General features: G+C 45.3%; 2 protein-coding genes across 2 annotated transcripts in view; one reads left to right on the plus strand and one right to left on the minus strand.

Moving 5' to 3' along the window:
* pdk2a (pyruvate dehydrogenase kinase 2a) overlaps window positions 1-3818 on the minus strand; it is a 16927-nt gene extending 13109 nt beyond the window's left edge. Inside the window, exon 1 of the mRNA XM_014159136.3 lies at window positions 3596-3818. Coding sequence (XP_014014611.1) covers window positions 3596-3713 — 118 coding nt within the window. The 5' untranslated portion in view covers window positions 3714-3818. The remainder of the gene's footprint in view (window positions 1-3595) is intronic.
* A 10605-nt stretch (window positions 3819-14423) lies between these two features.
* tbkbp1 (TBK1 binding protein 1) lies at window positions 14424-80915 on the plus strand. Its single transcript, XM_082965833.1, has 10 exons — window positions 14424-14586; window positions 40044-40287; window positions 47537-47662; window positions 50763-50867; window positions 52832-52976; window positions 64929-65131; window positions 65311-65372; window positions 72554-72669; window positions 76441-77270; window positions 77901-80915. Exons 2-10 carry the CDS (start codon window positions 40060-40062, stop codon window positions 78027-78029), a joined length of 1944 nt encoding a protein of 647 aa, XP_082821959.1. The 5' UTR covers window positions 14424-14586; window positions 40044-40059; the 3' UTR covers window positions 78030-80915.
* Window positions 80916-144179: the final 63264 nt, after the last annotated feature.

Genomic DNA, 144179 nt, shown 5'->3' on the forward strand with positions numbered 1-144179 from the left:
AGACTGCCACAGTGAAGTCAAACTTCCTAATAAGACACTTTAGTCATCACCTTTGTGCACAAAACAGCCATTGAATTATTCAAAACATTGTTGCTGAGCCTTTTTTTAACTCACATTTTATATTTATCCAATGTCTGGCATGTTTTTGGATGACTTTGTCACTGCTCCCTTTGCGCACATGTGAAGTTGGGCCGTGTAAACCGGATATAGAAGATCCATGAACTCCTTGAGGCCGGGCGCCTGCAGGCTGACTTCGGTTGTCAGTTGAACAGTGTTTCCTCCGACACATTGGTATGGCTGGTTTCTGGGTTAAGCGGGCGGGTGTTAAGTGCGGTTTGTTTCGGCGGATGTATGACTCGACCATCGCCTCTCCCGAGCCCGTTGGGGAGTTGCAGCGATGAGACAAGATCGGAATTGGATATCACAAAATTGCAGAGAAAAGGGGGTATAGCTGGCTGCATAGACTCCAGTTGGACACAGAATATCCATCATATTGACCAGATACTCAAGTGGCCGCTCCAACGATGAAAAGAAAATCTCAAAATGTAAGGAAGTTGGATGGAGGCAAGATCAGATGGGACCAGTCTAGCCAATGAGGGCAGATACGCATGGTCACAACATGGTCACAACTTGGTGTTTTCAAAGTTGCGGGATGTCACGTGTCCTACTTATCAGTACACTCAAAAACAACCTAAGCATTACAACACTTCTCGCTAAAATAAGCCACATGTAGCAAAGAAGCCATTATTTCTTAACCAAATTCGACACTCACTGACATCAATACAAAAACTCCTCGCTTGGTGATTGTAAAAATAAAAATGACAAAACGCCACCCGCTGACAGATTTGGGGCCCAGTAATCCCTCCAGAGGCAGATGGCAAATATGACGTAAAGGAATAATAGCCACATCTGCTAGCCGGTTGGGCTAGGGACATACTAGCCTTCAATGACAGGAGCCCAGTGTGTAGGCTACAAGGTCTCCCAGAGCAAAGAGTGCAGCCTGGCTAAATAACTTCTATACATTTCTAGTAAGGGAAATTATACATAAGGTAGGCTACAATAGGAAATAATGTCAGTGTTTGTGCCAAATTATGAATCCATAAAGATAATTGTTGCAAGTGCTGCTGAGGTATAGCATACTTCTGATTAGTTTACTTCTGACCAATGTTCCCTCTAAGCTGTGTGCGGGCACGCTGTAGCCCTGAGACTACCGCACAGTCCCTCCAGGACTGATGCGCAGAAATATCAGCCCACGGAGAGAAGCGGTGGTCACCAACCAGTCGATCACGATTGCCTGGTCACTCTCCAAGGCATTCCTAGTCGATCGACAAACATTTGTGAGAAAAAAAAATGAAGACTTATGTTCCTATAATTTTTGTGTCTCAGGCCGTTAGGGTTAGCTGCACCCGATTCAGCTGCCCTGAGCTCCAGGTAGGCGAACGGTTGCCATTTTGAACCATTTCATGTCTGAAAAGGTACAAAGTCTGCTTTCCCGGATAGAAAATCAAGTGCACTATAGGCCTACCGCTGGCCAATCAGATGGCTCAGATTAGTGTCTGCAGTAACATAGCAGGATTAGAAGAAAGCTAAAGCAATGTTATTACTGTGAGATTTCAAAATGTTAAACCATGACTAGAGAGACTGTCAACAAACTGCTGTTTTGAGTGAGTTCATGTTTCAGTTCTTACTCAGCACTGTCAACAATTTGTATTAAACACTTCTATAAGCCATAAAATGCAGGCTGTTCTTATTTCCACTCAGGGAACAAACAAGCACCGCAGCAGTAATGAATGAGTAGGAAAGTATCGATAGGCTTGCATTGTTGTTATTATTAGCGGCTTGGGTCTTTTTTAATATCAAGTAATATTTCTCTGTTCATAGGAGTAACAACATGAATTTGTGCATGAGGCAGAAATAATGCGGTGCGACTCGAGTTTCACCATCAGCTGGAAGACGGTGTCCCTTTTTGGTCAGTGTCAGTGGAGGAAATGGAGAGCAGAGGGATGTTGAGAAGCGGACACTCAGTCTGCTGCACTCTCCCTCAGCTGAGACTGACCAGCTGATGCAGGCACATCAGCCCAGTAAAATAAAAAGCTAAATGTGTGCTCACTCAGCTGTGCCTCAAGTAGTACAACGGATCTATTACCGGTGTGATCATATAGACTACCTCAATGTTGAAATGTTTTATTAATGGCCCAATTAATGCATTGGCAGGGAAATTCAAGCAAAGTCGATGTGGTGATCATGTATTGGGCCTATAGCTTACTGCACAAACCTCACTGCTACAGTACTGTTTTTAATTGGTTAATGTTGTATAGCCTTACATTTAAGTCACAAACAAAATCTGAACGGTAGATCTCTGCTTGCATTTTGACTAAAAGTGATCGATTCAAAAGGTTGGTGACCGCTGTTCTACAGCTTTCCCTGTTAACACTTCGCTTTGCTGTGGCAATTGTGATCGAATCAACTCGATATTAGCCACCTTCAATGCAACATCCCGAAACAAAACGCGTCGGTGTAGGATTCTATTGCATTTACACATGACTCAGCCCGGTGCGGCATAACCAATCAGAGCTGCAGTAGGACTATATGCAAATAGACCATTGCCAAATATGGATCTGTGCCATTCACTTTGAACTGAACTGTGTTAACAACATGAGCAAATGGGCTTGTTCTGAGATCAAAGGAACAGCTGCAAACTGTGCAGTTTTTGTCTTAAAAGGGGCAGTGTTGTATTTTGAGACGGGCTTGAATAAACTATGTAGCCAATAGGCAGGATGGCATGTCTGATTCTCTAATAAATGGTATGGGAATAAATGCATTTTATTTAGTAAAGTGGTTACTTGCATCAAACAACATTTTCAGCCACCTCTGTCTGAAAGACAAGTGGATAAACAGGTTCATGTCAAGCCCTGCATGTTTTTTCTCCCAAGTCTCATGGAATGTAGGCCTACATTTAACACCACACATTGGCTGCTACGGTAGGCTGTGTGATAGAACAGCCATTTCCATGTTAATGTTATGGGATGCATTTTCTCCATCGTTTTTGATGGTAGACCCACATTATGATGAAGTAGCCTACTTGGCCACTTAAAACTAACTTAAAGCGGGTACAGACTCAGTGTTCACAGTAAACGCGCGCTGGGAGTTGCAGAGTTCTCACAACGTTCAAGTTTGCGCTCAGCATAAATGACATTTGCTCAGTGGCGAAAACAATTAGAGGGAACATTGCTTCTGACTAGCAGTTAAATGAGAGTTTGCTACAAATGCTGACGCAATACTCAGCACTATGAAGTAGCCTAGTCTAGGAAAGGCAGACCAAAATATCCAGGAATTTCGCCCAGTAGAGTAAACTGAAACAAATGCGTACATGCCAAGACAAGCATAGTCTTGTATCTGTCATTCAAAACAATCTCTCTGAATCTGACCATTCAAAGTGGTGCAAAGTCATAAATCACACTAGCCGCCTATGTCGCTCCACAACAAGAGCGCGAGAAAACTCCAATTGAATTGCATTGCCTCAGCTCAATGTTACATATTGCATTAAATAATTGTCAGTTGTCCAACACGGTAGCAACATTGAAGGGCTACTCACCAAAATCGAGAAATTGTTTCATAGAGAGTGGTGACGGCGAAAATTTTGCAAAATGTTCTACATGTTTAGGCACATTGGCCAATGTAGCATTTTTCATTATAAACCTCACGAATTTCATCGTTGGTGTTTTCAGTAAATCGCTTTGAGAAAAAAAACTAAATAGGGCTACTACAAGAGCTGCTTCTGCTCCAATGTTGATTACCTAAAAGACAGGCTCGGTGAAAACCTGCAGCCAATAGAACACCAAAGTGGTTGATTTACCATCCAATAAAAAGGCGGTGGGTCGGAGGAGGGGAGGGGCTTCTGACTAGACAGTTGACTCACCCACAACCTTTCACACCTTCTAACTTCTTACAAATAGGCTTCTTTTCCATTTTATTTTACAAATTGGCTTATTTTCCATTTTATTTTACAATATGGCTTATTTTGAAATAGAATGCTCTAGAAATATCAGGCTCTGGAAAATAGAACTGCTGGACAGTTTGAGGGTAGAATGTCCTCTCATCCAAAGTTGCAAGATGCTCTGAACAAGTAGGCTTCCAATAGAGTACCACAGTATGAGTCATAATACCCATAAAACCTAGCGGTCAAACAGTGAAATGGTTCCAATCTTTTTTCCACCATTCATTTTTCCCATAGGAGATTTTAGAAACACTTAAAATAAGGGCTGTGTTTCGTGTAGGCTTACCCTGGTCTGACGTTTTGATAACCGTGTAAATCTCTCTAGGACAAGGTGGCTTTTATCAATATTTGTGCCTACACGAAACACAGCCCTTATTTTAAGTGTTTCTAAAATCCCCTATGGGAAAAATTAAGGGTGGAAAAACGATTTCCCTGTTTGACAGCTAGGTTTCATGGGTATTATGGCATCGCCCCTGTGGGACTCTATCTCTATGATGTGTTGACCACAGAAACTGCAGCCATCATTTGATAATTGCACCCCAATGCACTACCACTATAAAACACGTAAACAGTAAAAACATGAACAGTTAAAGGCCCAGTGCAGAAAAACATTTCCACACTGAGGTGGAAATAATATTGTGAAAATTATGATAATGCCCTTTTAGTTAGTGATGGAGCCGTTTGAAAAGACCACCTCAAATTTTTGCCTGTTTTCGTGGGATGGAATTTTGTCCTGCCTGGTGACATCATAACAGCTCATTTTCAGTCCATCCCCCCTCCTACTCAGACCACTCCCAGACAGTGAAAGAGAGCGACCTGGCTCTCTGTGTTCGCTGGTCTGTGATCCGATAGCACCTCCCTGGGTAAGATGGGAATGAGGCAACCTCAGAGTTACACACAAGGATACTTTATTGACACACACAGGAATGAAATGGACATGGACAGCTAGTGGTTCTGTAACAGGTGAAAACAGAATCAATGAATGTACACATACCTAATGAATACACCAGGGCAAGAATGCACAGATATCAGAATAAAGCAGTAATAAATGATGAAGGACTGTATGGAAATTTAAGCAGACATGCTGTTGAACAACTGTCCGTAATATACACAAATACAGAACTTTATACACGCACACCATCCCACATGTCCAGAGATATGAATTAGTCCAGTTGTTGTGCAGGACAGCGATTACCTCATACCCCTGCACATCGACTCAGTACTGGTACCAAGTGTATAAAGCCAAGTTATCATTACTCATTGTCTATTTATTCCTCTTTATTCTTTTTCTATATCTCTTTTTTTCTCTCTGCATTGTTGGGAAGGGTCCGTAAGTAAGCATTTCACTCTTAGTCTACACCTGTTGTTTAAGAAGCATATGACAAATAAAAATTACATTTGTTATGCGCTTGCTGCTCTCTCTGTGACTGCTTGAAGGAGACTGAAAAGTGACAGATGGGCAGATGTCTGGCCCACTAGCAACCGCCCTAACAACTGCCCTGTCAACCAATCAGTGACCAGGGCCCTAGGTGTAAAGGACAGTTTATGACATTATGACCCCTAGCCTAGCCTGCTAGGCTCCAGTGCAGGAAGGTTGCCTACTGCAAAGGTTAGAAAGTTAGTGTTTGCGTCTCTGAGAGGACGGTGAGATGGTATGCTAAGAGTCTCCGGCAGGGAATTCATAACAGATAGTCCTAGCAAAATTCTTGCTTGAGAAATTGCTCTTAGCTAACAAGCTGTTTTTGTTTGTTTTTGACCATTTTAATTGAAAACAGTATGGTACTTAATTGTTACCCAGAAATGATTTGATATTGAGATAAAAATTACTGCTTTGGACCTTAAATATTCAAGAGTATTGCTGCATTCAAGTTCTAGTCAGAACTAGGAACCTCCAAGTTAAAATGAACTTAAGTTATTTGCGTAGAGCTTCCTATTGGTTGATTCTGATATTTCCCAAGTAGTAAACTTGGGATCCGATTTAGGCATAACACATCAACCCTTGATCACAGTAGGTTGGTGGCACCTTAATTGTGGAGAATGGGCTTGTGGTAATGACTGGAGCAGAGTCAGCAGAATGGTATCAAATACATCAAACACATGGTTTCCAAGTGTTTGATGCCATTCCATTTGCTACGTTCCCAGACAGCATTATGAGACATTCTCCCCTCAGTAGCCTCCACTGCTCCAGATAGGCTCAAAAATGTTAATACAAGTACACATTTTTTGTTAAGCTTGCATTCAATTGCCCCTCCCTGTTGCACACAACACGTTTCCATCCCCCCTGTCACAAGAGAAGCTATGGCTAATATAGGATGATTTAGTCATTTTTCTGAATTTGACCTCTTGAGACGTGAAAACATGTTTGTTATGAAGTTGAACATGTTCTCTTTATGCCAGAATGTTAAAATTAGGTCAAATAAAGTACACTACCCGAAAGGCACTCTACTCGTGGAATGACCCATCAAATAACCTTGAACAATAATTGTTAGGTGTGTGTGTATGGATCACACATAGTACACTGATTAATATCTATAATTTCAAATTTGATGAAGCAAAAAAGAAAGCTTCACAGCAGTTGATAATAAAATTGGATTTGACTCGGTACAATGCCACGAGTGTTGTGTTATCAATTTTAATCTTATTTAATGGCATTGTATTTATTTACGTAAAGGTTTGTCAGCCGCTCAGTAGCCTACTGTATAGTGCTATCCATCAGCCACCCTATCCATCAGCCACCACAGGAAGTCTGTACTGTCTGCATGGTCTGCATCCATGGTCCTTTTTCTCTCTTGGGCATGGAAATTGTCCCTCCAAGCGTAAGCCCCTGGCAACTGACAACCCGCTGTTTTGAATAGAATGTCCCTACCCCATTAAAGTTCATGTAAAATGGTGAAGGTTAGGGTTAGGTAAAGGTTATGGTTAGGGACGTCCCAAGGATCCCATATAGCACTGGCCATTGTCAGGGGGGACATGCATTTTCACCACTAAATCCATCATTACATAAGGTGCACATTCATATGAAGTGCTTTCTTCCTTGATCAACTTTTAGATAAACTTGGCTATTCAAAACAACTCTCCAAAGATTACACTGTGCTGTTGCTGTATGATTGAAAGATTGGAAAATAAACAAGCTTGAGTGTTGTTCAATAACTATGAAAGGTGCAAGAGAGTCATGCAGAACAAAGTCTCGTCTCATCAAATTATTCTGCTACACCTATGCCTATCTAACTATTCTGAATTAGTTTTGGCAGCTGTTTGCTAACTAATGTTCAATGCCTAAATACAGCTCAATCTGGCAGTATTAGTCACCTTGCTTTCAGGTGCCAATAATGTAGAAATACCATGTAAAGCACTTCCCCTATGATTATACACCCCCATGTGGTGATCATAAGAACATCATTCAGCATTATTTTCTAATCTACCACCCTTGCTCTTATACCTGTGTGTAATTACTAGTACCTAACAACGAATCAATATATTCTTGGATAATAATTCACTAATTGCTTTGAATTTGCTTATTAATGGTATTGAGTGAATACCCTCCCATAAAATCCAGATGTGTTGGTCAATACTGAGACGTGGTTATTAAAGAATGTTTTGAACACTGATGTTAACGTTTCTGGTTATAACCTTTTTCGGCAAGACAGATCTTCCAAAGGTGGTGGAGTGGCAATCTTTACCAAGGATCACTTTCAGTGCTCGGTTGTCTCCACCAAGTCTGTCCCCAAATAATTTGATTCGCTGGTTTTAAGCATTCAACTTTCAAATAGCTAATTTGTTGACTGTTGCTGGGTGCTATCATCCTCCATCAGCACCGGCCTGTACCCTACCTGCCCTAAGCTCTCTCCTGGCCCCTTACACTAAGTCTGAATTTGTCCTGCTAGGTGACCTAAACTGGGACATGCTTAAACAACCTGACCAAGTCCTAAAGCAATGGGACTGCCTAAATATTTATCAGATTATTACAAATCCCACAAGGTATGACTCCAAACACCCAGAAAAGGCTACTCTCCTTGATGTTATCCTCACAAATAATCCTGATAGGTATCAGGATTATGTGTTCGTAATGGCTGCTCAGGGAAATGACCTGTCCTGATTTGTCATACACACTTGCTAAAAAACTTTAATGAGCAAGCCTTCCTTCATGACCTGACCTCTGTAAATTGGTATAGAATCAGTTTCATTCCCTCTGTTGAAGACGCTTGGACCTTCTTTTTTAATATTTTCAGTGGTATTGTTAACAAACACGCCTCCATAAATAAAATGAGAATTAAAAACAGGTTCAGACCCTGGTTTGACCTTGATCTGGCAGAGTTACTCCACCTCAAGAATTCCATTTGGCGAAAGGCTTGGCACACGCATACTCAGGCTGACTGGCTCTCGTTCAGGCAAATTAGAAATAAGTGCACTCAGGCTATCCGGAAGGCCAAAGTTAGTTACTTTAAGGAGCAGTTCTCTCTCTGTGGGTCTAACCCCAAGAAGGTCTGGAAAACGGTTAAAGACCTGGAGAATGAACCCTCCTCCTCACAGCTGCCCATGTCCCTTAATGTTGATGTGGCTGTTACTGACAAGAAGCACATGGCTGAGCTCTTTAATCACCACTTCATTAAGTCAGGATTCCTATTTCACTCAGCCATGCCTCATTACCTGCCCAACATTTCCTCATCTCCCACCCCTTCTAATGCGACTAGCCCCGATGCTCCTCCCTATTACCCTGCCCCTCTACAAAGTTTCTCCCTGCAGGCAGTAACTGAGTCCGAGGTGCTAAAGGAGCTCCTGGAATTTGACCCCCCAAAAACCATCTGGGTCAGGTGGTTTAGATCCTTTCATCTTTAAGGTTGCAGCCCCTATCATCGCCAAGCCTATCTCTGACCTTTTTAACCTGTCTCTCCTCTCTGGGGAAGTTCCCATTGCTTGGAAAGCAGCCACAGTGCATCCTTTATTTAAAGAGGGAGATCAAGCTGATCCTAACTGTTATAGGCCAATTTCTATTTTGCTCTGTTTATCAAAAGTGTTGGAAAAACTTGTCAATAATCAACTTACTGGCTTTCTTGATGTCTATAGTGTTCTCTGGTATGCAATGTGGTTTCCGCTCAGGTTATGGGTGTGTTACTGCAACCTTAAAGGTCCTCAATGATGTCACCATTGCCCTTGGTTCTAAGCAATGTTGTGCTGCTATTTTTATTGACTTGGCCAAAGCTTTTGATACAGTAGACCATTCCATTCTTGTGGGCCGGCTAAGGAGTATTGGTGTCTCTGAGGGGTCTTTGGCCTGGTTTGCTAACTACCTCTCTCAAAGAGCGCAGTGTATCAAGTCAGAACATCTGCTGTCTCAGCCACTGCCTGTCACCAAGGGAGTACCCCAAGGTAGGCCCCACGCTCTTCTCAATTTACATCAACAACATAGCTCAGGCAGTAGGAAGCTCTCTCGTCCATTTATATGCAGATGATAGTCTTATAGTCAGCGGGTTCCTCCCCGGATTTTGTGTTAAATGCTCTACAACAAAGCTTTCTTAGTGTCCAACAAGCTTTCTGGACCCTTAACCTTGTTCTGAACACCTCCAAAACAAGAGTAATGTGGTTTGGTAGGAAGAATGCCCCTCTCCCCACAGGTGTGATTACTACCTCTGGCTAGACAGTACACTGTCCTTCTCTCAGCACATATCAAAGCTGCAGGCTAAAGTTAAATCTAGACTTGGTTTCCTCTATCGTAATCGCTCCTCTTTCACCCCAGCTGCCAAACTAACCCTGATTCAGATGACCATCCTACCGATGCTAGATTACGGAGACATAATTTATAGATCAGCAGGTAAGGGTACTCTCGAGCGGCTAGATGTTCTTTACCATTCTGCCATCAGATTTGCCACCAATGCTCCTTATAGGACACATCACTGCACTCTATACTCCTCTGTAAACTGGTCATCTCTGTATACCTGTCGCAAGACCCACTGGCTGATACTTATTTATAAAACCCTCTTAGGCCTCACTCCCCACTATCTGAGATATCTACTGCAGCCCTCATCCTCCACATACACCACCTGTTCTGCCAGTCACATTCTGTTAAAGGTTCCCAAAGCACACACATCCCTTGGTTGCTCCTCTTTTCAGTTCGCTGCAACAAACACTCAAACGGGACAGTTTTATCTCAATCTCTTCATTCAAAGACTCAATCATGGACACTCTTACTGACAGTTGTGGCTGCTTTGTGTGATGTATTGTTGTCTCTACCTTCTTGCCCTTTGTGCTGTTGTCTGTGCCCAATAATGTTTGTACCGTGTTTTGTTCTGCTACCATGTTGTGCTGCTGCCATGATGTGTTGCTACCATGTTGTTGTCATGTGGTGTTGCTGCCATGCTATGTTGTTGTTTTAGGTCTCTCTTTATGTAGTGTTGAGGTGTCTCTCTTGTCATGATGTCTGTTTTGTCCTATATATTTTTTTTTTATCCCCGTCCCCGCAGGAGGCCTTTTGGTAGGACATCATTGTAAATAAGAATTTGTTCTTAACTGACTTGCCTAGTTAAATAAAGGTTCAATAAATACATCAAATAAATCTCAAAGATGTGCAAAAAGTATCCAACTCTACAGTATCTTACTCTCAGAGAGACTATTCTAACTGAAATCTCAGTGATTCACACTTACAGCCTTTCCCATCCACTGCTCAGCCCTGGGGGTCAAATAACTTAACCAGTGGCTACTCTGGTAATTTTCCTCTCCCCTGCTAGTCCTAGCTGCAGTCCAGGCTGCAGTCCCCCATTGTAAATAAACAGGCTGTTATGTCAACCCTGATTGCTGGAGCATTCTGTCTGTGCCTTAGTGATTGCCAGATAGGAGAGTGGACAACAGCCCCAGTGGAATTTTCCTCTGCGGCAGGGCAGGGGGAGCTGATGGCCTACTTAGCACAACCAAACCATCGCTACTCCAAATGGACCAATGCACAGCTTGGCCACCTAATGAGATCAATCAGCTCCCATTGCATTGTTGATGGATGAGGCTGTTTGGAGAACCACTCCAACATTCACCTTTAGAGGGCATTTCATTGAATTACTGAAATGCCAACATCATGTTGTGCTATGCCCTTAACAGAGTGCACAGTTGAAGTGCTACTTGTGAACAATTCCGAAGTGTAATTGGGGAGGTGAACAACAGTGCAGAATCTGCTGTCTGTCAGTGGTCACTTGAGTGGGTGCGTCACTTGAGTGGGTTGAGTCACTGACGTGGTCTTCCTGTCTGGGTTGGCGCCCCCCCCTTGGGTTGTGCCATGGCGGAGATCGTTGTGGGCTATACTCGGCCTTGTCTTAGGACGGTAAGTTGGTGGTTGGAAACATCCCTCTAGTGGTGTGGGGGCTGTGCTTTGGCAAAGTGGGTGGGGTTATATCCTGCCTGTTTGGCCCTGTCCGGGGGTATCATCGGATGGGGCCATAGTGTCTTCTGATCCCTCCTGTCTCAGCCTCCAGTATTTATGCTGCAGTAGTTTATGTGTCGGGGGGCTAGGGTCAGTCTGTTATATCTGGAGTATTTCTCTTGTCTTATCCGGTGTCCTGTGTGTATTTAAATATGCTCTCTCTAATTCTCTCTTTCTCTCTTTCTGTCTTTCTCTCGGAGGACCTGAGCCCTAGGACCATGCCTCAGGACTACCTGTTATGATGACTCCTTGCTGTCCCCAGTCCACCTGGCCGTGCTGCTGCTCCAGTTTCAACTGTTCTGCCTGCGGCTATGGAACCCTGACCTGTTCACCGGACGTGCTTGTTGCACCCTCGACAACTACTATGATTATTATTATTTGACCATGCTGGTCATTTATGAACATTTTAACATTTTAACATCTTGACCATGTTCTGTTATAATATCCACCCTGCACAGCCAGAAGAGGACTGGCCACCCCTCATAGCCTGGTTCCTCTCTAGGTTTCTTCCTAGGTTTTTGGCCTTTCTAGGGAGTTTTTCCTAGGGAGTTTTTCCTAGCCACCGTGCTTCTTTCACATGCTTTGCTTGCTGTTTGGGGTTTTAGGCTGGGTTTCTGTACAGCACTTTGAGAATATCAGCTGATGTACGAAGGGCTATATAAAAATAAATTTGATTTGATTTGGTCATTGTCATCAGTCTTTTGCTTGTTGTTTTTTGGGGATGGAGGATGCAAAGGAAGAGGGTGATTCCTTTGAAATGCAAGTTTTCTTGTAGGAGCATGGCCCATGTGAACAGAAGGTCCATGATTTGACAATACAACCACCGTATGAACTACACAAGGAAAATAACAAGTATATGAGACAGACAGAAAGTGTGTGTGTGTGAGAGAGAGAGAGAGAGAGAGAGAGAGAGAGAGAGAGAGAGAGAGAGAGAGAGAGAGAGAGAGAGAGAGAGAGAGAGAGAGAGAGAGAGAGAGAGAGAGAGAAACACTACTGTTTCTGTAGTTACTTTGAGCACACCTGAGACCACAACCAAAATATCATAAATTTACAATAAGCCTGACTGGATAGTTTTCTTGTGCATCTGTTACTTTGCTCACTGCAATGTCTGCTATTGCCCAGACAGCACTGGTCTCTTGTGACTCAGATGACTAATGGCTGTTGGTTTTCATGATCAATTTATCCAAATAACCTTTTGCAGATGACAGCAGCAATGAGCTACCAGAGGAGAAATAAGATAACGGTATTTTGAAATGTGTGAATTGCAAGCTATTGGATTCTTGGAATAGACCAGGGTGGATAATACTGTACACAGCAAATTTGCAGGTGTTAAAATCTTGGTGTTCAGGTAAAGAGTGTTGTGTGTGTTATATCTGAGTGTTGATTCTAGTGAGGTTAACACTAGCGGGATTGAAAATGACACCACACGGTGTTGTTACTTGACTGTGTTGAGTTAATTTCTGCTACCTCTCTGAGTGAAAAAGATGAGGGAGGGGCATCATTATCATATTTCCCAGCATGCTTTGTTGCATAAAGATTTTAATAATAGTTTGTTTTAATATCTATGTTTCTGCATGCACATTGATTGAATTGTTCTTGTACTATACAAATAATAATAATTTACATTTTTCTAAACTAATCCAATCTGTAAGTGGTTTGACTTATTGCAGCCGTTACTGAGATGGTGGTTCCAATTTATATTGTTTAGGTAGTCTTTTACTAGCTAATAGTTTTCTATAGCATTAATTCTGAATGCAGGTTACAGGTGTTAAAATGTTCCAACTGTTTAATATTCTCTCTCTAGCAGGATTCCTGTAGGAATTACAAAACCCTTCACAAGCCAGCATATTGTTTACCTGGCTACCCAAACTCTTAGCTCTGGGTAAATGCTATGGATGTTAGTTTGTTCTCTGCAATGAGTCTGGATCTGAGTAACTCCCAAAGGATTTCTAGAACGCAAAAACATTCTAATCGTTCTGAATGGTCACAAAAACCGATGTGTTGGGCCAGAGCCAGAACAGGCGTTCAGAACAGGCATTCCCTGTGGCTCAGTTGGTAGAGCATGGTGTTTGCAATGCCAGGGTTGTAGGTTCGATTCCCATGGGGGGCCAGTACAATTTTTTTTTAAATGAAATGTATGCATTCACTACTGTAAGTCGCTCTGGATAAGAGCGTCTGCTAAATTACTTAAATGTAAACACAACTGGGTAAAGCACCGTTTGGAAAATGCGTCATTGGCTTTGATGGTTAGAAATGAACCAATCCTGATCACTTTGTTTTGTACAACACCCCTCATTTTGACATCACCATGAACGACTTCAATGATGTCAGTCTCAGACTGAAGTATGTAGTGAACAAAGCGGAATAATTATTTTTAAGCCGTCAGGCAAGCATATTGTTACTTGCAGATCTGATGTTGGCCATGAGACCACAATGTTGGGGAAAACTAGGTCATAACTAAAGGCCTTATGAAATGTATAATACATGGTCATAAATGGTTTGCTTTTAATTCCAAAACATTCACTTAGTGAATGAAGGTTGGTGAAGGTTTCAGGATTGGAAATTATTGACTGTAAAAACCATGTCTCTGTCACTAACAAACACAGGGATACGTGGGTGTCTCTAACTGTCATTTGCAAGGCATGGTGGGAAATACTCTTAGGGTGTAAATTTGTCAACACTTTGAAAAGTGTTCATTTAACACTATTTTGGTGGGTCACATATACACACTAAGAAACTGTTAAATTGAACACTGTGGGTATTACAATTATTATCTAAAATTTGCTATGTAGAATGATTGATGTTATGAGACTAGTCTAAATTTAAATTCATTTTTGCATAATCTGAAACATACATTTTATTTTGACAGATTAAGATTGTCTTTATAGTTCGTTTTCTTACAAAGCGACAGACGCAAACGACTTATTAAAACGTTGAGACAGTGTGATGTGCTGCTGCTGCGTTTTTGAGCCGTATGACGCTTCTATTCCCGCGACAAAAATCCACACCAATCGAGCACAGAAGTGTGTGATCTCCAGTCATATCAGCGGTTACTGTGGAAGAAAGGAGAGGTGGAGAACACTGGCCACTATCAACGGACATTGGGACTCGCCGTGAACAAGCGCTTTTTGGGGTGCACTGTAACCCTCTTGAGCAATGGCATCAATAGATCGATCAAAGGGAACGTGTGAGTATTGTCTCGCTTTTTTATTACGATTTATCATCCGTAGATTATATGTATCGTACGGTGGTGGTGATAGTAGAGTTTCCCATACAGCCTCTTGATGTGTGTGCAAGGAGACAGATGCAGACAAGGTTGAGAAAATGTAAAAGAAGCAACGCGCTCGGTGTATACAGCCATGTTGTACAGATTGCACAACAAATGATCACGGAAAAGAACGGCACAATAAGTCTTGATTCATTGTCAGCTGCAAGTGAACATACAATAAATTAGCAGTATTTTAAAGGAGGCGCGCGTGTTTTGACAACATCAGCACCACCTCTAATGGATGGAGTTGTCATCTGATCCTGGCGACAGAAATCGCCCAATTTCAAGCGCCACGTAGGTGAGGGATGCATGCTCATACGATATTTTCAATAGACGATCAAACAATTTTCAAGGTAAATGTCGATTACTTAAGGAAACATGTATAGCTTGCAATTCAGTTGTTAAAACTGTGCAGGTTTATTTAATTAGACCACTCATTTAGTAGCCTAGACGAATTACAATGATATACCAATACATAAATTAAGATAGTGCAAATGTTCCTTACTTTTCAATAATAACAAAACACTATGTGGGAAGGAGTTTAGGCATGGGGCGCCTGCCTGCCTGTTGACTTTTGGTGTAGATCGACTTTTGTTCTCCAGTTATGTCAGAAATGTTTGGTTGGCTATAGGGCAACCATAGCATGATGACGTGCTAGACCGTGTGATCTTGGGATGGAATCAGTCTAATGGAAAACCACAGTAGCAACATCTGGACTGAAACCCAAAGGGGAATGTGACATGACACAAGGTTTCATTGGATAGACAATGACGATTATTCTGAGGTGAGTGAAAGGCAATGCATTTTTTATTTATCTTGGATAGGCCTAAACTCACAACTGTGCATGTAATACCGGGCATATACTGTACCATTTACCTAAGGAGGAAGTATAATTTCAGTCTACTTGTGGGATATTATGTTTGAGTCTTTCTGGTGTCGAGGGAAGCAGGTAGCATATCGGTTAGGAGTGTTGGGCCAGTAACCGAAAGGGCACTTGTTCGAATCCCCCAGCCGACTAGGTGGAAAAATCTGCCGATGTGCCCTTGAGCAAGGCACTTAACCCATAATTGCTCCTGTAAGTCGCTCTCGATAAGAGCGTCTGTTAAATGACTGCAATGTAAATTTAGCCATTCAGGAAGCCTGTATAAAATGGCTAGCATGATGACAAATTCAATCACAGTACTGGGGTGCTTTAGGGGGATACGAGGTTGCCTTGAGAGGATAAATTATTATTGTCCAGTGGAGTGGACTGGACAGCCGGCTGCAGTGCGTCTACTGCGGCAATGAAGAGTGAACAGCGCCATGGTGCTGAAATTCATCCGCATCGCTTTGCGGAAATGTAAGGGTTTAAATAGGACTTTTCAGAAGAGCGTTGTTGAGTTCATCTCGACTGTAGGTTGTGCTTATATTGGGGTTTGGGTTCTCTGACAACCCAGGTCCTTGTGTATTGGTCGTCATGTATACAACCACCACCACTCTAACCTGTTCCCCCTGCAGAGCCTCGCTTGTGCTCTGTTCAGTGTTCACGCCAGGGCCTAAGCCTGACTTGATTACTTTGCACTCCATTTGCCGTACTGCTGTACTGCTGGGCCCGCTGGGGCCTGTCCATCTGTGTGCAGTTGCTTATTTAAGGGCCTGAATCACTTTGTGTGTTAGCCTACCTGCTAATCACCAGCCACGTAACTACTGTAGCCTCTAACGGGGCTGTTGCTGTGTCTCTCAGCTAACCATGTTGTTTTTCTTTTCTCACCCCTAAATTGGATTGTGGGAGCAGCTCAGCTTGTTTCTGACGTCTTATGTTAAGTGTTGTGTTTGCGCTGTAATTAGCGCAGAACTGTGGAGCTGAGGTACTTGTTAGTAGGTTGTTAGTATGTCTATTTTGAGGCTTTACTGCTTCCTTTAAGGAAAACAATGCACAGACATGCTGCACAGCAGAAGACCAACAAGGAGTACATAGGGAACCAATGGGAGAAGGATGTACAGTATCTCCAAACCACTGACAACCGTGGGAACATGTTACATCATCATGTGTGAAAGGGATAAGGCCATTGGCTGGTCCAGACCAATGTTGCCATATCCGAGGTCCCATAGGACACAAATCTCTCTAGTTTCTGTCTTGTCTGGCGTTTTATGGGTCACCCATAATCAGAGGCCCGACCTATCAAGCAGCCAATTTGCTTCAGTCGATTAATTAAGACTGTTGGCGCTGCATTGTGCTGTCCGACCTTCACTAAGTGGGTTTAGCCGAAGGAACTCACCATCTCCTTACTCTACACTGGTGACAAATGGGGATTGAGCAGTTTGGCACCATACTGTTGGAATGCTGAAAAGAAGAGTGTTTCTCTCTGAAAGGTAACCCGCCGAGGGAGAGTAATGCGTTGAATTAGCTGGTTTAACCAAGTGGAATCGAATTGGTCTGGAAATTGCAGTTTCTCTTCCCTATCATCATAGTCAACTCTTTCCTTTAGAATTGAAACTTTTTGGGCAATTTGTGAGGGTCGGTGTGGGTGCAGGTTTTTGTTCCAGTCAGGCAGTATCACATCTCATTCTACCAATCTAACAACTAGTTTTCAATCAAGACTTCTTTAGAATTGGAACACCCAATACCAGGAGTGGGCAGTCTTACCCACATAGGCTTGGTGGAGATGCAGGCTCTTTTGTTCCAGCTTTTCAATCAAAAGTTTGATTAGTTGAATCAGAGGCGTCACCTCTTGCCCTTCTTGCCCCTCTCACCTAAACCCATACTGCAGTGAGATCTACCTCTGCGAAGCCTACCACCAGAGAGTATACCTGAGTGATGTGTCTTTAATACAGCCAGTACCTGCAAGACTGCCTAGCCTAGCACACTGGCATATTGAGGTCATCCATCTCCGTCCATGGTCTCAACACCTGCGACCTGCATTCGTTCCACCTCTGGGCTCTCTGCTTAGCTATGCATGTGTAGTAACTTCATAAGCATGACTGAAGTACCCCTCACTACCAACCAAGAAACAGCCCTAACGTGACTCACAGCATAGCCTGCCCATGTATATAAAACAAATTCCATGTCTCACCCAGTGTCTTTCCAACGATGTGTCACTCATTTCTGCCTTGCCCATTTGACATTGATGCTGCTGGACATTTATGTAAGCCACTCACACTCTGGCACATTCAGCTGATGATGAGGGAGGAGAGAGAGCAGGAACCCTGCTACATGATGGAATATTCATGGCCTGCTTTTAAGGGTAGCGAGGGGTGATTGAAGGAGAGGGGGAGAGAGACTGGGAGAGAGGGAGAGTGATGGAGAGAGACAGAGAGATAGAGACAGAGAGAGAGACAGAGAGAGCCTGAAGTTGTGCACTGATCTATTCTCCTTCCTTCATAAGTAGCCTACTGTATAACAACACACCTGGCAAATCTATTAAGTAGCTTGGATACTTTCTACGGCCCTTTTCTTCTCTCTCCCTTTGTGTTTCTGACTTGAACCCGAGGTGACCCAGCATAAACGTCTCTTCCTTTGATCTAATCCAGGTTGGGGGAGTTTTCCGGCTATTGTCTAAGTCAGAAAAGTGCGGCGCTAATTTGTAGGATGCGTTAATGTTCAAACAGGTTTCGACCATCAAATGGTACATCACTTCGGTTGAGTTGTGAGGGAAGGAGGGGCATTCTCTCTCATGTTCAGTCTGATGAAACAATCACCATGTTAGCCTAGGGTCATCGCTTTCTCCTCCCCTGAGCTTTATCAACTACCATTGACAGTGGAAGCTCTGCTTCTCTTACTGACTGTCAATCATTCATTCCAGACATCAAAATCATCCATTCAAACAGACAAGCACCAGAATCCAATTAACCATAATAGATTGTTAGGCGTGGCTACTGAGGGGAAATTGAAGTGCATGGTGCCTTTTGAAGTATGACGGATAATACTGTTTGTTTGATGACTAGCCCACACAAGTGTTGCCGGGTGCTTGACTTAATATGAGCACAACAAATAGCAGCCACCATAGAGCCGACTGTTGTTTCCCAAAAGCACAATAATGTGCAACCAGCTAGCACATACAGTTTGCGCTATTGTGCTTTTCACTGCAACACATCCACCGAGTGGACAAAACATTAGGAACACCTGCTCTTTACATGACACGGACTGACCAGGTGAATCACTTGTTAAATCCACATCAATCACTGTCGATGGAGGGGAGGAGACAGTTTAACGAAGGAGTTTTAAGCCTTGAGACAATTGAGACATGGATTGTGTGTGTGCCATTCAGAGGGTGAATGGGCAAGACAAAACATGTAAGTGCCTTTTGAACAGGGTATGGTAGTAGGTTCCAGGGACACCAGTTTGTTCCAAGAACTGCAACGCTGCTGGGTTTTTCACGCTCAACAGTTTCCCGTGTGTATCAATAATGGTCCACCACCCAAAGGACATCCAGCCAACTTGACACGGCTGTGGGAAGCATTGGAGTCAACATGGGCCAGCATCCCAGTGGAACGCTTTCGACACCTTATAGAGTCCATGTCCTAATGAATTGAGGCTTTTCTGAGGGCAAAAGGGGGGTGCAACTGAATATTGGGAAGGTGTTCCTAATGTTTGGTATAGCCAGTGTAGACGTTAGCCAGAGATCTCCTGTTTCTAATGCAAAGCTTTCCCAATGTTTCGCTTGATGTGAGCACAACAAATATCTGTCATGTCCAACCAATTTGCTTCCCCAAGAGCATTCTGTCCATTTAGGATCATCACCATTATCACCTTCTATGCCTTGAGACTTGGTGTTACAATGTTTCTAAATGAGAGGTCAAACTTAAAGCAGTGACCACATTAAGGATGTTTAAGTACAGTTTTGTTCTCTGACCTCTGGCAGGTTACAAGAGCCGGAAACGGTATATTGCAACACATACCTGCCTCTCTAATGTTCCTCCATTCTCTCTTTCTTTCTCTTACTCTCTCTCCCTCTTCTATGTCCATTCCCCTTCTCTCTTTCTTTTCTGTCTGGCCCTCTCTCTATGCCCCGTTCCCTCTCCCCCTTTTATTCCTTCCCTCTCTCTATATCCCGGCTTCTGTTTTTCACCTCTCTTTTCTCTCCCTCCCTCCTTCCCTCTCTCTTTCGTCTTGTCTCTGTTACATAACATATCATAGTCTGTGCGGAGACAGAGGCGGTGACCCCGATTGACAATATTTTGACAGCCAGACAAAAGGTAGGGCTTGGCACTGGCAGCTGCCCTGTGTCTGAGATCCTCCATCAGAGCGCTTGCTTCAGATGAGTCTCTGCTATGACTTATTCATTCTGGAAGGAAGGGGCCTCACCTTTCCATCCCTATTTGTTTGCTCCTCTCAATAAGAAGCAACTCTACTGCTTCTCCAAGCTGTTTTGATAACTCTGCACACAGACTACTTCCCTATGGGCTCCACTGTATTTGGTGGTTACTAGTTAGTCAGACAGTGTTAGTGTGGGTTTGTGTCAATGTGACATATCGTTGCCTTGACGTTGCTGAGGCGTTGTGTGAGCGTTGGGACGGCAAGGTACATGGTCTCTGTTCTGTTCTTTCAGTGTAGAGAACACCTGGTTCAATTGGTGACTGACTGGGAGAGAGTGATGCAACTGAATTGAAATGGGACCTCTCTCTCTCTCTCTCTCTCTCTCTCTCTCTCTCTCTCTCTCTCTCTCTCTCTCTCTCTCTCTCTCTCTCTGCCCACTCAAGGCACTAAGCTCGACCATGGAGGCGTAATGTAATATAATCTGTAAAAAGAGAGCAAGGGGGGGAGAGAGAGAGAGAGAGCAGAGGAGTGTGTGTAATAGAGGTAGGGGGGATTTGATAGAGAGCAGGCTGTGTGTGTGTGTGTGTGTGTGTGTGTGTGTGTGTGTGTGTGTGTGTGTGTGTGTGTGTGTGTGTGTGTGTGTGTGTGTGTGTGTGTGTGTGTGTGTGTGTGTGTGTGTGTGTGTGTGTGTGTGTGTGTGTGTGTGTGTGTGTTGTATGAGAGAGAGAGAGAGAGAGAGAGCAAGAGAGAGAAGGAAAGAGTATGTGGGAGAGAAAAAGAGACAGAGTGAGAGAGTGTGTGTTGTGTGAGAGAGTTTGCTTTAGGCCCCTATTCACCCTGGGGATTTACAGGGTTCTTTTTGTATCACGAAAAACCAGGTTACCCACTTGCCTGTCACTTGGTGCTGTGCTGGACTGCCTTAATTCCCCCAGGTGGCACTAAAAATAACCTCTAATGCTCTAAGAATGCCCCGACTGCTTCGTTTGGCTGGAAAACCCTCTTTCCTTCTACTGACGTCTTCAATGTTAGCAGCGCCATGACAGCTATTGTTAACAGTCCTAATACTGCTGCAACCAAAGCATCACAGCCCTGCATATGAAATAAACCACGAGGAAGTTCAAAAAAATAGATAGTTATACAACACAGCGGCACGTTTCAATGAACAAGAAACTATCTCGCTCTTTAAATGAGGCTCAACTAATATACCGGGCGGTAAATTGACTCAGAGGCACCGAAAACTATTTAATCTGTGAGAAAATCGTTTGTGGCCGTAACAGAGCTCACACGGCCAATAGATTTCCTATAAATATCTTCCAAAAAAGGCCAGCTGAGGAAACAGTGATGTGCTAGCTGCTAAGATGCATTGTTGGTATCTGGAGAGAACAGAGATTGAGAGGAAGCTGAGACTTGTCTTTGAACTCCATTTGTTGCAGTCTTTTGTAGAGCGGAGGGGAGTCTAAACTGGGCCTCTCTGTCTTAGTGCCTCCTAGCTGAGTCAGTGTTTGATGCTCCTAACAACTGACACGGGCGCTTTTGTTGTTTTGCTGACATTGGTTGAGGGTAAGTGTAAAAAAAATATCTGGATCGGTTTGGAAGGGTTCTTTCCTGCAGTGCAGTATGGTCACTGCCCATGTTCTTGAATCTATGTGACTGTGTTCACATGGGATTATTAGGTTTCAGTTACCCCTAAATTACTTGTTCAGGACCTACTATTACTATTAAAGGGACAATCTGCGATTGTTACTTCCATTTTTGGACTTTTAAGTTAATGATATAGCCGTGGTTCTTGAAGAATATAACTTACACTATAAATACAAAAGTATGTGGACACCCCTTCAAATTTGTGGATTTAGCTATTTCAGCCACACCCGTTGCTGACAGGTGTATAAAATTGAGCACACAGCCAAGCAATCTCCATAGACAAACATTGACAGTAGAATGGCCTTACTGGATACTGACCAAATGTGCTATATATACTGAACAAAAATATAAACGCAACATGTAAAGTGTTGGTCCCATGTTTCATGAGCTGAAATAAAAGATCCCAGAAATGTTCCATTCGCACAAAAAGCTTATTTTTATCAAGGCACAAGGCGAGACCCAGATGCAGACACAAGAGGCAGATGGTTGGAGTCTTACAATATTTATTAATCCAATAGGGGAAGGCAAGAGAATGGTCATGGACAGGCAAAAAGGTCAAAACCAGATCAGAGTCCAATAGGTATTGAAGGGCAGGCAGAATCAAGGTCAGGGCAGGCAGGATGATCAGGCGGGCGGGAAAGTAGTCCAGAGTCAGGCAGGGGTCAAAAAGAGACTAGAAAAGAAGTACGGGAAAAACACGCTGGTTGACTTGACTAAACATACAAGACGAACTGGCACAGAGAGACAGGAAACACAGGGATAAATACAGTGGGGAAAATAACTGACACCTGGAGGGGGTAGAGACAATCACAGGAACAGGTGAAACAGATCAGGGCGTGACAATGTCTCTCAAATATTGTGCACAAATTAGTTTACATCCTTGTTAGTGAGCATTTTAACCTTTGTCAAGATAATCCATCCTCCTGACAGGTGTGGCATATCAATAAGCTAATTTAACAGCATGATCATTACACAGGTGCACCTTGTGCTGGGGACAATAAAAAGCCACTCTAAAATGTGCAGTTTTGTCACACAACATAATGCCACAGATGTTTCAAGTTTTGAGGGAACGTGCAGTTGGCATGCTGACTTCAGGAATGTCCACCAGAGCTGTTGCCAGAGAATTGAATGTGCATTTATCCACCATAAACTCCACCATAAAAACCTCCAAGGTCGTTTTAGAGAATTTGGCAGTACGTCCAACCGACCTCACACCCGCAGGCCACATGTAACGACACCAGCCCAGGACCTTCACATCCGGCTTCTTCACCTGCGGGATCGTGAGGAGTATTTCTGTCTGTAATAAAGCTCTTTTGTGGGGAAAAACTCATTCTGATTGGTGGTGTCTGGCCCACCCATGGCCGCACCCCTGCCAGTCATGTGAAATCCATAGATTAGGGCCTAATGAATTAATTTCAGTTGACTGATTTCCTTATGTGAACTGTAACTCACAAAATCTTTGAAAAGTGTTGCTTTTAGTTCAGTATAAATAAAGCTTGATTTGATTTGGTGCGTAATGAACTTCAATTAACAACAAGTGTGCTATTTTGAGCGAGGGGTCTGTAGGCCTGTACAAAGTGTGTGGAGAGTGCTGAACTGGAACATGTGCAATCATTGCTCCTTAACAAGCCTGTGTTTGTTTCTGAGTCTGGGGGTAATAATTGGCTGTCACACACAGCTCACCGTTCTGTCACTCTAAATAGAAGGTGCCGCCTATTTGTTTAGCCTGCATCCATTCATCTCCCCTGCTATCGCTCTCTTTCCTTTCTCTATCGCTCTTCATATTTCGCCCTCTCTCTCTCTCTCTCTCTCTTTCTTCCTCTCTTTCTCCTTTTTCTGTGTGTCTCTCTCTCTGTGTGTGTCTCTCTCTGTGTGTCTCTCTCTGTGTGTCTCTCTCTGTGTGTCTCTCTCTGTGTGTGTCTCTCTCTGTGTGTGTCTCTCTGTGTGTGTGTCTCTCTCTCTGTGTGTGTCTCTCTGTGTGTGTGTCTCTCTCTCTCTGTGTGTCTCTCTCTCTCTGTGTGTGTCTCTCTCTCTGTGTGTGTCTGTCTCTCTATCTTTCGATCTCTTTCTTACCTCTGACTTTTTCTGTTATGTGTTTTTCTGTCCCTCCAGTTCTTCAGTTTCTTTTCCCTCTCTGAGTGTTGCGTGTTCTGTGCTCCATTAGGTCCTTCCATCACAGTCTCTCTCTCTCAGGTGGCAGCTGCACATCTCTGTCGTTAGCAGAGACAAGTGACGTCTGTTAGTACGTGCCTTCCACTCCCTGTCTGCTGAGGATTTCTGTGTGTGTGTGTGTGACTGTGTTAGTGATGGGCGGGTTGACTCATAACCCGCAGTGCATTTGTTTGGATGAAGGGCGGGTGGATGCGTGGCAGATTGAATAAAGAGAAAACAATGCATGTATACATCTTGTGTTATTTAGATCTATAGGATACATTGAGGTTTTTCTTTCATATTTTTTTATCTGACATTATTGCGTAAGCCTAAGCTTTAGGGCTTAACTGTACGCAGGCCAAATACACTCCAATTGCCGAATGCTTTTAGGAACTTGGGAAGAAAAAGTTCACGTTGATCCACTGAGGTTAATTCAATAAGAGAAAAGCTGCAAAATGGAGAGTTGAAAATAAAAAGGGAGAGCTTCAGAACAGTAGCCTCATGTTTGGAAATATGTTGTTGATGATTGTGATGTAGTAAACAAATTCAACAAACTTCAAATATGGCAGGTAAAGGGAACTGTACTGATCAAATGGGTCAAATGGAATAGTAACTGAAATCTGGACACTGACTGTTGGTCTAACCTCTCACATACCCTAATATAATATTAACTCATGCAGAATTAAGCAGTTTGTGAAGTAAAATGATACACCAAATGTACATTCTGACTCTAGAACAGGAGTGGAGATATATGATTTATTTATTTCAGCAACTTGAGAGAATGAATGCATGGGTAGGGACCGTCTGCAAAGGTGCTATCTTTATCAGCACCATAAAAGCTAATAGTATTTCAACCACATGAAACATGCATCCAAGCCAAAATGAAATCTTATCTGAAACATATTGGGTCATTTTCATAACTTTAAGTTCCCTTAAAACTGGACAAAGTGATGTAATTTGGAAATTTTGAACTGAAAATAATTTTCATTTTTTTATTAATTATTGCATTTTCTCCCCGGTCCCTTAACGTCTTTGCCGTGTGAGAGAAGCAGAGATGAAAGCAAGAACTTTACCTATGTCAACTAGATTAAAGCATTCATAATGATGAATTACATATTTTCTGGTAAGCAAGGGTTTATTTAGTATTCTAGGGCAACAAGTAATGACAGAAGGTAAGCTGCATGTGTCTAATTACAGGCAAGTTGACTAACAAATAGCCTACAGCGCATTTGTGGGTTAGGGTCAGGTGCAGGCCTCAGATTTTCACTTCATCACATATAGTCGGGCGGATGTGGATGAACAAAGAGCTGACCCGCGCATCACTACTGTGTCTGTCTTTGTCTCTGTGCTCGTGTGTGTGCACGCGCGTGCACGTCTTCATAGCGTCAACTCTCCGCTGTGTACAAGTGACATTCAGCTTAACTCTCTCCCTGAGCTCCATTCTTTTTACTCCAACTAGAATGGAGAGACAGTCCTCCTCTTTTCCCAGTCACCTTCTTACAGCCCTTTCTCTAGTTTTGCTGTGTTTCCATCATCTCTTCACCCACTCTCCTCCCCCTTCCCCCAGTCTGTGAGGAGATGAGCAGAGCGTCACAGGGATGGTGGTGGGGTGAGAAGAAGGGGGGCCTCTGTCCTCTGCCAAGGACACCCCAGGCTTTTCATTAGAGTAATGGACTAATGCCTTGAGAGAGAGGAACACGTGTGCACACACTCTGAGACACACACAACTTGGCTGTGTTTACAGAGGCAGCCCAATTCTGATCTTTTGGCAAAAGATCAGACCTAATTGGGCAAAAGATCAATAAAAGGGCAAAAAATCTGAATCGGCTGCCTGTGTAAACGCAGCTGTGTTTCTCTATCAAACCTACACAGACGCTGACATAGACACAACGCACTGCACACACACACACACACACACACACACACACACACACACACACACACACACACACACACACACACACACACACACACACACACACAGAGTGAGAGAGAGCAATATTGCTTACGTTCATCAAATATTCCTCCTGATCCAACCCACTGCTTTCACACTCATCTTTTTCTCAGCTGCTGGTCCAGGCTGAGAGGAGAGTAAGACATGTGCTGTGTTCATTAATCTGAATGTCATAGCTATGAATGTCATAGCAGTGAATGCCATAGCACTGAAAGTCAATTAAATCACACATATCGTTATTGATTGACTAATCAACACGGTCTCATTTATCATTGCTCGGCAGCAATATCACTCGAGGAGTTTGCAATGGATTTCACATGACTGGGCAGGGGCGCAGCCATCAGTGGGAGTGGGAGGGCATAGGCCCACCAACTTGCGAGACTGGCCCACCCACTGGGGCGCAAGGCCCAGCCAATCAGAATGAGTTTTTCCCCACATAAGGGCTTTATTACAGACGATCCTGCAAGTGAAGAAGCCGGATGTGGAGGTCCTGGGCTGGCATGGTGACACATGCTCTGCAGTTGTGAGGCCGGTTGGACATGCTTCCAAATTCTCTAAAACGTTGGAGGTGGCTTATGGTAGAGAAATGAACATTCAATTCTCTGGCAACAGCTCTGGTGGACATTCCTGCAGTCAGCTTGGCAATTGCACGATCCCTCAAAACTTGGGACATCTGTGGCATTGTGTTGTGTGACATACTGCACATTTTAGAGTGGCTTTTTATTGGCCCCAGCACAAGGTTCACCTGTGTAATGATCAGCTTCTTGACATGCCACAACTGTCAGGTGGACGGATTATCTTGGCAAAGAAGAAATGCTCATTAACAGGGATTTGAGAGAAATAAGGTTTTTGTGCGTATGGAACATTTCTGGGATCTTTTATTTCAGCTCATAAAACATGGGACCAACACTTTACATGTGTGTTTATATTTTTGTTCAGTATAATTTACCTGGTTAGCATTGTACTACAGATGTAGGATCTTAATTTGAGCCACTTTGCTACAGCAGGAATATAATCCTGCAGCAACAGGAATTATTATATGGATTATAATTAATGGACCTTTTTGTAGGGGTTGATACATTTTTCATTAGGGCAAATCAAGGTCTGAAATGTCAAAGTTGAAATTACAAACTTTAGAAGCCTTTTTAAAACTCAAATACACTACATGTTTGCATTTCTCAGCAACAAAAGGGTGATCAAATTAAGACCCTACATCTGTAGTTGATCTGGGATGAATACAACATGGGCATGTAGAAAAGGCTTTTAGTGGTGTGTGTGTGTGTGTGTGTCTATGTCTATGTAGCGACCCTGAAGACTACACAGCACTTCTACATCACACACTCTTCTTCTCTGCGTGATTCTGGTCCTCTCAATCTCATCCTTCCATCTTATCTCTTTCAGTGACGTGCGGTGAGGTTGGTGGCAGGGTAAGCACTGGCTATTATCAAAGCCAAATTTACTCAAAAATAAACCTTGATGAATCCCAAGTTCACCATACAACAGATAGCTCCAACAACCAGAGTGGCATAGGCTATTAACCAAAATGTAATTTTGTTTTTACCAAATATAAATACCAATGTTGCCAAGATACACAAGCGATCGCCTGTGATGGCATCATATTTCAATTTCATCCAACCAAAATGTCACACTGATCAACTCAGGTCACCCATAGACCGATGTAGCATCCACAGTTACAACTGAAAGGCACTAAAAGACCAATATATAGACACATTTAATCGGGAGAATTTGCAACACAAACTCCATAGCCTTTCACAATGGATTTACAATTCTTCCAATGATCATGGCTATTCTGTGCCACCTGTGTAAAGTGAAGTAGCTAGTTACCTACCTGGATAGCTAATCAGATGTGTGGCTTTCAGATCACAGACATCAGAAATGTAACACAACTTCAAGGATACATATAGTTATAGCACGTTACAACTAAATAGCTAGGCAACAAACCAATGAATGGCGCAGTCAGCTAGCTAACAAGCTAGCTACACTAGCTAGCTAGTAGCTGCTCTTAGCAACGCGGGTGTATATACAGCTTTTCTTTATTAGATTATCACTGGGTAACCACTGCCTTCCCTGCCTACCCTGACTGCACGTCACTGATCTTTTCCAAGTAGCAATCGTTCACTCCAGTATTTATGCCTTCTGTGCATGTGGGCTGTGCTCGGTGGCCTTGATGTTGCTTCGTAACGGCTGAGCAGCGGAAATTATGGGGAGGGAATGTTTCACTGTGATCCTTCCTGGGTAAAGCCTCTGACTCACTACGGGGGGGGTGTGTGTGTGTGTGTGTGTGGTGTGTGTGTGTGTGTGTGTGTGTGTGTGTGTGTGTGTGTGTGTGTGTGTGTGTGTGTGTGTGTGTGTGTGTGTGTGTGTGACCAAGTTTGATGGACAGCTCAAGGTGGCAGGCGTAGGAAGGAGGGGGACGGGTGGTGATTGGATGAAGAAAGACATTAAAAAAACAGACCAAAATCTCATTGTTTTCTCTTTGCACTTGGATACTGCTGCAGGACTTTGAGCTAGCCTTGAGAAGGAGGGACTGCAGTGCTAATAATGAGGAGATTAATGTATTTTGTGGGAAAGTTGTCATTGAAACTTGGTGCTGAGAGTAATTCCCCCTCCTTGGGGGGGTGTGATGAACTTTTCTGCTGGAGCTGCGGGTCCCCGCTCAGTACGACAGGGGGGATGACTGAGATGGAGGGAGGAAACGAGGGGAGGAAGGGGGGAAAGGCAATGCAGAGCCAGGCTCCCACAGGTTCGGGAGAAAGAGAAGGAGAGAGGAGAGGGAGAGAAAGATAATTAGGGAGAGAGGGGGAAGAAGAGAGATGAAAGAGAGACAGAAAGAGAAGAGGCGAGAGAGAGAGAAAGAGAGAGAGCTCATTGTCCACCCCCTGCTCCCTCTATCAATCTAATGGGTGACAACCGCCTCTACATCCTCACACAAACCCCCTACACACACACAGCTCGAGGCTGCATTTTGCCAGGCTGCCTACGCTGATGCGGAGGGATGAATCATGGCATGGAATGGAATGGCACAGCATGACGTGATGGCTGTGCATTGTTAACACAGTACAGTTTGGGACAGTTATAGTACTGACATCCTGTATGGGACAACACCGCTGATGTCAGACTGTAAATACATGGGGACATGGTGTAGGTCAAGCTGCTATACACCTGAATTCCAATCGGACAAAACAGTACAGAGAAAAGTAACTGGTAAAAACGGTGTGCAGGTGAGGTTGGTGGACTGCTGCAGATGGAGTGTATCCACATTTTGTTACGTTACAGCCTTATTCTAAAATGTATTAAATAAATGTTTTTCCTCATCAGTCTACACACAATACCCCTTAATGAAAAAACAAAAACAGGTTTTTAGAAATGCAAATTTATAAAAAAACAAAAAAAAACAGGAGTACCTTATTTACATACTGTAAGTATTCAGACCCTCTGCTATGAGTCTCGAAATTGAGCTCAGGTGCATCCTGTTTCCATTGATCATCCTTGAGATGTTTCTACAACTTGACTGTAGTCCACCTGTGGTAAATTCAATTGATTGGACATGATTTGAAAAGGCACACACCTGTCTATATAAGGTCCCACAGTTGACAGTGCATGTCAGAGCAAAAACCAAGCCATGAGGTCGAAGGAATTGTCTGTAGAGCTCCGAGACAGGATTGTGTTGAGGCACAGATCTGGGGAAGGGTACCATCATTCTTAAATGGAAGAAGTTTGCAACCACCAAGATTCTTCCCAGAGTTGGGAAACTGAGCAATCGGGGGAGAAGGGCCATGGTCAAGGAGGTGACCGAGAACCCGATGGTCACTCTGAGAGAGTTCCAGAATTCCTCTGTGGAGATGGGAGAACCTTCCAGAAGGACAACAATCTCTGCAGCACTCCACCAATAAGGTCTTTATGGTAGAGTGGCTAGACGGAAGCCACTCCTCAGTAAAAGGCACATGTCAGCCCGCTTGGAGTTTGCCAAAGGCACCTAAAGGACTCTCAGACCATGAGAAACAAGATTCGCTGGTCTGATTAAACCAAGTGTCACGTCCTGGCCAGTATAAGGGTTAATTGTTATTGTAGTTTGGTCAGGACGTGGCAGAGGGTATTTGTTCTATGTGGTTCAGGGTGGTGTGTTAGTTAGGAGGGCGTTTGATTTATTATTTACGGGTTTTGAGTTATGGTCTATGTTTATGTATTTCTATGTGTAGTCTAGTGAGTGTGTTTCTATGTTGAGTTAATTGGGGTGGACTTCCAATTGAAGGCAGCTGTTTGGTGTTGCCTTTGATTGGAAGTCCTATATTAGTTGGGTGTGTTTGTCTTGTATTTGTGGGAGATTGTTCTTGGATTGCTGTGTTGCCTTCAAGACTGTTATTTTGTCGTTCATCGTTTTGTTTATTTTTGTATACGTGTTTGTTTGGTTTTTTCCTTCTTTTCCCATAAATAAAGAAGATGAGTATACACATACCTGCTGCGTTTTGGTCCTCCATTTCCAACGACACCAAGATTGAACTCTTTGGCCTGAATGCCAAGCGGCACGCCTGGAGGAAACCTGGCACCATCCCTACGGTGAAGCATTGTGGTGGCAGCATCATGCTGTGTGCATGTTTTTCATCGGCAGGGACTGGGAGACTAGTCAGGATCGAGGGAAAGGTGAACGGAGCAAAGTACAGAGATCCTTGATGAAAACCTGCTCCAGAGTGGTCTGAGCCTCAGACTGGGGTGAATACAGGTGTGCCAAATACAGGTGTAGCATCATACCCAAGAAGACGTGAGGCTGTAATTGCTGCCGACGGTGCTTCAAAAAAGTACTGAGTAAAAGGGTCTGAATACTTATGTAAATGTGATATTTCAGTTTTTTATTTTTTATTAATTTGCAAACATTTCTAAAAAAACAGTATTTACTTTGTCGTTATGGGGTATTGTGTGTAGATTGATGAGGGGAAAAAACTATTTTAGAATACATTTTAGAATAAGGCTGTAGTGTAACAGAATGTGGAAAAAGTAAAGGGGTCTGAATACTTTCCGAATGCACTGTATATGAAAACCAGACAACAAATATAAGTACACAAAAAAGGTTTGTTCATTCAGTTAAACAAAGCATATTAATTATAATTGTACATGATATAATCCAAAATGAGAAACTATGTTTGATTATGTGTGAGAGTTAGACTACATGGAGGGGATTATTGGAGAGTTTGGTCCATCAGGCTGACAATGTGAAGATAAGAATTCCATAGTATGCTACCTCTGTATCTCATAGAGAATTGACTGCGGGGTGCGGCAGTGGGGAGGGTGAAGGTTATCGAAACGTCTTGTTTTATATACAGTGGGGGAAAAAAGTATTTGATCCCCTGCTGATTTTGTACGTTTGCCCACTGACAAAGAAAGGATCAGTCTATAATTTTAATGGTAGGTTTATTTGAACAGTGAGAGACAGAATAACAACAAAAAAATCCAGAAAAACGCATGTCAAAAATGTAATAAAATGATTTGCATTTTAATGAGGGAAATAAGTATTTGACCCCTCTGCAAAACATGACTTAGTACTTGGTGGCAAAACCCTTGTTGGCAATCAGAGGTCAGACGTTTCTTGTAGTTGGCCACCAGGTTTGCACACATCTCAGGAGGGATTTTGTCCCACTCCTCTTTGCAGATCTTCTCCAAGTCATTAAGGTTTCGAGGCTGAAGTTTGGCAACTTGAACCTTCAGCTCCCTCCACAGATTTTCTATGGGATTAAGATCTGGAGACTGGCTAGGCCACTCCAAGACCTTAATGTGCTTCTTCTTGAGTCACTCCTTTGTTGCCTTGGCCGTGTGTTTTGGGTCATTGTCATGCTGGAATACCCATCCACGACCCATTTTCAATGCCCTGGCTGAGGGAAGGAGGTTCTCACCCAATATTTGATGGGACATGGCCCCGTCCATCGTCCCTTTGATGTTGTCCTGTCCCCTTAGCAGAAAAACACCCCCAAAGCATAATGTTTCCACCTCCTTGTTTGACGGTGGGGATGGTGTTCTTGGGGTCATAGGCAGCATTCCTCCTCCTCCAAACACGGCGAGTTGAGTTGATGCCAAAGAGCTCCAATTTGGTCTCATCTGACCACAACACTTTCACCCAGTTGTCGTCTGCATCATTCAGATGTTCATTGGCAAACTTCAGACGGGCATGTATATGTGCTTTCTTGAGCAGGTGGACCTTGCGGGCACTGCAGGATTTCAGTCCTTCCCGGCGTAGTATGTTACCAATTGTTTTCTTGGTGATTATGGTCCAAACAAAAATATCCAGAAAAACGCATGTCAACAATGTTATAAATTGATTTGCATTTTAATGAGGGAAATAAGTATTTGACCTCCTCTCAATCAGAAAGATTTCTGGCTCCCAGGTGTCTTTTATACAGGTAACGAGCTGAGATTAGGAGCACACTCTTAAAGGGAGTGCTCCTAACCGCAGCTTGTTACCTGTAAAAAAGACACCTATCCACAGAAGCAATCAATCAATCAGATTCCAAATTCTCCACCATGGCCAAGACCAAAGAGCTCTCCAAGGATGTCAGGGACAAGATTGTAGACCTACACAAGACTGGAATGGGCTACAAGACCATCGCCAAGCAGCTTGGTGAAAAGGTGACAACATTTGGTGTGATTATTCGCAAATGGAAGAAACACAAAAGAACTGTCAATATCTCTCGGCCTGGGGCTCCATGCAAGATCTCACCTCGTGGAGTTGTAATGATCATGAGAACGGTGAGGAATCAGCCCAGAACTACACGGGAGGATCTTGTCAATGATCTCAAGGCAGCTGGGACCATAGTCACCAAGAAAACAATTGGTAACACACTACGCCGTGAAGGACTGAAATCCTGCAGCGCCCGCAAGGTCCCCCTGAACACCATCTCCACCGTCAAACATGGAGGTGGAAACATTATGCTTTGGGGGTGTTTTTCTGCTAAGGGGACAGGACAACTTCACCGCATCAAAGGGACGATGGACGGGGCCCTGTACCGTCAAATCTTGGGTGAGAACCTCCTTCCCTCAGCCAGGGCATTGAAAATGGGTCGTGGATGGGTATTCCAGCATGACAATGACCCAAAACACATGGCCAAGGCAACAAAGGAGTGGCTCAAGAAGAAGCACATTAAGGTCCTGGAATGGCCTAGCCAGTCTCCAGACCTTAATCCCATATAAAATCTGTGGAGGGAGCTGAAGGTTCGAGTTGCCAAACATCAGCCTCGAAACCTTAATGACTTGGAGAAGATCTGCAGAGGAGTGGGACAAAATCCCTCCTGAGATGTGTGCAAACCTGGTGGCCAACTACAAGAAATGTCTGACCTCTGTGATTGCCAACAAGGGTTTTGCCACCAAGTACTAAGTCATGTTTTGCAGAGGGGTCAAATACTTATTTCCCTCATTAAAATGCAAATCATTTTCTAACATTTTTGACATGCGTTTTTCTGGATTTTTTTGTTGCTATTCTGTCTCTCACTGTTCAAATAAACCTACTATTAAAATTATAGACGGATAATTTCTTTGTAAGTGGGTAAACGTACAAAATCAGCAGGGGATCAAATACCTTTTTCCCCCAATGTAGATGGATTTCAGAATTAACCTGGGAGAATCCATTGAAGGGTTTAGCTTGACCTCAACAGCAGATGTAGTGGCACGTGACTACTTTTGAGGCCTGAAAATGTCAAACATGACACCAGCTAACCCAGAACGTAAAGATGTTCAGACATGCATGTCTGTCAGGACATATGGGCACCATTGTATCCCTGCTTTTTCCATCTCTGCCTGGCATACACACAAAGTCACGCACTCACACATGCGAGCAAACATATGCATGCACATACACATGCATGTGTGTATACACACACACGTACACACACACTCCTCACTGGGGTGTTAATAGGTTCTCAGTGTGTGTGCTAGTCCAGAGCTGGCCATGTCTCTCTAAAAGGAGACTCCTGCCGGGGGAACAGGTGCAGCTGAGGGAGACGGTATTACGTGGGCATTAGGCGGGCACATGGTGGGGGGCAGGGTGGCACCCCCCTCTGAGCCCTGGACTGGCCCATTCAGGGTTGTGATGTCTGAATTAGATGTGCCAAGCTTCTGATGGGTTTTCCCTCTTTGTGCCACTGTTTCACACTAGAGATTCAGAAAAGCAAAAATGTATCTACCTTCTCCAACTACAAACTCTCACATTAATTCACACTCACAGTGACTCACTCCCCGAGTTCTTTGATTCTGAATCTATTGTCATTGGAATACATTCAGCGTGACCCATTTGGCGAGGGTTTATCGCTTGTTTCACAAACGATTCATGCCCGGAGACAACAACACACTACACAGCTTGCATCTTTGTGGGAAAATTACCTAGGAAAGTATGCAAAGCCACTGGAGAATGGAGATGCCTTTGTGACCTTTGTAGATTTCTGAGCTTTTAATAGACATCTTTAAGTTAGGGAAAGAGAAAAACAAACAGTAACTTTTTTTGTAACTTTCAATGTGACTGTTAGAATGACCAATGAAAAAGGGAAAAGTACACTCATCGCACTGGTTCAGGTGCTGAACAGAAAAACAAATGTGAAGAAATTAAGGATGTTTACAACTCTGATATATACCTAAATACATTCTAGTGGGAATGTGAGCAGAGCTTTGCTCACATCCTTCATGTCTTTACTCAAAATGACTGTCCATGATAAATATAGATCCTCATGTTATGGGATATATACGTTATAGTACGACAGATTGGGGTAAGTTGAGCCACCCTTGTTTCTAGGAAACCATACACAAAATGTATAATTTGACCTAATATTTAGGAACAGGTCATTTCATTGAGTCTGTGAAGAAGCAAGTTAGGTCCAAAAAAACAGATTTTCACCAAGTCAAATTCATTTATTGTGTTAGTTTCATGATGCATTGGCACAATGGTTGAACAAATGTATGTTTTCTTCTCAGGCCTAAAGCAAGCTGGGATATGAGGTAACAACAGGGCCTATGTTAAAAGTGTTTTTAAAAAGTACAAATCAAATTTATTTGTCACATGCGCCGAATACAACAATTGTAGACCTTACCGTGAAATGCTTACTCACAAGCCCTTAACCAACAGTGCAGTTCAAGAAGATTTAAGAAAATATTTTTCAAATAAACAAAGTAAAACAATAGCATAACAATAACGAGGCTATACAGGGGTTACCGGTACAGCGTCAGTGTGCAGGGGTACAGGTTAGTTGAGGTAATTTGTACATGTAGGTAGGGGTGAAGTGACTAAAGTGAATGCAGTCCGGTGGCCATATGATTAATTGTTCAGCAGTCTTATGGCTTGGGGGTAGAAGCTGTTGAGGAGCCTTTTGGTCCAAGACTTGGTGCTCCGGTACCGCTTGTTGTGCGGCAGCAGAGAGAACAGTTTATGATTTGAGTGACTGGAGTCTCTGACAATTTTATGGGCTTTCCTCTGACAACGCCTAATACAGTAAATAGGTCCTGGATGGCAGGAAGCTTGGCCCCAGCGATGTACTGGGCCGTACGCACTACCCTCTGTGGCGCCTTACGGTCAGATGCCGAGCAGTTGCCATACCAGGCGGTGATGCAACCGGTCAGGATGCTCTCGATGGTGCAGCTGTAGAACTTTTTGAGGATCTGAGGACCCATGCCAAATCTTTTCAGTACAATGTTTTTGTTAGGTGTTGAGCCTGTGTTAAAATATGCTTAAAAGTATTAAAAGACAAAAAAGTTATTGTGATCGTGTTGAATTGTGTTTGGGAAATAAAGATAAACATGGTTTTAAAAAGGTAGTGGTAATATTTCATTCAGTACAGACATTTGTAGGTGGCTTACCCCATACCCAGGGAAAGTTGTGCCAAGAGAGCACTTTTTTTGCGACAAGCTATGTTTCAAAACTGTCATGTTTACATGAACTCTGACTATTTCAAGGGATACACAACATCCTGAAATATATGTAGACATCTTTGTTAGAAATAATACTATATTTCCCTTAACGGAGTGACGCTGAATGTAAAAAAATGGATCAACTTACTCCACTCTCCCCAATGTGGGATTTACTGAATACCTTACGATTTTACATACACAAATCAGATCTGATCTCAAGAATCGATATCTAACCCCACATAGCAGGCACACCACACAAGACAAAAGGCTGGTGGCGACAACAGACACTGATTATGCAATATTATGCATGCTGATACCGTCATTTTTCAGTAACTATCAATAAAGCATTCATTTCTTCCCTAATGTGGTCCTTTGATGAATCTGAACCACAATGCTGAATCTCCTTCTTTACAACATGAACACAGGTCTACTATTCTGTCAGTGTGTTACTGTAGCGACCTAACCAGTATGCACAGTATCTGGTGCTATATATGGTGGTAGTACAGCCATAAAAGGTGGTAGAAGGTGCCGATTTGCTCTCAGGAGAGTGCTGCGGCGCTCTGTCTCTGTGTGTGCCGGTGCAATGGGTGCCATCTCAGCCCCAGGTAATGTATGACTTCCTGTAGCAATCGCTCTAATGAAGCGGGCAGGGAGAGGAGGCAGCTGGAGCCCAGTAGGTCTGAGAGATATAGAGTACTGAGAGAGAGAGGTGAGGAGTGACAGAGAGAGAGAGACAAAGAGAGAGATGATATTTTGTGGAGGGAAGCTAGCTAGCTGAGTAGGCAGCAGCCAGAGAATGGCCAGTCAGTGATAAATGCTCTGTCTCTCCAAATCAAAGTTTATTGGTCGGGTACACAGATTTGTAGATGTTATCGCAGGTGCAACGAAATGCTTGTGTTTCTATCTCCGACAGTGCAGTAATACCTATTAAGCCTTGAGACAACTTCAGATATGGATTGTGTACGTGTGCCATTCAGAGGGTGAATGGGCAAGACAAAATATTTAAGTGCCTTTGAACAGGGTATGGTAGTAGGTGCCAGGATCACCGGTTTGTGTCAAGAAGTGCAACTCTGCTGGGTATTTCACGCTCAACAGTTTTGTGTGTGTATCAAGAATGGTCCCCCACCCAAAGGACATCCAGCCCACTTTACAAAGCTGTGGGAAGCATTGGAGTAAACATTGGCCAGCATCCCTGTGGAACACTTTCGACACCTTGTATAGTCCATGCACACGACGCATTGAGGTTGTTCTGAGGGCAAAAAAATTCCCAGTTCTTCCATGGCCTGCATACTCACCAAACATGTCACCCATTGAACATGTTTGGGATGCTCTGGATCGACTTGTATGACAACGTATTCCAGTTCCCGCCAATATCCACCAACTTCGCACAGCCATTGAAAAGGAGTGAGACAACATTCTACAGGCCACACTCTACAGTCTGATCAACTCTATGGGAAGGAGATGTGTCGCGCTGCTTGAGGCAAATGCTGGTCACACCAGATACTGACTGGTTTTCTGATCCACGCCCCTGCCTTTTTTAAAAAGGTATCTGTGACCAACAGATGCCTATCTGTATTCCCAGTCATGTGAAAGCCATAGATTTCGGGCCTAATTAAATTATTTCAATTGATTGATTTTCTTATATGAACTGTTAACTCAGTCAAAATCTTTGAAATTGTTGCATGTTGCATTTATATTTTTGTTCAGTGTATATATATATACAGTGCCTTCAGAAAGTATTCACACCCCAGTACTTTTTCCATATTTTGTTGTGTTACAGCCTGCATTTAAAATAGATTACATTGCGATATTGTGTCACTGATCTACACACACCCCATAATGTCAAAGTGGAATTTTGTTTGTAGAAAATAAGTATTCAACCCCTTTGTGAGGGCAAGCCTAAATAAGTTCAGGAGTAAAAATGTGCTTAACAAAACACATAATATTCTGTGAATAATATTCTCATTCTGTGTTCAATAATGACTACCCCATCTCTGTACCCCATACAATTATCTGTAAGGTCCCTCAATCGAGCAGTGAATTACAAACACAAATTCAACCACACAGGCCAGGGAGGTTTTTCAATGCCTCGCAAAGAATGGCACCGATTAGTAGATATGTTAAAATGAAAAATAATACATTGAATATCCCTTTGAGCATGGTGAAGTTATTAATTACGCTTTGGAGGGTGTATCAATACACCCAGTCACTACAAAGATACAGGCTTCCTTCCAAACTCAAATAGATAGCTCAGGGATTTCACCATGAGGCCAATGGGGATTTAAAAACAGTTACAGAGTTGATGATATGAGCAAACTGAGGATGGATCAACAACATTGTAGTTACTCCACAATACTAACCTAAATTACAGAGTGAAAAGAAGAAAGCCTGTACGGAATAAAAATATTCCAAAACATGCATCCTGTTTGCAACAAGGCACTAAAGTAAAACTGGAGAAAATGTGGCAAAGAAATTTACTTTTTGTCCTGAATACAAATGTTATGTTTGGGGCAAATCCAACACAACACACCACTCTTCATATTTTCAAGCATGGTGGTGGCTGCATCATGTTATGTGAATGCTTGTAATCGGCCAGGATTACGGATTTCTTTAACATAAAAATGAATGGAATACTATAAGCACATGCTTATAGCACAGCTATAAGCACAGGCAAAATACTAGAGGAAAACCTGGTTCAGTCTGCTTTCCAACAGACACTGGGAGACAAATTCACCTTTCAGCAGGAAAATAACCTAAAACACAAGGCCAAATATACACTGGAGTTGCTTACCAAGAAGGCTTTGAATGTTCCTGAAAGCCTAGTTACAGTTTTGACTCAAATCAGTTTGAAAATCGATGGCAAGATTTGAAAATGGCTGTCCATCAATGATCAACAATCAACTTGACAGAGCTTGAAGAATTCTTTTCAAGAATAATGGCAAATATTGTACAATCCAGGTGTGCAAAGCTCTTAGAGACTTGAGGCATTTTAGTAGAAACACAAGGAATAGAGCAGTAAGCAGATATGATTAAAATAGCTGAGTAGGCAATGCCTGACTCACGAAGCAAGCAGCACTGGAACTTTTTACACACCTCTGTTATAAGCCAAATGGACTACAGTATCCACGGCCAGTTATAGTATTGTTGTCAAGTAGTACATATAACACAAAGACTTGATTTCGGAAAAGGTGTCCTACCACCATTTCAAAAGACATTTCAATTGGATCTTGCATTGGTTAGGTCCACACCTTTCTGCTGTTTGTTAAAGTAGTTGGATTACCCTCCCTGTAGGCCTATGTGACGCTCTTGTGCAGTGAACTGCCACATAAATAGAGGTTACTGATATCATCGTGTGTGCACTTCATCTTCCATGACAACTAACCCCCCAAAGTCATGGTGGAACGTGAGGAGACTGAGGTCAGGTCACTGTGAATTAGCATGGTTGGTCAGTTAGCATGGCTAGCTAGCATGCTCAGAGCACGAGGCTAGCCTAGAGGGTTAGCATAGGATATCTAGGGAAAAATGTTACAATATCATTACATACTGTGGTGAGGTGGCTTGTAAACTTGTCAGTCGCCACTGACGTCTATGCTTCTCACTGCCCTTTCACTCACTGAATATTTTACAGTGTCAGTGCCAGAAGAGTCTGGAAGTTCCCATTAGAGTCTGTTTATAGACATGCAAGGAGCGGCATTAGCCTTCCTGGCATTTTAGCAATGTCTTCGACAGGATGCTGAAAGCATGGAGTGGTGATTTGAGAGCAGCCAGAAGCTCCAGTTATAAATATTACTGTAGTATGATTACCTTTGTACAATTAGTGGAGACTGGACCAGGTGTTACACAGAAATTATGCAGAGCTCTTTGGCCATGCACACCAGTGGTGGATTTGGCATCGAAAAAAAGGATGCAACTGGACGCACACCACACATATCTATATACAATATATATGCAAAAGTATGTGGACACCGCTTCAAATTTGTGGAATTCAGCCACACCCATTGCTGACAGGTGTATAAAATCGAGCACATAGCCATGTAATCTCCATAGACAAACAATGACAGTAGTATGGCTTTACTGAAGCGCTCAGTGACTTTCAACGTGGCACCGTCATAGGATGCCACCTTTCCAACAAGTCAGTTGGTAACATTTCTGCCATGCTAGAGTTGCCCCGGTCAACTGTCTGGCACTGATTTTGGGCGATTAGGCCTGGCTCGCAGTCGCCATTCCAAATCATCCCAAAGGTGAGCAATGGGGTTGACCTCAGTGCCAGACCTCACTAATGCTCTTGTGGCTGAATGGAAGCAAGTCCCCGCAGCAATGTTCCAGCATCTAGTGGAAAGCCTTCCCAGAAGAGTGGAGGTCGTTGTAGCAGCAAAGGGGGACCAACTCATTAATGCCCATGATTTTGTAACGACATGTTTGACAAGCAGGTGTCCACATACTTTTGGTCATGTAGTGTATCTTCATACTAATCATCTCTCTCTCTCCCTCTGGCAGGTTGAGGCTCTGAGAAATGGAGTCTCTATTCGGCGGTGAGCTTAGGTTGCTGGGAGGTGGCGAGGGCTTAAAAGAGGACGGCTGTGGCGACGTGGGCTGGTCCTCCTCACCCCTCCCTGAAGACATGTACTCCGCCTCCCACTTCACACTCATCACCGCCTACCAGGACATCAAGACACGGCTGGCGGGCCTGGAGAGAGAGAACAGCGGCATTAAGAGGAAACTCAAGATCTACGAGATCAAGGTAGGCCTCAGAGCTGATAGGTTGACAGATGAGCTTTTCCTGATCCTGACCATGTGACATGACCAGGAAATACTCTAAGCTCCAGTTAGGAGACTGAGATGTTTCTGGGAAGGACACACTCCTGGAATAGGAGTTAGAAGAGAGAAATGCCATGGTAACGGAATTACGCTGAGACTCCGATTTTCACTTTCAAATGTATACCAAACTAAAACCATTGATTTCAAAGTATAACAAACCATAGGATTCTATGGACAAGGACTACTTAAAAAATCTTACAAAAACATTTGTTTTTACTTTTACCCCTTTTTCTCCCCAATTTCGTGGTATCCAATTGGTAGTTACAGTCTTGTCTCATCGCTGCAACTCCCGTACGGACTCGGGAATGGCGAAGGTCGAGAGCCATGCGTCCCCCGAAACACGACCCAACCAAGCTGCACTGCTTGACACAATGCCCGCTGGAAGCCAGCAGCCAGCCGCACCAATGTGTCGGAGGAAACACCGTACACCTGACGACCATGTCAGCCTGCATGCACCCGGCCCGCCACAGGAGTCGCGTAGAGAGCACACAAGGACATTCCTGCCGGCCAAACCTTCTCCTAACCCAGACAACGCTGGGCCATGGGTCTCCCTGTCGTGGCCGGCTGTAACAGAGACTGGACTCAAACCAGGATCTCTAGTGGCACAACTAGCAACTGCGATGCAGTGCCGTAGACCACTGCGCCACTCGGGAGGCCCTACAAAAACACATTTACAGGAGGAACTGTGCAGATTCAAAGTTTGGTAACAGAATAAAACTGAGGGAGATTTTACCGTAATTCAGTTAACATACTTTGCATCTGCACAGTTTTTCTTGTAATTATATATACAGTACCAGTCAAAAGTTAACACTCTCATAAGACCAAAAGAAAGATTTGGCCCTAGCAAGTCTCTTCTTATTGGTGTCCTTTAGTAGTGGTTTCTTTGCACCAATTCAACCATGAAGGCCTGATTCATGCAGTCTCCTCTGAACATGTTGAGATGTGTCTGTTACTTGAACTCTGTGAAGCATTTATTTGGGCTGCAATCTGAGGTGAAGTTAACTCTAATGAACTTATCCTGTGCAGCAGAGGTAAAGCTGGGTCTTCCTTTCCTGTGGCAGACCTCATGAGAGCCAGTTTCATCATAGCGCTTGATGGTTTTTGCGAATGCACTTGAAGAAACTTTAAAAGTTCTTGACATTTTCCAAACTGACTGACCTTCATGTCTTGAAGTAATGATGGACTGTCGTTTGTCTTTACTTATTTGAGCTGTTCTTGCCATAATATGGACTTGATCTTTTACCAAATAGGGCTATCTTCTGTTTACCACCCCTACGTCGTCACAACACAACTGATTGGCTGAAACGCATTAAGAATGAAAGAAATTCCACAAATTAACTTTTAACAAGGCACACATGTTAATTGAAATGCATTCCAGGTGACTACCTCATGAAGCTGGTTGAGAGAATGCCAAGTGTGTGCAAAGCTGTCATCAAGGCAAATGGTGGCTACTTTTAAGAATCTCAAATACAAAGTTAGTGTCTAAGCTTTTGACTGGTACTGTATATATTTTTACTGTGTAAATTGTTCAAAGTAGTCATTGTGCATAGTTTGAATGGTTTGTTAAACTTTTAAATCAATGGTTTTTGTTTTTAAACGTGGAATTGCCCAGGAGTCTCACTTACTTACTGACGGCCTTGTGGTTAGAGTGTCCACCCTGATATTGGAAGGTTGAGAGTTTGATCCCCGGCCGAGTCATACCAAAGACTGTAGAAAATGTGACCCAATGCATCTTTTCTTAGCACTCAGCATTAAGGAGATATATTGGGGGTAAAGCCCTGCGATAGACTAGTGTCCTGTTCAGGGGGTGTACTTGTACATCAAGCTGCCTCACGCTACAGAAAAAGGAGGCTGCTGCTCCTATGAGCTGTTCCAGCTCGCAGACGCCAAGTCTCGTGCAAGGCTACTTACTGACGAATCTAGCTTCCATATGCCCAATGTTGATGACTACCACTGTTCCATGTTGCATGTTGAGGGACGAGGGTCTCAGTATCCCATCTGTGGTGATATTGTGCTGAGTCAATGATGTGTCACCCCCGCTCTCTACATGCATGGAGTAGCAGAGAAGTAGTGTAGAGGAACACAGCTGGTGCAGCAGATGAACAGTCTGAGCTGTTCCACCTGGCAGGGGGGACTCTATTGTGACCCTGTGGGACAGCGCTGCAGGTGGGATGAAAGAGAGGAGAGAAAGGGGACAGGATGGAGAGAGAGGGGTGGAGGGAAGAGCGAGAGATGGGTGAAAAACAAGGTACAGAGAGAAGGGCAAGAGAGAGAGAAATAAAGAGTAGAAGAGATCGAGAGGGAGGATGATGAAGAGAGTGCCCTGGGGGCTTGAGATTGCTATTTTTGTCTCTGTCCTGCCCCCCCCCCAGATGTATGTACCCTCAGTAACAGACTGTCCATTAGGAAAGCAGCTGGCACTCAAGGCTTTTGGCCTCCATAAGGTTGCAGTGCGGTTGAATGCCTATAAAGTCTTTATTAAAATAACAGTTTGTTCAGTTTTAATCACCCCAAAAAGAATGCGTTGATTTGGTTAGTACTGAATTATTCTCTTGTGACAGATGAAATAGAATAGCAAGATTTGGTTCTGGGTGCTGAGATTCATACTAAATACTATGTGCTGTGCCTGTTTAAATACATTACGTAGCTAGTCTGTGCTTTTTTTTTGGATAATGCGATTGGTCTTTTAACAAAATTGTACAAATGTGAGGAATTAGTTGGTCTGAATCTGAGTTGCAGATATGAAAATGTATAATTTTTTTTCTCCAATGTTAAGGCTGGCTTAGAGTAAGGTGGATGACAAGTAGAGTTTAGAGCAGTGGCGTCAGTTCAGCTAAACCTAGGGTATGGCAAAGTGGGGTGGGGGTGGGGGGGTTTGATTCCCCCAAGGAATTTTTAGGAAGTTTCAGGCTCATTTACTGTATTTCGACACAATTGAAAAACTCAAAAATTGTATGGAGAACAGCAAAAACAAACAAAAATTTCCCCAGGCATTAATTATCACCACAGTATTTGGTTTAAAGGTCTGTCAACCTCATCATAAATTGACTCATTTACTTGTGTAACAGCGCATACAGTGCAACATTAAATATAAGCATAATACATGCTATCGAGTCACAACTTCTTGGGCCGACTCTTTTCTCTGTATATATCAATGATGTCGCTCTTGCTGCGGGTGATTCTTTGATCCACCTCTACACAAACGACACCATTCTGTATACATCTGGCCCTTCTTTGGACATCTGGCCCTTCTTTCCAAACGAGCTTCAACGCCGTACAACACTCCTTCCGTGGCCTCCAACTGCTCTTAAATGCTAGTAAAACGAAATGCATGCTCTTCAACCGATCGCTGCCCGCACCCGCCCGCCCGACTAGCATCACTATTCTGGACGGTTCTGACTTAGAATATGTGGACAACTATAAATAGTGCGTCCGCATGGTCCTAAAGCACACCGTTGCCTCGTTTTACATCACATTCCAATGCTAAAACTGGTGGGGACAAAAATGCACCCCTGTATACATCAAAGGACTTACTTAAGCCTACAATCGACAGGGACTCATGATGACAAACTCAACCAAAGAGTGACAAAAATCACGAAATACAAAAGGAAAATCTACACATGCCTTTTTAAAGTGTGCAGCGTCTTGGTAGCCTACAGGTAGACATAGTGGAGCTCCGTAGCATGGAGCTGAATGGACAGCGCCACTGTTTAGTGGCCAGTATAGAATTATTTTGTTTATGGGCAATTCAAATGTATTTTAGCACAGTTAGGTATTGTAACTAGCACACAGATCTTAAGAAATGGTAGGATCAATTGTAAATTGGCACTCCACATGAAAAGGTTGCCCTTTAGGCTTTAGGCTTTATAAAGCCACCCTTGTGGAACGACACATACAGTGTAGGCTATTACGACAGTGTCATTGTCTCCTGGGCTTCCCACCAACATTGTCTTGTGCGCTTCCCGCTCAGTTTTGCATTTGCCTGTCTGCAATATTCGCCAGGGAAGGGAAACCTTCTGCGAATATTGAAGCATTGTATCAAGGAACTAGCCAGCTCAGAGAATATTGAAACATTTTGTATCAACAAATATTGATATTGCAACATAGTAGCCAATGAGGGGGCGGCTCACACATTTTTTCCCCGGGCCAGCTTGTCTCTGTCTGATAGTATTGTGTTGCCTTTGCAGTAGTTGCACTATCTGGGTGTTTTTATTTAAAAAAACAGCTCTACATCCACACTATTGTTAAATAACGTAGCAATATTTAATTATGTTTTGCCTGCAAGATTTATAAGAATATCTCATTTGAATTGAGGAAGATGGACAAGCAAGACTGATAGAGAGGTGGTAATTCATTATAACAGAGGCAGGTAGGCTACAGGTAGGTGTTAGGGTAGCCCAGTCATTCAAGATTGACCGAAATTGGACATCTATGCATGTTCTGACATCGGAAATGCCTTCAAAACTGGCCACTAGGGGCAACAGTGAGCGCTATTACCATCAAGTAGGCTTGACTTTTGCAAGGGTGTTGGGGACAGGGGTGGTGAATGGGTGGATAGATCAGAAGTGTGCGTGTTCAATCCCAGTCGTGGACAGTGGTTTTTTATTTTTGGTTTTAACCCTATCCCAAACCTTAACCCTTACTTTAACCATTCAGAATGAGTGCCTAAACTTAACTTCGAAATGTGACATTTGGAGAAATGGAACGATACAGAGCAGCAGGAGCAAATTTGACGTTTGGAGAACGTGGATGAACATCTAATTCTGCAGTGAGACTGTGAAAACTTGTTGGCTTAGGGATGCAGGCAGAGGATGATGATGGAGTTATCATTCTGTCACTGCATGACAATGTACATTTGTTATAGCCTACAATTGTTATTGTCCTTGAAGCCAAAATGTGCTAAATACCAAGTACATGAATACCAATACATGAAACCAAAATTGCACTAGCCTATTGGATGAATGAATATCCATTAAGCCTACAGCTATCACAGCCTATATTTTAATGGTAATAAAATAGCTTTTGGTTTTGAATGGTCACCGAAAAAGAGGGTTTCCCCACCTCCCACCTTTCAGCTCCCACCTCCCAATTCAGCCCCTGGCTATCAGATTACAACAAGGCTTACAAGGCCAAGTTCAAATTCAGACATCAAATTCAAAGCAATCGGCGCACTGCCTAAATGGCTGACTCACAAAATTTACTGTCACTGTCTCTGCTCTTTGCTTTCTAAAAGTGAGAGAAAAGGATGCAGGCTGGCAGCTGCTCTCCAAGCAGTGCTGCGCGTGGTTCTAAAGCCAGTCAGCAAATACGCTAAACAGCCAGCCAATACGTTAAACAGACATTGCATTTTAATCGGGATTGGACTGATTTTAGCCTACTTTACATTTGTTGTCTTGAGCTAGGGTATGGTGACTGCCTTACCCTGCCATACCCAACTGACGCCCATGGTTTAGAGTGGCCGATGCTTCACAGCGTGATGACTGTGTGGCTACGGAGACTTCCTTCCAGAGCTCCAACACGCTCTGCTAATTCAGCCTGAGTAGAAAGAAGTGTTTCTCTAAATGGAAAATGTCTGTTTGTTCCTCACGTCAACATCACTGGATGATTTAATTCATTTAGGTACTCCAAAAGAGAGATGTGCTGTAAGATGGAACCATAATTTGCTTTCGTTATGTTATATTATATAACTTGTGTTGTCCCTGTTTTGTGTGGTTTTGTGTGGTTTCCCCAGATGCTCAACTCACTCATGCTGTCCCTCCATGCTCTGTTTTTCTCTGTATTTCTCTAACAATATAGGATCACGGTGTTGCAGGAGAACTTTCCTGCAGGAAATGTAAAATACGTAGTGTGTTTGAGGTTTAAAAAGGCTTCTGAAGTTTGTAATTTTCCCTTTGATTTTCCCTTACAAAAAATGGATCAACCCCTACAAAAATGTCCATTACTTATAATCCACATAATTATGCACATATCCTGTTGCTGCAGCATTACTTTCCAGCTGTAGCAAACTGATTCAAATGAAGATCCTACATCTGTAATGTCTAACAAGATTGAATTATTATTTTACACAGGTACAGTACCAGTCAGAAGTTTGGACACACCTACTCATTCCAGGGTTTTTCTTTATTTTACTATTTTATACATTGTAGAATAATAGTGAAGACATCAAAACTATGAAATGACACATATGGAATCATGTAGTAACCAAAAAAGTGAAGTGTTAAAGAAAATATATATTTTATATTTGAGATTATTCAAATAGCCACCCTTTGCCTTGATGACAGCTTTGCACACTCTTGGCATTCTCTCGACCAGCTTCATGAGGTAGACACCTGGAATGCATTTCAATTAACAGGTGTGCCTTGTTAAAAGTTAATTTGTGGAATTTCTTTCCTTCTTAATGCGTTTGAGCCAATCAGTTGTGTTGTGACAAGGTAGGGGATGTATACAGAAGATAGCCCTATTTGGTAAAAGATCAAGTCAATATTATGTCAAGAACAGCTCAAATAAGCAAAGAGAAACAGCAGTCCATCATTACTTTAAGATATGAAGGTCAGTCAATTTGGAAAATGTCAAGAACTTTGAAAGTTTCTTCAAGTGCAGTCGCAAAAAACATCAAGCGCTATGATGAAACTGGCTTTTATGAGGACCGTCATAGGAAAGGAAGACCCAGAGTTACCTCTGCTGCACAGGATAAGTTCATTAGAGTTAACTGCACCTCAGATTGCAGCCTAAATACATGCTTCACAGAGTTCAAGTAACAGACACATCTGTTCAAAGGAGGCCTTCATGGTCAAATTGCTGCAAAGAAACCACTACTAAAGGACACCAATAATAAGAAGAGACTTGCTTGGGCCAAGAAACACGAGCAATAGACATTATACCGGTAGAAATCTGTCCTTTGGTCTGATGACTCCAAATTTGAGATTTTTTGGTTCCAACCTACGTGTCTTTGTGAGACGCAGAGTAGGTGAACGGATGATCTCCGCATATGTGGTTCCCACTGTGAAGCATGGAGGAGGAGGTGTGACGTGTGGGGGTGCTTTGCTGGTGACACTGTCAGTGTTTAGAATTCAAGGCACACTTAACCAGCATGGCTACCACAGCATAATTATCCCCCTTATTTCCCCTGTATGTACGTGTACATAATGCCATGATTCTCTCTCCCTTCCCAGTTCCCAATGATCAGTGAGTTTGGGGAGGACAGAAACTCCTACTGCAGCTTTGAGTCCAAGGAGAATGCCCTGCTGCAGTCAGAGAACGGCAACCTGCAACAGAGAGTCAACGCCCTCACTCACGAGGTGAGACACCTGGGGCTTAATTTAATTCCACCCACAATGCAGTATTTATGAAAGGCAGTTGCTGTCCTTTCCGTGGTCAAATCAAATCACAGGGTGATTTTGCGAATTGTGAAAACGTACCGCTATTATCAGGTAGCCTCCACTCTTAGGTTGATGCTTTTGGTTTTCAGAATAGGTGCGTGGGAGCAGGCAGTAGTTTGTACACAGTGTAAACATTGCTAGAGCAGTGTTTCCTCTGGCCATAAAACAAAATAAGTACTCTATTCTTCCCTGTAAAAAAAATTGTATATCACTTTGTCTATTGCTGAGAGGGAGGAAGGAGAGGCAAGAGAGGAGAGGTGAGGGGGAGCGGTGTGGAGGGAGTATACGAAGCTGTGAGAGAAAAAATTGAGCGAGAGGGAGGAAGTGGTTTATGGGGAGCGAGACAAAGCGTGCCCATGGAAGACACAAGGTCACAGCGCTTCAACACAGGCCTTTATAAAAGATTGAATGTGTCACGCCTCAGCGAGTATGCTCCATACACAGTCAAGGCACCTTTTGCTTCCCCTGCTAACCTGAAACGGTGGCTTCCACCTAGTAAACTAGGGGCGGACTTGTCTGGTCCATTTTCAGCTTAGTGGGCCTGTCTAACTCTTTTTTTTTTTTTGCACAAAATTCTCATTATCTGGTTAATAATGGGGCCTCAAAGAAAGAAATGGGCCAGTGTGTTAGAAATGCCAGGGCGGATTTCTGGTCCCAGTCCACCCCTGTAGGAAGACGATGGTTGCTATCCACACAGCTATCCACTCCTCTTAGTCACGATGTTGACAGCCTGGCTCACCTTGGCCGTGATTTCAGTGTGTTACCATAGACACGCTGCTGCTGAATAATTCTCTGCTCAAGCATCCAGTAATGTCATATCTCTCTTTGTCCTAGCTCCCTTTCTCTCTTTTCCTCTCTCTCTTTTTTCTGACTTTCTCTCGCTCTTTCTCTCACTCCTTCTTTCTCTCTGGACCTCTTCCTCTCTCTCTCGCTCTCTCTCTCTCTCTCTCTCTCTTTTTCTCTGTCTCCCTCGCTCTCTTTCTCTCTTCCTTTCTAGGTCTCTTTCTCTCTCTCTTTCTCATCAGATGCTTTCCCACCCCCTCCTTTGTTTCCATCTTGATCTCTTTCATTTGTCTTCTTCCAAAGTCATCTATCCATTTGCCCACCATGTCTCCCACATACATTATCAGTAATGAGTTTCTATGACTTTGACAACCTAGTTATCAGACAGGGCCCATGTTCACAAAGAGTTTCAGAGTAGGAGTGCTGATATAGGATCTGTTTAGCCTTTTAGATAATAATGAATAAGATTCTATGGCCGATTCTACTCCGAGATGCTTTATGAATACGGGCCTTGATCTGTGGGTGTAAAAGTAACCAAGATACTATTGTTGCAAAGTCTTTTGTCTCAATGTTGAAACTAACTGATGGAATGAGAATACATGTAAAGGCTGTCGAGACTGTCTGGGAGACATTGTAACCATGAAAGGCTGGTGATGGCACACATCACTGACTACAGCTCAGCGTTCAACACCATAGTCCCCTCCAAGCTCATCACCAAGCTCGGAACCCTGGAGACTGAACACCTCCCTCTGCAACTGGATCCTGGACTTTCTGACAGGCGCCCCCTGGTGGTGAGGGTATGTAACAACACATCTGTCATGCTGACCCTGAACATGGGGGCCCCTCAGGGTTGTATGCTTAATCCCCTCCTGTACTCCCTGTTCATCCACAACTGTGTGGCCATGCACAACTCTACCATCATTAAATTTGCTGACAACACAGTGGTAAGTCTGATCACCGATGACGATGAGACAGCCTACAGGGAGGAGGTCTGAGACCTGGCAGTGTGGTGCGAGGACAACAACCTCTCCCTCAACGCCAGCAAGACAAAGGAGCTGTGCGTGGACTACAGGAAACGGAGGGGGTAGCTTCCACATCGACGGAGCTGTCGTGGAGCAGGATGAAAAGATTTGGCATGGCCCCTCAGATCCTCAAAAAGTTGTACAGGTGCACCATTGAGAGCATATTGACTGGCTACATCACCGCTTGGTATGGCAACCGCCTTCAATCGCAAGGCGCTACAGAGGGTGGTGGGAATTGCCCAGTACATCACTGGGGCCTATCTCCCTGCCATCCAAAACCTCTATACCAGACGGTGTCAGAGGAAGGAAAATTGTCAAAGACCCCAGCCACCCATGTCATATACAGTGGCGAACCCCCGCAAGGTTCGATCACGGCAAACGGTACCGGAGCACCAAGTCTGGGACCAAAAGGCACCTGAACAGCTTCTACCCCCAACCCATAAAACTGCTGGACAGTTAATCAAATGGTTACCCAGACTATTTCATTGATCTTTGCATAGAGTCACTGACTCTCTTAGACTGACTCTATGCACACTCACTGGACTCTACCCACACACTCACTCACACTACACTGACACTCCAACACACACACATGCATATTGATGCCACACACACACACCCATAAACACACTTTCATGCTTCTGCTACTCTGTTTATTATCTATCCTGATTGCCTAGTCACTTTTACCCCTAAAGAAGTACTCAGCTACCTCATACCCCTGCACATTGAGTCGGTACTGGTACTCCTTGTATATAGCCTCGTTATTGTTATTTGTTGTGTTACTAGTTTATATTTGCTAATTTTCTTACTTTTTAACTCTGCATTTTGGGAAAGGGCTCATAAGTTAGCATTTCACAGTAAAGTCTACACCTTCTGAAATTCACCAAATGTGACAAATACATATTTTCTGTTGTTGACACTAACACTGTCTGAAGTTACAGTTTTTTTGTGTCCTGTATACGGATCATTATGCAATATTTGTTCAGGATTCAGACGGAGAGAACATTTTGAAAAAAACAAACTCAGATAAAACAAGTGAATCTGTTTTGTTTCTAAGAAGTTTCAACAGTGACATGAATCAAAACAGGAAATTGTGGCTGGCCCTTCAGTCATTTTCATCTCTCTCTCCCTTTCTCTTTCTCTCTTACTCTCTCTCTCTCTTCTCCCTCCCCTCTCTTTCTTTCTCTCTCTCCCCCTCTCTCTCTCTCCCCCAGGCCCAGAAGAGGAAGGAGCGCGAGGAGCAGCTGGAGGATGTGATTCAGGCCTATGAGAAAATCCACATGGAGAAGAGCAACCTCCAGAGAGACCTGGACAAAATGGTCAGATACCTCCATCCCATACCTTCATCCCTGCGTCCCTCCACCCTTCATCCAGCCATTTCCCATCCCTGCATCCCTCCTTCCTTCCTACCTTCCATCCATCCACTTCGTCATCACTGCATCCCTCCCTCCATCCAGCCAATCTACGATAAGTCTGCAAATGTTCCCAAAATGCTTTTTGAACATCCATATTATGATATTAAATATTCTTATTAAAACTTAATAGGATAGTTAATTATTTATTGAACACTTTCCCTAAGTTTCAATGATGACAGGTTGTCTACAGTAGAGCCTTGCCTAACCCCAAGCAGCTGTTCAGAGGCCCTATATCAGTAGAGGGTTTCTCATGATTAATTATGAGGCCATGCTTCTACCCCAGCCTGTGTGTTCTACCTGGTTACAAGCCAGATTCAAGCCCAATAAAGCAGAGATCCCCAACAATACTTTAGAAATTACTTCCCCAAAAATGATTTAAGACAATCGTGTCTGAAATTGACTGTCTGTCACATTTTGGATGTGTTCCACAGGATATTAGATCAAGTGTGTGAAAGAGGTTGATTGTAGAAACCACCTACCCTGAAACCATTTACTGGAAATGTGAGGTCCTATAAAATGACTTTACACTGGCTAAGATTTTAACTACATTACTGTTCAAAAGTTTGGGGTCACTTAGAAATGTCCTTGTTTTTGAAAGAAAATCAATTTTTTTTGTCCATTAAAATAACATAAAATTTATCAGAAATACAGTGTAGACCTTATTAATGTTGTAAATGACTATTGTAGCTGGAAACAGCTGATTTTGAATGGAATATCTGCATAGGTGTACAGAGGTGTAATGAGTACGAGTGGAGACTGGCAGCTTCATTAACTAGTACCCGCAAAACACCAGGCTCAACGTCAACAGTGAAGAGGCAACTCCGGGATGCTGGCCTTCTAGGCAGGGTTGCAAAGAAAAAGACATATCTCAGACTGGCCAATAAAAAGAAAAGATTAAGATGGGCAAAAGAACACAGACACTGGACAGAGGAACTCTGCCTAGAAGGCCAGCATCCCGAAGTCGCCTCTTCACTGTTGACGTTGAGCCTGGTGTATTGCGGGTACTATTTAATGAAGCTGCCAGTTGAGGACTTGTGAGGCGTCTGTTTCTCAAACTAGACACTCTAATGTACTTGTCCTCTTGCTCAGTTGTGCACCGGGGCCTCCCACTCCTCTTTCTATTCTGGTTAGTGCCAGTTTGCACTGTTCTGTGAAGGGAGTAGTACACAGCGTTGTACGAGATCCTCCGTTTCTTGGCATTTTCTCACATGGAATAGCCTTCATTTCTCAGAACAAAAATAGACTGACGAGTTTCAGAAGAAAGTTCTTTGGTTCTGGCCATTTTGAGCCTGTAAATGAACCTACAAATGCTGATGCTCCAGATACTCAACTAGTCTAAAGAAGGCCAGTTTTATTGCTTCTTTAATTAGAACAACAGTTTTCAGCTGTGCTAACATAATTTCAAAAGGGTTTTCTAATGATCAATTAGTCTTTTAAAATGATAAACTTGGATTAGCTAACACAACGTGCCATTGGAACACATGAGTGATGGTTGCTGATAATGGGCCTCTGTACGCCTATGTAGATATTCCCCCAAAAATCTGCCGTTTCCTACAATAGCCATTTACAACATTAACAATGTCTACACTGTATTTCTTATCAATTTGATGTTATTTTAATGGACAAAAAATTTGCTTTTCTTTTAAAAACAAGGACATTTCTAAGTGACCCCAAACTTTTGAACGGTAGTGTATGTTATACCTGCCATTATGTATACCATATATCAAACCCTAACCAGGACACTAACAAGCATTTGGTCTTGCACCCAACTTTCCACTAGTCTGATTCCAGATCTGTATGTGCCTTACCCAACTTCCCTGAATATCATTGTCAAAGCCATATGTTTGTGTTTCTGTATCTGATCCCAGACCAGTCTAGTGGAGAAACACGTAGAGCGAATCCTAGGTCTGGAGTCTGCTCTGAGACAGAGGGACAACTCGCTACAGAAGTTCAACACCCAGCTACACAGCAAGGACATCCAATACCTGCAGCTGCACAGCCCAGACAATCACAGTGAGTCTCTATTAAGGTGGCACAAGCCTTGAAACCCTTCTCACAGACTATTGTCTGCTGACGCTTGCAGGATTGGATTAGTATTTTAATTTCAATATACTTTAGTCCAGGATCTGATTTAAAATATGATTAGTCAATGTCCTCATAAAAAATAAAGAAATTGGCAGCTATACTACCTCCAGAGCTGGCCAAATTCAAATGGGATGGACCCCAATCCTGTTTGTTCCAGTAGTTGGGTTTCTCTGTCTTCTTTTTCCTATTCCTAGCATATCTTGCTGAGTTGACCGGGGTGTTCTTTTTAATGAGCTGTGGTCCTCAACTAACTGGTTAAATAAAGGTTAAATAAAGGTTAAATAAATACATTCCTCTAAGGACCACTCGCGCCAATTTTCTTCTTTGGGATAATGGCATTCGCAACAATTATATGTGCATTCGCAACAATTATATGTGCATTCGCAACAATTATATGTGCATTCCGCCACCTAATGTGCAGGTGTATAATAAAGATCCCCAAAATGAAACAATCTGGGAAAAAAATATATATAAAAATGTATGTATGTATGTATGTATGTATGTATGTAGGTGTGTATGTATGTGTGTGTGTGTGTGTGTGTGTGTGTGTATATATATATATATGTATGTATGTATGTATGTATGTATGTATGTATGTATGTATGTATGTATGTATGTATGTATGTATATATATGTGTGTATGTCCCTTTTTCAGGACCCTGTCTTTCAAAGATAACGGTCGTTAAGACACTAACAGCTTACAGACAGTAGGCAATTAAGGTCACAGTAATGAAAACTTAGGACACTAGACAGGCCTTTCTACTGACTCTGAAAAACTGCAAAAGAAAGATGCCCAGGGTCCCTGCTCATCTGCGTGAACGTGCCTTAGGCATGCTGCAAGGAGGCATGAGGACTGCAGATGTGGCCAGGGCAATAAATCAGCAATAGGCTGAGAGAGGCTGGACTGAGGGCTTGTAAGCCTGTTGTAAGGCAGGTCCTCACTAGACATCACCGGCAACAACGTTGCCTATGGGCACAAACCCACCGTCGCTGGACCAGACAGGACTGACAAAAAGTTATCTTCACTGACGAGGGGTGATGGTCAGATTCACATTTATCGTCGAAGGAATGAGCATTACACCGAGGCCTGTACTCTGGAGCGGGATCGATTTGGAGGTGGAGGGTCCGTCATGGTCTGGGGCGGTGTGTCACAACATCATCGGACTGAGCTTGTTGCAGGCAATCTCAACGCTGTGCGTTACAGGGAAGATATCCTCCTCCCTTATGTGGTACCCTTCCTGCAGGCTCATCCTGACATGACCCTCCAGAATGACAATTCCACCAGCCATACTGCTCGTTCTGTGCGTGATTTCCTGGAAGACAGGAATGTCAGTGTTCTGCCATGGCCAGCAAAGAGCCCGGATCTCAATTCCATTGAGCACGTCTGGGACCTGTTGGATCGGAGGGTGAGGCCTAGGGCCATTCCCTTCAGAAATGTCCGGGAACTCACAGGTGCCTTGGTGGAAGAGGGGGGTAACATCTCACAGCAAGAACTGGCAAATCTGGTGCAGTCCATGAGGAGGAGATGCACTGCAGTACTTAATGCAGCTGGTGGCCACACCAGATACTGACTGTTACTTTTGATTTTGACCCACCCCCCTTTGTTCAGGGACACATTATTCCATTTATGTTAGTCACATGTCTGTGGAACTTGTTCAGTTAATGTCTCAGTTGTTGAATCTTATGTTCATACAAATATTTACACATGTTTAGTTTGCTGAAAATAAACGCAGTTGACAGTGAGAGGACATTTCTTTTATTGCTGAGTTTATATACAGTGCCAGTCAAAAGTTTGGACACACCTACTCATTCAGGGTTTTTCCTTATTTGTAGTATTTTTTACATTGTAGAATAATAGTGAAGACATCACAACTATTAAATAACACATATGGAATCATGTAGTAACCAAAAAAGTGTTAAACAAATCTAAATATATTTGATATTTTATATTCTTCAAAGTAGCCACCCTTTGCCTTGATGACCGCTTTGCGCACTCTTGGCATTCTCTCAACCAGCTTCAGCTTTTCCAACAGTCTTGAATGAGTTCCCACATTGCCCTATCCCATCTGGAGGAATATCTATGTAAGAATGCTGTTCATTGACTACAGCTCAGCATTCAACACCAAAGTACCCTCCAAGCTCATCATTAAGCTTGAGATCCTGGGTCTCAACCCCGCCCTGTGCAATTGGGTCCTGACTTTCTGACGCCCCCCCAGGTGGTGAAGGTAGGAAACAACATCTCCACTTCGCTGATCCTCAACACAGGGGCCCCACAAGGGTGCTGCTCAGACCCCTCCTGTACTCCCTGTTCAGCCATGACTGTGTGGCCATCAACTAAATCATCAAGTTTGCAGACAACACAACAGTAGTGGGCTTGATTACCAACAACTACGAGACAGCCTACAGGGAGGAGGTGAGGGCACTCGGAGTTTGGTGTCAGGAAAACAACCTCTCACTCAACGTCAACAAAACAAAGGAGATGATTGTGGACTTCAGAAAACAGCAGAGGGAGCACCCCCCTATCCACATCAACGGAACAGCAGTGGAAAAAGTGGAATGTTTTAAGTTCCTTGGCATACACATTACAGACAAACTGAAATGGTCCACCCACACGGACAGTGTGGTGAAGAAGGCACAGCAGCGCCTCTTCAACCTCAGGAGGCTGAAGAAATTTGGCTTGTCACATAAAACCCTCACAAACTTTTACAGATGCACAATTAAGAGCATCCTGTCGGGCTGTATCACCGCATGGTACGGAAACTGCACAGGCCTCAACCGCAAGGCTCTCCAGACGGTGGTGCGGTCCGCACAACGCATCACCGGGGGCAAACTACCTGTCCTCCAGGACACCTCCAGCACCCAATGTCACAGGAAGGCCAAAAAGATCATCAAGGACAACAACCACCTGAGCCACTGCAGGTTCACCCCGCTATCATCCAGAAGGCGAGGTCAGTACAGGTGCATCAAAGCTGGGACCGAGAGACTGAAAAACAGCTTCTATCTCAAGGCCATCAGAGTATTAAACAGTCATCAGTAACACAGGGAGGCTGCTGCCTACATACAGACTTGAATCATTGGCCACTTTAATAAATGGATCACTAGTCACTTTAAATAATGCCACTTTAATAATGTTTACCCCTCTTACATTACTCATCTCATATGTTTATACTGTATTTTATACCATCTATTGCATCTTGCCTATGCTGCTCGGTCACCGCTCATCCATATATTTATATGTACATATTCTTATTCCATCCCTTTAGATTTGTGTGTATTAGGTAGTTGTTGTGGAATTGTTAGATTACTTGTTAGATATTACTGCATTGTCGGACGTAGAAGCATTTCGCTACACTACGCTACAAATTAACATCTGCTAACCATGTGTATGTGACCAATAAAATTTCATTTTATTTGACATATGCTGAACACTTGTTGGCGGCTTTTCCTTCACTCTGCGGTCCTACTCATCCCAAACCATCTGAATTGGATTGAGGTTGGGTGATTGTGGAGGCCAGGACATCTGTTGCAGCACTCCATCACTCTCCTTCTTGGTCAAATAACCCTTACACAGCCTGGAGGTGTGTTGAGTCATTGTCCTGTTGAAAAACAAATGATAGGCCCACTAAGCACAAACCAGATGAGATGGCATATCGCTGCAGAATGCTGTGATAGCCATGCTGGTTAAGTGTGCCTTGAATTCTATATAAATCACTGACAGTGTCACCAACAAAGCACCCCCACACCATCACACCTCCTCCTCCATGCTTCACGGTGGGAACCACACATGCGGAGATAATCCGTTCACCTACTCTGCGTCTTACAAAGACACAGCGTTTGCAACCAAAAATCTCAAATTTGGACTCATCAGACCAAAGGACAGATTTCCACCGGTATAATGTCCATTGCTCGTGTTTCTTGGCCCAAGCAAGTCTCTTCTTATTGGTGTCCTTTAGTAGTGGTTTCTTTGCAGCAATTCGACCATGAAGGCCTGATTCACACAGTCTGTTACTTGAACTCTGTGAAGCATTTATTTGGACTGCAATCTGAGGTGCAGCTAACTCTAATGAACTTATCCTGTGCAGCAGAGGTAACTCTGGGTCTTCCTTTCCTATGGTGGTCCTCATGAGAGCCAGTTTCAGCATAGCTCTTGATGGTTTTTGAGACTGCACTTGAAGAAACTTTCAAAGTTCTTGAAATTTCCCAAATTGACTGACCTTCATGTCTTGAAGTAATGATGGACTGTCGTTTGTCTTTACTTATTTGAGCTGTTCATGCCATAATATGGACTTGATCTTTTACCAAATAGGGCTATCTTCTGTTTACCACCCCTACCTTGCCACAACACAACTGATTGGCTCAAATGCATTAAGAAGGAAAGAAATTCCACAAATTAACTTTTAACAAGGCACACATGTTAATTGAAATGCATTCCAGGTGACTACCTCATGAAGCTGGTTGAGAGAGTGTACAAAGCTGTCATCAAGGCAAATGGTGGCTACTTTGAAGAATATAAAATATAGTTTTTTTTTTATTTTGTAGCCAGCAGCATACCACCCTGCATCCCACTGCTGGCTTGGTTCTGAAGCTAAGCAGGGTTGGTCATGGTCAGTCCCTGGATGGGAGACCAGATGCTGCTGGAAGTGGTGTTGGAGGGCCAGTAGGAGGCATTCTTTCCTCTGATCCAAAAATTATCACAATGCCCCAGGGCTGTCCTGTTTAGGGTGCTGTCTTTCAGATGGGATGTTAAACAGGTTTCCTGACTCTCTGAGGTCATTAAAGATCCCATTGCACATATTGTAAGAGTAGGGGTGTTAACCCCAGTGTCCTGGCTAAATTCCCAATCTGGCCCTCATACCATCACGGCCACCTAATCATCCCCAGCTTACAATTGGCTCATTCATCCCCTGGAAACTATTCCCCAGGTTGTTGCTGTAAATGAGAATGTGTTCTCAGTCAACTTACCTGGTAAAAAAAAATAAACACTTTTTTGGTTACTACATGATTTCATATGTGTTATTTCATAATGTTGATGTCTTTACTATTATTCTACAATGTAGAAAATAGTACAAATAAAGAAAAACCTTTCGATGAGTAGTTGTGCCTGAACCTTTGACTGGTACTGTGTCTATATAATCTATCAATAGCAACATTTTTATTAAACTACGTCAGCCTGCTTTTCTAACAACATTCTAATCAGGTCTCTACTCAGGCTCAGAAGGATCCTGTGAGGGCGGGACATTTTCTGGCGACAGTAGTCCAAGCAGTGCTTCTGCCGTGAAGCGTTGGAGACCCAAAAACGTATTGGCTGCAGATACTGTGCAATGATGTCCAGCTTCTTGGACTTCTTGTACAGTCCAGTTAATAATAGTGGTTATAAATGCTACAAAATCCACCTTCATTACAATTAGTGTATCCAGATCACTTGATTGACCTACAACATTTGCAACTGGTTGCGGTCCGTCCACTGCCATATCTTCTTCAGCACTGTGGCCTCTTGCCCCTTCAACTTTCTTCACCACCTGTAGGAGATGTGCTGTACAGCCCTGATCCTTGACACCTCAACCTCTTTCACCCCCTCAGGGCACTCTGGGAATTCAGAAATATGATCCCAGCCACATTTGCAACATTTTACATTCACAGACTCCTGGGGGCAAACCTTTTACACATCTTGCATTGCATCGGGTTTTTCACGAACGCTCTCACGTGGTATCTTATATATCCCATCTTTACATAGGTTTGTAGATACTCTTCATCAAACATCAATAATACAGATAAACTTTGCTCCTTTTCCCAATTCTTCATACAGGTCAAGTGGCGTGCATCTATGGCAACTGTCGGATGCATGGTGCTCTTGACAGAAATGTTCTTTCTTGCCTTGCATTGGTATAGTGTGAGTGTTGTCTTGTTATTCTTCAGCACTGTTGTGGAGTAAAACGTCTGTGCAGGTGCCTTATTTTGTGCAGAGGGAGAGAGCTCCCGTCTCACTTTGTTCATTGTGCCGACTAAGCTTGTTTTATTTCCAAGCAACTTGTTTGCCATTGACAGTGAAGTGAAGAAATTGTCCATGGTGACATTTTTCCCTTTGCCAACGTAAGGTCCCTCGAGCCTCATCACCACATTCTCCGACAATCACTCACCTGCTGTCTGATGTGGATCTTTTCCAAAACGGCGTCCGTTCCTCACTCCTATCTCACAGTTTCATTTGGTGGTGGCGCCGGCTCCTGCTCAGTGAGCACCGTTCAGGCTTTTTACCACTTAGGGCTTGGAGGTGAAGGTTCGGGCTGAGGCTCAGAACCAGAAGAATAATCATCAGAGATGTCGTGATTCATTTCTTCCCCACCATCTGAGTCATTTTCATTCAGATCTCGTAGCAGCGCTAACGGAGCATGTGCATCCATTCGTCTTGGTCTTCTTGCCACTGTAAATTACATACACTCTCACTGTGTACTCCAAGTAGACCAGAGTAGACTGATTGGGTGGACTGATATAGGGTACATAACATTTTGAGATTATAATTAGAATATAACAATAAAATAGAATGGCCTGCCTTGTTCCTCATTCGCAATAGGTAATTACATAATTAGGCATTGTCCACTTCCCCTTGCTCATCAACTCACCCATTCACCCCCTTTCTACGCATCATAGTTTACTTAATTTATTTAATCTGTTGTTATATGTGTGAAATTACTGTCGGGAGAAAAAGTAGAGCGGGCCCTACTGTCGGGAGAATGAGCAGAGCAGGCCCTACTGTCGGGAGAATGAGTAGAGCGGGCCCTACTGTCGGGAGAATGAGCGGAGCAGGCCCTACTGTCGGGAGAATGTGCGGAGCAGGCCCTACTGTTGGGAGAATGAGCGGAGCGGGCCCTACTGTCTGGAGAATGAGCGTAGCGGGCCCTAATGTCGGGAGAATGAGCGGAGCGGGCCCTACTGTCGGGAGAATGAGCGGAGCGGGCCCTAATGTCGGGAGAATGAGCGGAGCGGGCCCTACTGTCGGGAGAATGAGCGGAGCAGGCCCTAATGTCGGGAGAATGAGCGGAGCAGGCCCTACTGTCGGGAGAATGAGCTGAGCGGGCCCTACTGTCGGGAGAATGAGCTGAGCGGGCCCTACTGTCGGGAGAATGAGCGGAGCAGGCCATACTGTCGGGAGAATGAGCAGAGCAGGCCCTACTGTCTGGAGAATGAGCGGAGCAGGTCCTACTGTCGGGAGAATGAGCGGAGCAGGCCCTACTGTCTGGAGAATAAGCGGAACAGGCCTGTCGTGTCTTTAGCTATGCCGGATTAAGTGATATGACAAGCTATTCTATAAAATCCTTTCTCTGTAATTAATATTACCTGATTGAGCTAATCATGTAAATGTAATTAACTAGAAAGTCAGGGCACCACGAAAGAGTGTTTATAGAGCTGTTATCTTCCGAATAAACTCTGAAAGACCTAGTAATATTTTACATCAATAGCAGTCAATATTAATCGTCACCTTATTTCAGTCTCGTCTGAAAGTTGTAAATTCTGGGTTATCTTCACAAACCCTGGCTAACAAGTTGAATCAGCAATACAAAATTGGGTTTAATTATTTATTTACTAAAATACCTAACTAATCACACAGAATTACATATACACAGAATGCAAATTATGTCATACAGAAAACGTCCCTGGTGGACGGAACCTGTATGATGGCTTGTTACACAAAGAGAGTGGGTTGGGCTTGAATGAAAGAGCGGGAAGACTGAGGAACAAAGGGAGAAGCTAAGCTTTCGTAAATACAGTATCTTATGCATTCTAAATTACCGCCCATTTGGAAAAGGAAAATGCAATAAATATTTACTCTGAGCTGCGCTTCGGTAGGTTGGTCGTAGATGCTGGCCGTGTTGGCCAACAGAGATCTTCCTGTCCTTGGAAGAATATCTCTGGTGGTAAATTGGATACGTTGTAGTATCTTCGTTGTGTGTTAGACTGGATACGTCGTCCGTCCTTTCCTAGCCCACGTTTACAGCTGCTGTTGCTAACTCAACGGCTAGGAGGTCTCACTTCTTTAGTGAATAAGAGTTCAAAGTTCATACCATTCACAACCAAGGTTGGCTTAGTTCTGTAGTTGACATGTTAGTCCTTTTTAACGTATGGACCGTCGTCCTATCGTCCTTGGAACAGGAGGTTACATTTTCGTCAAGGGCTTATATAGTGGAGGGAGAGAAGGGTGTGTTTCATAGTTTATTCTTTGTGGAACCCAGATCACGCCGCACGTTGGTCCGAGTATGCTTCCAGTTCGTACGACGAGCATGACAGAATATCCCACCACACCAGGACCAAGCAGCGTGCCCGGGAGGAGAAGGTATCCTGGGCTTGGGAGGAGATAAAGGAGGAGAAGACATTCTGGACTTGGGAGGAAATTATGGCTGGAGACGAAAGCCTTCCTTGGAAGCAGACGAACGGAGAGAAGGGAGGACAGCGACGACGCCAGGGTTCGCGGCCATGTAGAAAGCCCAAAAGACAACACCATTTTTTTTTGGGGGGGGGGCACATGGGGTGGTCAGCGGAGCCGGGGAGTGAGCCAGTGACAACATGGGAGGAGATGGAGAGGTGGTCGGTCGACCCAAGGGGAGGGATACCGGAGAATGGAGTTGGCTAGGAGTATGCGGCAACGCAGGCATTTGGAGGAGCGTGTCACCAGTCCTGTACGTCCTGTGCCTGCTCCTCGCACTCGCCCTGAAGTGTGTGTCACCAGTTCGGTACCATGTGTGCCAGCTCTACGCACCAGGTCTCCAGTGCGCCTCCACAGCCCAGTACGTCTTGTGCCAGCTCCTCGCACTTTCCATGCCAGGTGTGTCATCGAACCAGTACCATTGATGCCGGTTCTACACACCAGGTCTCCAATGTGCCTCCACAGCCCAGGAGATCCTGTGCCAGCTCATCGCACTTGCCGTGCGAGATGTGTCATCGAACCGGTACCATTGATGCCGGTTCTACACACCAGGTCTCTAGTACGTCTCCACAGCCCAGTACGTCCTGTGCCAGCCCCACTCATCAGGCCTACAGTGCGCCTTCACAGTCCAGAGCTTCCGGCGACGGTTCCCAGTCCAGAGCTTCCGGTGACGGTTCCCAGTCCAGAGCTTCCGGCGACGGTTCCCAGTCCAGAGCTTCCGGCGACGGTTCACAGTCCGGAACCTCCTGAGACGGTCCACGGTCCAGAACCTCCTGAGACGGTCCACGGTCCGGAACCTCCTGAGAGGGTCCATGGTCCGGAACCTCCTGAGACGGTCCACGGTCCGGAACCTCCTGAGACGGTCCACGGTCCGGAACCTCCTGAGACGGTCCGCGGTCCGGAACCTCCTGAGACGGTCCGCGGTCCAGAAACTCCTGAGAGGGTCCGCGGTCCAGAACCTCCTGAGAGGGTCCACGGTCCGGAACCTCCTGAGACAGTCCATGGTCCGGAACCTCCTGCGACGGTCAACGGTCCGAAACCTCCAGCGACGGTCAATGGTCCGGAACCTCCAGCGACGGTCAATGATCCGGAACCTCCTACGACGGTCCACGGTCCGGTACCTCCTGCGAAGGTCCACGGTTCGGCGCTTCTAGACACGGCGTCCAGTCCCGCTCCAAGGCTGGAGCCTTCCACTTGCCGTGCGAGATGTGTCATCGAACCGGTACCATTGATGCCGGTTCTACACACCAGGTCTCTAGTACGTCTCCACAGCCCAGTACGTCCTGTGCCAGCCCCACTCATCAGGCCTACAGTGCGCCTTCACAGTCCAGAGCTTCCGGCGACGGTTCCCAGTCCAGAGCTTCCGGTGACGGTTCCCAGTCCAGAGCTTCCGGCGACGGTTCCCAGTCCAGAGCTTCCGGCGACGGTTCACAGTCCGGAACCTCCTGAGACGGTCCACGGTCCAGAACCTCCTGAGACGGTCCACGGTCCGGAACCTCCTGAGAGGGTCCATGGTCCGGAACCTCCTGAGACGGTCCACGGTCCGGAACCTCCTGAGACGGTCCACGGTCCGGAACCTCCTGAGACGGTCCGCGGTCCAGAAACTCCTGAGAGGGTCCGCGGTCCAGAACCTCCTGAGACGGTCCATGGTCCGGAACCTCCTGCGACGGTCAACGGTCCGAAACCTCCAGCGACGGTCAATGGTCCGGAACCTCCAGCGACGGTCAATGATCCGGAACCTCCTACGACGGTCCACGGTCCGGTACCTCCTGCGAAGGTCCACGGTTCGGCGCTTCTAGACACGGCGTCCAGTCCCGCTCCAAGGCTGGAGCCTTCCTCTGCGCCGGTGCCCAGTCCAGGCCCGGCGGCCAACTCAGCTCCATGGCCGGAGCCTTCCCCTGCGCCGATGTCCAGTCCAGGCATGGCGTCCAGTCCCGCTCCAAGGCTGGAGCCTTCCTCTGCGCCGGTGCCCAGTCCAGGCACGACGTCCAGTCCTACTCCATGGCCGGAGTCTTCTTCTGCGCCGGTGCTCAGTCCAGATACGGCGTCCAGTCCCGCACCAGAGCCGCCACCGATGCTGGCGGAGCCGCGAGCTGAGTGGGTACTTCGGCCCGCACCAGAGCCACCACCAAAGATGGTGGATCCGCGAGCTGAGCAGGTTCTTCGTCCCACACCAGAGCCGCCACCGACACTAATCACCCCCCCACCCTCCCTATTTGCGTTTCACTTTAATAAAATATGTGGAACCCAGATCACGCTGCACGTTGGTGTGAGTATGCTTCCAGTTCGTACGACGAGCATGACACATCCTTATCCAAAAAAACGCACTCCAACAAGCAACGATTCATCAGACTCGTTATCCACAACCATCTTTTCCTTTTTGTTCCATTCTTGGACTTCACTGTTGTCCACTCATCTTTCTCACTAACTGTACTCAACGTGCTCTCAGCTTCAAACAATACTTCTGCTACCGCCATCTCAACCTCTCTCCACTGTCCGCTGGCTAGATACCTCCCGCTCTCACCAGACTCACGACAACCAAAATTGATTTGGGGAAACAGAATTACTATTGGCCAACTCTCCCATCTTGCCCTGCTGCTTCCTATATGCTAATTAGCCAGTACCACCCACTCCAGCTGAGTGAAGCATGCTGGGTAGCAGGTCACTACTGGAGAGAACAGCTGCTATGGAGTCACAAGGACTGCACTGTGATCCCCTAGTAAAAAGGATGCAAAATGCTGATGAAATGTGTCGTTAATACGGCTCTTATTGTTGAGTCATTCCGAGGTGTATTTATGTGAAGGGTTGTCATTCAGATGGAAAGCGTTCATGATATGCTTTAGTACCATTACATGTTGAAATGTATTATTCTGTACACTACTGTTCACTACTGCCTCAACCACAGGCTGACCTGTACACATTCAAATAAAAAGGAAAGCCACTTAGTCTAGTTCTCTAACTGGCGAACCGCGGGCTGAATTTGACCCTGAATCTAGTTGATGATCCCAGCCCTAGTAATTCAGCTGTGACTTGTACATAAACACCAATGTGTGCGTTTGATGTAATTTCAGAAGTTGCGTGCAAGAGAGTGTGGGCAATATACTGTGTTAGAAAGGATTTGTGTGTTTTCTATCAGTGTGAGTTGTGTGTATGTGTTTTTTTCCAGTGTCAGTGTGTCATTGCCTGTGTGAGGTGGATGGTGAGATGAGATAGACGACTCCTCTATCACAATAGCTACTGGCTCAGTGACGGCGTCTGTATGAGCTGGTGTCCGAGGCTGTGCCCATGCACGCTCCTCCACCCAGGTGGAGAATGAAGATACGTGGAGCTCTTATCTGGCTGGAAGTCCACATCACTATCCCTTATCCCTTCGCTGCAAAGTATAAGGATGAATGGTATAAACCCTGGTATAATTAAATCCCTCTAGATTGATCATGTGTTGGTGTTGCGTTTCCCCTCCGCAGTGCTGGACTGTCCTGCGCTGACCCTACAGAACTCTCGTAGTCTAGACACTCTGTCAGACCTGAAGCTGCAGCGTCTGGAGGCGGAGCTAGAGGGGGCGCGGCACCAGGCCCAGGGGGCGTGTCAGAGGGAACAGGAAGTGAAGGCCGAGTGTGAGAGACTGCAGGAGGAGCTGAAACAGATCCAGAACAACCACATAGAGAGGGTCAGTGAACAACACACACACCTAACACACACACACCTAACACACTGGTACGTCTTACAAACTGGTACATTCTCCCTCTATTTTCTAAAGCATAGTCAGTTCTGTCTAACTCTTGTTCTCGCTTGGCTCTTGCTTCGAGCACCTGCATGCTAATCTGTTTTCCCGCTCTACTTCGGCAGGAAATGACTTCGTCGTGTGAGCAGTGTGATGTGGAGTGGATCAAGAAGGTGGGAGATGAGCAGTAAGTGAAGACAACAACCATTTACTGTGTGACACTTCCATAAGACCTGCAACCTCTTAGACTGCGAGAGAGAGAGAGACGGAGAGAGAGACACGGAGAGAGAGACACGGAGAGAGATAAGAGGGAGAGAATAGTAGTAAACAGTAACGTTTCACTAGGAGCTGTACCTGACCCATATCTGAAGGTCTAGACTCTAGTCTAGAGGGTGTAACGGTTTGGTCTGACTAAGGTAACCTTTAAGGAACTCATTAAAACCTAAATGAGCCCTTTTCCAGGACCGTCTTAAAGTTGAACTCTGCCTAGAATAATGGCCTTTCCATCACATATACATTCTTTGATGTATTACTAGTACAGTTGGCTACTAGTACAGCATAGCCGCGGGAAGTACACTGAACAAAAATATAAACGCAACATGTAAAGTGTTGGTTCCATGTTTTGTGAGCTGATATAAAAGATCCCAGAAATGTTCCATATGCACGAAAAGCTTATTTCTCTCAAATATTGTGCACAAATTTGTTTACATCCCTGTTAGTGAACATTTCTCCTTTGCCAAGATAATCCATCCACTTGACAGATGTGGCATACCAAGAAGCTGATTAACAGCATGATCATTAATGAGGTGCATCTTGTGTTGGGGACAATAAAAGGCCACTCTAAAATGTGCAGTTTTGTCACACAACACAAGGGAGAGTGCAATTGGCATGCTGACTGCAGGAATGTCCACCAGAGTTGTTGCCAGAGAATTGAACGTTGATTTCTCTACTGTAAGCCACCTCCAACGTATAGTACCAGTAAAAAGTTTGGACACACCTACTCATTCCAGGGTTTTCCTTTATTGTTATTGTTTCTCTACATTGTAGAATACATTGTAGTCCGTGCATGATAATGTCGCATGGATCTGTACACAATTCTTGGAAGCTGAAAATGTCCCAGTTCGTCAGTGGCCTGCATACTCATCAAACATATCACCCATTGAGCACGTTTGGGATGCTCTGGATCGACCTGTACGACAGGTAGTTCCAGTTCCCACTAATATCCAGCAATGTCGCACAGCCATTGAAGGGGAATGGGACAACATTCCACAGGCCCACAATCAACAGACTCATCAACTCTATGCGAAGGAGATGTGTCGCGCTGCATGAGGTAAATGGTGGTCACACCAGATACTAACTGGTCTTCTGATCCACGCCACTACCTGTGACCAACAGATGCACATCTGTATTCTCAGTCATGTGAAATCCATAGATTAAGGCCTAATTTATTTATTTCAATTGACTGATTTCCTTATATAAACTGTAACTCAGTAAAATCTTTGAAATTGTTGCATGTCACGTTTATATTTTTGTTCACTATAGTTTGGGAGAGGGGATGGTGCAATTTTTCTCATGGGGGGGGGTCCTGGAAACACTTTTTGCCCGCGCTGAAGATGTTTACGTCGGTCTGCTAATACAGGACTATTAAATGCCCAGTGCACTATTGTGAAAAAATATTACATATTGTTTTCGGAAAATAACGTATATATCAAAAAAAATATTCCGATTTTTGCACCCCTCCTTCCCACGGCTATGCCCATAAGCCTTGCACTGGATAATTATGTGAACCTCAGTCTCTTTGAATGGGGGGAACAGACTTGTGATGAGGAGCCTAGTTGTGTGTTGTGTGGTAATATATAATACAACAATAGAGGGCAGTGTGGGCACAAGAGCTTCCTGACATACAGCAGTCGTCATTTGTTGTTTCTCAGAGGAACCAAAACTCACGCTGTGGACCCCTGTTGAATACCCCTGTCCTAGACACAGTCATGCCACACACAGCTCGCCCACAAGCTAGTGCAAAACCACACTCACGACAAGTTTGAGGGGAGTGAAATGCAAACACTGTTTCGATAAGAAAGTGGAAGTAAAGTGTATGGTAGAATGGCTAAGGTTGAGTGTGCTAGAGGCCTGGGAGGGGAAGCCTACTACTTTTCTAGTCACATCTTGCTTTCCTATCCTTACTCACCAACCAACCTGTTAGCTGTAATTTTCTTTCTGAATGGCAGCTGACTTCTTGTAAGTGCTCTCATTTATTGTAAATGGCTCAGATTCATGTGGAACTGGTCATGTGTGTTGCATGTTCTGAAGAGCAACAGTTTGGCCCTCACATTTACATTTACGTCATTTAGCAGACGCTCTTATCCAGAGCGACTTACAAATTGGTGCATTCATCTTATGATATCCAACAGACCCTTATAATTGGCTTCAAATGGTCAGGAAAAATGTAGAGATTATTGAATGCCTTCATTTGATTGTGTAGATTGTTTTGGAATGAACTTGACTTGGTTGACATAATTGCTGACAATTGTAATTGCTTTGTTCAGTTCCATAGTATGGAGATCACATTTTCAATGTAAAACAAATTCAGAAAGACAAAGAGCCAACTGTAAGGAACAACACATAGTATACAGTAGATCATGTGTTATTACAGCCACTGGGAAAAAACTGGTTGAATCAACATTATTTCCACATAATTTCATCCCAAAAAATCTATCAATGATGTTATTAAATCAACTCGAAAAAACTGATTGGTTTTGCAAAAAGTCATCAACGTAAGGGCATTTTGTCTTTTTTTCACCCAAATTTGAACCTAAATCCAATGACATGGTGATATTTTTGGTTGATTTCACGTTGAATTCATGTAAATTGGCTCCTCAACCGAAACTAGACATTGAAGTCTGTGCCCAGTGGGTAACTTCTGACACTGTGTAGGCTGTGGACATGAGAGTCGAAAGCCAGCACTCATTTAGTGCTTATCTTCATCAGAGACCTAAAGAGGGCTATGGGGCCTTATTACCTTTGCCTCTGCAACTTTACATACCAGAATTTGTCATCCATTGCTTTTTGTTATTAAATATCATTGACCAAATGGAACTTTTACTGAGAAATTATATGGTGTATGTATATGTTGAGTTGTATTTAGGATCTGCATTTCTTACAGTTGAGTGAGAGCAGACAGGCCGTACTCAATAGCAGAGCAAAATAGATGTTAGAGCATACAGGCCAAGAAACTGTGTAGTAGTTACAGAAACAGCAAGCCTACAGTCCATACGCTCTAAAATGTGCTCAGAGGTCAAATCCAGCTCATACGGCCCACACACGCACTTAATCTCCCACACACAACCAGCATATAGATTGGCTGTCATGAATTTCTTCCTCGCTATATAACAGTCATCATCTTTCCTCCTACACAGGCACATGCACACACACACACACACACACACACACACACACACACACACACACACACACACACACACACACACACACACACACACACACACACACAGAAAAGGCATGCATGAAAACACATACACACACAGATGTGTATTTTTGTTCCATGTATTTGAAATATTCATTTGATTTACTTCTGAGTATTTTGTATTTTGTATTACACTGTGCTGAACTACACTCCAATGTATTTTGTAACAAGAGACTTTCGAGAGTTGCATTTTGTATTTTCAAAATACTAAATACTTTTCAATACTCTTTTTTTTATAGCGATTCACCATTTTGTGGCCCTCGTTCACCCTGCATTGGTATCAGAAGTCTGATGGCACTATGGTGTGATAAGAGTGTCTACTAAAGGAACTCAATATAAATGTACATTTAAAAATGAACAATTGCATATCATGCTGAATATGAATCTAATGAGCTCTGCCCTGAAACAAGGCCAATAATAAACCCAGTGTGCTTTGCAGTTCATTTTGGTATGTTCATTTAATACATATACAGTACATTTACATTTTGGTCATTTAGCAGACACTCTTATCCAGAGTGACTTCTAAGTCAGATAAACAACAACATATCACAGTCATAGCAAATAAAATGTGTCTATAACTGTTACTGAGAATGTTGTTGCTGTTTGGGCTGGCTTCTTGCAAATGTATTTCTGTATTTTAAAATACAATATACATGTATTTTAATTAAATACATTTCGAAATACAAGTATTTTGTAGTTTATTTTGATATATTGAGCTTGGTATTGGTATTTTGTAATTGTATTTTGTAATTTTTGCCAATCCCTGCACACACACAGACTCAAACACTTCCAAAAAGCTTTTCCAAAACGAAGGGGGATGCAGCGCATTGAAGTCTTGGCAGTGTTTATGAACCAACAGAGGTGTTCACACATAAGATATTGCACAAGGTGTTGTGAGTGAGATGTGTTGCTTTCCAAGCCATCTTTTCAAAGATTGTCAAAAGGCACAGGCGACGTTGAGACTTGTGTGAGCCGAAGTGTGAAAAGGAAGAGTTGCATATGTCAAAACAGTCAATAAATACAGTTCTGTGTGAAAAAATGGCGAGAGACTGGAAACTGTCACTCAGACATTCCCCTTGGACTGTAAAAGAAGGTAAGGGGATTTCAACTCAAAGCGAATACAGGTACTTCCATATACATGAAAGAGTTGGATAGAGGCAGTTGGGAAGAAGAGGACTGTTTTTTTCCCAATGTCATCAATGGTTTCCACAGTTCCTGTAAGTTATGGATGATCTATTGTATTTTCAGATTGTTGTGAAGGTGTTATGCATGACCCACTCTGTCTGGGTCATGCATAAATGTAGGTGTAGGCCTGTCTGAACAACTGATTCTACTGACTAACTGGTGGAACTTATGAATGAAATGTCTCTGTGACCAAAATGACAGAATTTTGTGGAATGATATCTTTTCATAAATCTTTAAATAGAAATTAAATTAATTGTATCTTAGATAAACATTGAGATGTTCCATAGCTATGATTCATTTGTGGTGGCAGCATCATTCTCCTGAAAAATAAATGGTGAAGACCGATTATGTAGGTAGGAGAACTATTGAGGGAAATGGAAAAGATTCACAATAATGACAAGTGATGACTGTAATTTCCATTATCTGATGGTTTAGTGTTTGGTGATGTTTACTGGTTAAAAAAACTCCATGCAACATGTGATATGTTTTCTATTGGTACTGCATGTGCTTCCCTCTCCCTTCTACGTACAGTGGGTTGTGAGAGTACTCATAATTTGAGACTTCTCATGGCCATATAGGATGTATTACAATTATTACAATTGCTCAATTACTGGTCGCGCAGTTGAAGTATATGGGAAGTCAGTGTTTGTCTGACACCATATTTCTCTTATCTTCCACCATCACTATGTAGAGGAAGCGGAGTCAGATTCAAGTAAAACACACAGAAGGCTTTATTGAAATGAGTTTGAGAGTGCAGATAAGCTTTATAAGATCTGTTTGGGTACACATTGACACCGATCTTCCTCCCTCCTCCCCATTTTAAAATGTTGTATGACGTTAGTGGCGATATACCTGGTTGAAATTATAATACAGTACGTGGTTCATACATTATTGTCCATGATCTTTGTTGTTTGGCTAAATACAGTAATTGTTTCTCTTTGGGATAAAGATCAAAGATATAGGTGTATTGCATTAGTGGAGACTAACAATGTTGTCAGAGAAGGCCTGCCGGTTTTGACTAGCAAAAGTTACTTTTCGTAAAAGGTTAGGAGAACTTGTGCAGCAGGTTAGGAGAATTAACGTAGCAGGTTAAGAGAATTAGGTTATGGTTAGGAAAAAGGTTAGCTAAAATGCTAAAATTGTCCCTGACGTGACTCGAACATACACAATATACACAAAAGTATGTGGACACCCTTTGAAATTAGTGGATTTGGCTATTTCAGCTACACCCGTTGCTGACAGGTGTATAAAATCGAGCACACAGCCCTGCAATCTCCATAGACAAACATTGGCAGTAGAATGGCCTTACTGAAGAGCTCAGCGACTTTCAATGTGGCACCGTCATAGAATGCCACCTTTCCAACAAGTCAGTTCGTGGGGCTGAGGTCAGGGCTTTGTACATGCCAGTCAAGTTCTTCTACACCGATCTCGGCAAACCATTTCTGTATGGACCTCGCTTTGTGCACGGGGGCATTGTCATGCTGAAACAGGAAAGACCCTTCCCCAAACTGTTGACACAAATTTGGAAGCACAGAATCGTCTAGAATGTCATTGTGAACTGGAACTAAGGGGCCTAGCCCGAACCATGAAAAACAGCCCCAGACCATTATTCCTCCTCCACCCAAACTTTACAGTTGGCACTACGCATTGGAGCAGGTAGCGTTCCCCTGGCATCCGCCTAACCCAGATTAGTCCGTCGGATAAAAGATGAGATAAAAGATGCACTCTCTATTTTTCAATGCAGTCTGATTTACCACACCGCTTAATTTTATCATCTGTAAAATAAAATAATATTAAAACATTGCTGAGGTAGGTCAAATAAAAGGTCAAATAAATCACACAGCAAATACCAATAGGCTGCGTTTACACAGCAGACCAATTCTGATCTTTTTTCACTAATTGGACTTCTGACCAATCACATCAGCTCCAGAAAAATATCTGATGTGAAAAGATCTGATATGATTGGTCAAAAGACCAATTAGTGGAAAAAAGATCAGAATTGTCAGACTCTTTTCTTTTTTAAAGCTTCACATTTTCCATAACTAGCACCTCACGCAATAGGATGTGTGTTCATTTTCTGTCATATCACCATATTATCTACCACCATCATCAATGTTCAAGTAAATCACAAGAGTCTTATGTGAAATTTGTTTTTGAGCTCAGATAAGCTATGTTTTATCAGATCATAGGCTGGATAGCACATACACACTGCTGCCATCTACCACAACCACTGCTTTTTTGCTCTTTTTATGTTTTCAAATACCACCCGTGTTGCCTTGTAACAGAGTTGTTTGAAATAGCTGCCTCGTTATCATGGAAAATGCCTGGGTGTAATGTTGAGGCAGCTGGCTGTCTGCTTTACGTCTGACTACTTTACAATGGTGTGATTCATGTGTGATTAATATGATTGGTATTCAAAAAAATACTCTATATTATGCAATGATATCAACAATGTAGTTGGTATACAGTCAATCTGGAGATGAGAAAGGAATGCATCTAGGAACTGCTTAGATAGATGTAGGATAGATGTCAAGTGTAAATAACCATAGACATTTTGAAAACTAGAATGTATTTAGTCAGGTAACCTCAGTGGGTACACACATTTGAAAGCAATATCAGTAGAATGATTTCAAAGGGGGATTTTGATTGTTTGATTGGTTGGTTGATTGGTTGATCAACTCGGTTCTTTCCCCCTGCAGGGTGAATTTGGCACTAGCCTACACAGAGCTAACTGAGGAGTTGGGACGTCTGCAGAAACTGAGCTCCAAACAGAAAGAGATCCTGAAGAAGACCTCCCAGGAGCATCATAGCCCAGGTTAGTAACATCGCTAGAGAAGGATATATGGCCCACATTTAACAGGCTAGCCCAGGTTAGCAACATACCTTCAGAAGTTTACATCTTAATAAAAATGTATTTTAAAAAATCGTTAAAAAACGTCTTAAAAACATATTTAAAAATATCCTTTAAACCTGACCATGACGTCACAAAATACTCTATAATAACGTTGTTGCAACCAGTTTTGTCCGCTGGGAACATTTACAACTTTCAAACTGCAGCGCCTTTTGTCTTCCTCTGTCATATCAACAGCTACCTCTTTACCACAAACCCCAACCCAAAAATGTGTTTCAATGCACGCTTTTTTTTTTACAGACACTGGGAAGGGTAATGAACAAGCTATATACATACATCTTGAAAGCAGCATTGTCATGCTCACCTTACAAAACAATACTTGCTTCATTGGCCCAATTGCGTAGATATTTTTTATTTGTTGCTGTCACAGTACCCAACCTGACACACAACACACACATCACAGGATGGGAGAAGGACGGGGGCTGCTGCAGAGCAACACCCCTGGTGCAATTACAGATAAAGAGCTTTGCTCAAGGGCACAACGAAGGTAGGGAGGATATGGGACATACAGTATACTACGGCTTACAGCTCACTCCCTCAGCTTGGTAATTTTAACCGGAAAAGAGAGCAATGAACTAGACTATCAAGGAACTGGAATGTACACTACATGACCAAGAGTATGTGGACACCTGCTCATCGAACATCTCATTCTAAAATCATGGGCATTAATATGGAGTTGGTCCCCCCTTTGCTGCTATAACAGCCTCCACTCTTCTGGGAAGGCTTTCCACTAGATGTTGGAACATAGCTGCGGGGACTTGCTTCCATTCAGTCACAAGAGCATTAAAGAGGTCGAGCACTGATGTTTGGTGATTAGGCTCGCAGTCGACGTTCCAATTCATCCCTAAGGTGTTCGATGGGACTGAGGTCAGGGCTTTGTGCAGGCCAGTCAAGTTCTTCTACACCGATCTCGACAAACCATTTCTGTATGGACCTCACTTTGTGCACGGGGGCATTGTCATGCTGAAACAGGAAAGACCCTTCCCCAAACTGTTGACACAAATTTGGAAGCACAGAATCGTCTAGAATGTCATTGTGAACTGGAACTAAGGGGCCTAGCCCGAACCATGAAAACCAGCCCCAGACCATTATTCCTCCTCCACCCAAACTTTACAGTTGGCACTACGCATTGGAGCAGGTTGCGTTCCCCTGGCATCCGCCTAACCCAGATTTGTCCGTCGGACTGCCAGATGGTGAACCATGATTCCTCACTCCAAAGAACGCGTTTCCACTGCTCCAGAGTCCAATGGCAGCGAGCTTTACACCACAGCCGACGCTTGGCATTGCATATGGTGATCTTAGGCTTGTGTGCGGCTGTTCGGCCATGGAAACCCATTTCATGAAGCTCCTGAAAATAGTTATTGTGCTGAAATTGCTTTCAGAGGCAGTTTGGAACTCTGTAGTGAGGACAGACGATTTTTACATACTATGCGCTTCAGCACAAGGCAGTCTAGTTCTGTGAGCTTGTGTGGCCTACCACTTCACAGCTGAACCGTTGTTGCTCCTAGACTTTCCACTTTACAATAGCAGTGTTGACTGGGGAAGCTCAAGCAGGGAAGAAATTTGACGAACTGACTTGTTGAAAAAGTGTCATCTTATGACGGTGCCACATTGAAAGTCACTGAGCTCTTCAGTAAGGCCATTCTACTGCCAATGTTTGTCTATGGAGTTTGCATGGCTGTGTGGTCAATTTTATACACCTGTCAGCAACGGGTGTAGCTGAAATAGCCGAATCCACTAATTTTAAGGGGTGTCCACATACTTTTGTACGGAAAAATTTAAAAAGTCAAGGGGTCTGAATACTTTCTGAACGCACTGTATAGTGTAAAGTAAGTAGGCCTACAGCAGTTTTTTTACTCTCCTGGGGTTGCAGAGCAACATATACAGTACAGATGTAGGATCTTAATTTGAGCCAGTTTGCTCCAGCAGGAAAATAATCCTGCAGCAACAGGAAATGTGAATTATTATTACGAACTCTAGAAGCCTTTTTAAACCTTGAATACACTACAAGTTTGCATTTCCTGCTATGCAGGACAATTCTTAGCAACAAAAGACTGATCAAATTAAGATCCTTCATCTGTATGTGTGCTGAAAAACCTACGTTCTCTCCTCAAGTCTCTGTTTTCTCAAGTCTCTGTTTTCTCTCTATTTCAAGACTCGGTGGAGAGTTCAAGAACACCATTTACCCTTTTTTCACTCAACCGCAGAACCATAAATGTTTCCCCTTTGAGATGCTTCTGATTCATCGATGCACCCATCTTTTTTTGTTGCTAAATTGCTGATAGCTGTCGCAAGATTACAGGAAGCATCTCATACTGTACTGTAAAATGTGTCAACATTCAATTAGATCTGTGTCTTAGGTGAGGGGAAAATAATGTATTCAAAAATGTAATTTTTTTGCCTATCTTGTCGAGTGCGCTGCTTGTGGAGAATTGATTTATGCTTTGTGATCAGACAAACATATTTGCATTGCAAATCCAGAGCAACACAGCGTGTCTGACGCACTGTAGAAAGAAGTAGAGAAATGTTATTCAGGAAAATAGCATAATGTGATATGGTAGATATGAAAGATTATACACTTTTTCTTCATTATCAAAAATATATTTGATTCTGTGTTATTGCTAGAGACGTTACCAGACAAAAAGTCCTCCTGGCCCTAGTTACTTTTCATACAGATCACTCTGTTGTCACAGAGAATTTTCCTGCACAACAGAAAATACTCATTGTAGTGTATTTGAGGTTAAAAAAGGCTTCTAAAGTTTATAATTTCCACCAAAAATGTCAGACTTGATTTGCCCTAACAAAAATGTATCAACCCCTACAAAAATGTCCATTAATTATAATCCACATTTCCTGCAGCATTAGTTTCCTTCTGTGTGAAATGGAAATGTATTTTTTGGGATATACAAACTCCCCCAGAGTGGGGTCACAGTCATTTTTGACAGCAACTCTGGAGCAATTAGGGTTAAGTGCCTTGCTCAAGGGCAGATTGACAGATTGGAACTAGCAACCTTGCATTTACTGGCCCAACGCTATAACCGCTAGGCAACCTGCCAACCACCTGTATGTACAGTGCATTCGGAAAGTATTCAAAACCCTTCCCTTTTTCCACATTTTGTTACATTACAGCCTTATTTTAAAATGTGTTAAATAAAATAAAAATCTCAATCTACACACAATACCCCATAATGACAAAGCAAAAACAGTTTTTTTTAATAGTTTTTTTTAGCTAATTTATTAAAAATAGAAAACAGAAATACCTTAGTTACATGACTATACAGACTCTTTGCTGTGAGACTCGAAATTGAGCTCAGGTCCATCCTGTTCCCATTGACCATCCCTGAGATGTTTCTACAACTTCATTGGACTCCACCTGTGGTAAATTCAGTTGATTGGACATTATTTGGAAAGGCTCACACCTGTCCCACAGTTGTCAGAGCAAAAACCAGGCCAGGTTGAATACATTTAAAAAAAAAAAATCTATTTTAGAATAAGGCTGTATTGTAGTAAAGTGGGAAAAGTCAAGGGGTCTGAATACTTTCCGAATGCACTGTACTTATGAGTAACAAGTAACAACAGGCTTTAGTCCTATTTTGGCGAGATGTAATAACTTTTGTCTTCCAGAGACAGTCTTGTGTGCTGCTCTCTGACTCCCCGTCTCTTCTGTTTCCTCAGTCCAACGCCAATCCCACCCCCCATCTCCCATTCATCACCAACGCCACTCCCCTGTGCCCCAGCGCCACTCTCCCATCCCGCCCCAGCGCCACTCCCCCATCCCGCCCCAGCACCACTCCCCCATCCCCCAGCGTCGCTCCCCAGTTCTCCAGCCACAGCGCCTCTCCCCAGACATGCACCGACGCTCGCCCCTGCTGGATATCAATGATGGGCCCGCCTCCTACTCCTGCCGGCCAGCCAGCCACCACCTGAGGGCTAGCTTCCAGGGCCGTCGCAGCTACTCCGAGGTCGCAGACCCTTCGGCCTACCAGCGGCCGCCGCGCCTCAGCCTGGACCCCGTGTCCACCCTGCCCAAGCCCCGGCCCTACAGGGACTCCAGCTACTCCAAGCAGCATCAGCAGCACCAGCATGGAGGCTCCCAGCATGGGGGGTCCCCCCACAGAGGAGGCCAGCTCCGAGGTTCCCAGTCTGGGCTGCAGAGGGCCGGCAGCGAGGTGGGCCTCCATGAAAGTTCCCGCCACTCTCGAGAGCTGCCCTTCCCCCTGTCCGAGGTCTCTCCGAGGTCTCACCTGCACTTTGAGCCCCTGCCACCCCCCACGCCCGCCCCCCAGCTGCCGCAGTCCTCTGAAGACGAGGAGGAGTGGACCTGCCCGCACCCCATCAGCCCCCCACGGACGCTGGGCGTGCCCAACAATGTGTCGCCTCATGGGGTCATGAGGGGGCCGGCGTCCTGCTCGCCCTTCCCCATCCCCTCCAGACCCAACACCCTGACCTGCCACCCGCCAAGTTACCTGCAGACAGAGCACGCCCAGTCCTGGCCCTCCATCAATGTGAGTTACACACACACTCTATCCCAAATATACTGTAGAATATCATTATTCTATCACAACAAATCTCTAAAATTGTAAAATGGGTCAAGGTTAGCTTCTTATCCCCCTCAATCAAAATATGTCTTTGAAAGAGAACTGCCCTTGACTTGTTAATGCCTTCCTGCACTGTGCTATTTAATGGGAAATGCTCTGTGTCACATGACATTTGTTCTAATGCACCTTTACATATGAGCTTATTTTCTTCATGAAATGATCTAAATGGTCCAAATATTATAATGAATAGTTGCCATAGACCAGGGCTGCCCAACCCTCTTCCTGGAGATCTACTGTCCTGTAGGTTTTCAGTCCAACCCTAATTTAGCATATCTGATGCAGCTAAGTAGAATCAGATGTGTTAAATTAGGGTTGGACTGAAAACCCACAGGACGGTAGATCTCGAGGACGAGGGTTGAGCAGCCCTGCCATAGACCCACACTGCTTGTTGACCTGAATGCTGTGTGTGTGTGTGTGTGTGTGTGTGTGTGTGTGTGTGTGTGTGTGTGTGTGTGTGTGTGTGTGTGTGTGTGTGTGTGTGTGTGTGTGTGTGTGTGTGTGTGTGTGTGTGTGTGTGTGTGTGCGCTTTGAATACAGCTGTGGATGGAGACAGAAGAGAGTGACATGAGGAGCTGCCCTCTGTGCCAGCTCATCTTCCCCATTGGTTACCCTGACGACGCCCTCATCAAGCACATCGACTCGCACCTTGAGAACAGCAAGATCTGATCGCCATGGCAGCACTGCACCCTCTTTTTAGTTGCTACTATTTTTTACTTATTGTGGAGTTATTTTAGGTTTTGTTACGTTTTTAAGCTGGCTAGCTTTTGTTTGACAATACTTGAGGGCTTTTTGTGGGTTTATTAGCATGTTTGGAAAAATAGGTGGTTTAAGAAATGACATGGATGGCGTTGAGGTTCATGACAGACAATTTCCTTGACAGATGCAAGATCAGGGACATTCCAGGCAACTTGCAGTCCATTTGTTTTTATATCTCACACTTTACCAGTACTATTTGCTGTAAAGCGTCCTGCTTTACTTTCCTCTCTACCTATGTACAGCAATACAGACCAACACAATGAATTCCTGGAATTATTTGGGTGACTCTAATGGATAGATCAAGGTCTGTTTTTTCTTCAGGGCTTTACGGTGTGCAGTCAGAGTTATGTTATGGAGAGAGGATGGCTGTGTTAATTGTGTGCAGAAATGAATTTGTCCTGCAGGGCGGGCATGTAGTTGGTGTGACGACCTCTCTGTAGTGGAGTGGAAGGAACGCATAGGCAGTTTATCTTTAGGCTTGTGGCCTGATCAAAACTCTATATGAATCTTAGCGCCTTAAATGAACCTAAATGAGCCTATATTAAAGCATACCCCCCCCCCCCCCATATTTTCCATTTAATGTATAGTTTGATATATCTGTTCAGTAACAAGTAAAACAAATCTTAAGATATATTTTCTTTTTTTTTTCTCCAAATGATAATGTGTCACAATGTTGATGACATTTCACCCTCACAGGCTTGCACACAGCTGTATATAGATAGTAGGAAAGGAGGACTCCTTATATGGAAGAGCGCATGGAAAATATTTGTACATGATAACAGTGATTCAACTGGGAGTCTCTTTAGTCTTCCTGAAGAAACCACCTGAAAACACTTATAGTGGAACACTATTTATCACTTTTGTCCAAAAGAAAACATTTCTCAATCCTTACAGTCCAACACTGGCACACTTAGTATTTTGTATCTTATACATAGATATTTCAAATATAACCTCCAAAATTCAGAGTGAGTGTTCGGGGTAATATTATGGAATCGCTTTTTTTAATTGAGTCGAATATGTTGTACATAATTGTTATCTGACATTTTGGTGAGACACAGTGGCTGCGTTTACACATGTCAAAACACACCAATCATAGTGTAACAGATCAGAATTGGGCTGCCTGTGTAAATACAGTCAATGTGAATGTGTCAATGTGTATCCATCAATGCATTTAGGTGGTTGTCAATTTTGGACAAAATTATATTCAGAATTCACCAACATGGCAAGTTGAACAATGAAATAACACAAGGGCCATACATTGATTTGAGCAAATCAGTGGCCTTTTATAAACCGCAAATATTCTATACTGTTATGTATATTCATATATCACTCTGTGTAAAGCTGTGTACAGACAGGTATTGTAAGCCTAATGCAAGTTCTTCTGTGGTCAATAACTTTAATCAGGACATCTGCTATTAATAATCTCTATTATCCTGGCTACCAATTTAAAATATACACAGAAAAATCATATTCTGCTATTAATCTATTTTATAACATACTGGTTTGAAGTACCGTTCTTGCTATCTTATCTTCAATCAATTTAACAACCTACATGACTAATACAGAATGCTGTTGATAAGCATTTGACATATTCTTGGCCCAATTTGTAATGTACCAAAGAAGAAATGTAGAACACCATAGTTTGGTTACTATAAGAGCTATATATATATATATATATATATATAGTTTACTAAATATTCTATAGTAGGCCTACAAACGGGTGGAAAATTATCAAACTCACCTATGTAAAATCCTATGGTAATATGTAAAAAAAAACACAGACACATTTTTACATCTCAAAATGATTTCACTTTTGGAACTCTGTTCCCACGCATTCCTGCCCCTGGTAGTACATCTATATTCTCATTTGAAGCTAACAGTGATGTATATGATTGTGCAGTTAGAATAATGGTATCAATTGTTAGCCAGCCCACACAAAGACAACATTGTCTGTCATTGGCTGTGTACAGAATGTCATGTTGGATTGTACCTTTTGATTACTTTGAATGAAGTACCCTTTCATAACCAAAGAAGCCTAGATTAGATTTATGTACAGGAAAAACACTTATCTCTCTTGATGATGACCAAGTATCAATTAAGCATATCATGTTCACACAGATATGAATGGAGAGATAATACACAGATATGAATGGAGACATGATACACAGATATGAATGGAGAGATTACTAAAATGTCAATGTAAATAGGAATGGAGAGATGATATTGTTTTAAGGAAAGCATTCATGACCAAAATATGTTGACCAGCAGCTGTAGTACATAGCAAACACGCCTATCAGCTCACAATGTTAAGCAGTCAAATGTATATACAGTATGTTGTTAGTGCAATGGCCCACACACACACACACACACACACACACACACACACACACACACATGCACAGTCTGACACTCAAACCACTATCCACAAAGAGGTAAGTTTTGCTGCAAATCCTCCGGCAAGTTTCAAATTAGATCAAACACTGACGTTGACGAAGTCTATAAACCCTCTTCCTAGCTTTGTGACTTATCTGATGATAACAGTAAACCCTCGCGTGGAAGAACCCTATCTGCGGCACCCTTGACGACTGACTGATAAGAGCTCAACAGATCTTTCTAACAAGCTAAAGGGTCACTAATGAGGAAGAAGAATCACCATGGAGGTATTTTGTGCACCGCTGGATTTCAAGGACTTTCAACAACATGTATTTAAAAATTAAAAATAGTTGCGTAAGGAGTTGTGACTTTTTCTTAATGTATCTACATTTTCTGAAAAATAAACTGGAACTTGCACTGAAAGGACTCTCAGAATTGGTTGGTTTCACTTATGTAGAGATACGCAATAAATACTATTTAGTAGTCAAGATAGCATTTATTGTGTACCTATACATATTTCTTGTGTATCTCTAATATTCAGAGATAAACAGTTGTCCAGGCCAGTCTTTACTAAGCTGCTGCGGTGTCTAATTTCCAAACTATCCTATCTATCTCTCCCTGAGTCACTCCAGACTGCAGAGCGGAATCTAAGCACAAGGGGGAAGCAGACAGTTGGAATCACATTGGGAATCACAATCCATCCTCTTTACTGTCTATTTTATAAGTTACAGATAGGCATGAACCCAATCTCTCTCTCTCACACATACAGTTCGTATTGCTATCCTTGCTGGGACCAAAGAATTGATTACCATCCAAAATCTTATTTTCCCTAACCCTAACCCCTAACCCTTAATCTAAACAGCACCCTAACCTTAACCCTAAACCTAAAACTATACCTAACCCTAACTCCTAAACCTAATCCTAAACCTAACCTAAATGTCCCCACTTGTCAGAATTGTCCTTGTTTTACTATCCTTGTGAGGACTTCTGGTACCCACAAGGATAGTTAAACAAACAAAAAACACACACAAGGTGTGTGATGAAATGTGTGTGCTGTGTTGCACTGTGGATGCTGCTGTCAGTGCAGCACAAGCAGTGGCTCATCAGCAGCTGTAATCAGACTCATTTGTTCCAGCCCCAGTGCTGACTACACACTGTGAGAGAGAGAGAGCTGAGGTAGTTGTGACACCATTTTCCTCACCACATTGAAAACATGTGCTGCCAATATGCCACACTTTTTGAGAAGTAATCAACTTTGAGTAGAGCTCTGCTGTTGTATCAAGCTAAAGAATTCCGATGATTCCACTATGGTTAAAGATGCACTATGCAGAAATTACTCCGCCATTTCCTGGTTGCTAAAATTGTAATCGTTTCAGTTTATGTGACAAAACAAGCAAGTATAGTGTAGACTATCACTGTACAATCTAAACCGCTGTGAAATATATTTTCCATAACCAAAAATATTGTAGTTTCAGCTGTTTGCAGCTGGTGTACAAAACCAAAAGTAAAAGACGCAAAAACGAAACTTAAGAACTGGAAGCATAGCAATAGAGCACATACAACAGATCAACCTCTTATTAGACTTGCTTTCAATGAGAATGACAGAGCTATAACACACATTTCTATGTGAATTTGGTCGGGTCACCCAAAAAGTTACATATTGCGGCTTTATTAAAGTGAGGTTGTTTGATAACTAGTTTGCATTGACAGTGCAATAAATGTATAGTGGGTTTAGGGGCCAGTATATTTGTAAATGCTAAATTGCCAGCCATTTTACAACTCAGCCATTTTACAACTCTCAGTCCGGTGTGATTGTTTGTTATTGGTGAATCTACGGAAAAACCTTTGCAGGACCACATAGGCCTACACTCCACCACAGCATACACCACCGTATATATAGAAAGCAAAAATGTCACAGCTCTTGTTCTGTTCTGTTTCTTGCCTCCTCTGTAAAACAAAATAGCCTAAACTCCAGTTGTCACCTATTACAAATCAGACGTAAGCAAATTCACGTTTTTGTTGAGACCTCAAACATGAGCAAATACACTTATGTTTATCCTCTGGTGTAGTATGTATTTCTGACGAAAACCCCCTCTCTACCCCCACACCACACCTCCGTTTCCTAGCTTCAGCTCTCAACCTCGAGTCATACCTCAAGAACTCGAACACTCAAAGCACCCACCCATCCGGTCCTTCCTAACCACAAACCCCTAGCAGAGCTGAGCACAGGAGGTGGACTGAAGAGCTACAGTACCAAGAAAACACATCTATTTACCCATTCAAATAGTGATACATGCCACACACTCGCTCTCTAATGAAAAACAACTCCTTAACACTGTAAGCACGCACACACGTATATATATATATATATATAGTCTGCATATCCTGTATTTTTTTCAGCCATCAGAAAAACATTTCATAAGTATTCCCAGATTTGTACAGAATTCTGAGAAGGCTTTCATGTATTCACCATATGAACCCTTCTGCTTTTGTGTTTGAAGCTTTGCTGCCTTGTAAGCAGGGCCTAATATATATATATATATATATATATATATATATATATATATATATATATATATATATATATATATATATAAACAATAGCCCTTACACAGCCTGGAGGTGTGTTGGGTCATTGTCCGACATTTCTTAATGCATTTGAGTGAATCAGTTGTGTTGTGACAAGGTAGGGGTGGTATACAGAAGATAGCCCTATTTGGTAAAATACCAAGTCCATATATTGACAAGAACATCTCAAATAAGCAAAGACAAACGACAGACCATCATCACTTTAAGACATGAAGGTCAGTCAATACGGACAATTTCAATAACTTTGAACGTTTCATCACGTGCAGTCGCAAAAACCATCAAGTGCTATGATAAAACTGGCTCTCATGAGGACCACCACAGGTAAGGAAGACCAAAAGTTACCTCTGCTGCAGAGGATAAGTTCATTAGAGTTACCAGCCTCAGAAATTGCAGACCAAATAAATGCTTTACAGAGTTCAAGGAACAGACACATCTCAACGTCAACTGTTCATAGGAGACTGCATGAATCAGGCCTTCATGGTCGAATTGCTGCAAAGAAACCACTACTATAGGAGACCAATAAGAAGAAGAGACTTGCTTGGACCAAGAAACACGAGCAATGGACATTAGACCGGTGGAAATCTGTTCTTTGGTCTGATGAGTCCAAATCGGAGATTTTTGCTTCCAACCGCTGTCTTTGTGAGACGCAGAGTAGGTGAACGGATGATCTCCGCATGTGTGGTTCCCACAGTGAAGGATGGAGGAGGAGTAGTGTTAGTGTGGGGGTGCTTTGTTGGTGACACTGTCAGTGATTTATTTAGAATTCAAGGAACACTTAACCAGCATGGCTACCACAGCATTCTGCAGCGATACATCGTTCCATCTGGTTTGCGCTTAGTGGGACAATCATTTGTTTTTTAACAGGACAATGACACAACACACCTCCAGGCTGTGTAAGGGCTATTTGACCAAGAAGAAGAGTGATGGAGTGCTGCATCAGATGACCTGGGCTCCACAATCACACAACCTCAACCCATTTGAGATGGTTTGGGATGAGTTTGACCACAGAGTGAAGGAAAAGCAGCCAACAAGTGCACAGTATATGTGGGAACTCCTTCAAGACTGTTGCAAAAGCAATCCAGGTGAAGCAGGTTGAGAGAATGCCAAGAGTGTGCAAAGCTGTCATCAAGGCAAAGGGTGGCTACTTTGAAGAATCTCAAATATAAAATATACTTTGATTTGTTTAACACTTTTTTGGTTACTACATGATTCCATATGTGTCATTTCATAGTTTTGATGTCTTATTCTACAATGTAGAAAATAGTAAAAAATAAAGAAAAACCCTTGAATGAGTAGGTGTGTCCAAACTTTTGACTGTTACTGTATATATTAGACTACAATAGGCTCCTAAACACATTTTCCAGTGGCAGACTGATTCACCCAATGATGATCATGGTAGCAATAGCCTATCTCAAGTAAGATACTTTGAAAAACAGTACTGCTGTTTGCTCAAAACTGGGAGTTATATTATATTTAGGCAAACTGACAGCTGGAACTAACCATAGTAATATAATCCATAGATGGCAGTTACCATTCAAGTTTGGACTGACAGCCATTGCTAGTGTACCCATGAGTTTAACAGTCAAATTTCCAGGGTAATAGGTTCCAAAATCTTTCTATGGATAATATGTCTATGACCCCAACAACAAGCTGTTCAATATTTGGTGCACGTGTTGCCCAATTTGCAGCCTTCCCGACTGTGGTCACACGGGTAACTCCCAAAATAAAGGAAACACTTGAGTAAATGAGGGATACAAAGTATATCTTATGGTGTGGGGTGGATTTTCCTGGCATGGTTTAGGTCCATTTGTAGAATCTATGCCAAGTTGCATTGAAGCTGTTCTGGCAGCTCGTGGTGGACCAACACCCTATTAAGACGCTTTTGTTGGTGTTTCCATTATTATGGCAGATACCTGTATGTGCTTGTGAAAAAAACTTTATCCACAGTTCTTTTTTAGAAACTATTGATCCTCTGTGGCTAAATTATGTTCTCTCTTGTATTTTGAAGATTGAGAGCGGGCTTCTGCCTCAGCAGCAATTTGTATTCATATGAATTTGTGTCAAATGTTATTGTGGCCGTCCCAGCTGTGCCCTGGACACCATATGTGAATTGATTGCCCCCCATCTATCGTCAGAGCTCGTGCTGCGAGGTGACCTAAACTGGGACATGCTTAACACCCCGGCCATCCTACAATCTAAGCTTGATGCCCTCAATCTTACACAAATTATCAATGAACCCACCAGGTACAACCCCAAATCCATAAACATGTGCACCCTCATAGATATCATCCTAACCAACTTGCCCTCTAAATACACCTCCGCTGTTTTAAACCAAGATCTCAGCGATCACTGCCTCATTGCCTGCATCCGTAATGGGTCTGCGGTCAAACGACCACCCCTCATCACTGTCAAACGCTCCCTAAAACACTTCAGCGAGCAGGCCTTTCTAATCAACCTGGCCTCGGTATCCTGGAAGGATATTGACCTCATCCCGTCAGTAGAGGATGCCTGGTTATTCTTTAAAAGTGCCTTCCTCACCAATAAGCATGCCCCATTCAAAAAATGTAGAACCAGGAACAGATATAGCCCTTGGTTCTCTCCAGACCTGACTGCCCTTGACCAGCACAAAAACATCCTGTGGCGTTCTGCATTAGCATCGAATAACCCCCGTGATATACAACTTTTCAGGGAAGTTAGGAACCAATATACACAGGCAGTTAGGAAAGCTAAGGCTAGCTTTTTCAAACTGAAATTTGCATCCTATAACACAAACTCAAAAAGGTTCTGGGACACTGTAATGCCCATGGAGAATAAGAGCACCTCCTCCCAGCTGCCCACTGCACTGAGGCTAGGAAACACTGTCACCACCGATAAATCCACTATAATTGAGAATTTCAATAAGCATTTTTCTACGGCTGGCCATGCTTTCCACCTGGCTATCCCTACCCCGATCAATAGCCCTGTACCCCCTACAGCAACTCGCCCAAGCCTCCACCATTTCTCCTTCACCCAAATCCAGATAGCTGATGTTCTGAAAGAGCTGTAAAATCTGAACCCCTACAAATCAGCCGGGCTAGACAATCTGGACCCTCTCTTTCTAAAATGATCTGCCGAAATTGTTGCAACCCCTACTACTAGCCTGTTCAACCTCTCTTTTGTATCGTCTGAGATTCCCAAAGATTGGAAAGCTGCCGCGGTCATCCCCCTCTTCAATGGGGGAGACACTCTAGACCCAAACTGCTACAGACCTATATCTATCCTACCATGCCTTTCTAAGGTCTTCGAAAGCCAAGTTAACAAACAGATTACCAACCATTTCGAATCCCACCGTACCTTCTCCACTATGCAATCTGGTTTCAGAGCTGGTCATGGGTGCACCTCAGCCACGATCAAGGTCCTAAACGATATCATAACCACCATCAATAAGAGACATTACTGTGCAGCCCTATTCATCGACCTGGCCAAGGCTTTCGACTCTGTCAATCACCACATTCTTATCGGCAGACTCAACAGCCTTGGTTTCTCAAATGATTGCCTCGCCTGGTTCACCAACTACTTCTCTGATAGAGTTCAGTGTGCCAAATCGGAGGGCCTGTTGTCTGGACCTCTGGCAGTCTCTATGGGGGTGCCACAGGGTTCAATTCTCGGGCCGACTCTCTTCTCTGCATACATCAATGATGTCGCTCTTGCTGCTGGTGATTCTCTGATCCACCTCTACCCAGACAACACCATTCTGTATACCTCTGGCCCTTCTTTGAACACTGTGTTAACTAACCTCCAGACGAGCTTCAATGCCATACAACACTCCTTCCGTGGCCTCCAACTGCTCTTAAATGCAGTTCTGACTTATGTGGACAACTACAAATACCTAGGTCTCTGGTTAGACTGTAAACTCTCCTTCCAGACCCACCAACAACGGACCAAGCAGCGGAGGTAGGAGCAGCACAAGGAGAGGCACCAGGAGAAAAGCTATCTGGAGTCGTGGACTTGGGAGGAAATCCTGGACGGGAAAGGACCATGGGCTCAAGCTGGGGATTATCACCGCCCGCAGTGGGAGATCGAGGCGGCGAGAGCTGAGAGGCGCTGGTATGAGGAAAGGGAGCGCAACGGACACGGGAGGCAGCGCGGGGAGATTGGCGGAGTCAGGCGGTAGACCTGAGCCAACTCCCCGTGCTTACCGGAAGCAGCGTGGTACTGGTAAGACACCGTGTTATGCTGTGGAGCGCACGGTGTCCCCAGTGCGCGTTCAAAGCCCGGTACGCTACATACCAGCCCCCCGCAAATGCCATGTGAGTGCAGGCATCGAGCCAGGGCGGATGGTACCAGCTCAGCGCGTCTGGTCTCCAGTGCGCCTCCTCGGTCCAGGTTATCCTGCGCCGCCGTTGCGCACTGTGTCTCCAGAGAGCTGGGAGGGTCCAGTTCGCCCAATGCCTGCTCTCCGCCCGTGCCGGGCCAAAGTGGGCATTCAGCCTGGAGTGTGGGTAAAGAGCGTCTGTACCAGAACCCCAGTGCTCCCCCATTGCCCGGTTTATCCTGTGCCTCCTCCTCGGACCAGGCCTCCAGTGGGTCTCCCCATCCCGGTTCCTCCTGTGCCACCTCCCAGGACCAGGCCTCCAGTGAGTCTCCCCATCCTGGTCAGTCCTGTGCCTGCTCCACGGACCAGGTCTCCAGTGGGTCTCCCCATCCTGGTCCGTCCTGTGCCACCTCCCAGGACTAGGCCTCCAGTGGGTCTACCCATCCTGGTCCGTCCTGTGCCACCTCCCAGGACTAGGCCTCCAGTGGGTCTCCCCATCCTGGTCCATCCTGTGCCACCTCCCAGGACTAGGCCTCCAGTGGGTCTCGCCAGTCCGGAGCCGCCAGAGCTGCCCGCCAGTCCGGAGCCGCCAGAGCCGCCCGCCTGTCCGGAGCCGCCAGAGCCGCCCGCCTGTCCGGAGCCGCCAGAGCCGCCCGCCTGTCCGGAGCCGCCAGAGCCGCCCGCCTGTCCGGAGCCGCCAGAGCCGCCCGCCTGTCTGGAGCCGCCAGAGCCGCCCGCCTGTCCAGAGCAGTCAGAGCCGCCCGCCAGCCCGGTGAGTCCTGTGCCTACGCCTACGGCCAGGCCTCTTTCATGTCTCCCCAGCCTGGTGAGTCCTGTGCCTGTGCCCAGGGCCAGGCCTCCTTCATGTCTCCCCAGCCTGGTGAATCCTGGGCCAGAGCCGCCAGAGCCGCCCCCCAGCCCGGAGCCGCCGGAGCCGCCAGAGCCGCCCGCCAGACTGGTGAGTCCTGTGCCTGCGCCCAGAGCCAGGCCTCCTTCATATCTCCCCAGCCTGGTGAATCCTGGGTCAGTGCCGCCGGAGCCGCCAGGGACGCCCGCCAGCCGGGCGCAACCAGGGTCGCCCGCCAGCCGGGCGCAGCCATCGCCGCCCGCCAGCCAGGCGCAACCAGGGTCGCCCGCCAGCCAAGCACAACCATCAACCAGGGTCGCCCACCAGACCTTCGGCGCGGCCAGGTGCGCCACCTAAGAGGGCGACGCCAAGGGTGGAGCAGAGGCCACGTCCCGCACCTGAGCCGCCGCCGTAAGAAGGCCCACCTGGACCCTCCCCTTCAGTGTCAGGTTTTGCGGCCGGAGTCCGCACCTTGGGGGGGGGGGGGGGGGTGTTAGGCCAGGGTGTTACATTGGGTGGGCGTTCTATGTTCCTTTCTCTATGTTTTTGTATTTCTTTGTTTTGGGCCGTGTGTGGCTCCCAATCAGGCACAGCTGAAGCTCGTTGTTGCTAATTGGGAGTCACACATAAGGAGCATGTTTTTCCTTTGGGTTTTGTGGGTAATTGTTTCTGTTAGTGTTTGCACCTGACAGGACTGTTTGGCTGTCAGTTTTTTCTTGTTTCTGTATAGTGTTCACGTTGTTCAATTAAATATTCAATGATGAACACTAACTCCGCTGCACCTTGGTCTTCTTCCGATGACAGCCGTTACACCTCACTAGCTTTAAGCACCAGCTGTCAGAGCAGCTCACAGATCACTGCACCTGTACATAGCCCATAGCCCATCCAACTACCTCATCCCCATACTGTATTTATTTATTTATCTTGCTCCTTTGCACCCCAGTATCTCTACTTGCACATTCATCTTCTGCACATCTACCATTCCAGTGTTTAATTGCTATATTGTAATTACTTCGCCATCATGGCCTATTTGTTGCCTTACCTCCCTTATCCTACCTCATTTGCATACACTGTATATAAACTTTTTCTACTGTATTATTGATTGTATGTTTGTTTATTCCATGTGTAACTGTGTTGTTGTATGTGTCGAACTGCTTTGCTTTATCTTGGCTAGGTCACAGTTGTAAATGAGAACTTGTTCTCAACTAGCCTACCTGGTTAAATAAAGGTGAAATAAAAATAAATTTTAAAATTGCTGTTCTTTATGTGCAGAATTCTATTTAGCGACTATAAAACAGTGCTACCACTAAGAATAAACAATGTCACACTTCAACAAGTGATACTTCAACTGTTAGAACAACAATGTGCTATATATGGGTTGGGGAGTTGCATGTTAGACATGTTTTTCATATTTAAGTCATTTCATTCAACATATCATATATACTGTAAATCAATACATGTATTATTTTCTGAATAAATACACTACATGCCCAAAAGTATGTGGAGACCGGCTCGTCGAACATCTCATTCCAAAATCATGGGCATTAATATGGAGTTAGTCCCCCTTTGCTGCTATAACAGCCTCCAATCTTCTAGGAAGGCTTTCCACTAGAAGTTGGAACATTGCTGCGGGGACTTGCTTCCATTCAGCCACAAGAGCATTAGTGAGGTTGGGAACTGCTGTTGGGCAATTAGGCCTAGCTAGCAGTCCAATTCATCCCAAAGGTGTTCGATAGAGTTGAGGTTAGGGCTCTGTGCAGGCCAGTCAAGTTCTTCCACACCGATCTCCAAAAAACATTTTTGTATGGACTTAGCTTTCTGCATGGGGGCATTGTCATGCTGAAACAGGAAAGTGCCTTCCCCAAACTGTTGCCACAAAGGTGGAAGCACAGAATTGTCTTGAATGTCATTGTATGCTGAAGTGTTAAGATTTCCCTTCACTGGAACTAAAGGGCCTAGCCCAAACCATGAAAAACAGACCCAGACCATTATTCCTCCTTGACCAAACTTTACAGTTGGCACTATGCATTCAGGCAGATAGCGTTCTGCTGGCATCCGCCAAACCCAGATTCATCCGTCGAACTGACTGATGGGAAAGCGTGATTCTTCACACCAGAGAATGGGTTTCCACTGCTCCAGAGTCCAATGGTGGCGAGCTTTACACAACTCCAGCCGACGCTTGGCATTGCATATGGTGATCTTAAGCTTGTGTCCGGCTGCTCGGCTATGGAAACCCATTTCATGAAGCTCCTGACAAACAGGTCTTGTGCTGATGTTACTTCCAGAGGAAGTTTGGAACTCGTAGTATTTGTATTTAGTTTGTATTTCTTATGGATCACCATAAGAAATATCCCATACTCTTCCTGGGGTCCAGCAAAATTCAGGCAGTTTATACAATTTTAAAAACATTCAAATACATTCAGACTGTGTGCCCTCAGGCCCCTACTCCACCACTACCACATATATACAGTACAAAATCCATGTATGTGGTGAGTGTTGCAACCGAGGATAGACGATTTTTACGTTCTTCTGCACGGTCCCATTCTGTGAGCTTGTGTGGCCTACCATTTCGTGGCTGAGCTATTGTTTCTCCTAGATGTTTCCACTTCAGAGTAATAGCCCTTATTTTACAAACTGACTTGTTGTAAAGGTGGCATCCTATGATGGTGCCATGTTGAAAGTCACTGAGCTCTTCAGTAAGGCATTTCTACTGCCAATGTTTGTCTATGGAGATTGCACGGCTATGTGCTCGATTTTATACACCTGTCAGCAACAGGTGTGGCTGAAATAGCCGAGTCCACTAATTTGAAGGGGTGTCCACATACAAATATACGCTATATATACAAAAGTATCCACTTTTATAATGTCATACTAGTGTGCACAACACCCTCTCAAATACAATAAATTAGAATGAAAAGTACATCAATGAAAAGTACACACAAATATGACAAATATATTCAATAAAATGTTTTGCAAAATGTATTGTTTTCAAATTCATTATTTGCAGTATGTAATACAATCACACTGAACAAAAATAAACGCAACATGTAAAGTGTTGTCCCATGTTTAATGAGCTGAAATAAAAAATACCAGAAATGTTCCATTCACACAAGAAGCTTATTTCTCTTAAATGTTGTGCACAAAATGCCAAGATAATCCATCCACCTTGGAGGTGTGGCATATCAAGAAGCTGATTAAACAGCATGATCGTTACACAAGGGCACATTGTGCTGTGGACAATAAAAGGCCACTTTAAAATGTGCAGTTTTGTCACACCACACAATGCCACTGATGTCTCAAGTTTTAAGAGAACGTGCAATTGGCATGCTGACTGCAGGAATGTCCACCAGAGCTGTTTCCATAGAATTTAATGTTAATGTCTCAACCTTAAGCTGCCTCCAAAGTCACTTTAGAGAATTTGGCAGTGCGTCCAACCGGCCTCACACCTGCAGAGTGTGTGTCCCTTAAAAAGTAAACAGGAACTGAGTAAAGAGAAGCTGTGCTGTTCAACACATTTTCAACAACATTTCACCTCAGACAATAACATATTAATTACATTTAGCCTTAACGCTGTTATAATTTAGAGCAACGCCGCGGAATCAAAAGTATGAATAATTCTCACTTCTCTGTTAGGCATCTTCATCACAGGCTCTGAGTCAGCCCTAGCTTTCAGCTGTACAGCAAACAAACTATTTAGTTTTATTTTACAGTCCTTTATTTTACACTCATTTGGTATTTATAATATAATTACTTATGTATATAAATAAATAAAATACTTGATAATTACTTGAAATGCGTAATAAGTAATTCCCTGGCCGTGGACCCACTCTATGAGGGTCTCTCAGAGAGAGTTGAGCTATGCAAAAAACCCATTTCCAATTCACACGTGTATAATACACACTTGTATAATACATACTTGTATATGTGTAAAATAGGACATATATATGCTACCACCAAAGTTTTATTATGATAAGTAATTCTTAGTACATAATTATTAACAACAAATCATAATGACATTTCGCTGTTACTCATTTCTAAGTAATTTTCAGATGGTGACTACAGAATGTGAGAGTTTGCAGCCCTGTCTCTGCTACCCAATGCTCCTCCTTTCACTACTGGCATGACTGTTCTGACACATTGTGCTCTACCTCAAACAGAAACCACTGCCAGCCTTTCGCTGGGTGAAAATATTTCATATGATGATTAGTTAGTTACAAAATATTTATTGTACACTACACTCTTAATAATCGATTCAACGCTAAGCTGTATTCAGCATTATGGTAGATGTTGTCCCAATGGATCCCTGTCTTGTCCTGTATCCATGGCCAGAACATTCCACATTGCCCACTAGGTGGCCATTCAGAACACAACAACCACCTCACACATGACGAGGGCATCCTCCATCTCCACTGTCATCACAATCTTTTGAACAGCACTCTATGAATGTCAACCATAACCAACAAAGTGTCTTAATAGGGTGTTGGATGTGACACCATTCTTCCACAAGAAATTCCAACATTTGATGGTTTGGGGAGGAAAACGCACTCTCAGGACCCATCCAGATCCTCCAGTAAGTGTTAAATTGAGATCTGGTGACTGCCCACCACACACACACACACACACACACACACACACACACACACACACACACACACACACACACACACACACACACACACACACACACACACACACACACACACACACACACACTTTAAACCCGAGTGGCACAGTGGTTTAAGGCACTATATCGCAGTGCTAGAGGCGTCACTACAGACCCTGGTTCGACCCCGGGCTGTATCACAACCAGCCATGATCGGGAGTCCCATAGGGCATCGCACAATTGGCCCAGCATCGTCCAGGTTAGGGTTTGGCCGGTGTAGGCCGTCATTGTAAATGAGAAGCTGTTCTTAACTGACTTGCCTAGTTAAATAAAGGTTAAAAAAAACCACTATGCTCCTTTGAGACACCTCTTTCAATGTCACTTAGATCTATTCCTCTAGCCATAGTAGCCAAAATAATGGGCAACTGGGCATTTTTATACATGACCCTATGCATGATGGGATGTTAATTTCTTAATTAACTCAGGAACCACACCCATGTGGAAGCACCTGCTTTCAATATACTGTGTCTCCCTCATTTACTCAAGTGTTTATTTTATTTAGGCAGTTACCTGTATATTGATAATGGTAATAATGACAATAAAGATGTGATTATGATTATTCCTACTATTCATTATCTTATGCCAGTATCTTGTAATATCTTTCATATGACAGTAAAGTTAGGCTACTAAATACAGTATAAATCCACTGATGAACAGAGTAGACAACACAGGCCAATGTATCTGAGAGTCACTGTCTCTGACGTGCCCTCATCAGCATGTTAATTACATGTTAATTGCATGTTAATTGGAAACTGGCCCAGTCAAGAGATTGAACCCTGGGTGCTGAGCCACAGTCAGTAAACACATGTTGGCATGAATGATAAGCTACACACACAAACACACACACAGCTTTATTTTTCGTAACATTTCAGTACTTTTTGTGAAGTAAAAGTGTTTGACTATTAAAAATCCTATTTTCCCTAAACCGTAAACCTTAACCCTAACCCTACTGTCACGGTTGTCGTACGAAGGAGACCAAGGCACAGCATGTGTATCGTTCCACATTTTATTATACCAGTGAAACTATGCAAGACATACAAATAAACTACTAAACAAAATAACAAACCGTGACGAAGAGGTGAAACATACACTACCTCAAAATAATCTCCCACAAACACTAGTGGGAAAAACAACAACTTAAATATGATCCCCAATTAGAGACAACGATAACCAGCTGCCTCTAATTGGGAATCATACAAAAAACCCAACATAGAAAAAAGAAACTAGAACCAACATAGAACTACATAAACTAGACAAAACCCAACATAGAAAAAAGAAACTAGAACCAACATAGAAATAAATAAACTAGACAAAACCCCCTGTCACACCCTGACCTACTCTACCATAGAAAACAAAAGCTTTCCATGGTCAGGACGTGACACCACCCCTTAACCTTAACCCCCAAAACCCTAACCCTTAACCCTAATCCCAAAACCTTAAACCTAACCCTTGAGCTTAAAATAGCATTTGAACAAATTCAGTAATGCAAAAAGTCCTGACTTGTTTTCCCACCTTGTCAGGGCATTGGGGTGAATTGTTAGGACATTGGGGTGAATTGTTAGGACATCGGGGTGAATTTCAGGACACTGGGGTAGGAAAACAAGTAGACACACACAATCACACCCAGGAACACTCGGGTAGAGGCGTAGAGTGTTGCAGTGACGCTGTGACCTGCGTTTGAACCTCTGACCTGTGTAACTCACCCCTATTGATGGCGGGCCACGCTCTCGCTCACTCACAGCATAGCGCTTCAGCAAGCACAGCATGGCCCAAGGGGCACTGGTCGTCAGAGTAGAGGGGGAGTGGGACGGGGGAGGGGAGGGAGGGATGGAGGGATGGAGAGAGAGAGTCAAAACTTCAACCGTACAACCTTTAATTGGATTCTTACTGCCAAAGACTGCCAAGGACTACCCAGTAAAACAATAACCAGCAAGTGGGTGACTAGATGCTCAATCTGTAGCTACTTCCAAGGACTAGAAGCAAAATAAAAATATTGTAATTATGTCTAGATATCTTAATATAAGATTATATTTTCCTTTATGAAGTTAGTACAGGACAGAAGTCCTGTCCTAAAGTGTGACGTGAGAGGTGTGAATGACCTTGAATACAATGGCAGCAAAGTATTGCAATCTCCCCCACCCAAATGAAGAGGCCTCACACCCCTATGCGGAGGCCATCAAAGTACAGTTTCCCCAGAAGAAGAAAAAATGATGCTGCACGTAAAAGGTAAAAAGATAAGCTCCTCAAGGAAAATCCTGAGACACTATTTGCTGACTGTTACAAGAATGGAAAGGTAACCTCATCTTTCACGCAGACCAGCTCCTGGCTTGGCGCAGTGCTATCAGAGCACACTACCCCTCTGTCAAGAGAGACTGTATTAACCCAGGGGAGAAACTCAGCACAACAACACCCCTCAACCGGACCCGGAGAGCTGAAGAGGGAGAGAGATGTGTCTGCACTCTGGACTGTGGTGACGAAACTCCAACAGGAGGGAGGGGAAAAACTGACCCGCTGGAGGAGGAGAGGAGAAAGCTGAGGTGCGACAATGAACAACTCATGAGAGAGCTGGCCATCCCCCAATAGAAGCCAACAGAACAGACCATTTCAAACCCCAACCACAGGCAGGACAGACAAGACAGGACCCACCAACCCATCAGATCCCTCCTCCTAGCACTCCCTGTCAGCCCCCCTGATAGCCATCCTGATAACCCCCCCCCCCCACCCACACCCACTGAGGGCACACAAAAGCCAGAGCTTGATGCAGCTAATAGACTGAAATGGGACATTTGTGCAGGAAAACAAACTCTTTCCTAAACACTAAGTGGATAAACGGTGGTGTCCAAACACCCTGCGTGCCCTGGAGCTGCTGTCAGAGGACTGACTAGGGTCCCCCAGCCACATCATAATTCACACAGGCACAAACGACCTGAGGGCCCAGCAGGAAAGAGTGGCCACAGCACTCAAGGGAGTGATTGAAAAAGCTTCTTCCACTTTCCCTAACACATGAGTGGTCATCTCCACCCTGCTACCATGAAAAGACGTTCACCCTGCCACCATACAGAGGGTGAATGCAAGCATTTCCCATGATTGTACCTCGAAACAAATGTTTACCTGGCCCATTACCGCATCCCTGGATTGGGACGGCCTCTATGACTAGGCACACTTCTACAAGGCCATGGTCTCCCCCTTGGCCATGGTCTCCCCCTGCCAGGACCCTGAAAGACATTGCATTCAACCACAGCCCCAGCACCTCACACTGGAGCAACAGACCTGCAAGCCTCCCTCCCAGACCTGCGATACTCCCCCCCGGAGCAGCACCCAGAGGACTGTCACGATTCCCACCGACGGTGGCGCCCCCTCCTGCTCGGGTGGCGCTCGGCGGTCGTCGTCACCGGCCTATTAGCTGCCACCGATTCCCTTTTGCTTTTCCCTTTTTTTATTTTGTGACACCTGTGGTCAATTAGCCATTAGAGGGGCTATTTAGTTTAGCTGGCCCGCTCCTGTTCGTGCGGGATTAATGATTGTTTCTTGTGTGACGGCTTGTGTTCATGTCGACGTTGTTGTACGCCGCATGTATTTTCTCCCCTGTGTGTGGGAACATTTGTTTTTTTTGGTGAGTGTATATTAAAAACACCACTACCCTGTGTTCGCTGGTTCCTGCGCCTCATTCCTCCTCCACAATTACCAAGCCCTAACAGAATCCCGCACCACGATAGAAGGCATGGAATCAGCGGGAGCAGCGGCCACTCCTCTGCCCTCGATGGAGGAACGCGTACTCCACCACACGACAGTCCTCCATTGCATCGGATCGGCAATGGACCAGATGATGGAGAGGATGGACAGATGGGAGAGAAGTGGTATCCTCTCTCCACCTCCACCTGCCCCGATACAGCCATCTTCGCCTCCCATGACGTCTGGCTCTGGCGCGCTTCGTCTGGCGCTCCCGAGGGAGTACGATGGGGCGGCGGCTGGGTGCCAGGGGTTTTTGCTCCAGCTTGAGCTGTACCTGGCCACCGTTAGACCTGCTCCCACGGGGGAGGAGAGCGTGAGTGCCCTCGTTTCCTGCCTGACGGGCAGAGCTCTGGAGTGGGCTAATGCGGTCTGGAACGGTCCAGACTCGGCGAGGGACCACTACCCGGAGTTCACCCGCCGCTTTCGGGCCGTGTTCGACCACCCTCCGGAAGGAAGAGCGGCGGGTGAACGGCTGTTCCACCTCAGGCAGGAGACGAGGAGTGCCCAGGACTTCGCGCTGGACTTCAGGACCTTGGCTGCTGGGGCGGGGTGGAACGACAGGGCCCTCATAGACCACTACCGCTGCAGTCTCCGGGCGGACGTCCGCAGGGAGCTGGCCTGTCGGGACACAGCTCTGTCCCTGGACGAACTGATAGATATGTCCATACGACTGGACAACTTGCTGGCTGCCCGCGGGCGTTCGGAGAGGGTCCTGCCCGTTCCACCCCCGTGCACCCCCGCCCCTACCCCTATGGAGGTAGGGGGGGCCGTGCCAAGGGGCACCGGAGGAGGTGGCTCCTCCTGCACCAGCTGTGGTCGGAGAGGACACACGGCCGACCGGTGCCGGAGGAGCCAGTCTGGGAGTCGAGATGGTAGGCAGAACACTTCTCGGTTACCTCAGGTGAGTCAGCACCAGATTCACCCAGAACCCCCTGTTGGTCATGTGTTTTTACCTGTTTTGTTTACTAAATTTTTTCCCTCTTCCCAGCATAGGGCGCTAGTCGATTCAGGCGCAGCTGGGAATTTTATGGACCGTGGACTTGCCATTAAGCTGGGCATTCCGCGGGTGCCGATAGATTCTCCTTTCCCCGTGCACTCCCTAGATAGCCGACCATTAGGGTCAGGGCTAGTCAGGGAGTCTACGGTGCCACTGGACATGGTAACGCTGGGGAATCATAAGGAACGCATTCGTTTTTTCCTTATTGACTCGCCTGCGTTTCCGGTGGTGCTGGGGGTCCCCTGGCTGGCTGGTCACAATCCCCGTATTTCGTGGAAACAGGGGGTTCTCCAGGGGTGGTCAGAGGAGTGTTCAGGTAGGTGCCTAGGAGTTTCCATAGGTGCCACGTCGGTGGAGAGTCCAGACCAGGTGTCCACTGTGCGCATTCCCCCCGAATACGCCGATTTGGCGATCGCTTTTTGTAAAAAGAGGGCGACTAAATTACCACCTCATCGACAGGGGGATTGTGCGATAGATCTCCAGGTTAACGCTGCGCTTCCCAGGAGTCACGTGTACCCCTTGTCACAGGAGGAGACGGCGGCTATGGAGACATATGTCACGGAATCCCTGGGACAGGGGTACATTCGGCCCTCCATCTCACCCGCTTCCTCGAGTTTCTTTTTTGTGAAGAAAAAGGAGGGAGGTCTGCGTCCGTGCATTGATTACCGAGGTCTAAACGCTATTACGGTGGGGTTTAGTTACCCACTACCTCTCATCGCTACGGCAGTGGAATCATTTCACGGAGCGCAGTTCTTCACAAAACTGGATCTCAGGAGCGCGTATAACCTGGTGCGTATCAAGAAGGGAGACGAGTGGAAAACCGCCTTTAGTACCACATCGGGCCATTATGAGTACCTCGTCATGCCGTATGGGTTGAAAAATGCTCCAGCCGTCTTTCAATCCTTTGTTGACGAGATTCTCAGGGACCTGCACGGGCAGGGCGTGATTGTATATATCGATGACATTCTGATATATTCCGCCACCCGCTCCGCGCATGTGTCCCTGGTGCGCAAGGTGCTTGGTAGACTGCTGAAGCATGACCTATACGTTAAGGCTGAGAAGTGTGAGTTTTCCAAACGAGCCGTCTCCTTTCTGGGTTATCGCATTTCCACCACGGGGGTGGTGATGGAGTGTGACCGCGTTAAGGCCGTGCGTAATTGGCCGACTCCAACCACGGTGAAGGAGGTGCAGCGGTTTTTAGGCTTTGCCAATTACTACCGGAGGTTTATCCGGGGTTTTGGCCAGGTAGCGGCTCCCATTACCTCACTGCTGAAGGGGGGGCCGGTGCGTTTGCGATGGTCGACGGAGGCGGACGGAGCCTTCAAGAAATTGAAGACGCTGTTCACCGACGCACCCGTGTTGGCGCACCCGGACCCGTCTTTAGCGTTCGTAGTGGAGGTGGACGCATCCGAGGCTGGGGTGGGTGCCGTGCTATCACAGCGCTCGGGTGCGCCATTGAAACTCCGCCCCTGCGCTTTCTTTTCGAAGAAGCTCAGTTCGGCGGAGCGTAACTACGATGTGGGGGACAGGGAGTTGCTAGCAGTGGTTAAAGCTTTGAGGGTGTGGCGGCACTGGCTTGAGGGGGCTAAACACCCCTTTCTCATCTGGACCGACCACCGAAACCTGGAGTACATCCGGGCAGCGAGGAGACTGAATCCACGTCAGGCGAGGTGGGCCATGTTCTTCGCCCGGTTTAGGTTTACCATCTCCTATAGACCGGGTTCCCTAAATACTAAGGCCGACGCGCTGTCCCGTCTCTATGACACGGAGGACCGGCCCATCGATCCAACTCCCATCATTCCAGCGTCTAGGCTGGTGGCACCTGTGGTATGGGAGGTGGACGCGGACATCGAGCGGGCATTGGTGTTGGAACCTGCGCCTGCGCAGGTGCCCGTGGGGCGCATGTATGTGCCGCTCGGTGTTCGTGATCGTTTGATTCGGTGGGCGCACACGCTACCTACTGCGGGTCATCCTGGTGAGGCGAGGACAGTGGGGAGTCTAAGGGGGAAGTACTGGTGGCCCACCTTAGCTAAGGACGTGAGGGCCTATGTCTCTTCCTGTTCGGTGTGTGCCCAGAGTAAGGCTCCTAGGCATCTACCAAGAGGGAAGTTACAGCCCCTCCCCGTTCCACAACGACCATGGTCGCACCTGTCCATTGACTTCCTGACAGATCTTCCCCCCTCTCAGGGGAACACGGCGATTCTGGTGGTTGTGGATCGGTTCTCTAAGTCCTGCCGTCTCCTCCCATTGCCCGGTCTCCCTACGGCCCTGCAGACTGCGGAGGCCCTATTTACCCACGTCTTCCGGCACTACGGGGTGCCGGAGGACATTGTCTCTGATCGAGGTTCCCAGTTCACATCCAGGGTCTGGAGAGCGTTTATGGAGCGGCTGGGGGTCTCGGTCAGTTTGACCTCCGGTTATCACCCCGAGAGCAATGGGCAGGCGGAGAGGGTGAACCAGGAGGTGGGCAGGTTCCTGAGGTCGTATTGCCAGGACCGGCCAGGGGAGTGGGCGAGGTATATTCCCTGGGCTGAGTTAGCCCAGAACTCACTTCGCCACTCCTCTACTAACATATCACCCTTTCAGTGTGTGTTAGGTTACCAGCCGGTCCTGGCACCATGGCACCGGAGTCAGACCGAGGCTCCTGCGGTGGAGGACTGGGTCCAGCACTCCAAGGAGACCTGGAGAGCCGTCCAGGACTCACTAAAGGAGGCCAGTGCGCGGCAGAAGAGGAGTGCTGACCGCCACCGCAGTGAGGCGCCCGTGTTCGCACCGGGAGACAGGGTCTGGCTCTCGACCCGGAACCTGCCCCTCCGCGTGCCCTGCCGGAAGCTGGGGCCGCAGTGTGTGGGGCCCTTCAAAGTCCTGAGGAGGATAAACGAGGTGTGTTATCGGTTGCAACTCCCTTCCTATTACCGTATTAACCCCTCGTTTCATGTGTCTCTCCTCAGGCCGGTGGTAGCTGGTCCCCTTCACGAAGATGAGGTGCCGGAGGTCCCTCCGCCCCCTCTGGACATCGGGGGGTCCCCGGCGTACAGCGTAAGGGCCATTCTGGACTCGCGACGCCGGGCGAGGGGCCTACAGTACCTCGTGGACTGGGAGGGGTACGGCCCGGAGGAGAGGTGCTGGGTGCCGGCGGCGGACGTCCTGGACCCATCTATGTTGAGGGAGTTCCACCACCTCCGTCCGGATCGCCCTGCCCCTCGCCCTCCGGGTCGACCTCGAGGCCGGTGTCGGCGCGCTGCGGGAGCCGCGCGTCAGGAGGGGGGTACTGTCACGATTCCCACCGACGGTGGCGCCCCCTCCTGCTCGGGTGGCGCTCGGCGGTCGTCGTCACCGGCCTATTAGCTGCCACCGATTCCCTTTTGCTTTTCCCTTTTTTTATTTTGTGACACCTGTGGTCAATTAGCCATTAGAGGGGCTATTTAGTTTAGCTGGCCCGCTCCTGTTCGTGCGGGATTAATGATTGTTTCTTGTGTGACGGCTTGTGTTCATGTCGACGTTGTTGTACGCCGCATGTATTTTCTCCCCTGTGTGTGGGAACATTTGTTTTTTTTGGTGAGTGTATATTAAAAACACCACTACCCTGTGTTCGCTGGTTCCTGCGCCTCATTCCTCCTCCACAATTACCAAGCCCTAACAAGGACCTACACCCAGACCACAGCACCACCAACCACACCTCCACCCCAACCAGTCGACACTCCCCCAAACCAACCCTGGCCACACCCTATATAGCCCCCCCCCCAGATCAGGCCTATGGCTTAACGAACTGTACAAGGCTATAAGCAAGAAAACCTACATCTAGGGGCTGCTTTTCGGCGATGTTATCTCCGCATCACTAAGACACGTGATGCCCAAATTCCATCAACCACTGTTACTCTACCCACAAGCAAGCATACAAGGCCTTCCTCATCCACCATTCGGCAAATCAGATCATGACTCCATAGTACTCCTGCTTCCTGTTAACAAGCAGAAACTCAAACAGGAAGTATCCAGGGAGCGTTCTCAGAGCATGCAGAGAACAGCTGGCAGGCATATTCACTGAAATGTTCAACCTCTTCTCTGTAATCCCAACATGTTTTAAAATGACCACAATCATTCCTGTCCCTAAGAACTCTAAGGCTTCATGCCACAATGACTACCACCCTGTAGCACTCACTTCTGTAATCATGAAGTGCTTTGAGAGGCTGTTTATGGCACACATTAACTCCACCATCGCAGACACCCTAGACCCACTCCAATTTGCATACCGCCCAAACAGATCCATAGATGACACAATCTCATTTGCTCTCGACACTTCCAACACCCACCTACATAAGAGGAATACCTATGTTGAATGAATGAATGAATGAATGCTGTTCATTGATTACAGCTCAGCATTCAACACCATTGTCCCCTCCAAGCTTGTCACCAAGCTTAGGACAATGAACATCTCCCTCTGCAACTGATCCTGGACTGACGGGGCGACACCAGGTGGTGAGAGTAGGCAACATCACCTCTGACCACACTGACCCTCAACACAGGGGCCCCACAGTGGTGTGTAGTCCCCTCCTGTACTCTCTGTTCACCCACGACTACGTGGCCACGCTCAACTCCAACACCATCATCAAGTTTGCCGGTGACGATGAGTCAGCCTACAGGGAGGTGGTCAGTGAGTTGACAGTGTGGTGCCAGAGTAACAAAATCTCCCTCAATGTCAGTAAGACCAAGGAGCTGATCGTGGACTACAGGAAATGGGGGAGCAATCACCCCCCCATCCACATCGACGGGGCTGCAGTGGAGCAGGTCGGGAGCTTCAAGTTCCTCGGTGTCCAAATCACTAAAGGCTTAAAATGGTCAAAACACACGCGAACAGTCGTGAAGAAGGTGCAAATGCACCTCTTCCCCCTCAGGAGGTTGAAAATAGCTACATGGACTATCTAAGTTAACCTTGTATCTTTATTGACCTATTGACCTATTGACCTCTATGCACACTCACACCCACTCCATCAACTGCTCACTCACACATAATATGCATTGAAACTGAAACTATATCCCCCCAATTGTCACACTCTGATCTGTTTCACCTGTCTTTGTGCTTGTCTCCACCCCCTTCCAGGTGTCACACTTCTTCCCCATTATCCCCAGTGTGCTTATACCTGTGTTCTCTGTTTGTCTGTTGCCAGTTTGTTTTGTTTGTCAAGCCTACCAGCTGTTTTTCCTGTGCTCCTGTCTTTCTCTAGTTCCTGTTTTTTAGCTTTCCCGGTTTTTACCATTCTGCCTGCCCTGACCCTGAGCCTGCCTGCCGTTCTGTACCTTGTCACACCCCCCTGGACTACTGACCTCTGCCTGGCATTGACCTGTCGTTTGCCTGCCCCCCTGTTTCTGTAATAAACTTTTGTTACTTCGAAACTGCCTGCATCTGGGTCTTCTCCTGAGCCTTGATACCAATAGAATCCTCAAACTATTAAAAAAAAAGTTTGCCCCAATTTCGTGGTATCCAATTGGTAGTTACAGTCTTGTCCCATCGCTGCAACTCCTGTATGGACTCAGGAGAGGCGAAGGTCGAGAGCCATGCGTCCCCCGAAACACGACCCTGCCAAGCCACACTGCTTCTTGATACAAGGATATCCCGGCCATCCAACCCCTCCCCTAACCCAGACGACGCTGGTCCAATCATGCACCGCCTCCGGTCGCGGCCGGCTGCAACACAGCCTGGGATCAAACCCGGGTCTGTAGTGACGCCTCTGGCACTGCGATGCAGTGCCTTATACCGCTGCGCCACTCGGGAGGCCCTACCTGGAGGTGACAGCATCCCCTCCCCAATATGCCCCCCTAGACACAAGTACAATAAAACAACCAACAAAAACGTGCCACAACTCCTGCAGCTCTGTTGCACGCTGGGTCTGTACAAAGTTAATGGTAGGCTTCGAGGGGACGCCTACGGTAGGTACACCTATAGTTTATCCCTTGGCAGTAGTACTGTGGACTACTTTATCACTGACCTCAAACCAGAGTCTCTCAGAGCATTCACAGTCAGCCCACTGTCATCCCTATCAGATCACAGCAAAATCACAATCTACTTGAACAGAGAAATACTCAACCAATACTCAACCAAGTCGAACAAACTGCATGCTATTAAGAAATACTATAGATGGAAGGAGGGTAGAGTAGAAACCTACCAAAAAACAATTGGCCAACAACAAATCCAATCCCTCTGTAATTGTAATTCTACATTTTTTATAATTACTGAGACTTGGTTAAAAAAAGTCTGTGCCAGACTTATGTGTCTCTAAATGGATATAAAGTTTATAGATCTGACAGAGCTGGCAGAGGTGGGTGAGTTGCCATACAGCAACTTGAATGTTGCTGTGTGTATTACCACCTCTGTCCCCAAGCAATTTGAATGTCTTGTCCTAAATGTGGGCCTTGGTAAAAATGCCCAACTAACTTTAGTGGGAGTTTATCGCCCTCCTTCAGCCCTCCCAATCGCTCATAGAAAATTGTCTGACTTGCTGTCGAGCTATGCTAAATCTGAATTAGTCATATTGGGTGATCTTAACCTGGATTGGTGGATGCCAGTATCAGATAGACTGAAATATAGTTGTACTGAGCTAAATTGATCTCAACTGATAACAAAACCAACCCGCCCCAACTTAAAACACTAAAAGAATCTACTCTTTTGAATATAATTCTGACAAACACACCTCATAAGTATACAGAATATTTGAGACAGGGCTTTAATTCTAGATACATGGAAAGTGGGATGTATATAGAGGGTGCAGGGCAACAGAAGGCAAATAGCAGAGAGGCTAAGGACCTTATAGATGGGGAAAGGGTCGATAAAACGGGGGGAAAGTTTGCTGGACTCCACCCGGAGGGGCAGATCCCGAATGGAAAGCCATACCCTCTGCCCAAGATGGTAGCGGGGAGCAGGGGTCCGGTGGTGGTCCACCAGTCGTCGATACCTGGAGGTGGTCTTGAGAAGAGCGGCCCGGGCTCTCTTCCAGGTACGGCGAAAGCGACGGACGAACATCTGGGCAGAAGGTATGCTGACCTCTGCCTCTTGCTCTGGGAAGAGCGGGGGCTGATATCCCAGGGAACACTCAAAAAGTGAGAGACCAGTAGCAGAACAGGGAAGGGTGTTGCGGGCAAATTCCATCCACACGAGTTGCTGGCTCCAGGTGGTGGGATTGGTGGAAACGAGAAAACCAAGAGTTGTTTCCAGGTCCTGATTGGCTTCCTCTGACTGGCCGTTAGACTGGGATTGAAAACCAGAGGACAGCCTAGCCGACGACCCAATGAGGGTGCAGAACGCCTTCCAGATCTGGGATGAGAACTGAGGACCACGATCGGAGACCATGTCAACTGGAAGTCCATGGATCCAGAAGACTTGCTGCACCATGAGCTGGGCCATCTCCTTAGCCGAGGGCAACTTAGGAAGGGTGATAAAATGGGCGGCTTTGGAAAACCTATCCACCACCGTGAGGATGGTGGTGTTGCCATCTGATGGAGGGAGACCCGTGACGAAGTCCAAGGATATATGGGACAAGGGGCGGTGAAGAACAGGGAGTGGTTGAAGGAAGCCAGCCAGAGCTTGCCGCGGAGTCTTGTTCTGCGCACACACAGTGCAGGCGGCAACGAGCGTGGAGACATCAGGAACCATGGTGGGCCACCAAAAACGTTGTCGGACAAAAGCCAAGGTCCGACGTGAGAGTGCATCAGGCTTCACATTCTTGTATCCCGCGCAGTAGGATATATTGAAATGGAAATGAGTAAATAACAGGGCCCATCTTGCCTGCCTGGAGTTGAGGCACTTGGCGATGCGGAGATATTCAAGGTTCTCAACACCAAGAATGAATGTTCCGTCCCTTCTAACCAGTGCCTCCACTCCTCCAACGCCATCTTAACTGAGAGCAATTCTCGATTTCACACGTCATAGATCCTCTCAGCGGGGTTAAGACAAAGGGAAAGGACGGCGCAGGGATGCAGCTTCTGGTCCTGGGCAGAACGCTGGGACAGGACAGCCCCCACTCAAACTTCCGAGGTGTCAACCTCCACCACGAACTGACGGGACGGGTCTGGAGGGATTTAGATGGGAGCTGTAGTGAATCACTGCTTGAGGTCTGAGAATGCCAGTCAGCTGCTGGAGACCCTATGAATGGAACCTTAGGAGAGATGAGTGCAGAGAGGGGGGAGGCAAGGGTGCTGTAACCCCGGATGAAACAACGGCTAAAATTAGAAAACACCGGGAAACGTTGCAGCTGCACTCTGGATGTGGATTGAGGCCAATCCACCACCGCTCTCACCTTGTCAGGGTCCATCTGAATATTCCCTGCAGCGATGACGTACCCTAGGAAGGAGATGGTGGAGCGATTTAACTCACATTTCTCTGCCTTCTCGAAAAGCTGGTTCTCCAGGAGACGCTGGAGGACCTTTCGGACATGGAGGACGTGCTCTTAAACTGACCAGGAATAAATAAGGATGTCATAGAGGTAGACAAACACAAATCGGTTCAACGTCACGAAGGACATAATTGACCAGGGCCTGGAACACTGGGGGAGCGTTGGTCAGTCCGAACAGCATCACCAGGTACTTGTAGTGCCTGCTAGCCATTTTAAAGGCTGTCTTCCACTCGTCTACTTCCCGTATCCGAACCAGATGGTAGGCATTCCGAAGGTTAGGGGGAGTGATGAGCTCTACAGCAGTCTCACAACTCAATCGCTGGTTGAAAACTGTGTTCTGCCCCTCCCAAAAGATAGAATTTGTAGATAATTGGCCCTCTTTCTGGGACTCACCCACAAACAGGCCTGGCCTGGCCTGTTGAGGAGTGACGGACTCCATCCTAGCTGGAGGGGTGCTCTCATCTTATCTACGAACATAGACAGGGCTCTAACTCCTCTAGCTCCACAATGAAATAGGGTGCAGGCCAGGCAGCAGGCTGTTAGCCAGCCTGCCAGCTTAGTGGAGTCTGCCACTAGCACAGTCAGCGTAGTCAGCTCAGCTTTCCCCATTGAGACCGTGTCTGTGCCTCGATCTAGGTTGGGAAAAATTAAAAATGGCGGTGTTCGCTTTAGCAATCTCACTAGTATAAAGACCTCCTCCATTCCTGCCATTATTGAAAGAGATTGTGATACCTCACATCTCAAAATTGGGTTACTTAATGTTAGATCCCTCACTTCCAAGGCAGTTATAGTCAATGAACTAATCACTGATCATAATCTTGATGTGATTGGCCTGACTGAAACATGGCTTAAGCCTGATGAATTTACTGTGTTAAATGAGGCCTCACCCCCAGGTTACACTAGTGACCATATCCCCTGTGCATCCGGCAAAGGCGGAGGTGTTGCTAACATTTACAATAGCAAATTTCAATTTACAAAAAAAAACAACGACGTTTTCGTCTTTTGAGCTTCTAGTCATGAAATCTATGCAGCCTACTCACTCACTTTTTATAGCTACTGTTTACAGGCCTCCTGGGCCATATGCAGTGTTCCTCACTGAGTTCCCTGAATTCCTATCGGATCTTGTAGTCATAGCAGATAATATTCTAATTTTTGGTGACTTTAACATTCACATGGAAAAGTCCACAGACCCACTCCAAAAGGCTTTCGGAGCCATCATCGACTCAGCGGGTTTTGTCCAACATGTCTCTGGACCTACTCACTGCCACCGTCATACTCTGGACCTAGTTTTGTCCCATGGAATAAATGTTGTGGATCTTAATGTTTTTCCTCATAATCCTGGATTATCGGACCACCATTTTATTGCGTTTGCAATTGCAACAAATAATCTGCTCAGACCCCAACCAAGGAGCATTAAAAGTCGTGCTATGAATTCTCAGACAACCCAAAGATTCCTTGATGCCCTTCCAGACTCCCTCTGCCTACCCAAGGACGTCAAAGGACAAAAATCTGTTAACCACCTAACCGAGGAACTCAATTTAACCTTGCGCAATACCCTAGATGCAGTTGCACCCCTAAAAATTAAAAACATCTGTCATAAGAAACTAGCTCCCTGGTATACAGAAAATACACGAGCTCTGAAGCAAGCTTCCAGAAAATTGGAACGGAAATGGCGCCACACCAAGCTGGAAGTCTTCCGACTAGCTTGGAAAGACAGTACCGTGCAGTATCGAAGAGCCCTCACTGCTGCTCGATCATCCAATTTTTCCAACTTAATTGAGGAAAATAAGAACAATCCGAAATGTATTTTTGATACTGTCGCAAAGCTAACTAAAAAGCAGCATTCGCAAATTGAGGATGGCTTTCACTTCAGCAGTAATACATTTATGAACTTCTTTGAGGAAAAGATCATGATCATTAGAAAGCAAATTACGGACCCCTCTCTAAATCTGGGTATTCCTCCAAAGCTCCATTGTCCTGAGTCTACACAACTCTGCCAGGACCTAGGATCAAGGGAGATACTAAAGTGTTTTAGTACTATATCTCTTGACACAATGATGAAAATAATCATGGCCTCCAAACCCTCAAGCTGCATACTGGACCCTATTCCAACTAAACTACTGAAAGAGCTGCTTCCTGTGCTTGGCCCTCCTATGTTGAACATAATAAACGGCTCTCTATCCACCGGATGTGTACCAAGCTCACTAAAAGTGGCAGTAATAAAGCGTCTCTTGAAAAAGCCGAATCTTGACCCAGAAATTATTTAAAAAACTATCGGCCTATATCGAATCTTCCATTCCTCTCAAAAATTTTAGAAAAAGCTGTTGCACAGCAACTCACTGCCTTCCTGAAGACAAACAATGTACACGAAACCCTTCAGTCTGGTTTTAGACCCCATCATAGCACTGAGACTGCACTTGTGAAGGTGGTAAATTACCTTTTAATGACGTCAGACCGAGGCTCTGCATCTGTCCTCGTGCTCCTAGATCTTAGTGCCGCTTTTGATACCATCGATCACCACATTCTTTTGGAGAGATTGGAAACCCAAATTGGTCTACATGGACAAGTTCTGGCCTGGTTTAGATCTTATCTGTCGGAAAGATATCAGTTTGTCTCTGTGAATGGTTTGTCCTCTGACAAATCATTTGTACATTTCGGTGTTCCTCAAGGTTCCGTTTTAGGACCACTATTGTTTTCACTATATATTTTACCTCTTGGGGATGTTATTCGAAAACATAATGTTAAATTTCACTGCTATGCGGACGACACACAGCTGTACATTTCAATGAAACATGGTGAAGCCCCAAAATTGCCCTCACTAGAAGCCTGTGTTTCAGACATAAAGAAGTGGATGGCTGCAAACGTTCTACTTTTAAACTCGGACAAAACAGAGATGCTTGTTCTAGGTCACAAGAAACAAAGAGATCTTTTGTTGAATCTGACAATTAATCTGGATGGTTGTACAGTCGTCTCAAATAAAACTGTGAAGGACCTCGGCGTTACTCTGGACCCTGATCTCTCTTTTGAAGAACATATCAAGACTGTTTCAAGGACAGCTTTTTTCCATCTACGTAACATAGCAAAAATCAGAAACTTTCTGTCCAAAAATTACGCAGAAAAATTAATCCATGCTTTTGTTACTTCTAGGCTGGACTACTGCAATGCTCTACTTTCCGGCTACCCGGATAAAGCACTAAACAAACTTCAGTTAGTGCTAAATACGGCTGCTAGAATCCTGACTAGAACCAAAACATTTTATCATATTACTCCAGTGCTAGCCTCCCTACACTGGCTTCCTGTTAAGGCAAGGGCTGATTTCAAGGTTTTACTGCTAACCTACAAAGCATTACATGGGCTTGCTCCTACCTATCTTTCCGATTTGGTCCTGCCGTACATACCTACACGTACGCTACGGTCACAAGACGCAGGCCTCCTAATTGTCCCTAGAATTTCTAAGCAAACGGCTGGAGGTAGGGCTTTCTCCTATAGAGCTCCATTTTTATGGAATGGTCTGCCTACCAATGTGAGAGACGCAGACTCAGTCTCAACCTTTAAGTCTTTACTGAAGACTTATCTCTTCAGTAGGTCCTATGATTAAGTATAGTCTGGCCCAGGAGTGTGAAGGTGAACGGAAAGGCTGGAGCAACGAACCGCCCTTGCTGTCTCTGCCTTGCCGGTTCCCCTCTTTCCACTGGGATTCTCTGCCTCTAACCCTATTACAGGGGCTGAGTCACTGGCTTACTGGTGTTCTTCAATGCCGTCCATGGGAGGGGTGCGTCACTTGAGTGGGTTGAGTCACTGACGTGGTCTTCCTGTCTGGGTTGGCGCCCCCCCCTTGGGTTGTGCCATGGCGGAGATCGTTGTGGGCTATACTCGGCCTTGTCTTAGGACGGTAAGTTGGTGGTTGGAGACATCCCTCTAGTGGTGTGGGGGCTGTGCTTTGGCAAAGTGGGTGGGGTTATATCCTGCCTGTTTGGCCCTGTCCGGGGGTATCATCGGATGGGGCCACAGTGTCTTCTGATCCCTCCTGTCTCAGCCCCCAGTATTTATGCTGCAGTAGTTTATGTGTCGGGGGGCTAGGGTCAGTCTGTTACATCTGGAGTATTTCTCTTGTCTTATCCGGTGTCCTGTGTGAATTTAAATATGCTCTCTCTAATTCTCTCTTTCTCTCTTTCTGTCTTTCTCTCGGAGGACCTGAGCCCTAGGACCATGCCTCAGGACTACCTGGCATGATGACTCCTTGCTGTCCCCAGTCCACCTGGCCGTGTTGCTGCTCCAGTTTCAACTGTTCTGCCTGCGGCTATGGAACCCTGACCTGTTCACCGGACGTGCTTGTTGCACCCTCGACAACTACTATGATTATTATTATTTGACCATGCTGGTCATTTATGAACATTTTAACATCTTGACCATGTTCTGTTATAATATCCACCCTGCACAGCCAGAAGAGGACTGGCCACCCCTCATAGCCTGGTTCCTCTCTAGGTTTCTTCCTAGGTTTTTGGCCTTTCTAGGGAGTTTTTCCTAGGGAGTTTTTCCTAGCCACCGTGCTTCTTTCACATGCATTGCTTGCTGTTTGGGGTTTTAGGCTGGGTTTCTGTACAGCACTTTGAGATATCAGCTGATGTACGAAGGGCTATATAAATCAATTTGATTTGATTTGAGAAGATGACCGTCCCCTGGAGAGGCTTGAAAGCCGAGGATATGAGTGGTAGCGGGTAACATTTTTTAACCGTTATGTCATTAAGACCCCAGTAGTCGATACACAGATGCAGGGTCTTGTCCAAAAAGAAGAACCCTGTACCGGCGAGGGAGGCAGATGGACGCATAATCCCTGCAGCGAGAGAGTCCTCAATGTACCCTTCCGTCGCTTATGTCTCCCCAGACCCGACAGGGAATAAAGTCGCCCCTGAAGCGGTGCAGTGCCTGGGAGAAGGTTGATAGCACAGTTGTGGGCCGATGCGGAGGAAAAGATGTGGCGCAGAGCAGAGTTGAAAACCTCCCGTAATTCCTGGTACTCCGCAGGAACAGTGGAGAGATCCGAGGCTTTACCCAAGCCCGCAGGGAGATGTTCCCGGGCAGGCTGCACCGACTTCTGACAATGTGCATGGAAAAACAGACTCCAACTCATGATGGAACTCGTAGCCCATTCGATAAGGGGGTTGTGCCTCTGGAGCCATGAAAACCCCAAAACCATGGGTACATGAGGAGACTCCAGGAGCAGAAACTGCAAAGACTCACTGTGGTTTCCTGACACTCGCAGATGAATAGGAACCATACTGTGGTTGACTCTGCCAATCGAGAGCCCATCCAGCGCTCTGACGTCCATCGGGATGGAAAGGGGTTGAGTGGAAATACCCAGCTCCGACACCAGGGTAGTGTCCATAAAGCGCTTGTCGGCCCCAGAGTCAATGAGCACCCGGATGGAATTGGACTGGTCTCCCCACAACAAGATAGCATAGAGGGGGTTACGAGTAGTGAGAGATTGGAAACGCCCCGTACATCTCACCAGTGTACTCGTACCTACTGATGAGCCTGGTCGTTTAATGGGCAGGTAGTTAAAAAATGTCCCGTAGCTCCCCAATACAGACAGTTCTTGGTGTTCAGTCTGCATAAGTGATCAGCAAGAGACAATGTAGCCCTGCCTAGTTGCATGGGCTCCGGAGGAGGCGAGTCAACAGCCCTCTGTGATTTCCGAGGGAACTCGGGTGACACCAGATTCTCTGGGAAATATAGACTTCAGGAATTCTGGCATTCCTCGGAGATGAGGTGGAATTCGAGGACGAGCAAGGGCGACAGGGAACAGACCCCCTCTCCCTTCTACGTTCTCGTAGCCGCCCATCAATCCGGATGGTCAAGGCTATGAGGGAGCCGAGGTCCATGGGCAGCCCCGGGCTGCAAGCTCATTGTCACGCCCTGACCTGAGAAAGCCTTTTTTATGTCTCTATTTAGGTTTGGTCAGGGTGTGATTTGGGTGGGCATTCTATGTCCTTTTTTCTATGCTTTGTATTTCTTTGTTTTGGCCTGGTATGGCTCTCAATCAGGGACAGCTGTACTTCGTTGTCGCTGATTGGGAGTCATACTTAGACAGCCTGTTTTCCTTTGGGGTTTGTGGGTAGTTAATTTCGGTTTAGTGTTTTGCACCTGACAGAACTGTTTGGCTGTCGGTTTCTTGTTTTTTTGTTTAAAGTGTTCTATCTTTAATAAATTCATGATGAGCACTAACCACGCTGCACCTTGGTCTACTCTCTTCAACGACGGCCGTTACACTCGTCTTTAATCACCTCCGATAATCCGTGAAGGAACGTGTCAAACAGGGCTTCCGGGTTCCAGGCACTCTCAGCCGCCAACGTGCGAAAATCCACCAGTCCAAGGGGAAGGAAGAAGGCTGCAGCTTGAAGATGTGGGAGCACTGTGAGAGAAACACCCGGCAGGTTCCAGAATCTCCAGCGTAGCGCTCCGGAGGAGGTAAGTGAGGTTCTCGGGACACCGGGTTAGGCTGGGAAGAAGCGCCACTGGTGGCGGGAATGCTGTGAGTCTGGGGAATTAATGTTGTGGCTTGCTGCCTAGGTGGGAAATCCTCCGAATTGCTCCGGCAATGTATTGAATGCATGGTCATGGCGTTCTGCCAGGGTATGGAGTCCCTTCATAAGGCTTTGCAGTAACTCCTCGTGTCTTCCAATGGTGGCTCCTTGGAAGGAGACAGCTTTGCGGAGCTGGTCCGAGTCCGCTGGGTCAGTCATGGCCAGTTTGTACTATCACGGCTCAGGCCAGACCCAGATGCAGACACAGGAGGCGGATAGTACGAATCTCAGAGTTTATTACAGTACAAGGGGCTGGCAATCGGTAGGTCAAGGCAGGAAAAGAGTCGTAATCCTAATCAGAGTCAGGCAGGTACAGGATGGCAGGCAGGATCAGGGTAAGGACAGGCACAAGGTCAGAACTGGGAAGAGTAGAAAAAAGCAAAAACTAGAGCACAGGAAATATGGGAACCCTAACCCTAACCCTTGACGGGACAAGACGAACTGGGGGAAAAAACACAGCTATAAATACACATGAGGTAATGGGAGACACCTGGTGGGGGTTGGAGACAATCACAAGACAGGTGAAAAAGATCAGGGTGTGACAGTATGATTGGGAGGGTGTGTCCTCTATCTCTGATTCAGATCAGGCTCTTAAAGCAAGGGTAAAAGATGGATCTAACCCATGGTTCACGTATGAATTGTCTGAGAGTTCATGAAATAAACTTAGCTTGGGCTAAGGCTAGATTGACTGATTCGACTTCTGACTGGCAGTCCTTCAGACATTTGAGAAAAAGAATAGCCTGGTTAGAAACGTAAAGTCAACATAATTCTTGAATTGTGTATCTGAGAGTGGTGGAAAATCTTTGAGACAAAAACCCTCCACCTCCTCATTGCCACAGAAGGTTATGACAGCCTCTGGTCCCGTAACAGACAAATATGATATTTGTGGTACTTTTAATAACCATTTTGCTTCAGTTTCATCTATTTAAAAGAATGATTTCTGAAAATACCTCAAGTTCAACTAGAGGGTCCTTTATTCACCTCTAAAAAATAGCAGAGAATGATGCACTTCCAGGCACTCACTCTTTAAAAAACAAACATTTTATGTAAATTATGTGTTAAGTGCCTTGTAAAAAGTGTATGTAAAAAATAATCCCCAGGAGCTGGTTCGCTTGATCCCTTTGTACTGCAGTTTCTACCCCCCTCATTGTAGAACACACATTTTGTATTCAACAATTGCTTCTGGTGCTATCCCTAAAATCTGGAAGGTGGCGCTTGTCCTCCCCCTTACAAAGGCAGGGATCCTTGTGACCTAGATTACTACCGCCCAATTTCTAAACTATCTTGCCTTGCAAAAATATTAGAATCACTGCCAATCTCTGAGCGAAGAATGTATTTAACTTCAAATGATATTCTTAATGTGTATCAGTCTGGTTTTAGACTTGGACAAAGGACTGTTTCAGCAGCTATGCTTGTCTTAAATTATATATCAAATTGCTTAGATCATAGGAATCACAGTGCTGCCATATTTATAGACTTATCCAAGACCTTTGATACTGTCAACCATCCCCTACTCATTCAAAGGTTCTCTGAAATGGGCCTTGACCAGGCGTCTTGCAAATAGTTTGGGAACTACCTGTCAGATAGAACACATTTTGATTTTGTCAAGTTACCTCAATATTACTAAAGGTGTCCTGCAGGGGTCGATTTTAGGACCGGTCTTCTTTACAATGTATATAAGTAATATTGGTCTATCTGCAAAAACCTGTAACATTCATCTGTATGCAGATGACACTGTTATGTACGCTAATGCCCCCATGGCTGACCAGGCTATGTTGGAGCTGCAATCTTATTTTTTTGCCTTGCAGAAAGTCCTTGTTGATTTAAAATTGGTAATTACAGGTTGGCTGGTCTTCATTAAAGTACCGTAGATCACTTCGTTACTCCCTTTTTGTTTATAAAGCTCTACTCTACAAGCTTCCGACTTACCCAACTTCATTGTTAAAATATAAAAACATGAGATACCGAACCCATTCACAGGGTTGGTTAACCCTTGAGATCCCTGAGGTCTCCACTGAACTAGGTAAATACGCTTTTAGTTTTAACGCTCCAGTTCAAAACCCTGATGATGAATGAGTTCACAGAGGTGTGCAATTGTTTTGATTGATTGACTTGAATCATTCCTTTATGATGCCTGTGATGTTTGTGATGTTATAATGTAATGTACTTGTTATTGTATCTTGTATCTTGTAGTTTTATATTTAAATTTATGTACTCAGGGCACCATTGAAAATGAGACTCTGGTATCAGTTGGGCTCCCCCGATAAAATAAAAGTTAATAATAACAACAAATATCCAACCTGGAGATGGATCAACCACTTCTCCAACCTTTCACAAAAGAACTAAGAGCAAAAACATATACATGATAAATTACAAAACTTAGAATCAGCTACTAAAGAACCCAATGGATTCTCCAATTACATTAGATGAGCTAAAGGACAAAATACAAACCCTCCAACCCAAAAAGGCCTGTGGTGTTGATGGTATACTGAACAAAATGATAAAATATACAGACCACAAATTCAAATTGGCTATTCTTAAACCCTTCAACAATATCCTCAGCTCTGGCATCTTTCCCAATATTTGTAATCAAGGTCTGATCACCCCAGTCCACAAAAGTGGAGAAAAATTTGACCCCAATAATTACTGTGGAATCTGCATCAACAGCAATCTCAAAAAAAAATCCTCTGCAGTTTCATCAACAGCAGACTCCAAAATGTCCTCACTGAAAACAATGACCTGAGCAAATATCAAATTGGCTTATTATCAAAATACGACAGACCACATATACACCCTGCACACCCTTATTGACAAAAAAAAGCTTCTCATGCTTTGTTGATTTCAAAAAAGCTTTTGACTCAATTTGGCATGAGGGTCTGCTATACCAATTGATGGTATTGGAGGAAAAACATATGATATTATAAAATAAACACACAGGTTTCTTTCCTCGGGCCATGGGGTGAGACAGGAGTGCATCTTGAGCCCCACCCTCTTCAACATACAGTGCATTCGGAAAGTATTCAGAACACTTCACTTTTCCACATTTTGTTAAGTTACAGCCCTATTCTAAAATTTCACAGAAATATCTTATTTACATAAGCATTCAGACCCTCTACAATGAGACTCGAAATTGAGCTAAGGTGCATCCTGTTTCTATTGATCATCCTTGAGATGTTTATACAACTTGATTGGAGGCCACCTGTGGGAAATTCAATTGATTAGACATGATTTGGAAAGGCACACAACTGTCTATATAAAGTCCCACAGTTGACAGTGCATGTCAGAGCAAAAACCAAGCCATGAGGTCGAAGGAATTGTCTGTTGAGCTCTGAGACAGGATTGTGTCGAGGCCCAGATATGGGGAAGGGTACCACATTTCTGCAGCATTGAAGGTACCCAAGAACACAGTGGCCTCCATCATTCTTAAAAGAAGACGTTTGGAACTACCAAGACTCTTCCTAGAGCTGACCGCCTGGCCAAACTGAGCAATCGGGGGGAGAAGGGCCTAGGTCAGGTAGGTGACCAAGAACTGTATGGTCACTGACAGAGCTCCAGAGTTCCTCTGTGGACATTGGATAACCTTACAGAAGGACAACCATCTCTGCAGCACTCCACCAATCAGGCCTTTATGGTAGAGTGGCCAGACAGAAGCCACTCCTTGGTAAAAGGCACATGACAGCCCACTTGGAGTTTGCCAAAAAGCACCTAAACACTATCAGACCATGGGAAACAAGATTCTCTGGTCTGATAAAACCAAGATTGAACCAAGCATCATGTCTGGAGGAAACCTGGCACCATCCCTACGGTGAAGCATGTGGCAGGTGGCAGCATCATGCTGTGGGGTTGTTTTTCAGCGGCAGGTACAGGGAGACCAGTCGGGATTGAGGGATAGATGAAGGGAGCACAGTACAGAGAGATCTTATTCTAAAGTTGATTAAATCGTTTTTTTCCCTCATCAATCTACACACAATACCCCATAATGACAAAGCAAAAATAGGTTTATAGAAATGTTTGCTGAAATAAAATAGGCATTCAAACCCTTTACTCTGTAATTTGTTGAAGCGCCTATGGCAGCGATTACAGCCTCGTGTCTTCTTGGGTGTGACGCTACAAGCTTGGCACACCTGTATTTGGGGAGTTTCTCCCATTCTTCTCTGCAGATCTTCTCAAGCTCTGTCAGGTTGGATGGGGAGCGTTGCTGCACAGCTATTTTCAGGTCTCTCCAGAGATCTTTGATCGAGTTCAAGTCTGGGCTTTGGCTGGGCCACTCAAGGAGATTCAGAGACTTGTCCCGAAACCACTCCTGCATTGTCTTGGCTGTGTGCTTAGGGTCGTTGTCCTGTTGGAAGGTGAACCTTCACCCCACTCTGAGGTCCTGAGCACTCTGGAGTAGGTTTTCTTCAAGGATCTCTCTGTACTTTGCTCCGTTCATCTCCGTTCAATCTTGGTTTCATCAGACCAGAGAATCTTGGTTCCCATGGTATGAGAGTCCTTTAGGTGCTTTTTGGCAAACTCCAAGCGGGCTGTCATGTGCCTTTTACTGAGTAGTGGCTTCCGTCTGGCCACTCTACCATAAAGGCCTGATTTGTGGAGTGCTGCAGAGATTATTGTCCTTCTGGACGGTTCTCCCATCTCCACAGAGGAAATCTAGAGCTCTGTCAGAGTGACCATCGGGTACTTGGTCACCTCCCTGACCAAGGCCCTTCTCCCCCGATTGCTCAGTTTGGCCGGGCTCTAGGAAGAGTCTTGGTGGTTTCACACTTCTTCCATTTAAGAATGATGGAAGCCACTGTGTTCTTGGGGACCTTCAATGCTCCAGACATGTTTTGGTGCCCTTCCCCATATCTGTGCCTCGACACAATCCTTTCTCTGAACTCTACGCACAATTCCTTTGACCTCATGGTTTGGTTTATGCTCTGACATGCACTGTCAACTGTGGGACCTTTATATAGACGGGTGTGTGCTTTTCCAAATCATGTCCAATCAATTGAATTTACCACAGGTGGACTCCAATAAAGTTGTTGGAACATCTCCGGGGTGATCAATAGAAACAGGATGCACCTGAGCTCAATTTTGAGTCTCTTAGCAAAGGGTTTGAATACTTATGTAAATAAGGTATTTCTGTTTTTTACTTTTAATACATTTGCAAAAATGTCTAAAAACGTGTGTTTGCTTCTTCATTATGGGGTATTGTGTGTAGATTGCTGAGAAAAAATACATATTTTATCCATTTTAAAATAAGGCTGTAACATAATAACATTTTGCAAAAAGTCAAGGGGTCTGTATACTTTCCGAAGGCACTGTACTTCATGTACAATGTAAAACCCCAAACAATGCATGTGTAACAGTGTAGGTTCCGTCCCTCTCTTCGCCCCAACCCGGGCTCGAACCAGGGACCCTTGCACACATCAACAACTGACACCCCACGAAGCATCGTTACCCATCGCGCCACAAAAGCCGCAGCCCTTGCAACGCAAGGGGAAACCCTACTTCAAGTCTCAGAGCAAGTGACGTCACCAATTGAAACGCTATTAGCGCGCACCACCGCTAACTAACTAGCCATTTCACATCGGTTACACATGCAGAGCAGAATTAGGACCATACTGGCTAGTTATCAAAATCCAGAAAAGAGCTGTGAAATTCTACAACCACCTAAAAGGAAGCAATGCCCATACATTCCATAACAAGGCCATCACCTACAGAGAGATGAACCTAGAGAAGAGTCCCCTAAGCAAGCTGGAACAGACATGAACAGACCCCACAGAGCCCCAGGACAGCAACACAATTAGACCTAATCAAATTATGAGAAATTAAAAAGATAACAATTTGAAACACTGGAAAGAATCAACCAAAAGAACTGAGCAGATTGGAATGTTATCTGGCCCTAAACAGAGAGTACACAGTGCCAGAATACCTGACCACTGTGACTGACCCATGATTAAGAAAATCCTTGACTATGAACAGATTCAGTGAGCATAGCCTTGCTATTGAGAGAGGCTGCCATAGGCAGACTTGGCTCTCAAGAGAAGACAGGTTATGTACACACCGCCCACAAAGTGAGGTGGAAACTGAGCTACACTTCCTAACCTCCTGCCAAATGTATTACCACATTAGAGATACATATTTCCCACAGATCACACAGAATTGTAAAACGAATCAAGCATTGATAAACTCCTTTATCTGTTAGGCGAAATACCGCTGTGTGCAATCACAGCAGCAAGATTTGTAGCCCGTTGCCATGAGAAAGGGCAACCAGTGGAGCACAAACAGCATTGTAAATACCATCAATATTTATCTGTTTATCTTCCGCTACTATTCGTACTACAGCTATTTGCACATTGCTAAAACACTAGCTGATAATATAACATATATTTTTTATTGATGTTGTTTTGTGTCTTCTCACTTTTTTATTATTATTTATTTTACTTGCTTGGGCAATGTAAACACGTTTCCCATGCCAATAAAGCACCATTGAATTGAGTTGAGAGAGAGAGAGAGAGAGAGAGAGAGAGAGAGAGAGAGAGAGAGAGAGAGAGATCATTAGTATAAAGATATACAGAACCTTTCTGAACCACTCAGAGCCATAGACTCGCAGGGATCTACCAAAACAAACAACTGGCTCCATATCCAGGAGTACCATTCTTTATCCATTGTGAAAAACACTGTTCAGCGGTTTAAAGACCCTGCAACAACCCTGCTTTGGGTTCAAATAACATATATCACAATGATGTTGTACCCTCAAGCCTGGAACTTGACCTCTCGTGCTCTAGCAATGCTCTTCGAACGGCTTGTTTTCAGGAGTGTAGGCCTTTCTCTTTACACTTGTAACTTTATTGTCAGATAGAGTATGTAAGTGATTGTCACTTGAGGAATAGTAGGGCCATGTCCGCTGCCGTTTGGTGACAGCAGAGAGATATGAAAATGTCTGGGTGGTTATGTTGTTCAACTAGGGCCATTCCTTCTCATCATTAGGCGGCGCCGCATGGCAAACGGGTGGCGTAGGCCCTTTTTTTCAATGCGGCAGGTTCACAGCTCCGATCTGTCACCCTTCGCTCGCCCTAATGTGCGAAAGCAAGACGTGTTGCGCCTATTAGCACTTCCTGGCAAGGCTGGCACGCTGATCCCCCGTCCCCGGGGAGTCTGGCAATATGGTGCCGCGCGGTCACCGCCCGCCAGCCCAGGCTCCCGCTGTCACAACAAATCACGCATCCCCCCACCAAGATTGTCACTGCCGCTGCCGCTACTACCACAGCTCAGGCCACATCACAGCCAGTGTACTGCAGCACCATGGAAGGGCCCACCCCATATATACAGACACCAGCATCAGGGGACACTGGGTAGAGCAGAGCAGCCTATCAAGGTGGGCGGAAGTTCAAATCTTGGGTAAACATCTGTTATGAACATGAATAACTTCAACAGGAGGATGGCATAGATGAATAAATCAATTCTACAATGTAGAATGCACACAGACAGTTCTATCCAAACAAAACATTGAAATGGAAGACTGAAAGTGTCTCTGAAAGTCTATAATGTGTTAAGAGAGACACAATGGGGCCTCCCGAGTGTGTCACAACAGGCCGTAACCGGGAGTCCAATTGGGCTGCGCACAATTGACCCAGTGTCGTCTGGATTAGGGGAGGGTTTGCTTGGCTCATCTAGCGACACCTTGTGGTGGGCTGGGTGCCTGCAGGCTGACTTCAGTGGTCAGTTGGGCGGTGTTTCCTCCGACACATTGGTGCGGCTAGCTTCCGGGTTAAGAGTGCCGGTGTTTAGAAGCACGGTTTGACGGTTCATGTTTCGGAGGATGCATGACTCGACCTTCTCCTCGCCCGAGCCCGTTAGGGAGTTGCAGCGATGAGACAAGATTGTAATTGGATCGCAATTGTATATCACGAAATTGTGGAGAAAAAGGGGGTGTCTGTAAGGTCTCTACTCATCCAGGAAAGACAGTGTAGCACTTCCATTGACTCTGTAGGTAAAAAGTGTACAAAACATTAAGAACACCTGCTCTTTCAATGACAGACTGAGCAGGTGAATCCAGATGAAAGCTCTGGTCCCTTATTGAATCCCTTGTAAAATCAACTTCAATCAGTGTAAATTAAGGGAGGAGACAGGTCAAAGAAATACGTTTTTTAAGCCTTGAGACAATTGAGACATGGATTGCGTATGTGTGCCATTCAGAGGGTGAATGGGCAAGACAAAATATATACGATTTTCACGCTCAACAGTTTCCCGTGTGTATCAAGAATGATCCACCACCCAAAAGACATTCAGACAGCTTGACACAACAGTGGGAAGCATTGGAGTCAACATGGGCCAGCATCCCAGTGGAACGCTTTCGACACCTTGTAACGTCCATGCCCTGACAAATTGAGCCTGTTCTGAGGGCAAAGGGGGATGCAACTCCATATTAGGAAGGTGTTCTTAATGGTTTGTACACTCAGTGTACATGTGGGAAGAACCACAGCGTTTCCATTTTGTAGAAGACTAAAATGGCGTCACTTTGTCACTTTGAATGACAGAGTTCCCTTATCATTTGACTGCAAGTGATTTCTAACAGCAAGCTGGTGTTACACTTCCGTATGCTATCATGCTTTACCATCAGCATTTAGGAATGAATCGCATAAAGAAAAAAGTGTTAAAAGGGTCATTTTTCTGCCGGAATGGCCGCAATTATATGATATTATATAAATTGTGTTTTGTGTGAAATACTGCATTTGAATATAATTATACCTACACTTGGCTTGCATGGACAAGTTAACATACATAAGGAGAATAACGCAGTTTAGAACTGTTGAAAAATAACTCTCTTGGCTGTGAGCACAAGGATTGTGCAGAGGCATTGGAAAGGTCGAGATAACCCACTGGGCAAAAACTGGTTGAATCAACGTTGTTTCCACGTCATTTCAACCAGAAAATTCAATGTGATGACGTTGAATCAACGTGGAAAACTGATTGGAAAGTCATCAACATAAGGGAATTTCATATTATTTTCACCCAACTTTTAACATACATCAAAACTAGACATTGAAATGATGTCTCTGCCCAGTGGGAGAGGACTGTTAAACATTCTGACGGCATCAGTTGAGGCTGCCTTACCTGCTCTTAAAGGTCAATAAATACCTAACGCCGTATACCTAAAGTGAAGGTAGCATAAACGTATTCACATGTAACATATAGATTTTCATTAGCATACCCATCAAAAGTCCCAATGCAAAGTTACACCTCACTCTTCTATTTTTCAAGTTATTATGTAAAACCGATCATAACCGATGACAATTTCATGACAGAATTTTTGGGGGAGCAGTGGGTCAACAAGATCACTGTCAATCACATAGATTTGCATGCTACTGTATGAGAGTTTATCCAACATGAGAAAAAAACGGAAGCGTCTCGTTGTGACACTATGGCTCCTAGCGTTGAATAATACCCCCGAAAGGTGCCTCGTTATCCCAGCCATCACCGCCGCTCCTCCCTGCCACCGTGGCAGTACCCGCTGGGCACCACACCGCGTGGCATGGGGCTGCTAACTAGCCTAGTACGGCCAGGCAGGTTCTGACCTGAAATTAAATTAAGATTTACATCTGCCAGGGGTGGTGCCGGCCGGCCGGGCGGGGATATTAGAGCTGTGCGCTGGGAGCAGGGGCGGCCGGGGGGTGGCAGAGGGGGATGCAGAGGAGAGGGAATGGGGGTGGAGGTGGTGGGGGTTGTCTGCTGAACTGTCACAGCTCCACGCCTGGCTGGCCGCGCTCCTATTAACACTGCCGAGACAAAGGGGTGACACATTCCAGCCCGCAAGGGGCAGATATACACACACGTACACACACACATGCACCGGGCGCACACACACATTCAGGCGTATATACACTCCGACAGAAAACACACTCAAAACACAATATACACACAATGATATAAACAACTGTCGCGCACAAAACCACGAACATATACACATGTGCACACTGACACACATAAAAAGCAAAAAAAACACAAAAATCTATTGCTCGACTCACAGCAGGGGAGAAAGAACCGTGGTGGGGGGGGTCACACATCGACACAAACACACCAACACATCATGGTTCACAAACAGCTCGGCTGATGGATGGAGGGTGGTAGAAAGCGATGCCAGAGCATGACATGATTGAACTTTGGGACATCTCTGTTCTCGACAGCTTCAACAAGCAGAGGGCACCCGGTGGTCACCAGGGGCATGGCTTAGGTCAATGGGGGATGGTACAACTTCGGTAAACAGGGGGAGGGGAGGAGGCGGATATGGGAGAAGGTGGGGATGGGAGGGGGCACATGAGGCGTCAACGTGTCATCGTAATGTCAGCCGATGTCAAGTGTACTCATCGTTGGCTGTAATTTTCAGAGCAATTAGAGTGCTTTATATTGAGAACCTGGCTCACAAACAGAGGGGCTGGTTGGCTGTTGGATCGATCCTTACAGCCATGTAGACACACACACGAACAGACACACACGCCATTCTCACAAACCCTGCCAGCTAGTAGCACTTCCTTTGGCTGATTTCTAACTTTTCTCACTAGCTTTCATTCCAGTCTTCTGCTGCAGATGATCTGTTCTAGTTTTCTGCTGCAGATTTCTCACTTTTCTAGTTTTCATTCCAGTTTTCTGCTGCAGATTCTCACTTTTCTTGTTTTGATTCCAGTTTTCTGCTGCAGTTGGTCTGTTCCTGTTTTCCATTTTCTGCTGCAGGTTTCTCACTTTTCTAGTTTTCATTCCAGTTTTCTGCTGCAGATGATCTGTTCCAGTTTTCTACTGAAAATGAGTTGTTCCAGTTTAACAGTTTTCTGCTGCATATCAAAATCAAATCAAATCAAATGTTATTGGTTGCATACACATATTTAGCAGATTTCTTGTTTTCCTAGCAGTAATATTTAATAATACACACCAATAAAATAAAAAAGTTAAAGAATGGAATTAAGAAAAATATAAATATTAGGACGAGCAATGTCGAAGCCTGGAGTATAAATATATATACTGACAAAAAAATATGCAACACGTAAAGTGTTGATCCCATGTTTCATGAGCTGATATAAAAGATCCCAGAAATATTCCTTATGCACAAAAAGCTTATTTCTCTCAAATTGTGTGCACAAATTGTTTACATCCCTGTTAGTTAGCATTACTCCTTTGCCAAGATAATCCATCCACCTGACAGGTGTGGCATATCAAGAAGCTGATTAAACAGCTTGATCATTACACAGGTGTACCTTGTGCTAGGGACAATAAAAGGCCACTCTAAAATGTGCAGTTTTGTCACACAATGCCACAGATATCTCAAGTTTTGAGGAAGCGTGCAATTGGCATTCTGACTGCAGGAATGTCCACCAGAGCTGTTGCCAGAGAATTGAATGTTCTTTTCTCTACCATAAGCCGCATCCAACGTCGCTTTAGAGAATTTTGCAGTATGTCCAACCCACCGTGTAACCACATCAGCCCAGGACCTCCACATCCGGCTTCTTCACCTGAGGGATCGTCTAAGACGAGCCACAATGAGAGCTGATGAAACTGTGGGTTTGCACAAGGGACATTTTTCTGCAAAAACTGTCAGAAACCATCTCAGGGAAGCTCATCTGCATGCTCGTCATCTTCGCTTGATCTGACTGCAGTTCGGCATCGTAACCGACTTCAGTAGGCAGATGCTCACCTTCGATGGCCACTGCCATGCTGGAGAAGTGTGCTCTTCATGGATGAATCCCAGTTTCAACTGTACCGGGCAGATGGCAAACAGTTTGTGGGCAAGCGGTTTGCTGATGTCAACATTGTGAACAGAGAGCCCCATGGTGGTGGTAGGGTTACGGTATGGGCAGGCATAAGCTACAGACAAGGAGCACAATTGTGTTTTATGGCAATTTGAATGCACAGAGATACCGTGGTGAGGCCAATTGTCATGCCATTCATCCACCGCCATCACCTCATGTTTCAGATGGTAATGACGGCCCCATGTCGCAAGGATCTATACACACATCCCTGGAAACTGAAAATCTCCCAGTTCTTCCATGGCCTGCATACGCAACAGACATGTCACCAATTGAGCATGTTTGGGATGCTCTGGATTGACGTGCACGACAGCGTGTTCCAGTTCCCACCAATATCCAACAACTTTGCACAGCCATTAAAGAGGAGTGGGACAACATTCCACAGGCCACAATCAACAGCCTGAACAACTCTATATGAGGGAGATGTGTTGCGCTGCATGAGGCAAATGGTGATCACACCAGATACTGACTGGTTTTCTGATTTATGCACCTACTTGTTTTTAAGGTATATGTGACAAACAGATGCATATCTGTATTCCCAGTCATGTGAAAGCCATAGATTTGGGTATAATTCATTTATTTCAATTGACTGATTTCCTTGTATGAACTGTAACTCAGTCAAAATGTTGAAATTGTTGCATGTTGCGTTTATATTTTTGTTCAGTGTATACAGTGGCAAGAAAAAATATGTGAATCCTTTGGAATTACCTGGATTTCTGCATAAATTGGTCATAACATTAAATCTGATCTTCTTAAACTATCTTAAACTAATAATCTACAAATGATTGTATTTTTCTTGTCTATATTGAATACATAATTTAAACATTCACGGTGTAGGTTGGAAAACGTATGTGAACCCCTAGGCTAATGACTTCTCCAAAAGCTCATTGGAGTCAGGAGTCAGCTTACCTGGATTACAGCCTTGAGTCTTCTTGGGTATGCCGCAACAAGCTTGGCACACTTTTATTTGGGGAGTTTCTCCCATTATTCTCTGTAGATCCTCTCAAGATCTGTCAGGTTGGATGGGGAGCGTCGTTGCACAGCTATTTTCAGGTCTCTCCAGAGAAGTTCGATCGGGCTCAAATCCAGGCTCTGGCTGCGCCACTCAATGACATTTAGAGACTTGTCCCCAAGCCACTCCTGCATTGTCTTGGCTGTGTGCTTAGTGTCATTGTCCTGTTCGAAGGTGAACCTTCGCCCCCAGGATGAGGACCTGAGCACTCTGGAGCAGGTTTTCATCAAGGATCTCTCTGTACTTTGCTCAGTTCATCTTTCCCTCGATCCTGACTAGCTTCCCAATCCCTGCCGCTGAAAAACATCCCCACAGCATGATGCTGCCACCACCATGTTTCACCATAGGGATGGTGCCAGGTTTCCTCCAGACGTGCCGCTTGGCATTCAGGCCAAAGAGTTCAATCTTGGTTTCATCAGACCAGAGAATCTTGAGTCCTTTAGGCAAACTCCAAGCGGGCTGGCATGTGCCTTTTACTGAGGAGTAGCTTCCGTCAGGCAACTCTACAATGAAGGCCTGATTGGTTGAGTGCTGCAGAGATGGTTGTCCTTCTGGAAGGTTCTCTCATCTCCACAGAGGAACTCTGGAGCTCTGTCAGAGTGACCATCGGGTACTTGGTCACCTCCCTGACCATGGCCCTTCTCCCCTGATTGCTCAGTTTGGCCGGGCGGCCAGCTTTAGGAAGAGTCTTCGTGGTTTTAAACTTCTTAACTTCTTCCATTTAAGAATGATAGAGGCCACTGTGTTCTTGGGGACCTTCAATGCTGCAGAAATGTTTTGATACCCCTCCCCATATCTGTGCCTCGACACAATCCTATCTCGGAGCTCTACGGACAATTCCTTCGACCTCATGGCTTAATCATGTCCAATCATGTCCAATCATTCGAATTTACCACAAGTGGACTGCAATCAAGTTACAGAAACATCTCAAGGATGATCGATGGAAACAGGATGCACACCTGAGCAAAATGTTGAGTCTCATAGCAAAGGATCTGAGGACTTATGTAAATAAGGTATTTCTGGTTTTCATTTTTAATACATTTGCAAAAAAAATCTTAAAACCTATTTTCGCCTTGTCCTTATGGGATGTTGTGTGGAGATTGATGAGGAAAAACATTTATTTAATCAAGGAATATGGCTGTAACATTTACGTTCCAGCCTTATTCTAAAATTGATTAAATAAATGTGTAAAAAGTGAAGGGGTCTGAATACTTTCCAAATGCACTGTATATGTAATGAGATGTATAGACATTATGGACAGTGTATGGATAGAATATGTAGTATATCTGAAGAATACGTAGGATAGAATAGTATACTGTATGTAAAGCAATAGTTAAATAGGATAGGCCTTGACTATAATACTGTATATACATATGAAGTGGGTAAAACAGTATGTTAACATTATTACAGTGGCCAGTGTTCCATGTCTAAGTACATAGGCAACAGGCTCTAAGGTGCAGGGTTGAGTAATCGGGTGGTAGCCTGCTAGTGACAGTGACTAAAGTTCAGGGTGGGGTAGTGGGCGGAGGCTGGCTAGTGGTGACTATTTAACAGTCTGAAGGCCTTGAGATAGAAACTGTTTTTAGAAACAGTTTTTCGGTCCCAGCTTTGATGCACCTGTACTGACCTCGGCGTCTGGATGGTAGGCTGTGGCTCGTGGCTCTTGGTGATATTTATGGCCTTTCTGTGACACCGGGTGCTCTAGATGTCCTGAAGGGCAGGCAGATGATCTGTCCCAGTTTTACAGTTTTCTGCTCTCTATTGCTCTCTCTGTCATTTTATTTGTTTCTGTTACTCATCATCTCTCTTCATAACAATGTCACAGTCAGCAAAAGATTTCAACATATTCCTCTCATGATTATACATTTGTGTAGTTTTTCTTTCAAATGTATTTTGATTTTCCCGACATTGCTCAATTGCTACTGAATGTAGCGACTTCTGTGTGACAGAGGGTCTGATTTGAGGGTCTGATTTGAGGGTCTGATTTGAGGGGTCTTTTTGGGGGGTCTGATTTGAGGGTCAAATTTGAGGGTCAAATTTGAGGGTCTGGTTTGGGGGTCTGGTTTTAAGGGTCTGATTTGGGGGTCTGATTTGAGGGTCTGATTTGAGGGTCCGACTTGGGGGTCTGATTTGAGGGTCAAATTTGGAGGTCTGATTTGAGGATCCAATTTGAGGGTCTGATTTGGGGGTCTGATTTGAGGGTCCAATTTGAGGGTCGGATTTGGGGGGCTGATTTGAGGGTCCAATTTGAGAGTCTGATTTGAGGGTCTGATTTGAGGGTCTGATTTGAGGAGGGCTGTCACGACTCCGACCGAAGGTGGCTCCTCTCCCTGTCCAGGTGGCACTAAGCGGTCGTCGTCACCGGCCTACTAGCTGCCACCGATCCCTTTTTCCTTTTCTGTTTGTTTTGTCTAATCAGTATCACCTGTTTCTTGTTTAGTGTGTTAGTTGGGCTATTTAAGCTGGTAGGCCCGCCTGCTCTTTGTGCGGGCTTAATTTATTTTCCCATTGTGTTTCTGTGTGGGATTCTCCTGTTGTTTTGGGCATTGTATTTTGTGCGCGGCACGCTTGTTCATTGTGCGTAATAAAGCGCCTACCTGTACGTTCTGTCTCCTGCGCCTGACTCCGCACCCACTACGCCCAGACCGTTACAAGGGCACCTTGTTTTGACACAGCTAATATCAGCCATGTGGTCCCAGTTCTTTTTCTCACACCTTGGGGGATGTCTGCCCCCCTTTTTGACATGAGTCTGGCTTCCTGCCTAGCACCATCTCACTCCTAACCCCACATACACACACTATCCTCACCACACTTCACCATGCAAACCATTATACCAGCTTCTGTCAACAGCATCCACAGCAGCCTAAGCAGACATAGTGGATCATGTGACATGATTGAAATTAAACAACAAACTACTGTTTTTTTGTGGAAATGTTGAAATTATGGCATGGAGTGTTTTCCTACAGTCTACTAGGGACAACTCAAACACCTATTGTCATCTATACTGAACAAAAATATAAACACAACATGCAGCAATTTCTAATATTTTACTGAGTTACAGTTGATATAAGGAAATCAGTCAATTGAAATAAATTCATTAGGCCCTAATCTATGGATTTCACATGACTGGGCAGGGGTGCAGCCATGTGTGGGCCTTGGAGGGCATAGGCCCACCCACTTGGCAGCCAGGCCCACCCACTGGGGAGCCAGGCCCAGCCAATCAGAACGAGTTTTTCCCCCAAAAAGTGCTTTATTACAGACAGAAATACTCCTCAATTTTAGAGAAATAAGCTTTTTGTGTGTATGATTTTATTTTTTTCAGCTCATGAAACATGGCGTTTATCTTTTGTCCAGTGTAGTAGACTCCTAGGGCGTTGGGGATGGGGTTAAACCGTAAGCTACGTCTCCGATGCTCACGGGTAAATCCTAGTAGGCACTTGTTTTGCCATTTTAGTTTTTCTGTTTTAACCGGTTTTGACTGACAGATAACGTAGGGCAAAATATTCCGTAATTAAAACAGCAACACACTCCATAACATTGCAGCAAAGACCGCCCCACTCGCCACAATAATAACAACCAGCCATGCAATATCTCTGTTGCTGCACTTAGTGCTTGACTTGGGCAGGAGCTCACGGGAGCTGAGTACCGACACCTCAAATGTTCTACTGCTTGTGCTCCTGTTCCTCTTATAGAATATTAGCTCAAAGTATTGTGGAGCTCCTTCACATAAATATAATGATTACCGGCACCTAAAATGAGTACCGGTACCTAAAATGAGTACCGGCACCTAAAATGAGTACCGGTACCAGTTTCAGTCCAAGTCAACCACTGGTTATAATGAGGAGGGTGTTGTCTTTGGAGATTGTGTTGAGTGATTCATGTATAACTGTTCTAAGACATTAGCACTAAATAACAACACCATTTGAATCGTATTTTGTTATTGGCGACTTGGTTGTGTGAGAAAAGACAGACTGGGAGAGAGATGGTTGAATGAGAGAGAGAGAGTGAAGAGAGAGAGGGGGAGGGGAGAGCAAGAGAAGTAGGTTGCTGAGAATGTCAGGTGCCAGTGTGGTAGGCTGGTGGCTGGTTGATGGTTGCTCTGGGTACATCTATATGTGCGCCTGGTTGAACACTGTTCTAAATCTGATACAGCTTCACAGCTCTGCTGCTATCATGGCTGCCTGGCTCATGCCTGGCTGACTGACTTACCAGGCCATCAGCAGGAGAGAGAAGCTGGGCATGTCTGCTGGTATCAGACTGAAGTCAAAGCCCCCATCCCTCCTTCCCTCTATCCCTCCCTCCCCGTCACCTTCACAAAGCCTTAGTGTCTCCCTCCACTCGGGTGTCCTCCCGCGTCAACCCACGCGTTAGTGACACACGTCTATCCTGGGCGCTGCTGCCATCCCATTCGCCCCCTGTGCCCACGTCCTGTCTGCTTGCGTTGACACCACCCGTGTCACCACCAGCCACCCGCCACCCCAGCGCTTGTGCCCAGACTGTCTCTGACTCCCTGTGCCCGCCCCAGCGAAGGGGAATTATTGTCACTGGAAGATTTCAAGCGTCCTCGCCATCGTAAGTCAAAGATGAGATGACACAAACACATTTCAGTCTTCAGTGGTTGTCACAAGGCATATTGAAGGGGACAAACGTCTCTGGTTGTGACACTGCCATGGCTGTGTCAAACACGTTAGTGCAGAGTGGTTGGTTGGATGAGGGCACCAGTAGTGACAAAGGCTTGCAAGACTCAAATCGGAAGCAGTTTGCGAAATGAATAGAGAAGGTTTGAGGAAACTGGTATAAATGTATAAAACACATTTAAAACACCGTATGCATAAAATAAACAACTTTAAATCAAGCTTTTTCATTCAACAACACATTCTCTGTGAGTACCAACTGTTCTGACACCAGCTTTTGTATTAGTATTTATTTATTTTTTGCACTGATTTTACTGCCGCTAAATGCCACGCCGTGTCCTATGCGGTGTATCCTTGTCTGCTCCTTGACCATCTCCCTGGCCTGTGAGTGGTTGTGACGGGAGAAAGAGAGAGAGAGGAGGAGGAGGCGCCGCCTGAGACCAGGGCCCGCTCTCCTCTCACCTCCCTCCATGTATAGGTGCAGGATGGAGGATGGATGTATAAAAATAAATATTCCCGGCCCCCCCCAGGGGCCCGCTTGGTCCAGCAGGGCCCTCGCTGCCCCCCTCCCCCTCGCCCCTATCCCTCCGCACCATCTAATTAGGATGTTGGGCCTTGTTAGGGCCGGCAACCCCAGGGCCTGCTGATACAAAAGTTGATTCTATCAGACGTAACAAGTCAAAGCTACGGGGACAGATGCTAATTTGAATTCATTCAAAGGAAGGGAAGGGTCAGCTACTGCGACAAACAGAGACCAGGCGGAAAGAGGGGGCAGACTGGTGCTGGAGACCTCATGTCCCCTCGTCCCCTATGAATGTTCACCAACACACTGGATCTGATGGCAGGTGCACAGTGGATCTGTGAGGTATTGTGAGAGCATGCCATGACAACTACAACCACCAGAGCCCTTATTGTGTAGTTGCCCTCTGTGGGGGATACCGGCTGTGGCAGTCTCTGTGGGGGATACCGGCTGTGGTAACCTCTGCGGGGATACCGGCTGTTGCAACCTCTGTGGGGGATACCGGCTGTGGCAGTCTCTGTGGGGGATACCGGCTGTGGCCGTCTCTGTGGGGGATACCGGCTGTGGCAGTCTCTGTGGGGGATACCGGCTGTGGCAACCTCTGTGGGGGATACCGGCTGTGGCAACCTCTGTGGGGGATACCCGCTGTGGCAACCTCTGTGGGGGATACCGGCTGTGGCAACCTCTGTGGGGGATACCGGCTGTGGCAACCTCTGTGGGGGATACCGGCTGTGGCAGTCTCTGTGGGGGATACCGGCTGTGGCAACCTCTGTGGGGGATACCGGCTGTGGCAGTCTCTGTGGGGGATACCGGCTGTGGCAGTCTCTGTGGGGGATACCGGCTGTGGCAGTCTCTGTGGGGGATACCGGCTGTGGCAGTCTCTGTGGGGGATACCGGCTGTGGCAACAGACAGGACAGGGAACTCCATGTAAGGACAACAGCCGGGTTACATCGTTCTGTACTGCTTCCTCTTGATTTAGGATGAGGATCTGAGTGGAAATGCTATGAGAAGAGGCATAAAGCATTTTGGGTTCAGTCAATCTGCCAGTCTATATCCATGTCTTGTCTCAAGCTACTCTCCTCGACCTGTCTTCCCCTCCTTCTTTCCCTCCTTCTTTCCCTTCTGCCATCTCACTCTCTGCATGGACGCTGTTGGTTTGTCACAGCTCCACTTCCCCCCTTGTCGTATACCCTGTTCCCTCGCTCCATCCCACCATCCCTCCCTCCCTTTCTCTCTCTCTTCCCCCTGACCTAGTTTTATCATTTGATCCTGACTGGAAGGTTAACCCCTAGAGGGTACACGGTGTCAGCCTTGCGCCACGTCAATTCCCCCACAAAGGGCAGCCTTTGTCACTTCATATTTTCAAGGCTCCAAAAGCAGCGTCTCTTCATTGTTGTTTATATATATGTATACGTTCTCCTATTGGGCGCCCTCGCCTCCCATCGCCCATTGCCTCCCCTCGTCCCCTGTTGCCAGTCACCAGGTGATCCCTCTACTGCTATTGGTGCTGATAGACACAAGTGCACTCAGTGGGGATCTATACGCCTCTATGCACAAACAATTCGTAGACTGGACAATGAATCTTCCAATCCTTCATAGACTGTTTAGTGTAAACAAAAATAGATTTAGATAGATCTCAGTATTCAGAGTATTCAACAAAGTTGGAAAAGTTTTGCTCCCTCAACTAGTTTCTCTGATCCCTCAGTCATCCATCTCCTCTGTGGCCTGTGACTCGGAGAGACAGGGCGGTGTACAGGGTGGTTTAATAATGGGAGGGCCTCTGTCTGATGAGACCAGGCACAAATTAGCCAATGTGTTGTCGTTGCCCCGGCCCGCATGGCTCGACAGCAGAGTGACTGGTGCCAGGGCGTTACAGGGTGTTGGTGCTCCTGGCAGGAAGTGAGCCTAGGCGACCCGATACGGCCACGCTCTGCCAGGGGTCAGCACCCATCATGCACTGGGGCCTAATGCTACTGATGAGAGGGAGCCCGCCCCGAAGGTCAGTGCATCCGCAAGGTGTGGCCACACAACGTCAGGATAACTTTAGCTGACAGATAGGCACGGCCACACGTGCATATACACACACATACAGTGCGAACACACGTACATACCATAGGAGGCTGGTGGGAGGAGCTATAGGAGGACAGGCTCATTGTAATGGTTGTGTTTGAAACCATTCCATTATTCCATTCCAGCCATTACAATGAGCCCGTCCTCCTATAACTCCTCCCACCAGCCTCCTCTGACACACACATCAAAACTATGAAATAACACATATGGAATCATGTAGTAACCAGAAAAGTGATAAACAAATCAAAATATATTTTATATTTGAGATTCTTCAAAGTAGCCACCCTTTGCCTTGATGACAGCTTAGCACACTCTTGGCATTCTCTCAACCAGTTTCATGAGGTAGTCACCTGGAATGCATTTCAATTAACAGATGTGCCTTGTTAAAATTTAATTTGTGGAATTTCTTTCCTTCTTAATGCATTTTAGCCAATCAGTTGTGTTGTGACAAGGTAGGGTTGGTATACAGAAGATAGGAGGCTTCTGTATATATATATATATATATATATATACATACACACACACACACACACACACACACACACACACACACACACACACACACAGAATCATACAAATACATCAATTCATATGCATAGTGGCATAAACACACATACACAAACATACAATCATACCACACAGACATGGACACCACAAACACACGTTCAAACAAACCTCACACACATACATATATGGGGCAAGCACATCAGAAACTACTACTACTCCATCTGTTTCCTGTCAATCAACAATGGTATTCATTTTTGGAATGCCCTGAGTGAGCATGCCCAAAGATAATAAAGGTCTATACAGTCAGAGTACCGCAAATGTGATAGTCCCTAATAACCAGCATGTTCATCTTGTGCATTGCGGTGTCCTGTGCTCACGGTCTGAAAATGACAGAAATTGTTAACAACACGGCTAATAGTGTGGAAACTATCCACTGCTTTGTGTCCCGTGTCTCTGTCATCTTGGCTACTTGGTGCGTGTTTGTGTCAAATGGAGGAAAACGTACGCAGAGGCTAAAAGCTGGATCCTTAAAGGTCAATAACTTGCACATTCTGCACGAGGCGCATAAAGATTGCATGTGTTAGGTTCTAAATAAGCAGAGTTGCCAACTCCTATTTATGAACAGGGCTTTTCGGCAAACTCTATTTGATAGATTGATGAGCATTCGCCTTGATTCTCTTCTCTTTTTTCTGAAGACAGTGACTGCTCCCTGAAGTTGAAAATGTCAAGCCAAATGTCACAGTAGATGTTTGTGGAAGATCAGTGGGAGTCCATGATCCATTATGTGTAAATCCAATTCTCAATATTTTTTCTGATTATCCGGTGATATCTGGGGGTCAGTGCCCCTTGGTCCCCAGATGCCCATCATGGTAGCAGGGGAGTGTGTATGTGTGTGTTTTTATGCTCCCTGACTGTCTAGCTTTCATTCAGGTGATTATTAGTGTGCTGGACACAGTCAATAAACTGTATGAATGTAGGTCCATTATAATTTCTACACGGTTTCAATTTGGTTGAAGTCATTTTTAAGTATATTGAGTTCGCCCCCCTCCCCCCAAAGAATATATCCCAGTAAAGAGTATCCACTCACATCAACAAGGTGATAGATTGTCTTCCTGTAAATAACAGCTATGACTATAGACATAATACAATTCGAATTCAGTGGGAGTTAGGCTGAAGTAAAGACTGAGGTAAATCAAGGTTGGGGAGGAGGTAGTCAGAGCTGCTGGCAATGACCCTGATGCCACAGAGGAGAGGATGGGGGTGGTGGGGTTTGGAGAGGGCGGGAGTCTGAAGTGGATAGGTTGGCTGGGGTGGGGGGGGGGGGGGGGGGGGGTGAAAGGAAACACCGGGGTGTTGATCTCTGGGAATGCGGCATGCCAGAGTGCTGGCTCGACAGGCACCAAACCCAAATACCTTTGCCCACCCTCTTCTTGTCTCTCTCTCTACCCCCCCCCCCCCTTCCTGTTCATCTATCCTGCAGGTTAGCCTTCTTTGTCATGAATCTTGTTCTGGAGGCAGCTCTGCATAGTGGTCACTAGCTGGAACAGCCACAGAGTTATCAAATCTGATTTTAAACCTAACCTTAACCACACTGCTAACGGTAATGCCTAACCCTAACCTTCAATTAAGACCAAAAAGCACATTTTTGTTTTCATAAATTTTTACAATAAAGTACATTTTGACTTTGCAGCTGGCCCATCTACCGTAAATCGCTCAGTTCTGCCTTGAGGACGAGACTCATCTCAATAAACGTCAACCTGCATCTATCCTTGGGGATATGGAGTGGGCCTCAACTGCCCCCCCCCCCCCCCCCTCCCTCCCTTTCCATAGCCCATGAAATAGGAGAGCACCGCTCCTCCGCTTCCTCCAAAAGGATCAGCGCTCGGCTCGGTCTCCGGACGGGACAGCATTCCTTCCCCCAGCATGCTGTCGCTGGCCGGCTGTCACACCGGGTGGCCAGAATAGCCCTGTGACGTCTGCCCCGGTTACTTGAAAAACCACCCTGTCCTGTGAACTGCGAGAGCATGGATACACAAGACAACATCCCTGGCCCAGATGTATCCCTATCTAACGCTGAGTGGGTACGGTGGCACTCACAGGCGCAGGGCCGATGCACTGATACATAACATACACTCCTGAACAGTTGACAGAAATACACACATTCTCTCTCTTTTGTTCCCTAATGTTGTTATTGTGACCTGATCAATAGAAACAGTTGTCAAAGTTCATGTAGTGCCGACTAAACAATATTCAGTGTGTCCTTCATCCTTCAGTTCATAGATGTGTTGACTTGTATTTAAGGAGAGTAATATGATTGGGGGGTGGGGGTGACCTGGTGCCCAGGGCATGACCTCCAACTCCATTGAACGGACCAATACCATATGAGATGTACAATAACAGAACACCATGCTCCTACAGACACTGTGGCACAGGAGATACTGTCCACGATGTATCTGTTGTTAGACATTTTGCCCCGGTCTATACTGGCACGTCCCAGATGGCATCTATAGGTGGGTGACACAGATTGTCAACTCTTCGTTCATATAGGAGTTATCAGAACAAAAGAACAAGGGTTGCCCACCAGCAACCTGGGGACACTGGTGACTGGGAGGGAAGCGTCCGAGGCGGCGCGATGTCAGTTTGTTCGCGTTTCACATGATGCGTGTTGACTGCAGCCCTGCGTTTGTCAGAGAAGGTGTCTGCTCTGCAGTCAAAGTGCCACAGCCCCCAGATTGACACTCATTAGTGAGTGCCTCTAAGTCAGGGGCCTGTGGGGGGCATGAGGAGGGCGGCGGGGCGGGCAGGGGGGCGAGGCGGGCGACAAAGGCGAAGGGCCACATCCCACTAAAAATAAATGATGCAAATGATTGATACAGATAGCGGCAGACTGATAAAGCCAGATGACTCAGAATGATTGGGAGGTGGGCTGGGCAAGACCCCTGGTTGGCAAGCTGTTGTCAGTTGGAACGCGGGCTTAAAGCCACCAGCACTTCCAGATCCTTGTCCCGACATCCCCTCCTTCCTCCCCCCTGTGCGTTGGTTGTGTTTGACCCCCCCCTAGCAAAGCCCCCCTCTGTCTCCTGCCACTCATAGACCGCACACACACCCCAACGCCTGCCCAAGCCGCAGCCCAGAAGAAAGTGGAATGAGGGGCCGCCAAACCTGAGGCTCGCACACATACACACACAGACACACAGACACACACAGCGATGTGTACTGGGCCCTTGTGCCCTAACCCTGCTGCACTTTCCATGGCTTCACAGCCAGAGCCACATGTCCATCATTGTATTTGTGCACCAGTTCCCCAGCTCAAGTCATTCATTACGCGTGTCTGCAACTGTCAATCATTCAATCAATCATAACATTATTACAGTGATTGTAAAACCAGGCCCCCCAGCGAAGGCTAGTAGCAGGCTATGGAGAAGTGGGAAGCTTATTTTTACAACTATGTTCAGAACTAATTTCCTTCAAAAGTAGCTAATTGTTATACAATTTCTGAGATTGTTTTCAATGAGACAAACATGACAGTCAGAATAAAGGCCTAGAATAACTGCTTTGGGCAATTATCAGATAAATATGTTTCAACCATCATTGGACACCAAAAAGCTTTTGGAAAAATACATCTCATGTATGACATTAGACAAAATGTAGAAAAATGCACACCCTCAATTCTATAGGGGGCTGTTTTCCCACAGTGATCCTTCCTGCGCCCCTCAGAGCATGGCTCTCCCAGGCTGTTTTCCCACAGTGATCCTTCCTGCGCCCCTCAGAGCATGGCTCTCCCAGGCTGTTTTCCCACAGTGATCCTTCCTGCGCCCCTCAGAGCATGGCTCTCCCAGGCTGTTTTCCCACAGGGATCCTTCCTGCGCCCCTCAGAGCATGGCTCTCCCAGGCTGTTTTCCCACAGGGATCCTTCCTGCGCCCCTCAGAGCATGGCTCTCCCAGGCTGTTTTCCCACAGTGATCCTTCCTGCGCCGCTCAGAGCATGGCTCTCCCAGGCTGTTTTCCCACAGTGATCCTTCCTGCGCCCCTCAGAGCATGGCTCTCCCAGGCTGTTTTCCCACGGTGATCCTTCTTGCGCCCCTCAGAGCATGGCTCTCCCAGGCTGTTTTCCCACAGGGATCCTTCCTGCGCCCCTCAGAGCATGGCTCTCCCAGGCTGTTTTCCCACGGTGATCCTTCCTGCGCCGCTCAGAGCATGGCGCTCCCAGGCTGTTTTCCCACGGTGATCCTTCCTGCGCCGCTCAGAGCATGGCTCTCCCAGGCTGTTTTCCCACGGTGATCCTTCCTGCGCCGCTCAGAGCATGGCTCTCCCAGGCTGTTTTCCCACGGTGATCCTTCCTGCGCCCCTCAGAGCATGGCTCTCCCAGGATGTTTTCCCACGGTGATCCTTCCTGCGCCCCTCAGAGCATGGCTCTCCCAGGCTGTTTCCCACAGTGATCCTTCCTGCGCCCCTCAGAGCATGGCTCTCCCAGGCTGTTTTCCCACAGTGATCCTTCCTGCGCCCCTCAGAGCATGGCTCTCCCAGGCTGTTTTCCCACAGGGATCCTTCCTGCGCCCCTCAGAACATGGCTCTCCCAGGCTGTTTTCCCACAGTGATCCTTCCTGCGCCCCTCAGAGCATGGCTCTCCTAGGCTGTTTCCCACAGTGATCCTTCCTGCGCCCCTCAGAGCATGGCTCTCCCAGGCTGTTTTCCCACAGTGATCCTTCCTTCGCCCCTCAGAGCATGGCTCTCCTAGGCTGTTTCCCACAGTGATCCTTCCTGCGCCCCTCAGAGCATGGCCCTCCCAGGCTGTTTTCCCACAGTGATCCTTCCTGCGCCCCTCAGAGCATGGCTCTCCCAGGCTGTTTTCCCACAGTGATCCTTCCTGCGCCCCTCAGAGCATGGCTCTCCCAGGCTGTTTTCCCACAGGGATCCTTCCTGCGCCCCTCAGAGCATGGCTCTCCCAGGCTGTTTTCCCACAGGGATCCTTCCTGCGCCGCTCAGAGCATGGCTCTCCTAGGCTGTTTTCCCACAGTGATCCTTCCTGCGCCCCTCAGAGCATGGCTCTCCTAGGCTGTTTTCCCACAGGGATCCTTCCTGCGCCCCTCAGAGCATGGCTCTCCTAGGCTGTTTTCCCACAGTGATCCTTCCTGGCCCGGAACTAAATATACCAGGCACTGGCAGGCATGTGGCAGGGCCGTTTGAACTGGCCCGAACGGGAGAAAGAGGGTGGCAGGGCCAAGACCATGTGCCAAATGTGTCACCATGAATGGATGGGTAAGGAGAGAGGGAAAGAGGGAGAGGGTTGAGAGAGGGAGAGGGGGAGGGGGAGGGAGGATTGCTGGCTAACGATATCCGCACCAAGTTGAGATCAATCAGAGATGTTTAACCATTTAAACCTAATTATGTCTAATGTTATGCTGTGAAATGCCATTAAAATGACTTTGGTTCCGCATACATTTCCTTCCTTAACTACGTTCTTTGCTCAAATGAGTCCCTCACTCGAAATATGTCTTCTGCCTTATCGCCATGACATCCACTGTATCAAGCATTGATCGTCATGGCATTATGCGATGTAGCATAATCTACATCAATCGACAATCAATGAATCATCAATCAGGTTGTGAGTGTGGGGACATGTGAAGGGATGGATGGATGAGGGGGCAAATCAAATGTTGAGGCTGGAAGGACAAAAAAAGGATGTGAGGTGTCTGAAAGCGTTGAACATGAGGGCTGGAGGAGAGCGGATGAATTATTGAGTGAACAGACAGACAGCGCCTTTGTCTAGAAGGGGAGGGGGGGGACATGGAGCCCTCCAAATTCTCCATCTGAACTGACAGCATCTGACACCTTGTCCACTGGGATTTATGACATGATAATTAGGCATTAGATCTATTCAAAATGGCAGCTGTAGTGTAGTGTATATCCCATAGCAATTAAAATAGATTCAGACTTCCAGCTTGGCGCTAGCCTCTGCCTGCATGTCAATATTGGGCAAACATACTGTATTACTTTGTACGTATGAATGTCATTTCATTAAGTCTGCTTCGTCGGCACCACCACTGAGACTGACTATGTTATGAGGATGCAGTGGCTCATCTCATTGACTCTGCTCATTTTTTGCGTCTTCAAAATCCGTTAACCTTGTTGTGTCCTCTTTGCTCTCTAATCCAACTGTCTTGAACTAGCTGTGAACTTACTGAAATATGCCGAATCAAGCTAAGTGGCTAACGCGCCTGGCTTTTCTTAGCAAACTCTTGTTGCCCTGGGTGAACGGAGGGGAGCGGAGAGGGGAGAGCCAACCCTACACTGGACGCTGCTGGAGAACTCTGGGAGAGATACACCGCCTGAACTTAGTGTAAAGGGGCACAGGAGATGTGTGGTTCACTCAGCTTTTCCTCCTCCAAATACAGTGGCTGTGCTAAGAGCCATTGTGCAGGCAATAGGGCAGGGGCAAAACTGTGATCGGGGCAATACTGTGATCAGGACACGTATTGGAAACATTTAAACCTCTACCATTGAATGATTCAATGAACAACATGACATCAACTCTGGTCAGAGTCCCAAAGTTGCATACATCATTATTTTTGTTTCAGTGTGTCGCCTCCATCAATTTTTGTATGGCCATTACGCTTCATTATAAACTGGGTAGTTCGAGCCCTGAATGCTGATTGGCTGACAGCTGTGGTATATCAGACCGTATACCACGAGTATGACAAAACATTTATTTTTACTGCTCTAATTATGTTGGTAACCTGTTTATAATAGCAATATGGCACATCGGAGGTTTGTGGTATATGGCCAATATACCACGGCTAAGGACTGTGTCCAGGCACTCCGCTTTGCGTCATGCATAAGAACAGCCCTTAGCCGTGGTATATTGGCCATATACCACACCCCCTCGGGCCTTGTTGCTTCAACAACACTCCCTTGACACTCTTATGTCTTCATTTAACAACACGTCTCTCTTCCACCATCTCTCTGCTTCTCGCCCCTACAGATTTAGACCACCGGATCCTCTTCACCTAGCTTTGTTTGACTTCTGCATAAAAGTGTAGATAAACAGGCTCTCAGTTTGATTTATTCATGTCAGACCACTAACAAAGCTGTGGCTTGACATGATGCCAAGTACATTTTCTGGGCCAGTGGCCAAAAGCTACACTTCCACAGCTACACTTCAGTCATGATTTCATTCGCACATTATATTTTTGGGGGGCAACTTAAGTACCCCTATTTAGTTTGGTATCATTCCAGATTTAGTGTTACCCAGTTTTCCATAGATCAGTTACAAATGAGTGTTGGCATGGCAGTCCCCAGGCCTGTACTTGGGGGTCAGAGTGGACATGACAGGGGCAATGACTTCTTCATGCAATCAGTGGGCCCTGCTGGGTGGACTGTGGCTGTAGTGGGGGGTCCGTCTGTCTGTGCATTGGGGGGGGCAGGCAGAGTGAGACGCATAGTCCCTATGAGGGAAGACTGAGACTCACTGGTAGTGTTTTGGAGAAGTGGGGGTCACTCTATGCCAGTGAAACAAGCCAGAGAAATGCGACAGAGTGCACAGCTGCCCCATCAAACCACAGGCACTGTGCTGTCTAAGGAGCATAAAGTTGGCTGTGTGGCATGTCCATGTTCAGGACCTCCCATGGATGGAGTTGAGGGCCTGGGATGCACCATGCTCAGTTTACACCAGAGCACTTCCTAGTGTAAAACACTCTAGCCCCTCAAGGTGGGATACAATTCCTTAGCATTTAGAAACAAGGCTTGCTCATCTTACAACTTAAAGTTTCTGATCCTGCATAAAGGTCCTGTGGGGCACATAGTCCTGCTTATTCCACAGGTGTATCACTTTTTTAGGGAGTAATGAAGCTCTAGATCATGGTGTCCCAGTCAATCTTGCAAGCAAGCCCTCGAGAGAGGAGAAAATACTGACACCTGATCACCCTCCATGACATTGAGTGAGATCCGCTGTCTGAGAAAGAGGCATTCAGACTATCTGTCTTTACCAGGGGTCTTAAAAATGCGGCCCAGGAGCCATTTTTGGCCCACCACCTGATTTAATGTGGCCCCACTTTTTCTTGTAGCACTCTTTCCAACAATTCAAACCTCATTTGAAGAAAATGTACGATGTGGTGCTGATGCCTTGATGCTTTAGCACTCATAAATTGGATTGAGCCATATATTTACAGATTATGTGTTTTATCTCAAGGCTCACGCACAGTGACTGCCGACTGCCTACATTTTTCACGTGATTCTACATGTAAAAACGTTCACAAATTACATTCAGAGGTACTAAGTACTCTCGGCCAGCAAACACTACTGACGTGCCTGAGGCCTTACGTCGACTGATTTAGCTTGACTGTTACTACAGCTGAGTCTGCTGAGGTCTTTGTGACTGATCTCTGAACAGTTTGCTCCACAGTTAACATTTCCAGGCCGAAAGGTCACGTCTGGAGTCTGAGTGTGTGAGGGCCACTGTGGGTGTTTGAGAACACCTGGGGCTTACACACACTATGGGTGTTTATTGGGGGTGAGCCAGGGTTCATGGGCTGACCAGAGAAGGTGCACTGTCCCACTAGCCATCTCAATACTGCCCTCATCTTACGCAAGCTCTCTCTGAATGCAAATGTCAAAGGGCCGCTCCATAACAATTCTGTCAGAGACCATGTTAACTCCCACTTTTCACTGTGAAATCACTGGTTAAGAGAACACGGCCTCCGCATTTCTTTAGTTGGATTTCTTTCCTGGGCCTACCAGCATGAGTGAATTCCTGAATTAGGTCTTTCCAAAATGTTTTTTCAAGTCCAATCAATACAGTGTGCTTGTAAATACCCGTTAAGTCGTGCCATAAAGACAACCTCTGTTTTGAATACTGTGCCAAGGATGCATGGAAAGCTTTTGTTATTCAATGTCCAAGAATCATCTGGATCTTCGGGTCACAGTCGTCTGTTTGCAGCTGTGGGGCCGGCATTGCCCGGCCATGGCTGGAGCTCTATTATTGAGCTAGGAACCCACCCAGCAGTGATTACCATCTCATTATAAACTAAGGAAGTGGCAGCTTGTTTGTTTCCAGGGTTGCAATGGAATACATTTGCACTTCTCCAAGAGTTCATGCGATATCAGGTGTGAATTCCACCAAGCACTAAGTGCTATCTTCTCCTCTCTCAATTCTCGCAGTCTCTCGCTCCTTCTCCCTCTCCTTCTACCCCCTTCCCCACTTAATTTGGCCTCCCTCTGTTTTCACAGCCTTTGTAGGTGATGCCTCCTGAAGTTTCCTTTCACACTCCGCGAGGAGATTTTAATTAACATATGTTGCGTTAATTAGGGCCCCTCTGCCACGGCGCAAACCAGAACAGAAGGCGGTTCTCCAAGAGAGGGAAGCATGTGCTGCCGTTAAGTTCTTCTAATCAGAACCATTTGCACGCCGATTACTTGGAGCGCCTCGCTTCTGCCTTCACAGCTCCCCAAAACACCTGCACCTCACCACCTCAGCAGCACCAACACACCCGAGCACAAACCCAGACTTCATCACATTCTCACAGCTGCCATGAAACACGCCCCAATGCACTTGTTATAACATAGTCAGAAGAATATGTGACACTTGTCATAACATGTAGTGACAGATTATAACAACATTCGTAAGACTTATGCCAATTGACATAACCCTGCAATTGTGATCCATTTAATGTTAAACAAAGATTCAAAGGTTTCATATTTCGCAGTGATGCATGTGTCAGGTGGTGTAATGACTGCATAGTTGATAGTTCCTCCATTCTCATGAAGTGTTGTGCAGGAACTAGGAAACCAACTTCAAATGTGGTACGCCATAAATCAACATTGTGATTCATACAGGCTGCGGTTTATTAATTGATTTGAGATCCATGTGGGTCAAGCTTGGGAGACGACCCACATTGGTGAAATGTCAAAGCACTGGTATTAATGACTAGATGTCATGCTCTCAGTGGGTAAAGTTGACGGGGGACACGTGGATAACATTTCTATGATATATTTGACTGAATTTTGGAACGTAATGGTCTAAGCACGTTTCGGTTTACCACACATAAACTAGTTGGAAAAGCGTGTTGTCAACCAACAATGATGCAGTACAGTTTGTCATGTACCCTGTTGTGATTCCCCCGTCTAAGCACCATAATGCCTGATCAGGGTTGAGTGGGGGGCCAGTTGCTACAGATTGAATTAATGGTGTCCAGCTGAAGGCATAAGGACCCTACTGTCGTCGACAAGTTGTTACATTTAGCAGACACTCTTATCCAGAGTGACTTACAGACGCAAATAGGGTTAAGTGCCTTGCTCAAGGGCACATCAACAGATTTTTCACCTCGTCAGCTCTGGGATTCAAACCAGCGACCTTTCGATTACTGGCCCAATGCTCTTAACCGCTAGGCTACCTGCCGCCCATTGTAAATGCCATTGATGTGTCTTGTGTTCTAGTTCTAATTCAGTGTCAACACTGTGGGCCTATACTACTATAAAGTGGATAGGTAACAACCAAGTGTAGAGTAAAACTATTTAAGAAATGTACAATGATGTAACCCTCCACGTATATATCTTTAGAGGCTGCTAATGTCCGGCGTGAGATATTTGACACTTTTCACAGAAATGTATCACTATATAGTCAAGGTGTTAGATGACAATCTTGATAAAGACCTGGGTTAACCAACTGGCTCCTCAACGGGGTGCAAATTGTTCAGAAGTCTAGCACTTCTAAATCTGTCAGTCTACAGAAGTCTTAAAAGGCTGAAGGTCCATTCTAGCTTCTTCGATTGCCATGTCAAAGGCAGCTTTGTTCTGCATTTTGACCTAAATATAGTGAGTAGCTTCTTTTTTTTTAATAGTGCAAAAAATGAATCATTTGTTCAACATAAAATGTGAGGTTAGTACCTTATAATTATGTTGGTGATGTTTGCTCGGTATTCAGCACCGGTGGATATGTTGAGAACTTAGACGTGGCCTGTTTGTAATGGTTGGAGGAGAAAAGAGAAGCTGAGGTAATGTCCTGGGGCACTAACCTGCAGCAGGTTGGCCTGAGAGCAGTGAAGGAGAAGCGGTGTCTCTGTCCCGGAGGCTCATGGG

The sequence above is a fragment of the Salmo salar genome, chromosome 19 (assembly GCF_965601325.2).
Source record: "Salmo salar chromosome 19, fSalSal1, whole genome shotgun sequence".
In the NCBI taxonomy this organism is placed as follows: Eukaryota; Metazoa; Chordata; class Actinopteri; order Salmoniformes; family Salmonidae; genus Salmo; species Salmo salar.

What these genes read in the sequence shown, in the direction of transcription:
- tbkbp1 (XM_082965833.1), top strand. Translation starts at nt 40,060, where the DNA reads ATGGAGTCTCTATTCGGCGGTGAGCTTAGGTTGCTGGGAGGTGGCGAG. An exon ending in TCAAGATCTACGAGATCAAG is followed by an intron (nt 40,288 to 47,536) that starts GTAGGCCTCAGA and finishes CTCCCTTCCCAG; the next exon opens with TTCCCAATGATCAGTGAGTT. An exon ending in AGAGAGACCTGGACAAAATG is followed by an intron (nt 50,868 to 52,831) that starts GTCAGATACCTC and finishes ATCTGATCCCAG; the next exon opens with ACCAGTCTAGTGGAGAAACA.